Source organism: Molothrus aeneus, chromosome 3, assembly GCF_037042795.1.
Source record: "Molothrus aeneus isolate 106 chromosome 3, BPBGC_Maene_1.0, whole genome shotgun sequence".
Lineage (NCBI taxonomy): Eukaryota > Metazoa > Chordata > Aves > Passeriformes > Icteridae > Molothrus > Molothrus aeneus.
The window spans coordinates 82,862,608-83,006,786 of record NC_089648.1 but is presented as its reverse complement, the minus strand read 5'-3'; the positions used below and the strand labels follow the sequence as shown (position 1 = coordinate 83,006,786).

Below are 144,179 nucleotides of genomic sequence, written 5' to 3'. Positions count from 1 at the left end.
TGGGGACCAGTACTTTCCAGACTGCTTAACAGTCCCCATACTCTACATCAGTGAGAGAACCAATCCATATTCCCTTCAGGGATAAGATATCACACCACCCAACTTGCTGTCACCTACCTACTTCCCCAAATCTGCTCCTTCACCCCAATTTCAGCATTGACAATTTCTGCTTTGTTTCAACTAATGTGATTTAGGGAGTAGAAAGGATGAATGGCTTTTATTTCACATTAAACTGCCATTTCACAAAGGGATATGGCTGGATTCCATTTCCATTATCTAGTTTGACCATTATCTGACATTTCAGATGGAACTGATTCATTGAAATTATATTACCTCAGCTCTCAGTGGTTACTCACTGCCTTCAATAGGAAATTGTTCAGATAATCCATTTGGGCATCATTTAAAAGGGACATGTAGAGTACTCCTGCAAGTAAGGCAAGCAGCACTGGATCAGCATGGCTAATGGCACAAAATGGGAGGCAAACTCTGGTTGAAAAGGGTTGACAAATTAACAATTTATTTGAGAGGATTATCAGAAACAAGCTGCAGTGTTCTTGAAACTAATCCTATTGATTCCCCTTTCTTTTGATCTGTAGTTTTTTCTATATCAGGCAAGCTGGAGTGTGCTTCAGGTTCAGTTCATTCTTATTACTTCATTTATCTCTATTCTACAGAGACCCACACAAAGAAGTTAATCTTTTATTTATTTGGAGAATATTTTATATGTATTATCCCATAACAGCCTTTTCTACCACTGCAGCCTTTTCACTGCAATAGTGAAAATTCTATCAGCAGTACCATTATGAACAGATGAGTCTCATTTTTAAAAATGTATTTGCAAAAATATGGTTTCAGTTTAGACTTTATACTGAACTTAGCCATCAGAGGGCAATTGTTTTTTCTTAACAGTATTTTTATTAAGATATTTGAGAAAGGACAAAACAAAATTCTGGGGAATTACAGAAGTAGTGTTGCAAAAGAGGCTTTTCTACAGTAAGATAAAAACTGAGCAGAGGCATCTATGAATACCAAAATTGGGAACCAGCAGAAATGGGTCAGAGCATCTTCATGCCTAGTCAGTGAAGAATGTTATTGAGCAAACTGAGAGCATCTAAATGCAACTTTGCACTTAGGAGATCCTTAAAATCACATCTGATTCTACTTTCAAACTCTGTAATGAAGGTGTAATCTGCACATCCTAAAAGCTTAATATTAATGGACATACTTGCACAGGGAGTGTCTAAACTGTGAAAGCCTTGCTAAAACACATGGGCTTGCATAAACATTTCTTGATCTTTTCAGACTAAGCTTTAGAGTGTTTGCAGGAGGTTTATTGTTTGACTATTCAAATTTAAAACAGACCTAATCTTCTTATGTTCATTATAGAAATTAAAAATTTGGTCACTGATGCTAATCACAACACTATAAAATCAACATGTAGTTTGGGTGAGATTTTTGTCAGTACTCTCTCTTTGGTATTAGTAATATTAGGTTTTTCAAATACAATTTGAAATCCTTTATGCAACCCCTCACTTATCTTCTATGGGCCATTTTGAATTAGATCTTACCAAGTGAGAAATATTGCCATGGGCTAACCAAAACTATTAGTGCTGGAAAAAATGGTCCATGGTATGCAGGGGCATCATAATGGTTCCTTTTTGGCCTTAAAATCTAAAGAAAAGTACAGTCAAAGAGTGTTTAGGGAAATATAAGCAGTAAAACTCTGTATTGATCTGCAGTAAGAAAAGAGAAGACAAAACCTTTATTTTTCAAAATTGCAAATTGGTGAATTTTGCCAAGTACTGTTAATTTGCCAATTACTTCATCTGAAAGTGGATCTCAGAAGAAAAATCATGGTTTTACAAGGAATAATTATAGTGGTTTATGATTATAAATATTAATCCTGAATATTTGTGAAGCAGAATCGATTATTTGCTATAAGCTAGTAAAAATAAAGTACTAAAATTAAGGCTCTTATTGTAAATGGAAAAGCTGCTCCCGGTTACATTGTTTTTGCCAGCTTCTCATTGAAACTGCTGTGATAACATGTCTCAAAACATGTGCACTGTAACTGCCCCAACTACAACAGCACCAAAGAGTAAATGTTGTCCAGAGCAATGTTCAGCTGCCAGGGGAGGCACTGAGAACAATTCAGACTCACTCAAGGTCAGCTGCACTGAAGCGGAGGGTGCAGGGAGCAGGACTTCAGCTCACTGGTGCTGACTGCGCCTGGAGGGGCTGCCAGTGGCCAAGGGCTGTGGGGCTTTGCTTTTCAGCACAAAGTGATCTTGACTATCTTTCAAGCAGTTACCTGTCTCACTTGAAGTGGGAGGAAAAAGTTGTGCAGTGGGAGAGTCTTTGGGGAGCAAAAGGTAGAGAAACTCTGCCAGGCAGGACATCTAGGGCAGGTGGGAGGCAGGGCCTGGGAAGGACAGATGTGAGCAGTGCCTGGGAAGCTGTGGTTTGGGGGAATTCAGGTGTTGGGTGTTGTTGGGCTAAGAGCTTAGGATTTGGCATGAAGCTTCTAGCACAGTAGTGGAGGGAGCAAGGATAAAAGGTTTTAAGAGGTCACTATGAGAAAAGGTATCCTAACAAGGAATACTAGTGGCAAGCAAAGGTATAAACCACTGAAGCATTTCTCTCCCTTGCCCCTAGCTCCCATCCTCTTTCTTCTGTTCTCTGCCATATTGAAATCACATTTTGAAAACTTAAATACACTTGAAATAAGGGATGAACTGATCCTTAACTTTTAACATATTTTGATGATATGTGTCTTAATTGACTCTTTGACATAACAGGTTCTTACTGTCCTAGAAGAAGGATCAGGTTTTGGACTAAAGATAAGAAGAAATTCTTTTTGCAACTGTCTGGAGAAGTGTCTGAAAACCAGTGGATTTCGTACTGTTCAATATGTTCCGAATCATCCTAGAATAATAGCGTTGTTAGAAAGGTGAAGTTTTGCAGTGGATAAGAAATTATCCAGTGGGTTCAACATTAAAACTGAATGCAGAATGCTATGGAAGGAGTTCAGAATATCAAGTGGCAAAATCACAGATTAACTTCAATGTCGTTAAATGCAAAGGAATTCACATGGGAAGAAGTATTCACAACTGTACATGCATAGTGATGGATGCTAAATGAGCTGCTGCTCAGAAAATGAAGTTTTGGAGCTGTTGTGGCTTGTTCTCTTGAGACATCAGCCCAGTCCTTAGCTTTGGTTGCAAAGACATGAGTGCTTATTTGGCTCTATTAGAAAAGAATGAAACAGAGAATTTAATTATGTCACTCCTCCACTTGGAATTCTTTATGCATGTCTTGTCATGCCTTCTCAGGAAGAATATTGCAGAACTAGGCTCATCCACCTCCTAGATGACCTTCACCATTTGTTTGTTCTGGATATAATAAGTGTTCAAATACTTGGGAAGCCATTGCTTCCCTTGTGCAAAAGAAAGTATCTCCTCCATCACTGTCTGTTGGAGAAGAGGAAGCCACCCCACTTTGCCTCTTCCCTGCAAGGCTCAGGAATGTTCATGTTAAGTCAAACTCACAGTCTGAAGTAGGTTAATCTATAGAGGTGAAAAGTACAGTTTGTTTAGATGTGCTGGTAGGTAAAGCAGCAATGACTTTGAGCTTAGTTCTTCCACAACTTGGTTTTTGCTCTGGTTAAAGGTGGTATATGTTATACTCCCTTTTTTACCTTTGGGGTCATCAAATTTTTAGCAATGAGAGAGTTTTATTATCATGAAAGCATGAATCTCTTTTTCTGAGCCTGGCAGATGACTTGAAGCTGGCCACCATGATAACAGAATCTGAATTCCTTTTAAGTGATTACAAGTCTATGCAGGTCTGAGGTCTTGGTAGCCCAGTACTATCAGGGAAGAGGGATCTCTCCTCTTCTCTTCCACTCCCCCAGACCCAGCACATTCTTCCCTCCTCTAATGTAAGATAGGCACCCCCTCCCCATAAAACTCATCAAAACCAAGGAGCAGGACAGTTTATGATGGATCCAGGAGTTGTCTTAAAGAACTTAATCGACATAGGAACATCTGCATTGGAAGCAATCCACATGAAAGTGACAGCATATTTTTCTATCTTTCAGCCTTAATTTTAGATTTAGTAGTCACCTATAAAATGTGATTCCTATTCAAATAAATTCCTGCCTATGTGAAAGAGTAGCAATAAAATTCACAAAGTCTTTTTAAAGAACTTTAAAAACTAAAACCAGAAAGTGTGAAGTATATTTAAGGTTCAGAATTTTAGTGTCAGTATGAACTGTGCAGGAAGAACAGGACAGTCTAAAATGAAAAATTTAAACTGACATGTTCATAGCTGGCTAACTCAGACCCAGAAACCCATACAAAAATGTCAGACTGTGTTCTGTTGGTGAAAAACCATAGGAGTGAAGAAAAAAATTCTGAGCTACTTTTTCTTCTGTTCACTCCCAGGAATAGAAGGATGGGCTACAAATTACCCCCATAATAAATATGGCTTTTAAAGGTGATTGATCATACTAAATAATTCACTTGGAAATAAGGTATGGTGACAAGTTGGACTATGGTTTAGAAGGATTGTGAAGCCAATATCAATGGGCCTACCTCCCCATTTGCACATAGAGTTAAAGAGGTAACAACTCTTGTAATTTTACCTTAGTTTTCTTGATATATAATAGCTTTCTTAAACCTCAGCTATGCAAGTCATAGGGTTATGGGGGAAAAAAAACAAAACCAACCCAACACTTATTAAAACCCAGAAAGCAAACAAACTTCCATGACTTCCTGATTAATAAAAGTCCACTAGTATATTGAATATGTTATTTTTGATGGATGGCTTGACTTGAAACTTTGGGGCTGAGAGAAATCAAAAAAGAAAACTTTTGGACATAACCCAAGCTTACCTGACTGACTGAGTAGTAGAAACTTCCACCAGATCAGAACTAACTTACATAAAACTTATTTCTTATCTCATACTGGATACATGAATTGCATGGCAGAAAATGTATTGCACATGTCAGAACAATGGTTAGGAAAAAGCTACTGACTGAACATCAGATTTGCTAAGTACAGCTAGGCCAAAAGCCATCCAGTATCACCAGATCATGCCTGGATTATCAGAGATCCCTCCACACTACTAGAACACATAACCTACTGCCTGCAATATATAAAATCAGGTGAATGAGCACAATTCCTCCTTGGTCAAAATTCTTGGAGTACTATATAATTACAGTAGAGGAGTAGAGCTCAGCAGGAACATTAAATGACATAAAATGTAATTACTATATTCAGGGTATATAGTACACAGCATATACTTCGTATTTGATATGTGTTAAAGAAAATTTGCCTCCAAAGTGCTTTAAATGTAAACAAGACATGATGATTTCACTGTGGAAAGCTCTTGCAGTGGCTGGGGCAGGATGAAAAATATGTCAAGAAGTTCTGCAAAAAGATGTGTCTCTAACTCCTCCCTTGAGTCTAGGTTTCTAACCCTTCTCTTATATCTACTGACCAGATATTTTACAGGTACTTTCTGGGTGACAGGAAAGCTCCCTGTTACAATTTTTGGTGTTGGGACTTCTGAATACTAAAACCAGACATGTCTTCAATAGTATATATTCAGGGTGGGGAAACTAGTTCTTGCTGACTAGGCTTACCAAAAACATTTTTAAAACAAGCAGTTAACACAAGTGTTTTTCCAATAATAACATGAAAAAAAATCATGTACTCACATGCCTTGCAAGATGAAATGATGGATTGAAATCAGGCCCCAAGGCCACAGGGTTTTCCACCTTTGTTACACTTGAAATTTAGTTGTGATTTTGTATCACACATATATTTTTAGGAGAGGGAGATTAGAAGTCTAAATGCCACTTTTGGTGTCATTTCAGTAGTTAAGAACCTTAGATGGGTACTCTCTGAATTTTCTATACATTCCGGCAATAAAATTCTGGTGTGTAAATATAAAAACCCCTTTGTTTCCATATTTATATATCTGTATTATTTGAAACTGTAGAAATATGAAACATCTAAATGGAAGATCATTTTTTTCTTGAAGCCAGTTCTGATGAGAAAGACAGAATTTGGGTTATTGTGTGACCCTATATTCACTAGCTAGTACTCATTTTTAGAGGATGCTTTGGAAAAATATTGCCTGTACTTTATTTTCTTCTAACCTTGTTTTTTGTCTTAGTTTGGTTTTCTTCTTTCCTTTTATTGCTTGCAAGGCAGACTTTCTGGTGTTTGACAGGCATGAAATGGTATGGAACAAAGATACCCATTATTATGGGTAAGAACAATCCATTCCATTTGCTTGCAAAGCAAAAAAAATATACTCCTTAAAAAAAAAAAAAAAGTTTTTAAGCTTGCATTTCTTTTACATTTTACTGATCAAGGGTAAGTCAGTGGGAATTGTCTGCTTGGAACAAGTTAAAAAGAAGAAGTAAAAAAATAAAATCTGTAGGGCACAATATATGTCATATAGCCATTCTAGCTGAAGCACAGTATAGAATAAAAAGGTTTGCAGGTTCTGAGCAACTTGTAAATTCTTTGTCATCTAATTATTTGCTGCAATTAGTCTTCCATCACACAAATTCAGGGGATTGCACGTGATCAGTGTGATGTTCTACCCAAAAGGTCATAAAGACTTGAGCTGTTTTCCTCTGGAGATTTTGATGGGAACTGAGCAATTCTTAGGATGCCTCACCCCATGAAATGCACTAATGGGAAATTAAAAGGTGTTAGCAGCTCCCCAAAGCCAAAAAGAAAAAATCAGTCATTCTTGGCAATGCTCCAAGGCAATTCCTTTAGAATTAATCTGTGCCATCTTCAATCTCATTAGGAATTAGGGACTCACAGATTCTTGTCAACATTAATATCACAAAGGGAGAAGTAGCCTCTCCACAAAAAGCAGAAGAAATTATTGCAAAAGGAATATTTGAGGCCAAACTCTGCACCTAGTTACTCTTTGATAAGTTTATTACAGATTCATGCTGATGAATGATATGTGAAAAATGGCTCATCTTGGTTAAATAACAGTGGCCTGATTTTCAAGGCTGTGCAGTGGTTTTCAGCTGCAGGCCTTTAATACATCTGCAAAGGATTGCCCCAGTTCTCCATAGTATCCTTTTATTTGATTTCTTATGTCATACATTTTCCCCCCAAATTCTCTTTTCCTTTGAAGTTTGTTATATGGAAAAAATAAAGCTGCTTAATGAAATTTTTATGATGATGTTGCCCTTTGCCTGGTGAATTTGGGACTGAAAGACAAATCTAATCTGTCAGTGTAGCAGCCAGGTGTAAAGGCACTACAGTGCTGTCTTTGATCCCAGTCATGTGCAGTCTCACAGTGGCGTGGCTGACTTTGTCTACAGAAAGGCACTTCAGATTTGAGGATTTGCAGTCCAGCCTTAGGTGCAGTGCCTCATGTGCAGTGAAGCTGCAGCACTGGCAGGGCCACATGGTGAAAAAGAGGAAAGGTAACAGTTGGAAGAGATAAGGTGTGGGGGCTTGGTTGGGTTTTGATAATTTTTTTGAATTATGGACTATATGTAACACTCTAGTTTCTGCACAGTGTTTTAAAGTGAGGATTTAGTAAGGTCTTAGTAATATGGATGTAAAATTGAAAAGAAAAGCAGTTTCTATCTATAGATAGAAGCAAACTGTAGTTAAGATCAATTTCCTTTGGATTGAAATATTTTTCTCTTTAAATATAGAGGTGATGTCAAGTTATGAGATTTGTAGTGAAATGTGAAAACATTTTAAATATAAATTTATTTGACATCATTAAATTGCAGAATCATAATTACTAGGCTTGCAAAGGACTGGAGGAGGTCGTCTAGTCGATCCACCTCTCTCCATGGATATTTCTGTCAAGCCACCTCTAATCATGCAGGCTTCATAAACCTCCACACAATCAGTCCTTCACTACTGTGATGATTAAGAAAAGAAATTCCTAATGGTAAATGTAATTTTTTTCTTGATACCTCTTCAGCACATTATGGAGTCGTACACTCATACAATGGTTTGTGTTGGAAGGACCTTAAAGACCATCCAGCTGTAACCCCTCTGCCATGGGCAGGGACACCTTCCAGCAGACCAGGCCGCTCAAAGCCCCATCCAACCTGGCCTGGTGCACATCTAGGGATGGGGCATCCAGAACTACTCTGGGCAACCTATTCAAGTGCCTTGCCACCCTCACAGTAAAACATTCTCTCCAATATCTAGTTTAAACCTGCCTTGGTTCACGTTGAAGCCATTCATTACATGCCTTTGTGAAAAGTACCTCTCCAGCTCTCTTGTACCCTCTCTCCAGTACCCTTTGATACTGGAAGGTGCTTTAAGGTCTTCCCAGAGTCTTCTCTTTTCCAGGCTGAACAACCCCAAGTGTCTCAGCCTGTCTGCACAGGAAAGGTGCTCCAGCCCTTTGGTCAACTTTGAGACCCTCCTCTGGTCTTTCTCTAACAGGTCTGCATTATTCTATCATCTTCTGTGTTGAGGACCCCAGAGCTGATGCAGTTTTCCAGGTGGGGTCTAACAAGAGCAGAGTAGAGGGACAGAATCACCTCCTTTGACCTAATGATGACACTTCTTCTTTACAATAGCTTTTTGCATCCTCTTATCTCAAGTAGTCTATTTTTCACAGGGCAGAAGTTTCCATAATTTTCATCATTCTCTTTGCTTTTCTCTCAGCCGTCCTATGGAAGGCATATCTCCAAGTGCAACAGTCAAAATTCTAGATGGGGGCTTAATGTACATTGGATTCTTTTGTTCAAACACGAGTTTGCTTCTTCTGCAATAGCAAGACACCAGTGTTTCAGCCTGTGAGCTGCTGAAGACCCTGTTCTTCTTTTTCTGGACTGCACATTGCCCCAAGTGTAGAGCTGGTTATTTCTGCCTCAGTTGAGGACCTGAATTTTGTCTTCAGGATTTATACAAACACTTTTTGGATGGTACAGGTCCCCAGGGTTGGATGCTTAGTTCACAAGTAGCTTTATTCCCAAAGCCACAGAAATTTGGAAATTACTTTGTGAAAAATGCTCATTGAATCTGTTGGTGAAGGGTAGAAAGGAGGCAATGCCAAAATGTGTAACAATACAGAGTTGTGCATCTTCCTTTATTCAGCTGAAATGTCAAAATTCCTCCCTGAAATACTACTCGTGTCCAGCAGTACTTCCTCATCCTTGTTGGGTTTTCACACACACCAGAGCACAAGGTATGTGGTATTTCACCTCACTCTGAGCATGCTTAAGTGAAGTGTTTGCTTTGAGGTAAGGTAGGGAACAATGTTTGTGCTGAAATAAGGCAACATGAGCAGTACTTTGGCTTGTATGGGCAACCACTGCAAGCACCTTCTGCCATTGCTGCCTTTGTTAGCATGATGGGAAATGAGATGCCACAGGAACTCTGAAAGTCAGAAGCAGAAATGACTCAGGGCTTTCTGTGAGCAAGCAGCCAGAAAACCAGTCTGTTTGCTGTATAGGCAAGAGCTATAATTTGCCCCATTTTGTGCTCATTTACCTTATAATTTTCACTTACATTATGTAGACTATGATAATTTTATACTGGTGTTCAAGATACTAAAAAGTAGCTGACTTCATAGCTGTGCTCATGTGATTATTCTTATTTGTAGGTACTAAAAAAACCATAAAGTTGCCTAAGTGAGACAAGGTTTTCTGCTCTAATAACAGCCTATTAAAATAGCCCTTAATTTTGTAGATTTCTTGTCTTCCTTTTATGCTTCCTTTCATTAAATAACTATACAATAACTGACTGCATACATTTTTAATCAGTATATTGTGTATGTTTTTTAGTGCCACAACTCTGCTACATTGCTCTCTATTTTTTCATTGTACCACCTATTTGAAATACAAAATACAATTTTTTTAATGCACGACCAGGAAAACTTTTGGGACAAAATACTTGTAACATTTCATCCTGAATTATGTGCAGGAGATAAAAATATAAGACAGAATGAAAGAGCAAGGTGTGAACTTGTTCAGTGTTTCAAAATAAACACAGGTCTTTTAGTAAGTAGAAGACTGAGGAGTTCTGGGGAGGAGAAGAAACCCTCCAGCCATGTTCAGGTGTCTGTGACTCCCTGTTGCCAGAGTGACAACTGCAAATACCTGGTGATCCTCTCAAACCATTCTCCAGGAGCTGGCAACAATCACCAGTTGGTGAGTGCATCTCAGGCTTCTCACATAATCCCATTTTTACATTTGTTGTGTACACACAAACAATTTCCAGTAATCTCCCTCATTAACATAAATGTGTGTGTTGTTTGTTGGACGCACATAAGTGTGTTGGAGATTGAGAATTTCACTTCTCTGCTCTGGAGCCTTTCATGCCTGCCCAAACTCAGAACTCAGGTCTTTTCATGTCTCTTGGGAATATATAGATGTTGAAATCAGTGCAGCCCAACCCACACACTCCCCTGCATGTGCATTCCACCATCTTCTCCCTTAGTGACTGGGAACTCAGCTTCCCTATCCATCAGGCCCCTAACACCAGTTCTCTTTGACTACTTTGGATCCATATATTCATACTGAGCTTGTCCCTGAATTCCTGTGAGTCTGTCTGCATCTGTTAAGGTAGATCACTTCTGTCCATCCAGCCAGACAAGTTTTTCATTCGGGTTCCCACTATCTCTCAGTAACTGCAACATTGTCATCTCTAATGCATTAGTGACATGTTTCCATAGCCTTCCTCACTCAACCAGTCTTAATTATCTGCTCTTTGTATTTTAAACACTTTCTTTCTCCTGTGTTGCCAGCAGAACCCACCATACCAGGATTCCTAGAAATACCTCAAACTTTCCCCTGTTGCTCTTTAGACACCTCCTAAGTGTTGCCCCAGGGACAAGTGGGTGACCTGCCAGTGCCAGCAGCAGCAGAACATGCAGCTGTGGGGCTGACACCTTGAAGGTTTCAGAGGTTATTGGGTGAAACTGGCATATACTCTGTTTATAGAGCACTTAGAGCAGCTGGGTCCACTTTTGTGGTTGAGTTCTTAGGTCTATTACAGCACAAAAAATCACTACTTTTATTAATTACAGTGTCCAAAGGTAATGATGGCACAAGAGCTGTAGACCAGAGTCATGCATTGTGTATACTCTTGCACTATTGATGTTTACAGTAAGTCCACACCTATGGAAGTGAGTAGCTTTGATTTCCTATGGTTCACCCCATGCCTGCTTCTTCCCAGACATCTACTATACTGTTTTATTTCCATTTGATACATAAATAATACAAGAACTATATTAAATTGCTTTAATTTTGTCTACCTGGACTTAAACTTGTCAGAGAAGAAGTAAAAGTTTTGCTTCAGGAGTGCTAAATAAGCACAAGCAATTATAAATAAGTAAAAAAGCAATAGCTGAATTACCAGTGAGGGATAAGGAAAAGACAAGTTAAAAGGGAGCCAAACTTGTGCCATTCCAATAGACTGAACAGATCACTGAAGTAGTCAAGACAGTTACAGTTCAGGTATGATTTAATGTATTCTGCAGAAAGTTCCCAGATTTCCTAACCTTGAAAATATATCTTGAGACACAGGTGTTTGTCTGGCAGAGGAGGCAGTGCTGGTGTAGCAGCAACAGCAACACCTACCTGGATTTACTGGTGGAGCATGTTTCTGGTTTACAGCCTCTCTTCTGTAAGCACAAACCCTGTGAGACCTTTTTTGTTGTCGTTGCTATTCTTTCTTACTTTAAATGTAGTTTGTTCTCACTTTCATTTTTATATTGAACCTTTTTTCCATTTGGGAGGGTTTTAAAAGTTTGCAAATATTTTTCATTTTTATAAGGAAAAAGCAAGTTGACTAACACAGTCCATGCCAAAAAAAGATCACTCCTTTTAGGGCTGTTCAGGGAGTCCAAGGAAATACTAGACACCAATGTGTAGATGATACCAGTTTTTCTATAGCACAATTTATAGTATTGCACTATAAAGGCAGATGATCAAAACGATGACCTGTCACATCTACCTTAGAAAATCTGCCCCACAGGCCCTCTGTCTGGCAAAGGCAGTGTCTTAGCTAAAGTTCTTGCTGTGAGGGGCAGTGCTCTGCTCTCTTGTAGGCCCTCTTTAGGTACTGGTGGGTGCTCTAAGGTCTCCCTGGAGCCTTCCCTTCTCCAGGCACACAACCCCAGCTGTCCCAGCTACTCTTCACAGGGAATGCTGTGTTATAGTGGTGATGTCCTCAGGCAGCCATGGCACTGGAGAGGCTGTGTTCATCTCATCTGGACTGGTTTCAGAAGGTAAGAACAGACCAGTCACCACCCCAAGAAACTTAGACAAAACTCAGACTAGATTTAAAACTGAGCACAGCTGCTGGGCTGGTGGCCCTGGCTGCTGCTGCACCCTGAGCCCAGCCCTAAGGACTCTTACAGGACCAAGTGCCTTTGAGAAAGTAGAGAAGGGCCTGAGGTAGACAAGTTTCCATAGAAAAGTAATTTCATACAAGAAAAAGAGAAGCAGATGAATTTTTGGAAGGACTAAAGGAACAGGAGTTTTCCCTGTTAGTGGAGAAGCTGCTGGATAGGCCCTAAGTCACCTCTGAAGGGGACACCAAGCACCTGGCAGGTCTGATGGAGCTCAGGAGCAAACCCAGCACTGGTGCCTGAGCAGCTCATTATGCTCCAAGTTTCCTAATTTTCAGTATGGAGTAATTTCACCACTGAAACTGAAGGACTGAATGTATAAAGATATTTTTGAAAGCCATAATTTTCGAGCTAGCAGAAATACATCATGTCCCTAGCATGACCACTTGCCTGCTGTAAAATGTCTTGGTTTATATTTAAACCAGCCGTGGTGTTCAGTGACATCTAGGGACTGCCTTCGAGAACTGCATTGCCCGGGAACGACGTCATGTGTCTCCTTCAGACTGCAGCTGGGAGTCTGAACCCTAAACCATCACTTCCAGCTGCGGTGGTCATTGCTGAACTCTGCAGACAGACATTTCCATCTTCACAGTGACTGAGAAATGCAATAATCATGACCTGTGGAAATAGATAAATAGGTCTGCTCTAGCCATGCTGAGGCACAACTTTCTATTTTCAGTGAAACATTCTGAGCTACTTAAATACTGCAAGTTCTCATTTGAATACAAAGTTTGTGCTCACCCCTCTACAAGGCCCCATGACCAGGGGGAGATTTGTTTACTCAGTACATAGTAAACATAGGGGGGTGCAGGCAGTGTGTTCTTGGTCACATTTTAAAGTATCTAAGCTATGAACTGTTACAGTATTATTGGTTAAGAAACAAGATTCCTGATGATTTTTTTCCTGTTTAACAACTGTAAGTAAATAAACATCAGTTACTTCATAAGCAGCATTCCTCTTCTTTCAATGCCACTTTTGAGAGTCAGGAAAGCTGCATTTAATTCAATTTACTTTTCAAGTTCCTGCTGTTGGTATTTCTAGGCATTAGCCATGTGGGAAGCAACTGCTGACATGGAGGAACAGGGTGCCACCTGTGCTTGGCATGGGAGTGCAGGAGCATCAGGGCATGGGCACCACAGGTTCTGGGAGCTGTCAGTGCCTTTCTGAAACAGGCTGCTGAGGGGGACAACAGGAACAGGGCACAGTATGCTCCAAACTAAAGCAACTCTACTAAAAATTCCTCTTTCTTCCATCAAACCTGTTTGGGATTACAGAAACGAATACAAAACCAGACAGATACCAAAGGAGTCACACTGTTCTGGAGATTTAGTTCTCGTGACAGGATTCATTCAAACTCAGGATCACTTTGCTAAGAAGCCAGCAGGGCTTTAAAGGCAAACAAGTCCATGCTTGGTGGACTGAACAGCAGCATGAGCCATAGTGGAATCAGGGGACTCCATACTGTCACTGTAATTGTATTACCTGCAAACCCTGGGGACTGTACCCAAGGCTGTTCCACCTTGGAAGTCTGTTGTCATGTATTGCAAGGGTTCTATATCACTAGAGTTTTGTACCTCCTTGATGTTTCTTGTAGGCAGCTCCTCTAGGCACTGACTCTTCCTTATCCTCACATCAGCCAACTGACTCCAGTTCCCACCAATCCACTCTTTTATAACACTCTTCTGATTGGCCACAGGTGTGGCCTGTTAACATCAGGCCTGCTCATAATCCTTAGTAATTGGCTCAGCTGCAACTCTTTAGGGGGTAAGATTACTTTCTACGCTACCTTCATTTACTTATGTTCTATCCCCCTACAGAAGTCTGCTAGTTAAATAGAGAGAAGGACACAATAGGACCTTGCAGTCTAGGGTCCCGGAGCAGGCTCTGTATAAGAGCACTAGACCTGTTCTGGCTATTCCCCTTCTCAATTTATTGAGGAATGCCAGAGTATTCCAGTGGTTCTCAGCTGTGGAAGAGCCTCCCCCAGAGTGTGACTTGGATGTGTTGTGGATGGCCTTTCCTCTGGCTGTCAAAGGAGCTCAGCTGAGATGACGTGTAACCTGGTACCTTGGGCTCCAAAAAAACTGTGCTGAACTTTGACCTTCTTTTCTGGTGTGGCAAGCTCAATCAGCTCTGCTGAAAGTTCATTTCTCAGTAAGAGATTATGTACTGAGGAGTGGTGGAGTGTGACATGCTTACTTGTTTATTTGCTTTATTTTTAAACTCAGATGTGTTTTTTTTTAATATTGTCTGTAACATTATGCTGCTGGGAGGGTTCCCAGTGCTTTTCATTCCTTGAGGGTTTTGGATCTGTGATTACTCTGCTGGAAAGCATTTACTGCACGTGCTTATGACAAGGAAGCCATTTGTGCTATTACAAACATACTGCTAATGAAATAACCCTCTTGTGTTTTGAATTTCGTGTCATGTTCTTCACAGGGGTACCCCTGGTTTGAGTGCACACCAGGCAGACCTGGCAGTGCTGCCCAGCCCTGAGCAGTGCTTACACCACAGGTCCATGTGTTTTCACCCCTTTTTTGTCCTCCTGCTCCACTGAGAGCCCCACTGAGAGAGTGCCTCTCACACCAGCCCACATTCCACACAGCTATGGCTCCTGCACCTTCCTGAGTGAAGCAGCTTTTTCCTGATTGACCTTGGATGGGGGAGGAAGGGCGTGAGGCTGCAGACACCAGTCCACGTGCCCTTGTCCTGCTGTTTGGTGGTCACTTGAGGTTCCAGCTCTTCACCTTTCTGCCATCTGTTTCATATAGGTTTTTCTCATATTAATTACTAACCTACTTATTTGCTTATGAATAGGATAAATTATGTTTCTCCCTGGAGAAATCAAATTCTCTCAATGTGCAGTTCCTTCTGAGAGAAACCTGTGCCCAGGCTCAACAGAAATAATTGCCTTTGCCCCAGTGTAATGACAAAGAGATAAGCAATCTCTGTGGCCCAGCAGTTTAGTGAATCCATCTTCCCTTCCTAAGAGCTGGATTAGAGGCTTTGTGCTCCCAGGCTCTGCAATAGTTTCCATCTCTCAGAGAATACAAATAATTGCTAAGAACAAACCATGCTATCACAGTTGTCATATATTTCTTGGTTGAGTTATCAGCAATAACTTATCTATTATCCAGGGTTTATTGTTTTGGCACCTTTGGGAGACATACATGAAACACAATGAATATAAATCACGTTGCATTTTGACAGTATCTTAAGATTTATGGAGAAGCTAAAGAGAAAACAGAATCATTTTGTACTGTGGAAAAATGGGAAAATTGTTGATTCACAACGCGGTTAGAATGGTCTCAGTCTGGTAAGACAATGAAAGATAAATTTACCTTCAGATCCATGGATTAATGACAGCTGAAAATAGTAAAGGATTTTTAAGCAGCTTCACTGAAGTCAATGGGGGGCAAGGATGGAAGCATTTTTTTTACCTCCAAAGTCATGGGGAGACTCACAGAGAATGCTTTTGAAAAACCTGCCCATAATTTGTACTCTTCATAACAAGTTAACAGTCACAAAGATGGCTTTTCTGTTTGATTTTTGAGGAAAAATGTTTGGCACCATAAGAGGAGGAACAGATAAAATACAGGGAAGCCTTATTACAAGCACAGACCTCTGTTCAACCCAGGGAACCTGAACCATAACACCACTGACATTTTCCATGAAAAGTGCTTCATCTCTAGTCTCTCTTACACAGATTCTTTATTCCCTCCTAGGCTCTGTAATGTGCTACTAATCATTAAGGTGATTCTCAGAGCATGGAAGTGTGTGACCTAAACTTTTAACTTCATTCAGCCCATCTGAGTCCCAGGCAAATCTTTCACCTTCAAGTCAGATGGGAAATGCCTTGTGGCAGAAGGTTCTACTTCTGTTGTCCCAACAGAAAAAGAACAAGTTGGCTGTCAGTCTTGCCCCTGGCTGCTCTCTCAGCTCCAGATGCTGGTCTCAGGAAAACCATCTCTGGTGGCAGCAAGCACAAATCTGCACCCTCAGGAAGACACATCTTGTACTTACATTGTTGCTCCAGTAAGATGTCACCTAGAACACCAGGCTGATGCATTCTGATGAATTAAAATTTGATTCCCACTGAAAAAATGCCACTGTGATAAAACCTAATTTGAGACAAAATGAATTGCCATGAGTTGGATTAATGCCTGGTTTGCTCAAATGTGCTCTTTAAAAAAAAATTAAAATATTTCCATCTCAAAATTGGTAATTTTATTAGGCCAGCCATAAGCTTTCATTACCCTATATTTTACAGGTCAGCCACTAAACCAAGTTATTAATTATACATGTACAAATGATTCCTAATTTCTAAAATAGTGGCAAAATAGTTAGAGTTCAATGTGAAAAGCAGAATGAAGAGAGATTGATTAGGAAATTACTAGAAAAACAAAATCAGTAGAAACAAATGTCTTAAAGAGGTGATTATCACAGAAAAACACAGTGAAAAATGACAGGTCCCAAACAAAGTTTTGAACATATACACTTTTTTTTTCTGTCTATACGAATACTGATGATCAGCAATAGAAAAAGTAGCATTAGGGATTTCTGGCTGAGCACACATGGAAGCACAGGCAGTGCCAAGTACAGGACATCAAACCCCAGTACAACAACCTGCTCAGAGGATTTTGTGCTGTGTGAAACAAGAAGTTTAGAAACACAAGACAAATGTTCCTTCAAGAAGAGATGATGACTGATCATTCATTTAGTGTGCTATGCAACCAGATCTTTGATCATCATTAGCAGAAGGCCTCTAAAGGACAGATTTGAACATCAAATATCACTTTGCCTTCTCAATGGCAGTTCTATTTACAAGATTATTCCCATTATTTTCACTATTTTATAATCTTAAGGTGTTATAGGAACTAAGATCTAGGCTTTCTTTTTCAGGAAAGATGGGACCAAATGAACTTTCAAGGTCTTTTCCATTCTACTATTCGGTGAAAATATTTCTCTTTTTTTTTCCTTATATTTTAAGAGGTTCTGTTTATAGGTACTGTTAAAATAATGAAATTCTTCCAAAAACATTAAAGATCCTGGCTGTGTGTCTGCACAGGTGAAACAAACTTAGCATATGGGATAAATAACCCTTCTTTGTGTCTGAGGTAGAAGAAGCAAATGTGAAGTTAAGGAAGGTCAAGAACAGACTCAGAAAAGCTGAGAACAGAACAACAGCTCTGAGTTTAATTAAATTTTTTAATGAATGAGACTATTTGAAAAAAGGAGTAGAGTGGTAAAGGATTTAGAAGAGGACAGAGATCATTAGTCATAGTGGAATAAAAAGAAAGACATTTGTGGAAGAGAAAGCTTAAAATGAAGTTTTTCTATTGTTTATAAAGCAAGTGGAATTCTGAATTTTAAAGTTCAGTTTTTAAAGGGGAGCAGGGTTCAAAGCTCAAACTTTATGAAAAATATTCTCCCAGTGCTAACCTAGTGTTTATGTATATTAGTGAGGATGTGTTCACCTTGTTGAATGCAGCTTGGTTATTTGTGTCCCGAGGGCACTATTCTCCACTTGCTGCCTGGGTGAAGCACAGTACATCTACACAGGACCAGTGAACTCTCTATCTCCCCTTAGCTCTGTTGGCAAGGGACACTTACTGTGATGGCTGCAGAGTGGTGTTGACTGATTGCAGCACTTAACAGGCATCATTTTGCTTCTCAAAATACTATTTTCCTACAGGTTTTGTCCCAGTCTGCTAGGGCTGTAACAATGCACAAAAAACCCTGTGCAAAACAAAACAAATCAAATCTCTGATCAACCAACAAAAAAAACCCCAAATGATACTAAGACATTTAGTGTTTTATCTTAAAGACAGTGAATGCAAATATTTTCAGATACAGCCACCAACTTCTGGTCCTTCTCAGGCACAATGAAATGTGATTTCTCCTATATATGAGACTTCTTTAGCTTCTGGCACAGTTACATGAAACTGCAAGAGTTTTCTGGCTTGCTTTACAACTTGAAATATGGGTACGTGACCTTCTCCTCATAAATAACTTACATTTTTAGCAGCAGCAGAAGCCTAAGTGAGAAACTTGCTCTCAGAGGCTGCAACACTGTGCTGGTGGTCACTAAAGCTCTGCAGAATGTGGTACAGTGGGGTAAAAGTGTGGTACAGTGCTTCTTGCCTTATGCTGACCTCCTGAAAAAAATTTTTGCTGTTTAGATCCATCTGATAGTCTTGTCTGATGGAATCCATTGTGCACCATCTCTACTAAAGCCAAAGACAGGCATCAGTGCCTGAAGAGTGCCTGTGTTAAATACCTGTCATAGTCAGCCCTAACATCTTAAACTGAGGTCATTACATATTTCACCCCACAGTGATGGAGCTCCAGCTTTATGTGCTCCCTTTTCCCCTGCCCCTCACTGCACAAAGAGCTCAGGCACATGTGGGACAGCTGCCCTGGCTGGCAGCCACTGCTGCTACCCTGCATTGTCTCTGCAGCCCCAGTGCTGGAGGGTTTGCTGCAGGTGAACATCTCCAGCTGTTCAATCCCCCCAGTTCTTCACCCAGGTCAGTGTAGCCTTGGGCACCTTGGAGAAAAGGAAATGGATGTCAGCCTTTGGCAGGTGTTGTCAGGATCATCAGCATCTCACTACATCATTGAGGCATTGCACAGAGGACCTAGAAGGAACTTGGTTCTATCCTGACACATTTGGCTTGTGGTTAGAGAATAAAATAAATAAAGTCATTAAAAACAAACCTTAATCTAAGACACCACTATGCATTATGTGGGGTTTTTCTTTTTTGTTTTTTTGTTGGTGTTTTTTTTTGTTTTGTTTTTGTTTTTGTTTTTTTTTTTTTTTTTGAGGAAAAGCATATTTGTAACCCTTTTTATCAACAGTGTTAGCTACAATGACTTCATAGTCATTTATTAAACTCAGTGCAACCTGTGCATCCCATAGAGGCTGGACACCTGTTTAAATGACCAATTCTTTCTTTTCCATAACACAGCCCTAAACAGGATCTGTGCAAAAATTGAGAGAAATAGAAACCAAGATATATAAGAAAATTAAGAACTTTTCTTGTATTTTAAAAAGAAGAGTTTCTCAGAAGGCAAAAAAAATATCAACCAAACCTAAGTAGCATGTTTTCAGGGTGAGCTATGCACTTCTGACACAAACCCATGCCTGCACTAAAGAGACTTTTCAGTCTTTTTCACACATTTACTTACATTAAACTGTGGTCTCAACTATTTCTTCTTAATTTTAGGGTATCAACTGAGTTAAGAACCTAATGCCTTGAGGTGCTGTGAGACCACTAAAACTGTTCTCTAGATATGTTAATTTCCTTGTGAGGCCATGGAGGGGTCTTGGATGCCTCAGACACAAACACACCAAAGCTGGAGAACTTCGGTTCAGTGTTGAATCTTCCTTGGAGGAGGGGATAGGGGTTGAATGTTTTTGCTCTTCTACAATAAAGTTTTCCTTTGAGACTCCTGATTAAGTCAGTCATTGATAGCAGAGAGTGTTTTCCTTCTTCTGCTGATTGGAGCAATCAATTTCATGTGGCCCTGGAGGAACAACTGATATATAAATATTTGTTTTCCTTCACTACCTCTCTAAAAACCGGAGTTCTCGTATCTGCTGGAAAGGAACATGGAGAAAGGGGGAAAAATTCAAATGTATGAAGTATTTTAAAGATTTGTGTGTTCCTTGTAACTTGACTCTCTTCAGATTAAATAAAAGGCTACAATCTTATCTTGAATGTGGTGCATACCAGCCTGAAAACTTGTAACCTTTGTTCAGGCTGTGAATCAGATTGCGAAAGCTGATGTTCACATAACTAAACATTTTCCAAGACAAATGCCATCCGTGGCTGCTGCCTGCCTCAGCTTGCTGTGCTGGAGGTGATATTCATAGCACTGAGCCCAAGAGGGGCTTGGAGGAAAGATACTCCCCAGCAGCTGAGGAATAGCAATAAAAGTATTTCATGGCATGAAATGTAGTGTTGGAGCCTTAGCCCTCTAAAAGAAGGGAACTGTGGGGAATTTATATAATATTGGGCGGCCTGCATTTCCTTCTAGTTATAAAGAATGGAATAGCAGTGGAGCATTACCATAGCTTTCCATCTGGTGTGGCGAGGTTGGGGTCTCCTTGCCCATAGTCTTGTGTTCTGGGAGCAGTGTAAGCTGTGTCTCAGGAGCTGTCAGCAAAGCCTCATCTGGGATTGGAAAATATCTGGAAAGAAATATCTGTGATTCAGGCATGTGATACAAGATTGCAAATGCAGTCCTGATGCTTTGGTGCTTCTTTGTGTCCTTTGTTCCTGCCCATTCCCAGATGCTGAGACACTTGAGTTCACATTCCTTATTCTTGTTGAGGGGGCAGGATGCAAGCACTTGGGGTGCAGTTGTCTGCCTGAACTATGCTTTAAACAGAGGTCATTTGAGTTAGAGCTAGGTAAATAAACTGGCTGAGGCTGCTAAAATGTCCTTTAAATATTTGTTTACTTACTGCATTCCAGTGGTGTGGCTTACACACTATCACATCTACTTTTGTCAGTCCAGGAAGAAAAGAAAACCATTCTTCTCTGCACTTAGAGTCTGGAAGCCAAGTATCTGTCTGGAACCATCTTGAGTGGCCAATTTATAGACATCCAGAAATACATTTATAAAGAGGCAGAAAGCCCCAACACCACACAATTAAGTGGGGATTGCTGCAGTGCCTTAAAAAGCAGAAACACAACACAAACCAAAATAATCTAGAAGATGTTAATAGTAAGTTTTTTATCTTTTCTCTTAGAAATAATTGTTTTCCTTAACTAAAAAAGGGTAATGAAGATCCAGTATCTTACTAGGTATCAAGTTTACCTGTTTGAACACTATTTTCATGATATTTATGTTAGAGTTTACGTATCCTTCCAAGTACAACTATTTTTCTCCCAAAATTGCAGTCTTTTGGCAGCCATCTCACACAACTTCATGAGATTGTGTACGTGAACATAAATTTTACTCTTAAAATGAAGTGGCTCATCATCTTTCAATGGGAAGTTATGGTAGAAAACAGTAAGAACTGACCTATGGATATGAGTATTACTGACTACAAAATTGTAGACAGTCTTAAATAGTTGACCACAGTTCAGCCAGAGGCATCAGATGATCCCAGAACACTGAGAGAACTGGCACACAGAGCTAGAAGTCTGGTAGGAACCATTATAAATACACCCATCACATTGACTGTGGTAGCTTTTGACTAGAGAATAATAAACTTCCGAGCTATATTTAATGAAAGAAAAACATAAGTCAGGCATCTACGAATCCATTTGTCAGTGTTCATGATTTCTGAACAATTTTGAAGAAAAACATAAGAAGAGATGTGGAAGAAATGCAACAATACTTACCAAATATGGGTTCTGCAAGGCTTATCTGGCAACTTTTGTGCTAAGCTATTCCTGGGCAAGGGGGATGAACCAGAGCCAAACCATTTGGACTTGTCTAAAGCACGCCTCTGGTCATGGCCTACATGAGAACTGAACTGGGATGGAGAAGATGGGGAAAATGGAAAGCAATCATCAGGAAATTCAATCATCAGGAAAAAATGAGGTGTTGCTTCAAGCAGGTATCCATGGAGTGCACAAGTGCTTTTTTCTTTTACAGAGGTTGCTGTGAGATGGGGCTGAATTATTATTTTAGTTGATAAGTCTTCCCACACAAAATGGGTACTCAGAAAAGTTGCTAAAGACAATAGGGAGTAGAGGTAGAAGTGTTTTCAGAAGTAACATCCTGTAGGGATTAGGCACTGGGAGGTCCCCGGGGTTCTGATGGCAAAGTATATGACTTTGAAAAGTCCAAATGCATGTTTTCTTTCTTGACAAACTGTGCTTAAAAATGTAGTTTTGCTGAATGGGCTTGAGTTCCATTATACATTTACCTGCTGTTCTGCTTTCCTTCTTCAGCACTGAATTTTTCTCTTTCTCAGTTTCTGACTGTTTTGAAGTGATTCTCATGACAATCATTGGAAAGGAAGACCAAAAAAAACCCCCAAAAATGTAAAGAAATAAGAGGAAAAGCTCTTGTGTTTCAAGATAGCAGCAAAACCAGGTAACTGGCTCACTGACTCTTCCTTTGCATTTTGGCAGGGTTATGCAAACTGTTTTTAAGATTTAAGGCAGATTCATTCTGGAAAAGGTAGCTCCTACACAGGGTTTCAGACAGCTTGACAGGATAATGCATTTTCACTGATGCACTGCAAAAAACCCCTCAACACGTACCATTAGCAGGGTTTTTGCAGGCTAAGGGCGCCAGTGAGCTCTGCTGCACACTCCCAGTTTGCTCATGGGCTTAGCAGCAGCTGGTGCTTAATGGGAGCTGGGGGTGGGGGGAGTGTTGCCACATCGTCCAGCTCTCATGTAACACAGCTCCTGGACCTCACTTGTGGGAAAACCAGTTTTTAGGGGTACCCACAGGCAGTCGGGAGGATTACACTAATCAGTGCCAGTGCAGGGGACAAGATGTGAGTCTCTTATTGAAGAACGTGCCCGGGAAGAATCAAGGGGGTGTGTTTCCTGACGGGGATTTTTTTTAAGGGCAGCTCGCCAAGCATTTCAGCAGCTAATTATATTGGGAGTTTATTTTTTGAAGTGTTTATAAGTGATCCAAAAAGAGGGAGGTTTGATTCTTCCACTTGACATGTGCCAAATATAATTGGAATGATCACACACTGGTCAGTCTGTGAACAAATTGGATTTGTTCAATTTTGGCAATCACCCGGCTTTTGAAAAGCACTCTGGAAATCAAGATGGTTTGTTTCATGCAATGCTGACAGTTTGTGGACAAAAAAAAAAAAAGAATAGAAAAATAAGCACTTTCTTGCTAAACAAATAAGATAGATCTAGGATGAAATTTGAATCTTTTGAAGTTGATGGCAAAATTCCCATTGGCCACAATTTCACCCCAAATCTTTGAGCAGTGAACCTAGTAGTTCCTAGATCTGCAAAAAAAAAATGCTATGAAAAGTAATCTGGTAAGTTACCTTCTCTCTTTGCAATGATTACCAACTGTGTATGATCAAACTGACATTGTTCTTCTATAAAACCCCTCATTACAGAAATTAGCAATCGAGGGAAGTCAATATTTTCTTTAGGTCAATAACATAGTGGCAAGGGAAATTTCTAAAAGTGCTTAAAACAAAGGCTGGGGACTTTTTCTGTTCTATCTTCAATATTCTTGGCCATCTGGTCCCTTAACTTTATCAGCCTGTCATTCTGAAAATCTGGTTTAAGGTAATTTTTTTCTAGCAATTTCCTTACTTTTACGCCTTGTACACTCTCCTAAATCATCTTTGCCATTCCTTTTAAAAGTCTGTGGAGATTGCTATTTAAAAAACTAAGAGGAGAAATGAGGAAATAAGAAATAGTTTCTTGTTTTGAATATTGATATTTCATCTCTTGCACTTATTTATAATTGCAATTAATATATTTTAATTTTTTATTATTTTAAATTTGGTGATTCCCAAACTATATTCATTAGCAATTAAAAACTACAGGACTAAAAACTGAAAACTGGGTGGGGGGGGGGAATTAAACTACTTTGGCCTCTAATTCAGCAAAGAAACCTAATTCCCCATTAAGTGTAAACTTTTATTGAAGCCCAAGTGACTTTAACTTCTTATATGTATTTCTCAATGAAAATTGAATATATCTATAGATCTTTCACCTGTAGAGCATCAGACTGTGAATTTTAGATTGCCACTGGTCCTATCAAGTAAAATTTACTCTAGGTTTTTCTACTATCAGCTCAGCTCTTTTGATTTTAGTGGCAGCAAAATAAATTGCTTTAGTTACTTCTCTCTGTGTTGGATTATTTTCTAATTCAGGCTTTCAGTTTCAATGATTATAAGGGGTTTTTTTTTCAATGTGAAAGTGGATTAAAATTGCTTTCAAAACAGTTTATTAACCCAACTGGCTAAGCAGAACTTCCATCTATCAAAAGCCAAGTTAGTGATTGCTTGGTTGCTGCCACTGACAAAGTTTAGCCCATCTGAAAGCAAGAATCCCACTGAAATGGACTGAGCCATCAGAGCTCTGCATTTTTGAATGTCAGCCAAACTGTATTCAAAATGTACTTCTTTCATGAATACTCTCCCTACTGTATATTATTTCCTCAGTAAATTTTATTCCATAATATGAAGTACAGATGCTCACTTAAAGATCAGATAAACATAAAAATGTAGAAGCAGATTAAAATCTGTGGAACTCATACTAATGTTAGCATTTGAACATTACATGGACTTGCAGAAAGGACTGCCAGGTCATGTAAATAAATGACTTGTGTTGAATTTCAGTAGTTATAGAATCACCTGAGATGTCAAGATACTCTGCTTCTTTGCAAAAAAAATCTGGGTAGCTTGGTACAGCCCCTGTATAACAGTAGTGATGTGCTCAATATCTAAGAACAAAAGTATCAATGATCATCTCTGTCCCTTGCCTGTATGCTGGATTTTGTATTGAGCTAAAAAGTGTATTTTTCTTTGATTCTTCTGAGTCGATGCCCAAAAGCAAAGGGGAAAACAAACATTCCAGGACAGTGAATGAAAAGAAATAGGTGTTTTTACTTGCTTCTGGTGCATTTCAGAGATCACATCCATTTGGGATAGGTGTGCAGAGGCCAAAAGAAGAACTGCTCCACTGAGTTCTGCATGATCCATTGCTGCTCAGTGCTGCCATTCCTGCTGCAGACTCACCCTGCCCAGCACTCGGGGTGGCTCTCAACAATCCACAGGAGGGAAAGTTCTGCTATCAAAAATTACAAACAGCTTTGCCTGTGACAGCATTTTTCTCTAGAGGGCTTTCAAGTTTTAACCATATTTCTGGCTTCACAGAACACCACAGGTTTCGGTGTAACCCTTGTGTGAGGGGCCTTGCCAGTATTTGTGCTGCGCCAATTCTCGGCTTTTGGCTTTATGGGAAGAGCATAAGGAGAAATAAAAGGATGTTTAATATAATTTGGAACTCAAAAGAACAACAGACATCTATTCCATTAATCCTTAGTTTATGGGAGCAAATGGATTATTCAGTTCTTCTGCCATCTTCCTCCAAGGTTGCTAAAGCTGACTCCCAAAATAAAATGAGGCTGACGCATGAACCACAAAACATTTCAATTAATTAATTGGTGGTACCAGTCTTCTGATCTAAACATTTTTTCGCCCTTTATTCTACAGCTTCCTCCCAAGGTCATGCGTTCCCTTAACTTGTCTAATCTCTCATTTTCTCACACATTTTCTCATTTTCTCTTCATTTTCCAGTGTTCTCTGGCAGTGCCACTGAAGCAGACTGATGGGACCATGTTAACTTGTCAGATATTATTAACCCTCTTTATTTATCTGGAATCACAAGATCTTCTTCCAAGAGTGACCTATCTCTTACTCCTTTCTCTGTGTCTGACAAAACTTGGGCTTTGACTCTTCCTGCTCTATGGCATGAGAAACTGTCTGGGCAGTAATGTCTTTCATGGCTCACAGACACTTACGAAGAAGCCTTGCTCAGCTTCTCATACTGCCCCAAGGACATCCATTTCATTTGGAACATACAAAGTTTTAAGAAAAAAACCCCAAACATAAGAGGATGGTAAACACAGATACCCTTGAGCTAGTACAGAGCCCATTGATATTCTTGCTGATATCAATGGTTTCTTTTAATCTGTGATTTTCCTGGGGCTGTGGCTGCTGTGACCCTATGGCTGTTGACACATTAGCCAGTAGCTCTCTAATTCAAATGCCCTTTACTTTATCCTAAACTCTTCAAATACATTCAATGAGGCAGCTAATTTCTTAAAAGAAGAATGGCCCTAGGCATTCACTATAAAGCTCTCTAAAGCTAATTCCTATTGATTTCAAGAGCAATTGGATCAAACCTTTTTAGCATATAAGGTATTTTAATATTGGTTCCTTTTTGAGTTGTTTTCATTTTAGTGTTTACTAAAGGACAGCAATGGAAAAGCAGGAAAAATGAGACCTTTTTTATTGCCTTTTCTTTCTCTTGCCTTTTTTTCTTCTGTTGGCAACAAGAACCTTCGATTCTGTATTTATCATTCATGTGATACTCCTTTCCACAGATGTTTCAAATTAGATAGGAGAGGATATCTGTGTGTTCTCATCAGCAAACAGGCAGCACCCAAACTTGCCAAATGAGAAAGTGCATTTGCTTGGCCTGGTCTCCTGTTGGCTTTGGACCTAGTAAGCACAAACTGTGGCCATTTTTAATGCCACTAAGAGAGACCCATTTGCTGCCTGTTTCCTTTAGTGTAAGTCAGGCAGGTGCTTAGACAACAGTGCCTTTCTGACAATAAATGGCACAGAAGGCAATAGAACCTTGCACAGAGTTCTGCTCTGATGTGAGGGAGAGCTGCTGACTTTACCACTCTTCCCCCACCATGTTCCCACAGCAAGGATGCTTATTTTAAACCTTCTTTTTTTCCCTTTCCCACGTTCTTACTGTTTTTTGATAACATACGTATAATTGTGAAAATATAAAGGGGTCAAAGGTTTGCTTTTGGAGTGGTAGATGCCCAGGACATCTGGGGCTCATCCAAGACAGCAAGTCTTTAGGATACAGCTTCAATTTTTGTCTGGGCACATACTGATATTACAAATAATTTGCTTTGACTTTCTTTAACACCATGGACACCACAGGGAGCTCAGATTGTCACCGTGCTGTCCCTTCAAGTGAGGCACCAGCCCAATCCCACTGCTCACAAGCAGTAAGCTGAGCAGGCTGCCAAGATACCACCACAGAGAATCTAGCAGGAGTGGTTTAGAAATAAGTTTCCTTCTCTCAAGCATGCCCACGTGGAATTCCTTCAATTTTTTAGTCTTTGCAGTGTTTTGAGCACAGGGTGTTCCTCACCTTGCACATAGGGAAAAGTAAGTGGCAAGGTCTTGAGCCAATTTCTTGGCTCAGCCAAGAAATTGCGTCCAGCAAGTGGCAGACTGGGGAGCTGGATGGATACAAATTCCCAGCTTCTTTTCTCTGTCTGTTCTTTGCCTTTTTCCCAGCCTGGCAGCCTGGTCCTTTATAACTTCTGTTTGCAAAAATGTGAGATCTAAACTTCATCTTCCTTTTTAATAGAGATAGTCCTTGATTCCATGTCACATCTCTAATGTGAAAGCTGCATAAAACATTAGAATTCAGGAGCATAAAAGACAAGGTTTTCAGACTTTGAGAACAGACTTTGAGAACAAACTTATCTCTGCCTAGAGAAGGCATAATTATAGTAGGGGTTACTTACATTTCTGCATTGCCCTTAGAAAATCACTTCATTCTTACACAAAGGGAGAATTTTTCTCTGCTGGTTCAATCCTTGGCCTCCTTCTGAGTACACAAATCTGGAAGTTTGATACGGAACAAAATATACTTTTACAATAGAAAGCAACATTATTTGGTTTGGTTTGGTTTTGGTCTTATGGGGTAACACTGGTGAAGGAATTCTACCCAGGCACCCAAGTTAAATCAGGCCTACATCATATCTGTACCCTGAGTTATATTTGGCAATGTACAAATATGTTAAAAGTCATGGGAAGTGAACAGACCTTGAAAAAATATGGACCCTCCAAATGTTGATATCATTGCTGTAAACTTTTTCATTGCTCTGGTATTTGGAGTACTCTACACTGTTTAATTTGAGCTATTAACATTCCAAATGAAAGTAGCAAGAACTCCACCATAAGTTTATCTTTCTTTGACTAATCCTAACATGCACCCAAGTCCCTGTCTCGCTTTCCAAGAACCACATGGCACGGTTATATTTCAGAAGCATGTTAGCTGTGCTGTCTGCTTTAGCCATTTTACTGACACTGCCTAAGTGGCTCCCCTGGAAGCACTTACCTCTCTCCAGTGACTATGTAGGGAGTTTGCTCTTCTAATTTTTCTCTTCTGAATCAGAGCAAAATTAGATCTTACAGTAGAATAAACCAAACTATGCCTATAAGTCCACCAGTATCAAGTTATAGTTTTGATCCTTTAAATCTTATTCATGCAAGTAAATTACCAGTGCTGTTTGTGGAGTGGAAGAGTAGCAAATCTATGTTATTAAAGGTCACAAGACCAGGGCTTCAGAACTTCTATGGCTTTTGCTCCACTCAGCCTTAAAATTCCCATGCTCAGCCCCCTCCCTCCATTGCTGTATTTAGCCAATTTTTAAGTAATATTCCCAGCACAATATAATCCTGAACTTCAAAGAAGGCTTTTTTTTTTACAGCTGTAGTAAAAGCACAGTTATGAAAATAAACGCCAGCTAATAATATAATGATGATGGAAAGGGCAAGACACAATATAATCCAATCAAAGAGGTTCACTCTGGCATTACTTCTTCACCAAAGCCCACATATGGATGCACACACGTGCAGAGGCACTCACTGAACCTCTACACAGAATCTACCCCTAGCTTACCCAGTCCCTCCACTTTATTACTGGCTGGTACAGTAAAGCCTTTTAACAATAATCTAAAAAACTGCAACAAGTATTTATAGAAAGATACTGAAGAACAGGACTTGAAAGAATCTTCTTTCTCTGCAACCACACTTCCAGGTGGCTTCCATATGTTTTCCTTTAACATTCAAATCTGACATGTCAGTGCATTTTCTTTACTACAGATTATTACTAGGCTGATGTATTGTTAGTGTTAGAAAAAATAATGCCAGGTGAAGAAAAAAGGGAAGTACTGTGATTATAGAGCACCCATTTACAGCTTACAGTATCTCTGATCCACAGTTATTCTTCAGGGATTTCTAACCCTTTTTATTTCAATAGCTTGAAATAAGTTTGTTTTCTGTGAAAGGCCATGAAATACACAAACACAAACCTAAGGGAAATATGTATTAAAATTACAGATACACTGCAGGGTGAAAAACTATGGGGAACAGTAGAAGAAAAGTCTCACGGGGATGGAACACCTGAAAAATATTTGAAGAAAAAAAAAAATTGTCAATCTAAAAGTTCCTATTTCAAAGGCTTTTAAAAATGGGCAATTCTTGTGGAAGGGAGTGTTTTGTGGAAAATTCCATTCTGTTGAAAAAATTACTTTTGGCAAAAACAAAATCCACAGCTGTGATTTAAAGAAGCAGAGGATACCACATATCAAGAAGAACATTCCCCTTTCAGCACCCCAAAACTGGGCTATTGGCCTCCATACACTTCTCAATATTATGCAAGGACAGTCCCTTGCTGTCATAATTTCATTTATGCAGGTCTGCACATGGTATGTGAGAGCTGATTTTCTGGGATGCTGCTCAGTAAAATGTCATACGGGGAAAGTTTTGCACCTCCTGAAGCATGTGTGGGATAAAGACACATCTAGCTCAGCTACTCAGAGTATCTGCTGGTCTCACCTGCTGAATTAAAAAACTGTTTAAAATATACCAGCATTTCAAATAAAGTTAATTCTGACCCAAAAGAAAAATATGTGATATTCACGTAATATTTTATGTTTACATGATTCATTGATCTCAGAGGGAGTTGGTCATCAAATTCCTCTTAGTAGAAACTAGTGGGATGCTCACAGTATTTTACACAGTTAAGCAAATTGAAAGGTTTTGTAGTGAGAAAAAGATAAAGACAACTATAGAGAACTTTACAGAGTTAAGTGCAAGTATTTGTTTTAAAAGGAAGATGCCTTTTTCAGGATGCCAGCCATGCTATACAGGTGTTTCCCCAAAACAAGAACACAAGGCTCAAGAGGACTGTACAAAATGCCCTGGGGAAGGCTGAAGTGAATACTTGGTGGCTGCTCCAGGGGACATGGGGAGTGCACTGAAAGAAAGGAGACAGGAGAAAGAAAACTGTAGCCAGGCAATCTGACAATCACACAGACAACACTACAGACAGACTTTGCAGGACATACAAACAGAGAATAAAGATTTAGGGAGGAGAGAGGAATAAATATTTCTTGATTTTTTTAACCATTCACTGCGTGTCTCTCTGATAAGGGACTTGAAGAAAGTCACTTTTGCATGACTGGTCATAGACTCTTAGATGAAGATATTTTTTTTTTTGTAAAATACATCTGAGTTTATCTTGCCAAGTCATCTGGAAGAACCCATGGGATTCAGTTCATTTATTCATATTAAAATGTGGTGATATTCTTTGCTAGAAAAGGGTGAGAATTCAGATTCACCATGTAACCCTGGTTGCTTTCAAAAGCTTTCATTTATCATGCATTGTTTCCTTAGATTTTTAGGTTTCAAGTAACACTCCAGAGGAAGAATTCTCTTTTTTTTCCTCTTCCAAAAATTCCTGAGGGATGTAATATATATTGAGAAGCCAAGGCATCAGGAGAGATTAACCACGTTGTTCACGCTTTCTGTTGATTCTACTTATTGCACCATGTAAACAACTATAAATAAGGGTCTCAAAGAATGTGTAAAAATGGTCTTGAGAAGGACCCAGAAATTTTACTGTCTTCCAGGAAATCAGTTGGAAAAATCCTCAACGATTTTGGAAAGAAATTCTGATGTGTTGCACTGTCCAAAATCACCTTTCCATTGGAGCCAATGGCAATGCTCCTGTGGATGTCACTGGCTATCAGATAAAGGTGTGACTGTTGATACAGAAGATAGTACTACATGATTAATTTTGTGCTAAGACATGTCAGACCAGATTTGTTAAGATGTTTTAATTGCTCAGCTGCCATTGAACTAAGGAGGGGCAGACAGTGCAGTAATACTCTTCTGAAATATCTGCATCAGATTAGTTGACTTAAAGTTGACCTGGTGATCAACTAATACTTTCAATCACTTAAACTGATCATGATTCTATGTTCAATTGAAGCAGTAGCCTCTAACATACAATGATTTTTTCATCCAAGGTTACATGTTTGTCATCTATTAACATCTGTGATTTTTGGTTTAGCTTTTGCTACCTGCAGAAAACTTTGAAAAAAAACCATGCAGAATCTATGGAAATTATGCATTTATTTAGACATTTCAGAAATTCAATGCTTATTACTCTGCTGACTCCATTAACCTTTACTTACCTCACAGACTACACAGTTCAGACACCTATTCTGCTTTTCAAGGCAGCTTATAAGATACTTTCACTAAACTCCAGAAAGGAACTCTCCATCTATCTTGGAGGTGCCTGACTTGCTTTAAAAGCAGCCTGGGATTTGCAAAGGAAGAATGACTTTTTTATCTCTGTGACACAAATCCCAGCTGACAGCCCTGTTTACGCTACAGAAAATAATGACTGCTGACAGTCTCAAGGACCACCCGGTGGTTTATTTACATTTGAAACATTTGAAATCAACTCTGTTTAGATAATGTTTCAGTTTTGAATCTGGCTTGCCTGCACATGTTGCTTGTAGGCTTAATTAAAGCTAGTACATCTCATTGGAACTGTAATCAATAATGTCCCAGTTTCATACTGCCAGCCAGGATCTATTAATGGGGAACTGCTGAGTTACATGTTAGACAATTTGTTCATTTGGATTTCAGAGCCCAGTTGTTAAGAGCAAACTCTTAATGTTTAATAAAACCGCCATTTTTAAAATGTAAAAGAATTGGTCTTTTTATTCTAACATCATCCTCTGGAGGAGTATATAAATATTTTTTTTAAATATTATAACATGTAAAAATAAAGATATGCCAGGTTACCCGAGTTTCTTAGGTTTGGACCGTACACTCTTTTTAGATATCATCAACAAGTAATATTATTCAATTAAAATAACCCATTTCACAATATAGATTTGAACAGGTTTAATAAATAACAACTTTTCGTGAGATGTGTATTTTCTTCATTTCAGGAAGTTCTCTTTCCAGCTCTTTTTTTGCCAAGGATATTTCAAAACTGATCAAAGAAGAATAACTTGAAGGGTGTTAAATTAATACAGTTCTCTGAATACAAAGTTAGATAGATACATATTTTTACCCAGCATTTGTCTTAGTACCTAAAAAGGCAATGATGAAATAAGCAGATAGCTTGAGCGTGCCAAAATTATCAAATAAGATTAATATCCCATATTAATTCCTATTAACAAAGTAGATATGAACTTATATTGCTGTTAATTATATCTTTCCCTTTCTTAGATTTTTCATTCCTCATTCCCAGTAGCAGTGATCCACAGCTTTAGTTCACATTCCAGTTTGCAAACATTGGTTAATAGGATATGAAATTGTGTCTCCTTCCTTAATTTAGCAGGTCATGGAGAAAAAAATCATACTTATTTTAAAAATGCAAGTATAAAGGATTTATAAACAGAGTTCATCCTGAGGGATTCACTACAAAATGACATTAGGATGGCAGTCTCACGAAACAAGTTAATCTTCTGTGCTGCAGACTGCAGAAAGCACTCTAGAAGGCACTTAATGCAACCTACCTCTTTTAACTGACTCCTTTGGAAGAACAGACATCCAGCCTGGGAGGACTCCTAAACATTTATGAACAGGTACCTGGAAGCCAATGGCACAAACTTAGGTGTATGTTAAAAAAAAAAATTGCTCTTTGAATGATTTGTTTGTTGGTGCTGAATATGCTTTCCTTCTACTTCAAGGCCAAGTGCAAGATCCTGCACCTGGATCAGGGAAATTCCAAGCACAAGTACAGGCTGGGCAAAGAATGGCTTGAGAGCAGCCATGGGGAAGAGGATTTGGGGGTGTTGGATTAATGTGACCAAGCAACATCACTTGCAGCGCAGGGAGACAAAGGCATCCTGCGGTGCATCAAAAGCAGCATGGCCAGCAAGTTTTGAGATGTGGTTCTGCCCCCTTACTCTGCTCTTGTGAGATCCCACCTGGAGTCTGTGCCCAGCTCTAGGGCCCCAACATATGAAAGACATGGGCCTGCTGGAGTCAGTCCAAAGGAGGGACAATAAAATGATCAGGACTAGAAAAATCTCTCCTAGAAAGACAGGCTTTGACAGAGTAGGGGTTGTTCAGCCTGGAGAAGGCTCCAGAGAGATCTCAGCGCGCCTTCCAGTACCTCAAGGGAGCCTGCAAGAAAACTGCAAAGGAGCTTTTTACAAGGGCATGCAATGATAGAAAATAGGGGAATGGCCTTAAACTGAAGGAGGGTAGGTTTAAATTAGGTATTAGCAATACATTCTTCACGGTGAGGGTGGTGAGGCACTTGAACAGGTTGCCCAGAGGAGTTTGGCTGCCCCATCCCTGAAAGTGTTCAAAGACAGATTGGATGGAGCTTTGAGCAACCTGGTCTAGTGGATGGTATCCCTGCCTATAGCAGGGGTTTGGAACTAGATGATCTTTAAGGTCCCTTCCAACCCAAGCCATTCTGTGATTCTATGATTCCACTTTTGTTTTGTAGCATTTATAGCATGCAATGAATGCAATGCTACAGAAGGGTACCTCTGTCCATCAGAAGGTGAAGCTCTGCTACAAGAGGAAATTCTTCATGTCACAAAATATGCCAATTTAATCTAAGGTAATGTTCCAAACCTTAAGAAGGTAAAACAAGAAGTTAGCTGTAGAATTTTACTTTTTATATAGTAAATTCTTTTTTTATGCAATCAAAAGAGCAACTGTGACTAGAAATCTTGCAAATGAAACATTGTTTCCTTTGGCTGCCATAATTACGACCAGACTCTAAGGGATCTATAGGAAAAGATGCTGCCACTCTGAACAGGAAACTGCCAAGCTCAGGGCTGCTTAGGTTGTAACAGGCTTTAAATATGTGAAATGGCTTTTTAAAGGACAAAAGTAACTGACCAGAAAAACACATAGATGTTACATAGCAAAAACCCTTAGCATGAACTGATGCAAAGCAAGTACCCGGTAAGAATGTGAGCCACTGGAAACCTACAGAAAGAGAACACATTGCATGGGAGTGTGATGGCCACAGAGAAAACACTGATTGGATTGTTTTCAGAGGCTTATAAATACACCAATAATCTCTGTTTTACACTGTAATTTGATCAGCAGTATGGCTCCTAGTAAAGCCAGGAGGGTAATGTAGATTTTAAGTAAATGTAGCACCATTTAACATTTAGTATACCTAAAGCTACCAAAAGAATCCCACTGATGTAAAATCAGCTGGAACAGGCCCAGGTATTTTCAGCATTCCCAGAAGGAAATAAGGGGTTAGTCTGAAAAGCATGAAATCAGATATGCAGAAGGAGTGATCCAAAACACATCAAATACAATCTTCAGCTGCAAAATCTTAAAACAGCTTGTCCTTGTTCACATTTGTAAGAATCTGATGGCTGACATGAAACCAATTACAATAAGAGATTGATGTTTTGAATTTCTGGCTTAACTGTGGCCTTAATTCTGACATCAGATATGACAGAAGGAAATTGGGAAAATTAAAATACAAGACACACTAAAGGGAATACAAGGCTGAGAGTAAGTAATAGCCTGAGACAGGTTTTAGAAGGTAACAGCCAGACCTAGTTTCTACAAAAAATGAGAGGCACACAATGTTTGAGACAAATTAGACCCAGTAGTTAATTTTGACCCAAATTTCTGCAGTTGATAAAATATTACAGAATGGCACCTATTTAAGTGACTTGATACTTTAGTAATCAAAAATGTCTCCCAACCAGCTGGAACTGTCAATCTGTGACACAATACTTTTGCATCCAGGTGCTTTATTTATTTCCATCAAGAGCATCATCTAAATTTATTGTGAGGCATAAACTCACATTTAGTTGGCATGAAATTAGAATCTAAAAAGATTTAAAACCCTTGGAGAAAATTATTTGATTAGCATTTCCATATGGAAAATAAAATTAAAATGTCTGAAAGCAGAAAAAGCACTGCAATATTGTGAAAACAGAATGTTCAGAAACTCAGATGTTTGTTGTGAGACCATATATCTGGTTTGACAGAACAACAATTTTCATTTACAGGAATGATGTGAGAATTCAGGCTGCTAAAACCAGGTAAATAGCCCCCTTTTTATTTTCCTCCCAAACTATCTGTGTGGTACTGTGGTTAGCATTACTCAGATGCTTAGAGGGAGGCCAAGTAAGGTTAGGTTTAATTGACTTGGACACTGTCAAACACAGTCCTCAGGCATTGAGCAGGTCAGATACTAATTGGCCACACATAGCACAGGAATAGCACAAGACTGGAGAAGGATACACAGGTGGAAAAGAAAGAAGGAGAAGAAACTCTTTGCTTCAAAATGTCTTAAACCATAAAGTTACTTTGATTATTGCTTTTTTGAATGGAATAAATTGTATTCAGTAGTCCAAGGAAACACTTCATATAGCCAGAATAGCCTTCCTGCTCCTGTTACCACTGCAGACTGAGTCCTCAGGCTGGCCGAGCAAAGCAGCTCCTCAGTCTCCAGCAAGGCAGATCTTCCATATGGCATTCGGCTCCCCAGGCCCTGCCCAGGCTGCTTTCTGTGCTTGTAAGAGACCCTCCTGTATATAACAAATTCTGAAGCCAAAGGCTAGAAATAGACATATGAGCATGTTAGGAGTATTTGCCTCTTTCAGATTGTCAAATGGAACGTGAACCTTCTCAGGTAAAAGGCTCAAGAACCGCTGGAGAGAACTCCCAAGTGGTGCTACCTATAAGCTTTATAAAGGCAGATGCAAAGGCTCATCTTAGCAATGTGGATAGCAGAATTCCTCCGCACTCTGAAATTACCAGAGTTTTTATTTTTACTGTCAAAAACCAGACGCAGCTAAAGAATTACAGAATGGAAAGCAGATATAGAATATGTGGATATCAATCTAGCACAAGGATTACCACACATTAATTTATACACTCCTGACATTTAAGTAACTATTTGCATTTAATATTAGATGAAACTAACTAAAAATCTTTTCCGAAGAATGAAGCTTGCCATTTCTTTTTATTTATTTTTCTTACATTAGTTATGGCATGGGAAAAGCCCAAGAGGTTTTCTTTGTAGTATTTATAATTCAATTAAGCACAAGAACCAATTAAAAAGTCAAATGATTTCCCATGAACTTTCAGACTGAAGTGTTGGATAAATTTAGATCCCCAATGAAAACTAATTTGATTTCAAAATGTTCTGGCCAAGTATTTAAAAAATGGATGCTTATAGGTAGGATGCTGTGTCTCTGTTTTTAGGAAATAAAGAAGAAAGGTGCAACTTTCAAAGGTTGTCTGCATCTAAGTACCCTCAATAAATCAACATGAACAGGTGACATTTAGCTCCCTTCATATCAGACAATTCTTTAAAAATAAATTGCAAACATAAACAATTTTTTTGTCTTTCTTATGATCCTAGGCATAGGCTATGTGTAGAATTGACAGAAATGTATGCAGAATGGATTTAAGTCTTAAAATTTTATTTGATCTGTAAAAATCTGGCTTCAAAATTTAACACAGTTCCACAGTTCCACTGTGTGTGTGTGTGTGTGAGTGTGTGGGTGTGTGGGTGTGCGTACAGAAAGAGTGAAACAGAACACTTAATCAAGAAAGACCAGCCTTTTTGTGAAAGGTTCAGTAAACAGGAGTGTTTGGCCTGATATGAGAAGGGAGATTGGGATTACATGTTTACTTGTTGCTGAAAACCTGGAGATATTAGCCATGATGGAACTTTACACCTGCACATAACAGAAATATTTTTAGGTCTGCAACGGCATCCAAGAAAAAAAAGTAACAAATGGAGGTGAAAAGTTTTCCAGTTATACCTATTACCAAAGTAACTTTTAAAATCATGAGTTAAAGCTAAAGTACTACTAAAGGAAAAGATTTTTTAAAATGTGTCATAAAGAATAGAATCTGAACACTGTCTATGGCCACATATTTAAAGTATCACAAACAAACATAAAGGAATAAAATTATGTAAGCTGCCAAAGGTATGTTAGGGATCAGAGAATCACAGACTGGGTGAGGTAGGAAGGAACCACAGTGGGTCCTCTCTTCAGTCTGGAAAACAGCAGACTGAGGAGAGACCTCATTGGAGTCTATGACTTCCTCATGAGGGGAGGAGGAGGGGCAGACCCTGATCTCTTTCTGTGGTGACCAGTGACAGGACCCAAGGGAATGGCCTGAAGTTGTGTCAGAGGAAGTTAACGTTGAATATTAGAAAACTATTCTTCACCGAGAGGGTGGTTGGGCACTGGAACAGGCTCCCCAGGGAAGTGTTCACAGCAGCAAGCCTGACAGAGCTCAAGAAGCTTGAACAGAGTTTGGACAGTGCTCTTGGGCACTCTTGGAGATGGTGCTGTGCAGGGACAGGAGTTGTACACTGTCGCTATAGGACACAAAAGAACACACGCTCACACCGTTCTCAAGGTGAAAGAGAAAAACGGGCCGTTTATTTTCTGACTCCAACATTTATAGTTTTCCAAAAGTGACAGTGGATTGGAGGGTGACAGTGGCACCTCTCCAATGCCACTGGTTAAACCAACAGCCCATCAACTCTCTCCTCCTCCATAAAGGAATGCAAAACAATGAGTTATTTACAGAAAGTGTGTGAGAAAATTCACTACAAGAATGTCAACATCAGAAGGCTTAGAAAATCTTAAAAACCCAGGGTGACATCACACGATGATCTTTGTGGGTCCCTTCCAACTAAACTGATTCTGTGATTCTGTGATCTGGTCCAAGTTCCCTACTCAAGCAGGGTCATCCTAGAACATATTACACAGGATTCCACAGCCTCTCTGGGCAGTCTGATCCAGTGCTCAGTCACCCACACAGTAAAGAAGCTTTTCCTCATGTTCAGGTGGAACTTCCTGTGCATCAGTTTCTGCCTCTTGTCCTATTGCTGGGCACCCCTGACCAGAGCCTGGAAACATCCTCTGACACCCTCCTTTCAGATAGTGACAGACATTGATGAGGTCCCATCTCAGTCACCTCTTCTGGAGGCTGAACAGGCCCAGCTCCCTCAGTCTTTCCTCATAAAAGAGATGTTCCAGTCCCTTAATCATCTTTGTAGCCCTCCATGGGACCCACGCCAGGTGCTCCACATCTTTCTTGCCCTGAGGAGCCCAGAACTGGACACAGCACTCCAGATGTGCCTCACCAGGGCTGAGTAGAAGGACAGGATCACCTCCTGTGACCCGCTGGCAATGCTCTTCCCAGTGCACCCCAGGACACCTTCAGCCTTCTTGGCCACAAGGACACACCACTGGCTCGTGAGCAGCTTGTTGGCCACCAGGACCCCCAGGTCCTTCTCCACAGAGCTGCTTCCCAGCAGATCAGACCCCAGCCTGTGCTGGTGCATGGGGTTGTTCCTCCCCAGGTACAGGACACTGCACTTGCCTTTGCTGAATTTCACAGTTCTTCTCTGCTCATCTCTCCAACCCATCAAGGTCCTTCTGAAGGGCTGCACAGCCCTCTGGGGTTCCACTCATACCTCATAGATTTGTGTTGTCAGTGATTTTGCTGAGGATGCATCTGCCCCTTCACCCAAGTTAGTAACAAATAAGTTTAGGTAAACTAAAAAATTCTGAGCTCAGTATTGAAGCTTAGGGGACAACACTAGTGACAGGCCTCCAATTATACCCCATGCCACTCATTACAACCCTTTGGGATTTGCTGTTTAGCCAGTTCTCAATAAACTGAAAAAGACTTTCAAAACAATTTTTTAAATCTCTGAAGCCATAAATACTATATTAGATAGTTAATTAAAGCGGATGCATTAATTAAAATGGATGTGGAAGAAAGAACTTCTGACAATAGTTACACAGTTTTTGTGTTGAATGCAGAGCACAGTCCTAACTATGACCCTTCAGGAATCACCTTGCTCAAAATAAAGCCCATGAGGACTGGCAGGAAACTGAGCTGCCATATATAAATATAATCACAAAATAAATATGGAAAGTACCTGTACTGTATGTATAGAAATTACTGCTGTCTGATTAACTGTTTCAACAATAAAAATAGTTGTTTTAAATCCCAAAGGTAACTGCTTATAAAACTGCTTATTGAACCTGCTCAACACACAGCAGTACTTCCCCTGTAATCTTTGCCCTTTACTAAGTATCCCCTTCAAGGAATCCCATGGCTCCATACCTGATTTTTTCTCTTCCATTACAGATTCCCACTGATTTGGTGCTGCAGACATTTATCCTCCCAACTCCCACTAACAGCTGGATACCAGGCACCTCATAACTCATTAAATACATTGTGCCAGAGTCACCATCTTCTTCACTACCTTTCTTCTGGATCTGGTCAGGCATCCTGTAGCAAAGGAACACAGACATACAGACATGGATTTTCATGGAAAACCTCTCTTACCAGATCATGTGTCTCATGGATGACTCTGTATCTCTAGGTTTTTGTTCCCAGACATACTGCAGAGAACCTGAGATACAACCACTGTTCCTTACAGAGCTCTTAGTTTACAGAAATGTGCAGACTGCCTTTTACTGTAGAGTGTTTTTACTGAAAAAGTACTTTTGGAATTAGCCTAAGCCCACTGATGTGAACTGATCCAGCCTGTGTCAATGACATTTGGAATCAGGCAGTAGAGTTCTGTAGTGATTCAAGGTCTGTTTTTGACAACCAGTGACTTTCCTTGCATTAGGCTAATTTGCTGAATCTTTTCTACATTACATTCAAATGAAGTAAGACACATTCCAGTCATAAGATATCCTTTCCATTTAATATTTCCCCTTGCAGCTTGGATTTAGTAATTAATTAGTGATATCCTGCAGAGTCTACAGACTATCATGAACACTGAGATTAGACAATCCTCATTTTTCCCCAAATTCAGCTAAGAGAATCCAAGAAACTGAATTTACATAAACAATAGAAGGATTTTGCTGTGCAAGTTCATAAATTCTGACAGTTTCATGAAAGAAGACACTTGAGATGAGTTAAGAAGCTTTAACAACTCTACATAAAGGCAAGTACACTGGCTGAAAAAGCAGCCAGCATTCTGGAAATGACTAATGAAGTATTACAGCAAAATTCTGCTGGTGGATGCTTCAGCTTATACTGTATAACTGAAGTGCAGCAACAGGAGGAGGAGTTATTCTTTGTGAATATGTGACAATATCTAGCTTCTGGGACTATCACACTATTATAAATCCTGTTCACTGAGTCCTGATGGTGGCTTATTTGGTGTTTTCTGGCTTAAGAAGCAATAGATACAGTCTGTCAAAGATAGGTGAGCACAGAACCTGCTTTCTCACCTGAAATTGGCAGATGCTACATCAGTCCTTCTAAAGGCATATATTGGCAGCATATATTTCCACTGCAGCTATATGAAGCTGCATAACTCTTTCCCACTAGCTGGAAAATATTTACTGAAAAATATGTGCAAGCAGTATGGATCTGTTTGATGGTGGTATCTATTTGAAGACAGATTTTTTCCAAATTATGAGGCAAAGCATATAAAGGATTTTCACTGAAAGGTTGTAAATGCTTTTTTTTATGGTTTCAGTCTCTTCAGTGTCATTTTGAGTTTGTTTATCAAAATGTATTTTGGCCCAGTCTGAAAGAAATCCAAAAACTTTTGCCAATGAGTAAAAATAAATAATGTAAAGTCTTCATCTACACTAGGCTTAGCCTTACCATTCTGATGGGATAACTTAAAGGTAAAGATTACCTGATAGTTTAGTGGATCATAACAGAGCAACTATAATTTGGTTGCTGGAAAGGTCACACATACTAAATTTCTGGTCCTCATAGAAGAAACAAGGACATTTTCAAGTGGGGAAAAGCTGAGACCAATGGAGCATAATTATCATCCTGGCATTAACTCCAAGTAAGAGGCAAATCCACCAGATTCAGCACTGGTAAGGGAACTAAACTGGTTCTAAAAAACTTCAAGTCACATTCTCACCTCTGCTCTGATTTGTTACATCAATTTTAAAGGCAGCACATGTATCTTACAATGAAGTGGATTTACAAATATAATGTCTTGGTTTGGAAAGACAGGAGTCTGTTAAGGAAGGCAGGAGCCTCCCCTGAAATGGAGAATGTTAACCCTCCCCACCCCTCCGAATTGCTATAAATTTTAAATTAAGGGGCTCTCAGGCAAAAATATGGGAGCAGGAAATAGCAGTACTTTAATAGGGAAGGAAAAAAAAGGATAAAATAAACAATGCAGTACACTAGATCAACCCTGACAGAGTCAGAACACAACCTGACACCCTGTGGGTCAGGGTGTTGGTAGCAGTCCAATTGGAATTGTGGCTGCAGTCCTCCTGAAGTGTCAGGTGTGGTTCTGTTGGAGCAGGGGGTCCTGTAGAGAAGGATGTATTCTTCCTCTGAAAATGCAGTGGAAGAAGAGACAGCTGCTGTTCCTCTGGGGAATCCTGTGCAGAAAACTGCTGGTGTTTCAAAAACTTCTGGATTATATCTGGGTAGCAATGCTTGGCTCCCCCCTCTGGGCGGAGCATCTCACAATGGGATGTCATAGTTCTTGTCAGTCATGCAGTGACATTCAATAGTCTGTTATCAGCAGATATCCCCTCCCAAGGGAGGTGTGATTGTGGTCACTCAAAGAGAGAGATAAGGCACACTGCCCACTTGACAAAAGATAATCTGCCATACAGATGGTAATTGAAAACATAGTGCATTGCAATTTTCAACATATACTCAAAACAAATTTGAAATCTGAGAATCATACTATCTCATAGTATGAGATACATAGTATAGTGCTATACATTACTATCTATCCTACAGAAATATCTTCTCTATCTTATTATTATAAATATACTCTATTTACTCTGTAGTTTACTTTGTGTTGCTCTTTAGAGATTAAACATTCAAAAAGTTTTAAATTGGAGGAAGCAGGAAGAATTGAAGCTCACCTGTGAACAAGAAATTTCTCTATCTTGTGGAGAGAGAGATCTGTGGAACAAGTTCCTACAGGAATCAAGGATAAGCCTCTGTGTTTTCTGAGGTATTATTCATGCATTTTACCAAACAAACTTTCAGAAGTGCTCAAATTCTCCAAAGGTGAGCCCAATAAGCTATCAAAGAAGCTGAACTGCTTAACTGTCACAGAGTTGTTTTCAAAAAAGTCTTTGTGTGCCTAACAATAAGAAAAATTAGAGACCAGAGCTAAAGTAGTTTCTAAAAAACTGCAATATCTAGAGTGATTTTTAAAACCAAGTAGGAAGTCACTTTTAACTGCCATACCTGTGGAAAAACACCTGTATTTACTAAGTAAAGAACTCAGACATGGTTTGAAGCAATTTTAAGAGCATTTATTAAGGAAAGAGACCATAAATTACAATTTAATAGAAATAAACTTTTTTTTCCCAGCATATCTAATTCTAAACTGTTTCCAATTTTTCCCTCAGGTAGAAAATTAATCCATATAGCAAGACAGAATTGAAATTATACATAAATTGGATTAGTTTTTGGGGCAACTTACTCAAAAATAAAACTCTCATAAATTGACTATCACCTACTGTTTACTTAAGAAATAAATGTAGGGGGAAGTTGTGCTCATATAAAGCATTTAATCTTTTTTGTTAGAATAGTATTGATCTAAAATCTCATTTTAATAAAATATGAAAAGTTAAAATATATTTTTCAGTGTAAATATATTACTGCCTCAACATTTTATTCTGTACAAATTTAGTTGTTACTTATGGCAACATAATTGGCTGGAAAGATGCCAGTTTTTCCTCCTATTGTTCCTTCCCACCAATCAAACTGGGAATTTGTTTTAGTTGTCACTGTGATTCTGTCTCCAGCTTTGAAAGTCAAGTCACCTGGCTGTTGTCCTTCAAATGAATAAAGTGCTGTCACTTCAACTGGATCACTCCCAGAGTTATCTGAAATTAAAGAAATTAAATAAAAAGGAAATTACTAAAAGGAAATTCCTAGTGTCAGCACACACACTAAATTCTTAAATAGAATATTCTTAAATGACAGTAGAAAAGGGTGACAAAACCACTAAAATAATCTATATGGACATATAAACCACTGATGAAAAATCCTCTCCATTTCCACTATAATCTTAGGTAAGTGAAATTTGAATTCCAGCCTATCAGTGCAGTCTATTTAATAAAATAATACTCTATAAAAAGTAAAGATCAGCCAGTTTTCTGTATGCCTCATATGGTCGGAGAAAGTGGGAACAAAGGTGGTGTGTTGAGGAAAGCACAAATGTTTCCTGAATGGCTGCTATCAGAGCCACTGCCCAGGTTTGAGTTTTGGTTTGTGTTCTCTGTGACAGCTTCTTCATGGAAAGTGCAAAACTCAAAGGAGAAAATTTGATTATTTAATCAAAACTCAGGATCTAGGATGGCAAAATACAAAATATCCACAGCATTTCCCTTCTTGTTCCATAGGTTTTGCAGTGTCTGGGATTTTGGTGTCTCTCAGATGTTAAACAAAACACACAAAATGTGCCAGTGGAAAGAACTGATTATGGTTTGATGTACTGGAAGTGACTTGGTTTGTATGGGGGTATTTTCGACCACATATACAAATGGCTTTTAGTCTCTTTGCACCAGTCTCTTATATAACTCTTTCAGTTCTCAGCTAGGGTTGGAATCATGCCATGAGGCTTCTAAACTAATTTTAAAACTATCAAAATCTTGCATACTATTATCCACCCTCCATTCCTATAGAAAATTTTAGCCGATATTTATTATTTAGCCAATGTTTAATACCACTGAATTTTAAATCTGAGTATCTTCAATTTAACAATACATGTTTTCTCTCAATTCCTTTAACTGTCTGAGATATAGGAGGTAGTTGCTTTAGATTAGTGTTGATTTAGAAAACACTTAAATCTCTTGCATGAGTGAATCTAAAAGTGAAAAATGGAAGGTGCAATGGAAGATTAGTTAAGAGGAAGTAATGTTTGCACAGTCAGATAGAGAGATTTCAGGGTGTGTTGCTCATATGGACCTGATGGCTGCAAAAATGCTCAAGCATGCTAGATTAAAGGCTTTTAGAATTAGCTGCACCTTCTTGCTGTCAAAACTGTTGCAAAAGGGGAAACCCAACCTCTCACTAGTTTACATACTGCCAGCAGAGAGCTAGAAAGTGCGGTGAGAGAAGCATTGACACAACTTTTTTTGTTGTTTTTTTGCAGTCTGTCTTCAGCAACTGATACCCACAGGTTTTTTTTTCTTCTGGTTGCTTTTATCATTTCAAAAGGAAGAGGAGAAATTTTTTCCCTAAGGCTCACAAACACAAACTCTGTAGCCAAAGAGGACAGAGAAGAACAATGGTCCACAAATGTATGCGCAAAGAGCACAGGGTTTTTCCCCCCACATCTGTCAACATGTATATGTTCATTCTACAGGTGAGTGCTTTCTCTTCATGATCTGCACTCTTAGCAATCACCAAAGACTAATAGAAAATTATTTAGCCACGAGCTGGGAGAGATTTGATTGCAGAGAAGTCAAGTGCAATCTTTCTTGATCACACAGTATCTCTCTCCTGATATCTACAGTCATGATCTAAAGTCATACAACACTGTTTCTTTTACTGTGAAAATAAAACCAAATTTATCAGGTTCATATCTCCACCAGTTACTCCTACCAAAAAGACAGATTACAGCTTTTCTAAATATATCTTTTACTGTCACATCTGAAACCCTGACGGACTGAATATTCAGCAATTACACAATTTTCCATCAAAAATTCAAGCATTTGATGCAGTTGGGATGATATGATGTGCTCTCATGCACAGTTTAGTTTGAAGCTAGATATTTTGATTGAGGAAATCATAGAAAAAGTATGAAATAAAACATCAACTTTTTACTCCTAGCACTAACTGAAGAATAGTCAGAAAATACTGTGGCCCAGGACTCTTTAGGTGCTGTGGCATGAAAACAGTTATGACTCAGTTCCATATAAAAAGGAAGAAGGGGTGTATTTTACCCCTGTGCCACATTCAGGTAGCACACATGGGTTAAGTGCATTTATATGCTGCAATGAAGACAAAAATTTCCTATGCTTTGAGTTCTTAAATCTATGTGATTTTATCATGTAAATGAATAATCACTCAAAGAGAATTGGAGATACTATATACTTAAAACTGCCCAAAATATATATGGAAAAAGTAGATGTTTGATAGAGCAAAAGAAAAGACTGAAAGTGCTAAAATTGAGGTGAGATCTTATTCTCAAAAAGAAAAAGAGCTGTCAAGACCACTATGATATGCTGGACTCACAGCAATGGTAAGTAACTAATAGTTACCATCTCCATGGCTGAACCTGCACTAAGACTATAATTCCTCTTATACAAACTGCTGAGTATTCTGAAATTGGCTCTGTAAAAGTAGGAGGAAAAATGAAAGGAAACGTGACAGAAATTGAAGCTTGAGAAGGTGAAAAAACATCCCTATATGAGATATTAAAGGGTAGCAGTGTATTCAATGCACCACAACCATGCCTCCAATTACTGTTTGCCCTGTCATATGAACAAAACTGTTTTATGTGTTTCTCTTCTCATTTTTTGTCCCTATACATGTGCATCTTTCCAAACACAGAGAAAACTCAAAGCACTACAGCTGAATATGAACACTCAGTTCTATGTCCTTGCCCCATTAGCTACCTGCAATCATTTAAAAGCATTTTTCAGCTTTATTCCTGTCAGCTCTTTCATAACCATTTCTGCTTAATTTTCCCTAGCAGCCTTTTCTCATACTATAGCCTTGTTTCATTTTACTTTTCATAAAGATTTAAATTCTGTAGTTTTGTAGCACAATGAAGACAGAATGCATATTTCTTGCCTCAAGAGTTCAGCATCTCATGCTTCATATTTATATGGATCATCCTAACAATAAGGTACCTTAAATGAATGCACGGTTACAAAATCCCCCACACAGATTATAAGGAGGATCTATTCTGTGTTCTCATTTTCCAATTTCAGTTTTGCACAGAAGGGTTTTAAATAAAATTGTTATAATCCACATGAAGATCCCTGAATGCATAGACAGAAATGACATTTGCAGCTCACACAAGATGGTGCTACAGTGCTACATACAGCATATGATACTAAGATCATTGAGATTCATGAGTATGCACACTGCAAGAAATACAAACTACATTGTGGAAAATCCTTATTTTTTATTGCTATTTGAATACACACTTCCAGAAACACAGTGATCAAAACAGAAAATATAGAAATTTTGGTTGAAGGCAAATTAGTAGCTACCATATATATTCAATACTCCAGCACACACAGGTATGGCATGTGTTTGATGACAAACTTCTCTGACCACAATATTCTTCCAGTTTATTTATCTGTACATACCATAATGATTTGCAGATTTTGTGAAGGACCACTGCTACAGATAAAAGACTTGGTGGGGTTTAAAGTAGAGTGAATTTATGGCCTCTTGGGTGTTCTACATTACAGCCCCAGAGTGAATGAAAGAGCCACAAAACTATTTTTAATTATGGTGCATTTATTGGGTAATAAAAGCATTTTCTATGAAGTTGGTATGGAACAGATACATTGCCTACTCTTCTGTGACTCAGTTAAGAGTGCCAGTTTTTGACTACAAGGCCAGCTGGCACAGACTGGCCACATACATACCATAAACACTGACCAGAGAGATGAGCCACATGCAAACTGCCTACTGGTTCCTTAGTGGAATAACAACTAAACTACATCTTGGAATTATTTGGGAAAGTGCAAGGTGAGAATAATGTCAAGGCAGTTTCTAACAACACAACCACATAAGTAAATGAGTTACAGTGCTTGGGGCCATGCCTTCACACCAGTAGCTATAGTAGCCACTAGTTTCACATTCTAATGTGAGCTTATAAAATATTAGTAAAGCCATAGGCTGTTTACAAGACTGGATTTTAGAGAAGAAGGCATTTGTAATAATTTTGGCTTAAGTTTATGATACTTTCAAAATCCAGCTCTAAGTTGGAATACAGAATAGTTGGAACACAGTTCAGCTGTGGGCCCCAAATTTAATTTTACTGGCATAGATACATATACCCCCCAGCCATCAGCCTGATGCTGAATATCTTGTAGAAGATGTGCTGCTTTTGGCCATGGAGACAGCAATAAAACCGAAATAAGTTTCATGTACTTGAGGTTAGTGGTGAGATTGCTAAGCATCCACTTTGCAAATTTTACTAATTGTCAGTAATTTGAGTGTAATTTGTCAGTAATTTCACTCTCTGCCCCCCCTCAGTGGGATGTGAAAAAGAACAGGAGGCTAAAAGTAAGAAAACTCATGGACTCATGGGTTGGGATAAGAACATTAAAATAATCAAAATAAAATAATATTTTTAAATTAAAATGTAAGGAGAAGGAAAATAACAAGAAGAGGGAGAAATAAAACCCAAGATAAGCAGGCAATGCAAAGAACGGCAATTGCTCACCACTAACCAAATTATGCTCAGCCTGTTCCCAAGCAGTGGCCCCCTAGGCAGCATTCCCCCAGGTTTATATACTGAGTATGACCCTGTGGGGTATCCCTTTACCCAGCTGGGGTCAGCTGTCCAAGCTGTAATAGAATTCTTATTGCTTAAATGGAGGCCGAGCAAACTAAGCAACCACACGGACCCTGTTTGTGCAGAAGTAAGATAAAACCAACAAACAGACCTAATGATGGAAAACAACTAACAGATTGGGCAGATGCAAAAATCTGTGCTTTGGAAAACAAACATATCAAGTATCAGAAAGGCTTAGTATACTAGTACACTGTTCAGAGGCATTGATAGGATCAGGTATTGCTCATAGGTTTAATATGAGAGATGTTACTAACAGTGAACAGACAAATATTAGTTCTTTACCCATTATGGGCTTTTTCTTGGAAAGGGTTAGTACTGAGTTTATAATCAGAGTTAGGAAAGAATCCAAAGTAGGATAAAGAACTATGTCAATTACTGGGCCCATGGCAAATCTGAGTAAAAAACAGTAGTTGGAGCCATTAACAATGAAGACTTAACAGGAAATTTTAATGTCAACCTTAGAAAATGGTCTAAACACCACCACCTGCTAAGATACCACTGTGAGTGTAAATACTGTGTGTATACATTTATTGGTTACATGCCTGAAGGATGTTTGCCCCAAATATCATATTAAAAAGGAAGACTATTATCAGGCCTCAACCAAACACGTTAAAGTGGAAGACAACCATTAGCTTAATTCAACAGCTATAGATGAGCCCATGCAAATAAGGCAAACTGTATCATAAACTGCATGAGGCAAAGTACTGACAACAGATCAAAGGAGGTGATCTCCTTTACTCAGCACTGGCATGGCCACACCTGGAGTGCAGTCCAGTTCTGAGCTTCTCAGTACAAGAGAAACATGGGCATGCAGGAGACAATCCAGCAAAGGGCCATATGGAAACTGCCATTGGGGCATCTCTCCTATGCAGAAAGGCTGAGAGAGCCCAGGGAAGAAAAGGCTTATCAGTGTCTATAGATATCTAAAGGGACAGTAAAAACAGGGTGGAGTCAGGCTCTTGCCAGTGATGCCCAGTGACACAGGCAATGGGCATGTACTGAAACACACTGAACAGATTTCCTAGAGAGGCGATAGAGTTTTCATCTTTGGAGGTATTCAAAAGATATGTACCCAATCCTGCTTGAGCAAGGGGGTTGGACTAGATAATATCTAGAGGCCTTTTTCAACCTCATCCATTCTGCAATTTGGTGAAAAACTTCAAAGAGACTTTTGAAATAAAGTTACCTGAAAGTATAAAAGCAGCACGAAAATTTGTAATTGTAGGGTGTTTGGACTGGAACAGCTGTAATCAAAACCCAATTTTATACTAATGGAACTCACACTGTCAACATCATCTGATGGTCAGGCCAGACAGAGTAGACTTCTTAACAGACACTGACTAGCCTGTATCCAGCTAGGGGAGTGCCAGCATGGAGCACACCTAGTAGGGACCCCCATTTCTCGAGAATGTGACCTCCTGGTAAGGCCTACTTGTCAACATATGGATCAGTGTGTTGTAAGGAGCTGCACTGGCACACAAACAAGTTTAGCCTAGGACTGACAGAGCAACTCTTAGATCGGAGTTTAGTAAAATAAAGGGCTGAAGAGAAAAATTTATTGGTGGATGAGCAATATGAGAAATGAGATGAGGCAGTAAATTACAAGAGTAAGTATTATCTTACAGGTATGTCAGCATTTGCTGTGTTCCTCAACTGACAGAGCTAGATGTAAAAACTAAAAGGTAACACTGGCTCTTTGCAGGACAAATGAGAAGGAGAGACTAAAGATCTAAATTTCTAAAGATCTGCATTTCTTGAGAAATGCAGCAGCATTGGGCCCTGATGATGACTAAAGGCAGGCAGAGAAATGGTTAAAGTTCAACTTTGAAGTAGGTAGGTGAACCACTAAGTTAAATCTGTGATACTAACAAGATTGAGATGAAAGCTAGATCTGTCAGAGGTTCTGTCTGAGCTCAAAGACATAGTTAACATGAGAGCCAGTGGGGGAATGTAAAAGATGGACAAAATGATAGGGCAGGAAATTAACTTTGAAGCAAGAACTGAATCGAGAGCAAAGAAATATTGAATTTGCAAAGGTCAGAGAAAAGGATGTTGCAACAATTGAATCATAACAGGACGAAAACATGGACAAAAGCAGAGACAGAAAGAAAAGGTTGCATCTTTAAAGTAGTACCCAGAGAACAACTATAGGTCTCATTGCTCCTTTAGTGAAAGTGAGAACTTCTAAAAAAATTCAAGTTGAAGAACACATGAGCTCTGCAGTGATTGCTAAAATGAAGTTTAAGATTCTATTTGACAATTTTTATCTTGAATTCTTAATTAGTTAACAAAAGAATATCTAAGTAAAGGAGAAACAGAAATAGTTATTTGCAGAAAATATTATCTAGCAAATTAAAAGCAACAAAGAACAGCTAGCTGGGAAAACTTAGCAGAAAAATAGAGGGCTGAATAAGGAAGACTTCTCAGTGAGACACCCAAAATATAAATGTAAAGGTGATTACAGACATAGCCCAGCAATAGAATTCAGGGATCTCAAGTATTACCAAAGAAAACAGAAGGTGAATATTAATCTAACAGGTTACATACAAAAGGATGGAATGCAATTTTTAATACGTGGTTGTACACAGGTCAGCAGAGACTTGGAAGAAACAGTTACATTTATGTCACTGAATGGCTCCTTTTCATGTTATTGAACTTGATGTCTCCAAATGAGAGTCCAGGTTCCAGTGCCAAATCACATTGGCATAAATTAGCAAAGACTAATTTATCAGCATAGATAGAGCCAATGGCTTGAACAGGGAGCAAGGGAAACTCTTATAAAGAAGGTGAAGCTTCTGAAGAAGTCCAAAACAAGAAAAAAGATTAGATAACAGCAATATGATCAGCCTTGGACTTCATAAGATGAAGGATGAGATGATATTACTGCAAAGAGATATTGTGAGCTTGAGGAGGGTTAAAAAGAAGCAACTAGATCAGATGGATACCTGGGACAGACAGAGAGAGAGAGAGGGGAGATAAAGCAATGAGAATCTTCTGCATGGGGGAGAGCTCTCAAGCTTAGAGAAGATATGAACTGAGTAAAGCCATCTTATCTGCATCAGTGTCCTCCTGAAAGACAAACAGTATGAACTGGTAAAAGGGGACAGACACTGGCTAGGACCTGAAGCATGGTCTAGTAATGCAAGGCCTCCATACAGGTGAGACCAGCAGCTCATAACTGAATGAAGCACATTCTCTGAGAACTAGGTCAGTCTGATATGTGGCCAGACAATAAACTGCCTTTTTTGCCACTTCTCTTTTTACCCCATTAGTCATCTGGGAAAGTTATTTCACAGCTGTATTCCCTTGGTTGCCAAGATAACTTTCTTAATGTCTAGCTCCAAGTAATTCAGTACTGGCATACTTTTTTTTTTCTTTTTTTTTCTTTTTGTTCAATATTGGCCTTTGGTTGAAACCTTTCTTGACAATTATATGCTTGACTTATACTTTTATAGTCCAAACCCATTTTTTCACACCTTCAGACTGTTACACTAAAAATAAGATAGTTACCATCTTATTATCTTACATCTCAGAGACTCTTTACTCCACTCATTCACTTACTGAACTTCTCCACATCTATTCAGATTAACCTATTCTTGCAAATGAATAAACAGAATATTATCATTAGGTAAAAGGCCTGTAGTAACTGACCTTTCACATTACCATTAAACAAAGAGTTCTTTAAATGGGAGGGTGAAGGAACAGAAGGAACAGAGAACTTACTTTTTGGAGATCATGGGGTTTTCATATGAATGTGAAAATTATAATTAAAAAAAATTTGTGATGAATCTGCACATGAGACTGTCAAATAGTTTCTTCTAATGAGGAGATAACCATGAATGAAGAAATCAGCAAATGAAAAATGGAAGGGAAAGGAGAGCAGAGAACACTGCAGGAACTGGAAGCCACAGAAAGGTGAAGTACAAGAACAGGAGAAATATTAGTGATGTAGCAGAGCCACTCTTGTAGGTGAAGGTTGAGCTGAGAGTAAAATATGTGATAAAGCTAGACAACACAGAGCTAAGGGGTCAAATCCATTGAGAAGAATCTTAATGCAGTTACAGAAACTAATAACAAAGATCAAGAAATTAAGGGAATGTGTACATAACTTAAAAAAACTTAAATATATATAGATATTTTGAAAATTAATGGATGTATTCTAAATCCCAGAACTCTAAACCCAGAGCCAAATTAGAACTCAACATGATACAGTACTGAATACAGGTAATACTCACTAGTTTGACAGTCATCAATTGAACAAAAAGTCATTGGTTCCATAAACTGCTTTAATATTAGTGGGTTTTCAAAGTAGAGAAGTCTATTTGTACAATAATGGAACCTACTTTGAGGTAACAAAAAGGAAAAACAAAAACTAAAAAAAAAAGCAGCTAGCAAACAGAAGACTAGAGGGATGCAAAGTTAAGAGGGAAGATAAAGATGACTTTGTGATTAGTGCCTTGATCTGTTCCCTGGCCATAAGAAATACTAGTACATGATGTAAATGGTGCAGCTGTTTCAAAGACACTAAGGAAACAAGCCTAAAACTGACCTGTCGATATTCATTTAGAATATACTTCAGTACAGCATTAATCAGGTTGAAGTCAAAGACCAGTGATACAGAGAGAGAAACTGGACTGAAACTACCAAAGCCTCAGTGACACAGTACCTTTTTCAAGAATGAGACAAATCCAACATCTTGGCTGCATATGATCAGTCATACTAGGGAGTATCTACCTTTTACTGTATCTAAACTTACCCCCTTGGTTTTCTTTATATTTGAAGTCTATTTCTGAACTATTATGTAGAAGAGCAGCTAAAAAAGAGATTTGATTTCTTATGTGACTTGCATCAGGGACAGTCAAAGAAACATTGGAAGGGGAAGTGTGAAGGAGGTGTGGCAGAAAGATGTAAGGCTTAGTGCTGGGTTTTAAAGGAAACCACTAATTATTCTAACATATCTCTTTCCTGAAAGCTTTTCAGTCCTTTAATGTTAAGGATAGCGCACCTTATCTCACTATGACATTTTATAATTGCTTTTAAAAATTTTAAAACAGGAAAGAATACTAGTTTTAAATTCAAAATATGTGAATTATAGTAGTCTTGATCATCATAAATCTGATAAGCCACACTCTGAGTTATAACATAGAAAAAACGGAAGATACTTTGTGGATATTCTAAAACCAATCTACATCTGTTGATAATCTGAAAGCAAAGTTGTGTCAGTATCTGAAAGAATACATGCATGCAACTGAACTTCTCTCCTTAGAAACAAAGCAATGGAAACAATTTCATTAACGTTATAACAGTCAAATTTTCACAGAATAACTCTGAAAACACTGAAAAAGATACTCTCATATGTAAAGAAATATAAGTTAAAAAGTACAGAATTGTACATTTATTACTGCATGCACATATAAAAAATTAATCTCTTTTACAACTAATTTTTCCACTTATGACTTTAGAAAGCAATCAAAATGATGAAAACTGCAACTGAAAATAGTATTCTGTTATTTACATAGAAAATACATAGTTTGAAATGGGTGTGACTACCATTTTGAATATCTTCTCAAATTTAAAAACCTTTGGCATATATTACAGAATACTTTTATGAAAAAGGACTGGGTCATTTACTTCCTGGAATGTGAACAAAGAAAGAAAAATTCCAAAGTCATGAAACATTTAAACAGTACTACCTAAAAATGTCCCTTTATGACCACATACAATGATGAGAACATGACAAAGGCAGTATCTCATTCCATATGACTTTTCGAAAATTGGCATCTTGGAGATTAAGACATCATGAAGTATAGCTCACTGAATATGTATACTTTTTAATATTTTATGGTTGAAGAAGTTTAATGCAAATAATAGTCCATGTTCTGATGATGTCTGAATTGCAAGGCTTTACATGTGTAAGTGGTTTCCAACAAATTTAAGTAATGTCAGCTTTGGTTCAAAGTTGCACCTCAGAGCCACAAAGGTGATGTTGAATTCACATTCACAGATAGGATGAACAAAAGTTAAGTCAAATTACTGCATTATCTAAGTTACAGTGTCATGATAAGCAGAAACAAAACACATTACAATGTTGACATTCACTTATTGGCCCTTATTGGGAAATGTTCATTCTGAGGCTTTACCTTTCACTATGTCTAAAGGCCTGAATAGGCCTAAAAGAGCAGCATCTTGGGAAAGTGGCAAATGATCTGTTTAAAAACTTATGAAGGAAATGAAGTAAAGAAAGTCAGAGAAAGGATGAAAGAAAGTGCCATACAAATTACTACACAGAGAATAGGAGGTCAGTAAATTAAAAGATTTTATGGCTTTCTTCTATTGTGACATGACAAAGCATCAGCCAGAGAGGACTGGGGAAAACGGACTAAAGAAGAACCATATAGTCGTGTATTATACACTGTGACCCTGCAGAAATTAACTTTTCAACTCCTATATGGCAACAAAATATTATGCATTCTAATGGCTACTTAGAAAAAGTCTTCAGTCTCCCATTTAGAAAGTCTTAGAAAAAATCTTCAGTCTCCCATTTAGAAAGAAAAATAGTAGCCTAACTGTACCCTAAATACTAAAAGTCATAAAAATAATTTCAGTTCTTGAATCACACCAGTATACAGATGAGCTCCTTTCTCTACCCAATGTGCTCATTTTCCATATTCTTAGCTCTCACCTCTCAGCTTTTAGCTTAAGAAAAAAAGGGGTTTATTTCAGCTTCTAGAGCAGAACAGATGTATACTTACTTACAAATTTAATTTTAGTTGTTTCCGGACAAATAACAAATCAAGTGTTTGTTCAACCAAGTCTTAAAAATGAAATCTCAAATGTCCTATTCACATTAAACTACTAATTTCCTTAATGGCCTTTTTAATTTTGTTTTTTAAATGTAGACTCACCTCAAAAAACCCTCTGCATATACAAAACAACAACCTCAGATCTCACTGAACAGATGTTTGGGAAGGCCTAAATATGCACAGTAGATTTGACATTTTATATCTACAGGTACTAATCTGCTATAATCAGATATATTCTGTACAGATACCTCAAGTATGTCATGTGCCACCATTGATCCAAATAATCTCCAATAATGCTCATCTGATCAAAAGTCAGGAGACATGATATTCAGCAAATCACTCGCAGAACAAATAATATCTTGCTTAGCTGTTTCTTTGCCAATAATTCTGGCTTGTTTTGGGCACGTAAACAAAATCACCTGTCTCTTTCTACTTTCTGAATAAAAGCTTATAAGACACTCAAGTATTTAAATTCAGTATTGAAGCCTGCAAATAATCAGTTGTTCATGACTAAGAAAATGAGGGTGGTTTTTTTTGCATTAAGTGAGCTTCACTGTCACTGGGGTAAAACCACTCTTTAAATGCCCCACAAATGCCTATTTGTGCCCAGTTAAACAAACCTGATCTGAGGAAGGATAGGAGGCATAAGTTGCATTACTCTATTCTACATTTGCTTATAGGCAAAGAATTGGTCTATACCTAGAACACCTGCAGGCTGTTTTGTTACAGCAGCTATGGATTTAAGGCAATTTCAAAATCAAAGAATGGCTTGGCTTGGAAGGGACCTGAAATCCAGATAAATAGCATCTGTAACTCTTCCCTTGTCCACTCCATCATGGAAGTTGATTGAGTTGGTCAGGCAGGACTTGCCTCTGGTGAAGCTGTGCTGGCTGTCTCCAATCACCCCCCTGACTCCCTGTACTTTAGTATAGCTTGTAGGAGGATCTGTTCCATGACTTTCCCAGGCTCAGAGGTGAAGCTTGCAGTGTAGTCCCTGGGGCACTCCTTTCCAGTCTTTTTAAAAAGGTGTACAATGTTTTCCTTTTTCCAATAACCTAGAAAATGTATTCAAGGTACATCGATAATATCAAGGAAGGCCTGTATCATTCCAGGAACTACTCTCTTTAATATGTTTCAGTACTAAATGTACACCCAAGTTCTTGAAAGGAAAGCAAAACGAGATGTTAAGGACTCTTCCACTTCCATGAGGACTGCCTCAGCAGACCCTATTTTCTGATTTAGTTGCAGTACTAAATGTTATATTTTACTTTAGCTGGGTACTTTGTCCAGGTTTCCAGTGTTACAAAGCCCTCCAGTTGATTTTCAGAATAACTTAATAACTACATTCTCCATTAACAAGGAAACAGTGGCTGAAAAAAACTATTCAAGGCAAGGTTAGCCACAGAAGTTCCATATAAGGTACAAGACCCTCAATTTTGCAGCAAAGCCTCAACAGATAAAAAGTTCATCATCAGCTGCAAATCTGTATGCACGGAATGAAGATATTATACACACACTGTTGTAAGAGACTCACAAAACCCAGGAGAAGAATTATGTATTTTTGACCTCTTCTATATAAGCTAGAAATGGATCATTTCAAAGCAGATTCCCTATTGCCAACTTGAGTTGTTACTGAACAGTGTCATGTCTAGCAAACAAAACTGGTGAGTGAAACAGACCTGACTATATTTAAAGTTTAAGTCACTGTGCAAATTTAGCTCATTCAGTATGAGACATATTTCGCTGGTTTTGAGTTTCTGGCCTACTGGGGAACATGCTGGCTCATCATCTTCATCTGCTGATGGAATGCTTTCTATCTTTGTTTCAGCACACTCAGCTTTTGCATTAAAGAAGTGCCTTTTTTGTTAAGCATCTGTGGATGTATTTGATATTTAGGATATAAAAAAATCCCTACCTCCTGCTTGCAAGAGTCAATTCCATAGCAGTACTTTTGCTGATTACTTTTTGTATTTTTCTGACATTTCAAAAAACAATTAGATTTTAATTCAAAGTGAAAAGGTCAAATAAACCATATCAATGTCAAGGGCTTTATCATGCTCAACATGACATTAATGCAAATAATGCCTGTGCTGAAATCATACTGCAAAAGCTGAGATGCAATCCTAAGCATAGCCTTCATATTCTGAAAAGCAAAGTACAGTCACCAGAATTGAGCTCTGTTTTATTCAGGTCAAACTGATGATTTAGGAATGATCTGGGACTCCTATGTTGACAGCTTCTCCATGTTTCCTCTACACATACCGAGTTAGCATCTCAGTCTCAATACACTGTCTCTGCATTTTGGTCAGCTTCAAAATTTCTGCCAAGGGTATTATTGGCACATAACCTGGTTCACTTGATAGAAGTCTTAGCTTTTACAAAGGTCTGGGAAACAATCTACAGCCTCTAGAAAAAAACCAAAGAGTAGTAAATGTATTCTATACAGTTTCTGCCAGTTTCTTAGGGTAATGCTCTGTGAAATACTGATTGAATTTTTTTTCTTCTTTTTTTCTTTTTTTTTTTTTTTTTTTTTTTTTTTTTTTTTTTTTGCTTTGCATGGAGAGATTCTTCTCTGCACTGGCTAGAAAAATGGTTAAAATAATAAAATTATATCAGACAAGGACTATCTCATATGGAAACATACTAAATAATAATACTGCACAAGGCCTCATTTGAAGGTCTGTACAAACAATCCATATCATCAGTGTTTAAAACTGGTTGAAAACAAAGTGGACCAAGAATAGAAAGCCTGTTTTCAAGGCAAAATGAAAATGAGCCTTGCAGAATAAAACAAATTAAAGATGTTACTACTCCTTGCAAAGGAATCAGACAGGAAAGAAATTTTGCTATAGAACTAGAAAGTATGAGAAAAAAATAATTAATCTTGATAAGAAAAAATATAGATGAAAACAAGGAGTCTCAAGTCATTGTGAAAGATCCAGAAACTGCACTCTGTAAAGGGAACAAGTGAGTATCTCTTGTTTTAATACAAAGTCTAGCACTTTCATGATAACATTTATATTTTATATGAACACCTGCAATATATAGAAAACTCTTGTTAACTTTAGCTGCACTAAGGGACATAGGGGCTGTTGAAATTGATGCTAGGATTTCTTCTTTCCACAATTACTAATTCTCATTGCTTTTATGTTCCTTCAGCAGCAGTACAGCCATTATTAATGCTACTTACACCATAGGCTTCATCAACTTATAATTTCAAAAGGTATTCAATCAATGTTCCCTTCCCGTGCCAAATGGTGACTCAAACAATTCCACTTACAGTATCCCATGGCACAATCCTGTAATCATTTGACTACAGTTTAAACTGGTAGGCAAAAGGTAAATCACCCCATTCATTACAGAACAGCTTCAGCAACAGCTAGAAATGACACAGAACCACAAACTAGAGCCTAATCTGATCAGTGCAAACTCTGCAACCTGCAACATCCACCATCACATGGATGAAGCATCTTGGACAGTCATTATATCAGCCAATACCAGCCATGGAGTGCTGATATTACACTTCCCAGCAAAGCACAACCAAACTTTGCAGAATACTCATTACATCAGCCTAGTCAATTATGATAAAGTTCTTGAAATGAAAAAGCAAACAGTACCACAATTTTCAGTTCAAATTTAAGTGTGGTACTAACAGTATTCTTCATACATATGCTTTTAAGTCAAGTGAAATATTGGCTGTATAGATGCTTTTTAAAAAGAACTAACAGTAATCACATCCCTTGGTTCAAGCATGAGGAAATTCAGCCTTGCAGATGGGATTCGACCACTGGCTCAAATTTGCCAACATACAATATATGTGAAGGCAGATTTTTCCCTCAACAGTATCTCCAAACTTACTCTGCTGTCTCAACTCAGATTCTGTCTTATCCTTCTGTAGTTGCTGGCAAAAGGCAGAAATGTCAGAAGTAAAGAAGATGCAGTCTAAACATTTTGGCAGAGACCAATACTTGAAATTGTGGACCAGAGTAGGCTTTCCCATTATATTTTTCCTTACAGAGGAGTTTTCTATTTTCATATTTTTAATCCTCTTTTGACACCTTCCTTGCTACATAGCAAAGGAGCTGCTAAAAACACAAAGATGCAACACTGAGAGAAAAGGGGGAAGAGGGGTGCAACTCTCACTGTGTATGAAAAAATTAACACTTCCTTTCCACAAGAGTAGAGGTCACTTCTGGCTAAGCTTCTTCAAGAAAAAAACAACTGGAAAAAGAATATTTGAAGGTTACCTAATATGGCAAAAAAACCATTCATGAGAAAGACAAACCAAATTAAATATAACCAGAGAAGTCTCAATGCAAACCTTGCCAGACCTCTCCATGAAAAGGTAAGAAGTTTCTTGAAATCTTGTCTTTTTGTAGAAGTGAAAAGTATTATTACATCATTTCTAGAACAGTTATTTGTTGTACTAGTTCAGCTTACCTTCATGTCTGGTTTATTTAATTTTTTTTTCCTTGGCCTCCTGTTTTTTATTCAGGGACTGACAGTGTTTCTACAAAAGGTGAATGACCTTCTTGGTTCAATCAGAAATATCTAGCTGGCTGATCTGCATGATGTAACACTGAACCAGCACAGCCAGAGTAGATGCAGGATTCCAGGTCCCTCCATGACTGAGAATATGTCACATTCCGGGGAACCCTGATTTTACTGCTCATGGGAAAACACATTTGAAGTGGGTGTTCCATCAGGGTGAAAAATAATAATTTACCATAGAAAAGAAAGTCTTTCCTTAGCATTTAGTATAAAGTAGATGTGCTTATCCCTGCTATAAGGATGGATCTGTAAAGCATCAGCCCAAAGACCGGCATTTCTTATAATAGTGTTAATTTTGTCTCAAGTCAGTAAAGCACAGGGCATTTCACCCCACTCTGGAGAGAAATCCTGAATATCTATCACTTCCTTGAGCTAGTCAAAACTTCTGGTTGGCTTCAAGAACTATAAATGAAGCAGAAGCTCCCATACTCCCAAAGGTTTTTCTGGATAATAGACAGGAAAGCAATTTAAGCTTGCTTTAGTCTTACTGCTTGGAAAACACAGAAGAAAATACTATCTAAAGTAGTACACAGCTTTGAAACAACATTTAAAGCATGTATTCCAGATGCTAAAGCATTAATCTGTGCTACAATGCCTTTAGAAAAGACTTCAATCTACTCTATTTAACATTTATATGCTCCTGTGAACAATTTCATGTTTTAATTCTGTGAATCAGAATTATCACCTTAGTGGTGCTTTACACTTAAAAATATGCATAGATTGCACTGAACTTTTTCTGTGCTTTAGCTCTAATTTCACAATTTTTATTAAAAAAATGCCAGGAAGAAATATTGTTACCCATGCCAGAGTAGCTGGTTCATACTTAGCACAATAAGTGCTCTGCCCATGCATGCACACACACACATCAGAAAGACCCCAATTTCATTCTAGCATGTCTGACCTCAATCTCTCTGTGCCTTGTTGTATTTTGAGTTAGCAGATTATACACATCAAGTTATTTGTTTCAGTATGACCAGTGAAGGCCTGCATGCTGCATATTTTCCTCTCAGCTTGCCACAATATAAGCCATAAGCAGCTTGATTATCTGACTTATCACAGTCATGATAGTAATAGTACAATCCTAGTAAAAGTGAATCAGGGATAAAAATAGTCTCAAAAATAATTTCCTGGGATTTCCTGGGTTTCGTTAGTATTAAGAAAGAGCTCATAATAGCAAGAAAATTAATACTGTGGGGGACCACCAGATGGATGTTTTATTTTTTTAGTAACTAAATATAAACATGTCACAAGTCTTGCCATGAAAAACACAAAAATAGACCAAGCTCAGCTAAAACTCTTAAAACAAAACAAAAGCACCCATACTTCAGTTTAGCAAATTAGTAGACAATGTTATGAAGGATTATGGCAGAAACATTATATGTCTCACTTTGTAAAATTTTTCTAAAACAAATAGATTTGTCTATTTGTCACACTGAGCTTATTGATTTTATAGTTTATAATCTGCTAAGAGTTTCTCATCAAATTATAGTATTGAAGGAACAGATTACTGCACAGCTTAATGAGGGTTCTTCCTTACTATAGTTCTACTTGATCCTTCAGCAAATCTCTTCCTTTCTTGGAAAAGGAGTAATTCATAAACTGAAGAATAAAAAGTGAGTTTTTTTCCAGTTTCAGATACACAGCACATATCTACAACACTTAAAGGAGTATGTACACATCTGATTTTATTGTGTTCTCATGGATGATTTAATTTCCAGTTCAAAAGCAAAATGCATTTTTTCCCATCACTGTGAACCAGAGAGTTTTCCTCCATCCTTAAAAACAAGAGGTTCTGGACTCCTTCTCCATTCCAGGTCTATGCAGATATCAGATACAAAAAAAAATTTATAATCTTAATTAAATGTTAAAAGTTTTTGATTAAATTTTACTACAGTTAAAGTTGGCAAAGGAAACTTCAGAATGATGAAACCATTTTGAATCATCTTGATCCAAAACAGACAGAAAGAAGCACATAATGAAATATTGACAATATCCTAGGAAGGCAGACTTGACTTTGCTTTCTAACAACAAAGGAAAAGCAAAAATTCGGGTATTACTCTGAGAAAAAATTAGTCTGAGACCACAGAGATAGCTGATTTTATTTGTATGAAAACTCATGAAATATTTTTACTTTCCTGCTGTGGTGCTTAGTCTTAATTGAAATAAAAATGCCCAAGTCAAAAGTCACTCATCAAGAGGAGATTTGGGCACACTTACATTTCTCTTGTAGCACAGCTGTCAAATTTTTTTGTCAGTGGGCATATGTAAACATGGAACTGCACAGTGTATACAAATAGTTGCATGTTAGATTTCCAGTTAAATCTGAGTTGTTCCAAAATAGTACTGGTTTTGTTAAACCTAAGTTGAGAAATACATATATAAAAAAATAAAGTGATTGCCTCAATACATATTTACCAAAGCAAGCCTATTTTAAAGTTGCAAGAACATGAGTGATGCTCTCTTTCAGCAGTTCTAAGTAAAAATTCCATTTTTTCATTATACTGTGTTAAAAAAGCTCAGCACCACACATAAGCAGAGGTACTAATTAATGCAGAGACTGCTAGCATGGTGTCCATGTTCCAGCTTATATTTTCTTTTCCAAGTTTGATCAATATTATCCTAGAGAGTAGTACCTTTCAAAATAACAAGATAACTAGTTAGATGTAAACTGAACTGCAGAACAGGTATGAAGGTAAAAAAAGTGAAACAGGAGGTGAAATCACAAGCAAAAAAAAAAAAATTAAAGCATTTTAACTCAGAAGAGGTCTATGAATTCTTAGTCCATATCATTCTCTTGGCTTAGTTAAAACATTTGTAACTGGCCACAAAAAAATCCATAATGTACTAACAAAGGCAAATTCACATACAGATCCCTTAATTTTCCTTGACAAAATACACTTCAGGAGGCATGAAAATCTGTCTTGGAATTCTCTTGGGAAGCAGATTTTCACAGATCTACTGAACCATCTGGTGTTCATAGATTACCAAAAGAAGCACTGAGATCATCTCTGAAATTACAGAGAAGTGGGCCAGGCCTGATTCCTGGAGAACTGTAACCATGAAAAGCAGCAGCTCTGATGCATTCAGTTAACACAAACTGAATTTGCCACCTCACGGTACCACCTAATCAAAAAGGGTTGATTTTGCTTCAATTGTTTTAAACATAGATAAGGAACACTCAAGAAGGTTTAAATAAATAAATAAATAAATAATAGAAAATTTAAGGACTGGAGTTTAGCGCAAATTCATCAGAGCTTTTAGGAGCCCAAATCTTATTGATATCAGTGAGCTCACAGCTCAGAATTTGCTATTTGTATTATTACTTAAAATTTGAGAGGAAAGAGAAAATGACTTTTGACAAAGTCATCAATCTGTTTGGCAATCAAAAGAAAGATGAAGGAAGACCAAAAAGTGATTTGATTACAGCACAAGTGTCTCAAAGAGAACAAGAAGGGAACAAAAATAAAAGCTCCTCTGTGCAGCAAAGGGCTCTTTAATATAGTGAAGAAAGCCACAACAAATATTGTCTAAAAGCTGCAGACAAATTCATGTAGGAAGACATGAATTTTTAATAATGAGGTTGACAAATCACTCAAATCATCATTGAAGGAAGAAGGGGGTTTTTTTAGCTTCTTAAAAACAGTGACAATTTTCTCATCTGCCTCCATATCCTCATCAGTAGGTTTCATATAGCACTTCTTTCATATGCAAGAATATAAATATATGCCTATTGGGACAATAACAATCTGTTAATATTTTATTTTATTTTAAAGTGAAAGGTTTCTGCTGAAAAAAAAAACGAGTCAGAATTCAAATTTTGGGGTTTTTTTTTAGTTTTACGGTAATCAGGTTGGAGTGTGTTGATTTTATGCACAATAGTTAAAAAGTTCAATGGCTGCAGATAATTTACTGCATTCAAAAATCCAAAGAAGAAGGCAAATATTTTTCTCAAAATAAAATTTTAAAATATTTAGTTTAGTAATTCTGGAAAGTAAGAAAGACAGTGTTTCTGAAAGCAATCTAAAAAAAAAATCCTTAAATATTCAAGCTTCACATCCACAAGTTCCTATGGGTTTCCTGAGCACATCACATGACCCCTTAAAAAATGCAGACAGCATCATTACTTTCTCCAAATTATCATAAAATACTTATATTGTTATCAAAAGAACTGCTTTTGCGTTCAGTATGAGTATGTTGTCTTACAGTATTGTTAGAATTTAAACCCATAGTGAGATTTGATAATTGTGAAGAATAGTGAAAGCACACTGCTTGGAAGGAAGGAATTTCTTCCATTTTCATCCCCACTCCTGTCTCAAGTGATTGTTTCAGCACCTTGGCAATTTCAAGTGATTCTTTACCAAACATGTGAAACAGTCCTTTTCTGATAAACTGAGCTGAGGAAAAAGCAAAAAATATCTGACTTCTGATTTGAACAAACTGCCTGTTATTGATTCAGTTCTCAACAACATTCACCTCAACCCAGGACCAACTTTTACTAGCAGATCACTGCTCCTGCTCCTACCAGTTCAGCTGGGAAACCACATCACTGTAACATTTTCAGAATTGTATATTATTCAGCACACTGTTAGGAGGGTATGCAGGAAGTAATCATTTAGCTATATTTTTGGTTATTTGCTGCTCCATGGCAGAATCCCAAGGAGAAAAAACTACAAATCAAAACACTAATGAAAATTTAATATCTAGGATTAGATATTCCAGTGTGACAAACTATGAACCTAATGTATCTAAAAATTGGTTCTAATCAAATAAACTCCCGAGTCTACAATGTCCAAGTAGTCACTAAAGAATTATGGGTTGTTTGTATTACAGATGTGGTAAAGAAGTCCAAAGAATCATCCACCCAGAAAAAGAAAGCTATGTTGTGGTAATAAATCTTGGAAGGGCCAGTAAGCCCTTTTAGTAGACTTTACAATAAAGAGGGGACAAGTAGAAAAATGAAATGCAAATGCCTAATTCTAGCAAAGGAGAAGGCATGAACTTTCATGCTCATAAGCAAATCAAATTTCTTTATTTAGTGAGTCTTCAGAAAAATGTCTACCAGTGTAGAAAATTCATAGTTCACTGAATCACAATAACTGTAGCAGCTGCTAGTTTGTTGTGGTTTTTTGTTGTGGTTGTTTTGGGGTTTTATTTCTTAGACTTGTAAAAGGTCTGTGCAATTTTTAACTGCATCTAAATAAAACGTGTGGTATCCCCAGGTTTCTGGAAACATTTAAAACACTACTGAAGCTCATTTTACAAAATGAAATGCATTACCTTAAGCATTATTCAGTTACATGAAAACAATCTTCTTGCAACTGAGTTCAAGTATCACATTATCAGTTAGGAAAATAATGTTTTTCATTTATCGTTTTCTTGCATTTGAAAAAGGTTATATTACATTACTTATCTATATAATTCAAGTACACAGAAAATAATTAAAAATGTTTCATCCACAAGTCTAGCTCTTCTTTCACCTAATAAGAAGAGTTAATGTTTCAACCTTTCTACTACTTGTATAACTGCTGCAAAACCAAATGCTGGTAACACAATGCCAAGTTGCCCCTTCCCCAACCAAAGGCAAATCCTTATTACTTGCAACCCACTTAAGCTTGTTGCTGAACATCAAAACCTACCTCCACCCCAGCCATTATACCTAACACATAGCTTCCTAAAAATAAGATTAATTCACTCTTCTATTGCCTATCTATATTTATTTTTAAAACTAGGATGACACAAAAAATTTTGAATATGTCTTTTACAGATCACTGTAGAAGAAGATCTGCTGCAGCAACTACTCCTGCAAGAAAGATTGACATGCATGTCCTATAGCTGCTAGGCAGCTCTGTTGAAATAATTTGGACTATAAATAGGCAGAAACAGATCATTGACAGGAGATATGGCCTTATGGCTCTTTCTATTTCATCCCCCAGCATTAATACACTCTTTGTGAAAGGGACCGTGATTCTTGACTTCAACCTTAATTGCCCTCTGTGAGAAGGAAAAAAGTTCAGCCTTTAGAAGCACAGAGTATTTCTGTGGATCCAGAAAGCATTTGAACTGTTACCTATGGAAATGTAATCTGCAACAGAAAGCCAAATATACTATGCCATCATTTAAACAAGATCCTACTGCCCCCACCCCCTGTATTCCTAAAGAAAAACTTGTATATTCCCAGAAACTGCTAGAAATCCCCAGTAGCAGACTGAGTCTATATCTTGACTTCAAAGAATCTTGCAAGCCATTCAACAGATGGCTCTGGAATATTTTTACCTTGTTGCTTGCAACTGAATAGAAGAACACTCCCTTCAATATAGCAAATGGGTGCAAGCTTTAGAAACCTGTTCTCAGTTGGCCAGGGCTTTGGTAAGACTGGGAAAGCTTAGTTTTAATGGCCAGAAGACCAGTTTTCCTCTCTTGCATGACAGCTATTGTGTACAGACCACTAGAGTCATCCTTCTTTTCCTTGTAGAAGTCCTATAACACAATAACAAATCTTGATTCTTGGTAAGTCTCTAATCTGCAGAAGTCACATTGACAGTTCAGCTTAAGATACTGCTATCTTGGCCCTTTCTATAGACACACATATCAAGAACATATATAAAGAGAAGATATGAAAAAGAATGTAAAGACAAAGACACATAATTTATCTTAATTTTTAGTGAAAAGCTCTAATTACACTTTGCCTGAAATAGACTTTTCATTGTGATCTATTATCAAACTCAATTTTAGCTCTACTTGCAGAAGTAAAAAAGAGGTATTTTGCTTAATTTTATTTTCAAGTGAGGATGCAATACATGAAAATATAAGTACATATTCATATTATATATATATATATATATATATATGTAATATGGAATGCAACTACTGCACAGTAAGATTCTCCTGGTAAGAGCTGAAAGTTCTTTAAACATAAGAGCATCAATAGTAATATCTTTAGTGTAACAGAGAGTTATTTCAGTACAAAAGCCTGAAGAAGCCATGTAAATTGGTGTTTATGCCAGCATAATCAGGTATCATCTGTGGAAGCACTTTTAAAATTAAAATAGCAATTATAGTACATTGCATAAGGACTTGGACAGAAGCTTGTTATATCAGCTTCCTTTTTCATTTCAATTAGGTGGTAACATAAAACAATTTTACTACTCCAAGTGCATTTTTCAAGCTTAGAGAATAAACCAAAAGAACTTGTGCTGCTCAGAAAAAGAACATCATTGTTAGAATGTAAAGCCAGGGAATAAGATTAATGTTTATGAAATATTTTCAGGAGATCATACAAGACCTGAATCTCTTTATAATATATGGACAATAAAGAAAAATATCAATGGCCAGATATTTTTGCATATCCTTCAAAGTACTTTTAGGACTTCTCAGATTCTACGCTGTATTAATAAAATAAGTGTAAGCTTAGTACTTACCCCCAGATGCATAATCATTGGGAAGTTCAGGATAAAGTTTGTTTGTGTTCTTTTTAGCTGAAAGAGAAAATAAAGTAGCGACTTATATGACATGCTAACATATATTGTTATATTTTGTATACTGCTATTCTGATAGAGTTCAATAGCTATTAAATGATTGCAGTTAGCTAGGAACCAGTGCAGAAGGAAGAAATACAGACTTTGCCTCCCATCCTTAACCAGAGAATTACGTTAACAAGAGAAGGCGCACAGTAAAGCTTCACTTTGAATGAAAGCACTTTGTTAAGACAAACTGTTAAAGAGCCAAAATTCTGCCTCTTCTGCTCTACTCTAATGATTAAAAGATAATGACAACCTAAAGGGAAACTACAGTTTCCAGAAAAAAGAAGTTTATAGAACTTGGACCAGCAGTTTCTAGGACTGTTATTTTTACTAAGAAGTTTCATTGTACTGTGAGACTCCTATGTATCCTGTATCTATGAATATTTCCTTTGAATCACTACATGATTCTGCAACTATAAAAATACTGTTTATATAGCAAATCTTTCAGAGAGAAAAGGTTTGTTAATATAAAACAAAAAAATAAATCCTTTAGTCCTTATCAGTCATGGCACTACATCAACATGCATTCAGTGTTTGTCCAAGGAAGAGTATTTAAAAAACATTTTTATAGAGGCAGCTGCTATAATGACTGCATAGTATTAATTAGCTTTAATGCTCTAATTTTATGAAGAGAATAATTAGCCATTATCAAAAATTTTCACCTGGTGGTGTAGGTCTAACAGTGGGTTTAGGTGGCTCTGGTCTGGTTGATGGTCTAGCAGGTCGTTCATTTACCTAAAGTATAAAATTTTTTTAAAAACATAGCATCATATCCAGACAGAGATTGTGACTTCAGAGCCTAGAAGTACATCAAGTTACACTGAAAAAAAAATTTAAAATTACTCTTTCTCCACTGAACTTGTAAGAACTCAAAAAGCATACTAAACACTAGTGATACACACATGACACTGAAGTAAATCACCATGGGGTTAACAAAGCTGAAAGTAAATGCTTGTCTATCAGTAACATCAACATCTGTAAGAAAATATCTTTTACAGTCTCAGTATTACATTATAAATGTGATTGTTTGAATGGAAGACAGAAAAAGTAGGAAAACTAAGAGTATCCAATTTGCAATTAACTTGACTAAAAATACTTGATCAAACATTCCTAATCATCACCTCAGATTTGATAATGCACAATTACAAAACAAGGATTTTGTTATTCTGAAAGATGCAAAGCAAACCCAGCAACACTCTTGCTCCCAAGAGCCTAGCAGGGAAATACTTGAACAAATGTTCCACATACAGTAACTGATAAGCGCTATGCCTTCAGTCATCCAACAGAGAAGTTGAAAATTACACATGAAGATCAGCATTGATACTGACTAGGAACAGCTTAGGAACAGGAAAAGCCTATGTGAAAAAGAAGCACACAAACCCTTCTTTGTTCCCTTACAGATTTTCCTGGATTATTTTTTTGCTCTTCATTTTCATACACTTCGGTGAAGGATGCTAGAGTTTCATAAAGATCATCTGCCTGAGCAGGGAAAGGCACGTCACCAAGTAGGATGGCACTAGCACGAATGTCCTGCCCATAAAACCTGACACAAAAAAATAAAGATTACAGGTATTTGATTATTATTCTGTTTCAACTTCTAGATAAATTCATTTTGTGTAGATGCTCCCTATTGTCCATCCCTAGCCCTGGATTTTTCCTATTGATCATATGCTGAGAAATGACAGAACTATATCAAAGCTGTAAATTTTGAAAACTGACCACAGCCCCCATTTTCCTGCACCACTTGGGAAGAGGAGTTAGAGAAACTGTGATTGAAGTGGGGCCCAGTAAGATGGAAGGTGTGTGGGGGAAAGGTGTTGCTTTCGAGATTTGTTCTAATTTCTCATTATCCCATTCTCTTATTTACTTAAAATAAAATAAACTAATTTCCCCTTGATGAGGTTGGAGTTTTTTTGACTGAAATAGCAATTGGTAAGTTATCTCACTGCCTTTATCTCAACTTATGAGTTCATCATCATGCTTTTTCTCCTCTCATTCTGTTGAGGAGGGGGAATGACAAAGCAACTGGGCTGGCATGTGGTGGCTAGCTAACTAAGGTCAACTTGCCACAGATACATGATCCCTAAACATTTAGCATCATCTCAATACCCATTGCAAGATGTCTAAATTGAAGAAACCCTTGTCCCTCAAGAAATTCTAAACTAACATAGTATGTTTTCACAAAAACCACTTTTTCCAAAGTGAATGTGTCCTAGTTAATTCTGTCACTCTGCTTTCACTGAACCTTTTAGATATTAAGAGAACTTACTTGCGATTTGTTTCTTTCCTTTCAATTAAGCAGGTTCCTTCCAGAGATACGCCTGCAAACAGCCCTCGAGATTTGCAGTACGTGTAGACAGCAGCAGAGCTTCTCAGGGCAACATCGCCTTCCAAGTTTCTGGAAAGAAAAGGTTTTGGTGGATATTCTTCGATACAGTTTTCTAGCATGAACAGCAATTGTCTTTTTCTTTTAATCTTTCATTTTATTTTTACCCTATTTTCAGACAGAAAATAGGGTAAAAATAAAATGAAGGATTTTATTGCTCTTCTAATGTGAGGATACAGTTTTTCACCTGTTTGCTTGTCTTCCCACCCTGACACCTATGTCCCAGCTTGGACACAGAGATGTTGCAGGACAGTGAAATAGCTCTGTAGGGTAGATGATATTCACTGCCCTTCCCTGATCCACAGAGCTCTCTCTCTCTTCTGTGCAATAAGTATCATCCTTCTATTTTGTTAGAAAAGACTAAAAACCAGCAGTAAAAACTTCATAATCATAAAAAGGGTAGCCATAAAGGGGCACATATTCCATAAGCAGTGTCTGAGGTAGCTGGGCTTGGTTAGCCTGGAGAAGACTTGGGGCAAGCCTAACAGTAGGCTTCAAATATCTAGGGAGAGGTAATCAAGAGTATGAAGCCAGGCTCTTAAAAGCAGCATATGGAGGAAGAATAAAATACTATTGACATAAACAGAATAAAGAAATACTTTGACTGGATGTAAGGCAGGAGAGCTGAACAGAAGAGCAGGTTGCCCAGAGAACCAAGCAGTCTCCCTCATTGGGGATTTTCAACTGGAAAAAAGGACTGAGCAACCTGATCTGAAATCATAACAGACCTTGGTTTGAGCAGGAGGTTGGAGTGGCAGTTTTACAAGACTCATTTCCAAGTAAAATTATTCAGTGATTATTTCACCTCATCCTGCAAAGTAAACAGGCTTAACCCCTTAAAGATTTAAAAGCAATTGTTTGGTGTAATTTTTGTTTACTGTTGGGCAGATGTGTGGTGACAGAAAGCACAGACCCATATGTTACTAAAAGTCATAGTTCTATCAGGCACAGAAGCACCTGTGCTCTTCATTGAGCCTAGCCAAACAGTCTCCTGCAAAAGGAGAACAAACCTCAGAACACTTTTCTTCCACAATAAATTACTTAATCAGGAAAGAAGAAAAAAAGAAAAAAAAAAGGTGATTGTCAAGTACAATATGGCCCAGTCAGCACACATGTTGCCCAGGCTGTTCTGCAACATATTAAAAAAATGCCACATTAATGTAGCTTTTAAAAATTATCTTCCATATATGACTATTAGGAAAACATATTACCCACCTCCCCAGAGGTCCAATTGCCACAGTAAGATTTCCTCCAAGTGTAAGATTTCCTCCTTTGGCAAAAGCTTCTACTGCTCTTTCATGATTCAGTATTATCACTAAGTCTGAGACCTATAAAATATCAAGTAAAAGTACTACACTTTTTAGGAAGAAGGAACAGCACAGGAGATGATCTTCCTTTCTTGTAAAGGATTATTTTCAAACAGCTTCCATGACACAGTTGATTCTTTTTCTGCAAGGTATTTTGAATGAAAAATTCTTTCAACTACTTTTTAAATCAAATTGGATTGATTTTTTCAAAGCGGTGGTATGTTCAGTATGTGAGAAACAAAAGCTATAAGAGAAACTCTATGTTAATTCAAAATTCCTAATTGACAATTTCTTATTTTCCATGGCTTATGCAATTATGAAGGCACATTTTCAGATGTGAATAATTTTGATCTTTCAATAATTAAACTAATAAAGGCAAGACAGAACTTACTTAACAAAAATTCCTGTCCAAAGAATAAAAAGCAAAAAGGATACAGGTGCAATTGATAAAACTTTTTTTTCATGACAGGAGTTTTATATATCTGTGTGTGTGTATATGAATTAGTAATTAACTTTTTAAGACTTGAATATGAGATGTAGTCAGTTGCTTCAAGAATCTATTAAACCTAATAATTGAAGAGGTAGCAATATACCCAAGGACTACTGCACCTAATTTTTCATCTGATAGACTTGACTGAAAGCCAAGTTCAAGAAAAAAACTTTCAACTTACCCCAAATTCCAAACAGTGACAGCAGGGAATACAAGAGGAAATACCAGATTATTTGCAAAACAAGGCTGGCCTAGAAGTATTACATACAGCATAAGAGAGGTCTTTGTTATTAGCCCTCCAACCCATCCCAAACAAAAGATGGCTACAGGGGCAGTTTGTGGATCATCCAGGGATGGAGGGAGAACATCTGTCAGGATACTGCTTCCTCCTCTTACCCATTAAGAGGATGAATCCATTGTTCAAGATAAACTAATCCATAGTGAGAAAGCCTTCAAGGAAAACATTTATAAAATTTAAAGCTGGTCCTTAATTTGAAGTACCAAGTCACTGTGACTTCCGAAGTGTGATCTCTGTCTTGTTTTTTAAAAACATCCATAAGTATGACTACAACTATAAAATCAAATATAATCTCTCCTGCAGGAATAAATTTCACCTAGTTTCTAAAACATCTAACTTTATATAGGACTAGAAGGATGCTGAAATGGGACTGTAGGCTCCTAAGTCACTCATGAGTAACATATTTTCTAGAAGAAATGAAAAAGATTGTGTTATAATAATGTCAGTGAGGAAACACCATTTTGTAAGCTGACTAAAATTTCAAATGAAGGGCACAGTATTACTCAGAGAAAAACCCCTCTCACAAACAGCTTCTGTATTGGAATTTTTTGATTCAGTATCAATAGGAAATGTCTACATTATCTAAATTATCAGGTGGGGATGATTAACAGAAAATTTTCATAGATTAATCAAAACACATGAAGAGGCTTAAAAGGAAAGAGGCTTAAAAAAAACAAACAAAGCCCACAACGAAACAAACTCTGGGGCTCAAACTGAACACTTTTTAATGCATTCAGATCCTGTAGTCATGAAAACCAATGAAAATTCCTCATAAAAATTAATGATTTTGTATTCACATCATCCTTTAAGAAGTGCATGCAATAATGCCTGAGATGACACAGTGAACAATGAGGAGAGAATAAAATATTGATCTATTGCTCAGTATGTGAGTCCTGGCTGACTGGCTGCCAGGACAGGGATAGCTGGCTAGCTGTAGATCTACTGGGGGCTGCCATGGATCACCCAGATCATCCATACATGGATTCTTCTGAAGAGCAGAATGCCTATTGCAAGAGAACTTGTTGGCAGCATATTGTTACTCTGATTTCCTTTGGGAATCAGCAGAACAAAAGCTAAACAAAGAGAAGGATGAGTCTGGAGGCTAGAGTGGGGAGCAGAGAAAAGATGAAAACATACAAGAGTGAAGGAGCTGTGAGGAAGAAGAAAAGGGAAGGAGAGGCAGAACGCTGTTGGGGCTCAGCTCACCAGGGTTTCTCTGAATATGATGGGAGTCCTTTACTTAAGCATTTCTGCTGGCTGGAACTGGCTCCTTTTCTGTAATATTCCTTCAGGAGAGGTATCACCAGTTTTGGTGCTTTCAAACTGAAGGGTCACATCAGTAACCACAAGTGTGAGTGGGAAATGTGTGAAATACAGTAACATTAAGTGGAGTCCATTTTACTCCAGTTCTTTACACTGTTGCTTGCCAGAAGGAGTCCCTGTGCCCTTTAGCAAAGCATTTAACACACTATGAAGTATAGGATGCTTTTTCAATTAACTTCAATTGTCTTATATGGGAACACTGACAGGAAGCTCTCTGTAAGTGAAAAATTCAGTCTGCTAGAAGTGGAAATAAGGAAATTAGTGTCATGTCACTTTTTTTCATCTAAATGTCTTCTAACAATTTGACTGATAGGATCAAAACCCCTCTTTTGTTTGTCTTGCATAAATGGATTTCATAATAATATTTTTGTACTTGAAAGTAGATTCTACTATCTCGCTAACATTTAGATCTTCGTGAATGTATTTTAATTTCTTGCAAAAAAAGTTACCAACAAGTACTTCAAATGCAAAACCATACCTCAATTCCAATTTCAAATCCACCTCCAAGACCAGCAATTCCTATTGCAGAGGGAGCAGACCAGGCTGTTGTGTAAAACAAGATAAATTTACAGAATTTTAACCATATATTACAAGAAATACTCACTTCATCATTACAGTTAAATACGCTAACAAATTCTCCATTTAAAACTATGTTCAAAACCACTACAATAGAATCATAACTATAATGCTTTATCCTACAGGAAAGGATTTAAGAAATACAAACACTCACAACCTAAACAATTCCTTGTTAAAAATTATTTATCATATACTTCATAATCAGATATAGTCAATTTTTGTAATCAATTTTATACTATGTACTTTTATATTTCATTGTTTTCCACAAAGATACGGAAAGATTTACATTTGGTCAAACAAAGGTACAAAGACTTGAAAACAGCATTCACACCAAACACTGTCACCTGTCACCTACTTGCCTGACTCATCACACATCTCCTGTTTTATGCTGTAAAAAGAATAATGAAAAAATATATTTTTATCTTTTTTTATTAACTTCTCATGAAGTACAAAAGGAAAATATCCACTTACTTCCATTAGGAAGACGAGCTAATACAATTCCACTTCCACCTCGAGCAGTCACCAAAAATCCAGCTTTGATAACAGACAAAACTGCAAGGCCTTTGGCTTTAGCTATTACGTGAGCTGAAACAGCAAAATCATTTATTCAAGACCTTGTAAGAGAAGTTCTAAGAGAAGGGGAAAACAAAACTCAATATTTAACAAATATGAACACAAAAGTCAAATAATCGACGCAAAAGCTGAAAGAAAACTGCAAAAAAAGTTGAACTAATAACGACACTTCCACCACAGTGAACTGCAAACCCAGCTGCAGGTCACATTAGCCTGTGACAATCTATACACTGCCAAACTGCTCCACCAGTCCTGATTAGCTTGTATAGAATTAGTTTGTTTAGTGCCACACACTTTGTGTGTGAGTACCCTTGGCAAGATAAAGAGGAAACAGGCAGTGAATAACTGACAACCATGTCTCCACAAATTTTTGGAGGAGTCCAAATTTAAATCACATCAACGTAGAGCAGCCTAGTAAGCTTGTATTGTTAGACAGTGGCAAATATTGATGTGTCATCATCCTGCAAATCTTATTGCAGACCTTCCAGAACATAACAGTTAAGGATTTAAAACCACAACCAGCAACACCAGGTGGAGGAAGACACTAGGAGAAACACAGAGTAACAACTGCAAAAATGAAGAGGACAGCAGCAAATAAGAGTGCTGAACCAGTATCAAAATCACCCTGATTTCTTTGCTTCAACTTATTTTCATCTAGCTAATTCTAATCAACACAGATATTCAAGAGCTAGAGCTACTAGGCCAGGTTCTCTCTTAAGAACATACATTTATAGGTTGAGCATAAGACAGTCTGTCCATCCTGGGGGAAGCCTTCCAAAGCAGGTAGCTTGTAGCAGTAAACATTCAAAAGATCTCTCCTAGTAAGTAACAGCTGCCAAGAATACAGCAAACTGAAACCCTTTACTTCCAAAATATATTCAAAGAAGTTATAGCATCCGAAATTTTCATTCATCTCTAAGTTGTGGTCAGTGGAAACAGAGGGAATTGGTAAATACAGCATGACTGCAACACAGGGAGTGCTGAAGGTTTTAGCTGAATCAAAGCATTTTCTTTACTCACGTGGTATGATTTTATCTGGTCCATTTCTGGAAGTTATTTCTGTAAATTCTCGCAGTATTTTAGCTGCTTTTTTAGCTTCTGATTTCAGGTTGGAAGGTATAGGGTTGTTCACTGAAAGAAATGAAAGAAATATGGTCAGTTTAGGATATCTACTTGACTAGACAGAATCAAGTACTATAAATTATTAGTATTCTGCAACATGATAAATACCATTTTATGTAGACATAGTAATGTTTCACCTGTAGATCTGCAAAAAGAAGCCTTAGTGCAGTTAAAGAGGTAAGAGTTAGTCTTGATTGCTACATCTACTAAAATCCCTCAGAGTTACCTAAATTATTCTTGTTTTCCTGTCTGAACATAACAACACTATTTTCAAGCATAGTAGAACCAAACTGTCCAACTAACACATAAATATATTGCCAGACCAAAGATGCATCTAGTCTCACATCACATCTCTGAAAAAATTAGTGACAGCATTCCCATAAAATTCTAATACTCTTCCTAAATTCACAAACATATAAAAAACACTATGCATAGAGAAACAACATTCAGTCAAAAGTGAATTATTTTTTTAATTGGCATTCCCTGAACATTCATACACCTCTTCACTCTGGACAACATTCCCACCTAAAATCAAGAAGATGAGGACTAAATACATTTTAAAGTTACATCAATAAAGCTTAGAGAGCAATTCAGCTCAGACCAAGTGAAGCACATAGCAGCAAGTCAGCCAGGTTTCTGTCCAGGCTCCCATGGCTAGAATATGATACACCTCCATTTTTCAAAGAGAAGAATATTCCTCTGGTATGTTCTCCAAGCAAGATGGCAGATTCCAAGAACAAGAGAGATTTTGAAAGCTGAATGTCTGGATTAGTGTCCCCTGAAGCAGCTTGAAGAAACATTTGGCTTTGGTGAAGATGCAGGAGGTACAACCTTGGAGAGTTTGAAGTGACATCAGTCATCAGAAGGCTGTGCAGAAATATCAGCCTCTCTGGGAACAAAAGGAAATGTATAGAATGCGAAAGACTCTAAACCACACTGCAGTTAGCAGAGTAGAAATATTAATTCTATCTCCTAATAATCCCTTCTCTTTTCAGAAAATGAAGATCATAGTCAAGACTCTGAGTGTGAAAGGATAGGAGAAGGTGGAGCTCTAAGGGCTCAGGATATTCTGAAAAGTTCTTGGCATGTTAATTTTCTCTGACTGTTCAGTACTAAAATTGTCGAACTGCTTCAAGAGTTTTGAACATGAATTTCTTCTGTGGCTGGAAGGCTTCCCCGGGCTGGAATCTGGCTACATGGCAAGAGGAGAGGCCAGCGTAGCTCAAATAAAACATGAACTCACAATTGCTTTTGGTAGATTAACAAACTGGGGTGAAGCAAATGTCTCCTTTACCTCTGTTTTTGTACTTCACACTGCATTTTCAAGGTCAGAGGGCAAACATGACCAGCATGTTGTAAGAGAAAAATAAGATTTCTGGTTTTGTATGGAGATAAATTGAGGCAGTCCCAAAAAGCATATTGCAACACCGTTCTGCTCAAGAAGGCACAAAGAATAAACCTAGCATATTACAATTTGTAAGTAATAATTAACATTGTAATACACAGTGCATGTCCATTTGCAAAATCAACGGAACATTTCTACATATAGGTTTTCACTTAAGATACTTTGCAAGTCTAGAGGTCTCAAGTTTGGGAAGGGTCACCTACCCAGTCTACCCAAAACACACATTTCATGGTACTTAATTTTTCACATGATTCAGTGAGATTAGACTGTGGTAAAATGGACAGTTATGTACCTGACCATGCAAGACTTCTAGCAAAGTGATCAAGACAATGAAAATAAGACCTGTACACTGGAGATAAAAAACACTGGGGAGATGAAAACACTGGGGAGTTAAAAAAAAATACTGAGCAAAGCATTATCCAGCTTCTAGATTAGAAAAATAAAATAAACTTCTGTGCTCTTCTCATACTCTTCTTCCTTGTTTACCCATGCATTCCTTCCTCCCCTTTGCTTCTCTTTGGCTAATCTCAGAATTTGCAAAAGCATCTCCAATTATTCTTCCTACTATTAGAAAAAAAAAAGCAGCTCATATTTCATACACATTAGAAGAGAAATCCCTTAGCTAAATTCATTAAGAAAATGAGGTGTTTTCAGACCTGAAAGTCTGCTAACAGGAATAATATGTGAGGAAAAAATATAAAATCACAATACAGTTTTTGTAAGCATTTTCAGACTTCAGATTCAAAATTGCTGCAGAAAGATTTGATGGTTACCAGAAAACACTGTGTGCATGTCACTGTGCACATAGAAGCTACTATTTAATTGAAGACAATTTGAAGCTGAACTTCAGGAGTCAGCAAAAGTAATACTGTTACTACCTCACTGTTCCTTCACTTCTCAATAAATAACTGGTTGCTCTGAGCAACCTGCTCTAGTCAAAAGTGGTTTTTGGGTGGTTTTTTTTTTTTTGTCCTGCATGGTGTGGGGTACCTTTATCACCAGGGAATGGAGAAACTGGAGAGATATTCATCCAGCTGTACTCTACAAGAGCAAGCACAGGAAAACTTAACTTCTCATCCTCAAACCAACATCAGAAACTTCACTTTCTCCCTGTATTACTTGTTTCCTGCATCACTTCTTCTGCATTGCTTGGGTAGCTTTTCTTCTGCATTCTTTGGGTAGTTACAGGAATTCACTCATCCATTATCCCTTGCTTTTTCCCTTCCTGCCACAGACTAAAGTAATGGAGGATTATTTTTCTGAACTAAGACTCAGCAGGTGGATTTGACAACAGCATTCTGCCAATTACTTTGCATGTGGCTAGACTTGTGCACTTTCAGAAGCTAAGAAATGGGTGATATTTCTAAAGCACAAGAGAAGTACAAAAAAGAAAGAGGTCGAACATGATACTAACTGAAGAGCTCAAAGCTCCACCTTGCAGAGAATGGCTGCAAGTAAGATTTTAATGTAGACAGTAGCAAGTATGAAAATTAAAGTGACATTAATTGGCAAGCAAAAAAGGCACAGAGAGGTTTTAACAATGGGCAGGATGAATAAGCCACCTGATTAAACACTTTCTTGCTGCAAACCAACACAGTTACTCAAAGTGGTAACCATATGATTCTTTCCCCAGTGGCTCACTTTGATTCCTTTATTTACTTCCATAACGTTGTCTAGATACCAAGGAACTGGCAGGATGCCTACAGGAGCCTTGACGAACTGATGACCTTTTAAAAAAAAAAAAAACCAAAAAAAACAAACCCAAACAAATCCACACCCTGACCTCAATTATGTATAATATGATGCCTGATAAGGCCTGGCTGGACTCCCATTTTGGTGAATGCTAGAACCACAGCAGAAGAAATATAGTATTTTTATCACCAAGGAAAGGGTGAAGCTTGGCTTTCCCTCTTGGGTTATGCCACACTCAGGATTTTGTCAACAGAGTTCAGGATTATACAAGGACAGAGTCAACAATCAACACTAAAAAGGCAGTTTAATGGTTCAATATATAGTATATATATAGTATGGCTGAGGCCTGACTCTTACCATTTAATTTTATATCAATCAATTTCATAAAACTTTGTCCAAAGGCAAAGAAAATTATTGGTTTTTTAGTAAAAAAAACCCTAGCAAATCAAAAATAGCACAACTTTGTCAGACAATTCAAAACTATTTACTTTAAAAAAAAAGGACAGAGGTTTGCACTGTGGTGCAATGGTGGCATCTGTCCCAAAATACAAAAGAAATAAAAAGAAATATTAGAGTGAAGGCAGAGGAGTAAATTCTTGCTTCTATTTATTTTAATCACTCAGTAAACAGACCAAATTGTAAGTAGCATTTCTGTGACCTCAAAAATTATTTCTGTTTCTGTTCATCTATCAAATTATCCTCTTCTCCCTTAAGCTTGCCTTAGGATTTAATTTGCAAAATTAGTTCCTTAGAAATTCATTTAATATCACAAATTTATTGAAAAAATCCTACAGACACATCTGCTTTTTAACAAAAATACTGTATGAAATATTTAGACATAAGCAGAATTTCCGTGTTCCGTTTACCCCATCAATAACATACGTAATAACCCTGTAGCACTGTCTTCACTATTAGCTTTTAAGTATGCATATCTAATTGTCTGGTTTGTATTCAAGCACTGCTCAGGAAAGAGGCAACCAGGAGCAATAAGACAATAACATCTATCAGGAGGATACACTGACTGATGGATTTGGAATGCCGTGACCAGAGAATGCTCAGCTGGGAGCAAGCTTCATTTGCACTCCTGCTTGTTGTTGAAAGGAGAAGATATTGAGCATATGTGAGTCAGCAACACAAATCCCATGGGGGAATATCACACCAAAATTGATTAACTGCTTAATTTGTAAGCTGATGAGGCAAGTGCGTCAGCCTCTAATTTACATTCTGACTAACAGTAATAATTTGCTGGCTGAACATTTGGTGAAATTATCTGAGCAAGGTGCATTAAAGAATAAATAAAGCCTTTTTACTTAAAAGCTATAACTAATTCTGATACAATCAAAATTATGCTGAATATGAACAGATGAAATAAAGCCTAGTGGCATTACGAGAACCCAAACATCAAAAGTACAGTTTCAAAGAACAGATGACAAAGGGGAGACAAAGACTCACATGCAGATTTCACACATATGTTGCCCATGCATGTTTGAGCTTTGAAGTATTTGGTGAAAAGTGGTTTTGTGGGTTTTTTTAGCTACAAAAAGAAGGAAAACAATGACAAATACCTCTCTGAGCCCCATTCAGTCTTTGCTTTCACTTCACTAAAACGTATAGAAACAGCCCAAGAATACATTAAGGCATAGCTGATTTGCAAATACCCATGGCTACATCAGGAACATCAATGCTAAAAGGCTTATATGAACAGAGAACATTCAAAATTATGTACATTTACAAACATGAAAATTCGCATAGTCAAGAAAAGTTAAAGAACATCATTTTAATGGGAAGGAGAAACCTGAAAAACAAGACTGTGCTGCACTGGAAAAGGGCCTAACCAAGAAATTTCAATTTGGCACTAGAATTAAAGAGATTAATGCAATTTTGGTTCCACAAATGTGTAACAACATGATACTGTGGTAGCCAGCTCCAGCCTTGGGATTCATCTGGTACTTGGAATTCCTCGAACAGCATGCCAGATGTGCATCGTAGGCATTTTGCCCAGCCCACGAAAATGTGATGCAATAGAGGTGTGGATGACAAGCAGCAGCCTATGCTAAACATGTCTCTGTGAGTCTCCATTTATGATCTCCAACACTTGAAGCCAGTGATTGAAAGCAAAGAATGGAGGTAAATGAAATGTCAAGAAAAGATGTATGGAGTTCAAGGAAATAGCGGAATAAGTTGAAAAGGAACCTACAGGAAAAGGATGTTAAAAAATAAAGGCAAAACCAACCCTCTTTAGTTGAAATCCAGCAGACTACTATTGTCAGAGCCTGAGCTCCTTACTCCTGGTTTGGAACCAACAGCAACAAGCAGATACTGTTTCCTCCAGATTCCAAGGAGCATGAACAAGGAAAGGCTCAGAATGTACACTTTGAACACCCTGCTTATGGCACAGAGACTATGAAAGCAATAGCAGGGAATGGGAAAGCATTACTGACACAATGGGCAAGGTTGTACAATTCTGACGTACACACCTTGAGAACAGCAAGGGAGACAGGAGTGTAAGGCAATGGAAGTAGAGCTGAAAAGCAGAAAACAGGGTCTCTACAGTGAAGTTTTGTACTGTGCTCATGTATTTCTGCCATGATCTTTATCACTTGGATTCCTGAAGCTTTACCAGCTTCCATGCTTCACTGCTCATCAACAACACTGGTGTGAGAAATCAGTGATCTGTCAGTGATAACAGTACGAGTTATGGCAGGGTGCAAGTACCACAGTAAGCACCATGTGGCTTGCAGAGTGGCAGCTGAGCTGCACTGGAAGACTCTAATGTGTGCTTTCACAACCCTAATGGTTTTTATACCATGAGTAAATGTAACTACACTTTCCTCCTTCCCCACCCTGGATTACAAGTTGTTTACTGGACGGCATTGCTTCAAGCTGGTGCTGGTAGTGGTGAGAGAGGCAGAACAGACCAGAAAGGTCTGCAGAATCTGCAGCTGACAGCATACGAAATCAAGGAGTTGGAAGTATTTTAAGGTTTACCTAAGACAGATGGAAATATATTCTGTCCAAACACTCTAGTGAAAGGAAGTAAAAAAGTGCTTAAAAATAAAGCTGAAAATAGAAAAAAACCCAAACCCACTCTTACCCATGTTAAAACCAGCCTGTTTTTCCTTGTTTTACCTGCAATAACCTGCTAAAGTTAGCTGCTGACGACAGCCTGTGCCCAGGAAAAACCACATGAGCATACTGAAGTTACAACTAAATTCAGCCTTCAAGAACTCAAATATGCAAAAGGAATGACACATAACAGAAGATAGCTTCTTCTCTAAAAGGAAAACAGCCCAACAAGTCTATATTTCAAAGAGGAGAATCTCACAGACATTGCTATCAATATAAAAAGCTGAGTATATTTACAGTATTTTGAAGAACTTTTGATGGAGAACATTATAATTAGAAATTATAATAATATTTGTGATTATATTTCCACAATTATATTTCCACAATTACATATATTTATACATTTAAACCACAGCAATTTGTGTGGAGGGAGGAATAACAAGTGCCATTAATACTTCCGAAAACCTTTAGGTAAACTTGCATTACATCTGTATGGTTACTGCAAGACAGCTAAGTCAGACAATGAGAAGTAACACAGGCATCTATGTTTGGACTTTGGCAGACAAATACACAGTCTGAAATAAACCCAAATTACAAAGAACCACAAGTCTTTACTGAGAAAAGAACCATTTCAAACACAGGAGGCCTTTCATTGATAGAAATGAAGTAATGGAGATAGATGAGCAGATTTCTTCCCTTGTTCTCATCTCTAGAAGTCTGTAGGTTTGAGTTTTGGGGGTTTTGTGTGTGTTTGTTTTCTTAGGGGTTTTAAAAATATATGAGTTATGGAAATTAAAATACTTCTGTTGTAACTCTAAACCTGGAGAGGCAAGATGCCTCACCCCAACTTGCATGTGCATTATGTCTACCATTAGCTAGTACTCCGAGATGAGTAATTCTTCACAGAGAATCATTGAATGGTTTCTGTTGGAAGGGACCTGAAAGATCATGCAGTTCCAGCCCCCTGGAATGGGCAGGGACACCTTCTCCTAGACCAGGCTGCTCAAAGTCCCACCCAATGTGGCCATGAGCACTTCCACAGACGAGGCACCCACAGCTCCTCTGGGCAACCTGTTCACAGTGCCTCACCACCCTCACAGTAAAGAATGCATTCCTGATGTCCAATTTTATTCTTCCCTCTTTTACTTTAAAATTGCTACCCCTTGTTCTGTCACTATCTGTGTAAAAAGTCATCTTTTAGGCATCACCTCTCTCCCTGGAGTTGTCTCTTCTCCATGCTGAACAAACCCAGCTTTCTCAGACTGTCTCTACAGGAGACAGGCTTCATCCTTTTGATCATCTCTGTTGCCTTCCTCTGAATTTGCTCCAACAGGTCCACATTTGCCATGTGCTAAGAACTCCAGAGCTGGAAGCAGCACTCCAGGTGGGGTCTCACGAGAGCAGAGTAGAGGGGAAGAATCCTGTCCCTTGCCCTGCTGCTCAAGCTGCTTTGGATGTAGCCCAGGGTGCAGTTGGGTTTTCTGGACTGCAGGGACACATTGCCACATTGCCAACTCATGTCCAGCATTTGTCTGCCAGAACCTCCAAGTCCTTCTCAGCTGTGCTGCCCTCAATGAGTTTCTCTCCCAGTCTGTACTTGTATCTGGGATTGCCTTGACCCAGGTGCAGCACCTTGTACTTGGACTTGTTGAACCTCATGAGGTTCTCATGGTACCACTTCTCCAGCTTGTCGAGGTCCCTCTTGATGGCATCCCATCCTTCTGCTGTATCAATGGCACTGCACAGCTCCATGTCACTTGCTGAGGATAAACACTGAATGTAGATTTAAGGCTTTCAGCTATTACTTGTTTAAAGGAGTAATTAAACTTCATAGTCAAGTTTTTAGGCTGTTGTCCTCTAAGCACAGGTATTTTCTAAATTCAGGCTTACAGAGATATAAATTGAGATGTTAGGTGATGACTTTTTGGAAAGGAAAGCAAAATTTATTTGAAATGTCATAATTATATAAAATAACACATCTAAAATAAGTTTAGGCTTTGCACAGGCTATCTGATATAAATTATATGGTATAAAATATGATGAAAGTAATAATCCTTGTTAGGTGTATCAGTATGACTATTGTCATGTATAGTGTCCAAAAGCATAAAAGATTTTTGGTCAGCTCTAGTGTTTACAAGTTGCCTTTTCAAATCTTGCAACCAATTATCTATGCACTTCTAGATCATGAGAACTCAATATTTTTCACATGAAATATTTTGTTAATGGTAAAATAATACTACAACACATAAAAAAACATGTCCCATTTCATTGTAGCATAATTTTTATAACTTTTCTCCACTGAGAGGGAAGAACTAATTCAAACACAAAGTTGATCACTTTGTAACTTTATGTGGTATCAGACCTCAGTCCCACGTTAAATTAACTATTTCCTTGAGAAAAGTCATGGAAAAAAAACCCTGTAACACAGTCTCCTGCGTTATCAAAAGCCTTTGATGAGTTTTTGTACTGAAGTCAGCTTTGAGAAAATTCTAATTAGAGATGCAGAATTGCCTCATCTCCTATTCTGATGAAAGCTGGTATACATGAGGGTAAAATGAGAGTGACAAAGCTGAAAAATGTACTTTAAAGAAAAATGTGTTTCCCTTGTAGATGCAATATGTTTTAACTAGGTGATGTTCCTTATTTCTAAGGAACTGTGGCATGTGAAGACAGTTGATACCTGCCTGAGGCACAGAGGATTTGTTCCAAAAAGCACATTAGACATCAGATGCACAGGAGGCAGAGTACTGGAATACCTGTAGCTAAAAGTCTTCAAAAATTCTTATAACTTTTAGCAATTGCAAGAATACTAAAATCCCAAGCTCACAGTTCTACAACCAGTTTGTAGCCTTTGCAGTAGAAGAAAGGATAAACACAAGTGGCATGAGGAAGAAATCAATCCATTGTGCAAAAAGAATCATAAAACATCATTTTCAAGAATATAGAGATGACAGTGATGTGCTCTAAATCATGCATAAAAGGCAGAGTTGTGCTGGGGGTTGTCTGAGATTCACATGTGAACTCTAGCAAGAATTTGTACTACAAGAATTGCAGGCTTTGGCTCAAAACAAGCCACCACACCCATCCATCCTACACCCATGCCCCAGGATGCTGTCCACTTGAAACCCTTCTAGCAAGTCTTTCATGTACACTTATTATTATATGTTGGATGTGTAAACAATTGGCACCAAAGAGGTCCTACCTAACAAGTAAGATAAGAAGCACGACTGAAGCTAAGTCAGAGCTCCAAATTCAGTTCTACCTGTCCTGTGTTATCTTCATACAGGAGTTGGTATGATATGTGAAATTCAGACAGCAGGGTAAGGGGAATATCCCAAAGGGAATCTTCATTTTGACTTGTTAAGTGTCTTTTAATAATGAAGAATAAACTTCAAGGCAACCCAAGCAGATTAACATTATTACCCTTTGCACATGAAAGCTTTAACTAAAACAAGGCTATTTTTATACAAAAATCCTAAACAAACATCTTGTTTATCTTCTCACAAGGCCAGAAGTACAGAGAGACTAAAAAGTAAGATGAAGCCCAGATGTACAGTACACAATAGCCTTCTATGCTACCATGAAAAAATATTAACTACCTAAACAAAATATAGACTCTGCTTATTTCCCAATGAATGCTTAACACTTCTGTCAAGAAAACTGTCACCATCATTCTGATTCTTTCATTTCCACACTTCACAGATGTCCCAATTCACTATGTGCATGAATCAAATCTAAGAAGTCACCAATTCCCACAACTAATTAATTCCTACAATTAATCATACAAGAAACATTTCTTCAAGCTAAAAGGAATAAACCTTTAAAAAGTGAAGGTGCTTGATATTTTATTAATCATGAATTGGAAGAACCCTAGTTCTTCCTAAGTTCTTAAATTATCTTGTTCACAAAAGCATTTCCTCTCCACTAAGTCATACAAGTTATCCTTCATTGCAGCCCTGCATCAGAGGATCTTTTACAACAATGCAATAACTGTTTCAAAAGCCCCCAAAATATGGAGAGCTTATTACACCAAAAAGAGTAATTCTTAATGGTGAGAAACCATGACACAATGGACAACAGTGAATTCTGTTACCATTTCAAAGGTATGAAGTTGCCATTAGCTGAAGAAGGCAAAAATTTGTCTCCCACTGCTGAGGGCTGAAAATGACAGAATCATTTAGGGTGGAAAACACCTCTGAGATCATCAAGTCCAACCTCAGACCACAGCCATAAGTGTCACGTCCAGTTTTTCCTTGAACACCTTCAGGGATGGTGACTTCACCACCTCCTTGGACAGCCTGTTCCAATGCTTGACAATCCCTTCAATTAAGACTGTGGAATAACACTAAAGGATCCTCCCCAGTTCCCTCCCAAAGACAGGGAAACATCAAAGACTTTGTCTCAAAATTACAGCTAGGCATGTGCCTACACGTGATATACACAGCCTCAAACACGGGGTTTTATAGGAACTCCAGGATGGCCTTTCAAAGCACTCCCTTCTACACAGAGCCTCACCCTCCCACACCCACAAACACAGGAACGGGGTTGGAGGGGGGGAATCCACTTCCAATGTCGACACCACAAGGGACTGCATGGGACAGAAAGCAGGACTGAAGGCATTCTGCACTGCTCAGTTATATAATATAGCAGAGCCACATGTGAGAATGCCACAACTGATGCATCTTGCCCTCCTTCTCCAAGGTTATGTCTGACAGGTAAGCAGAGCCCTGGCCCCTCCTGGCTCCACCACCTCACACCCTGACACCTGAGAGCTGGCCTGACAACAGCACGATGCTGCAGGCACCGGGGACAAAAACCACATTGCTGATTACCAATCACTCCCACTGCAAAGTCAAATAACTAGATCATGTTAAAATCCTGGTCAATTGTATTTACAAAAGAAGCGGTGTGTGCAGGATAGCATTTCAAGCCGCATAAATGGAAATGTGCAGTTTACTCCATTCCACAGCAGATGTTATATAAGCTCTTCAGCTTTCATTTGCAAGTCACAGATCTAGCACAAAATTAAGAATCTTGTATTTTTTATTTAATCTCCAAACTGCTGCATTTTGACCAGAAGACCAGCCAAGCAAGTCTTTAAAAAGCAGCAGAGGAATCCAGTCCTGGCCACACCCTGCCGTGGTGGGGCTGCGTCTGCTGGTGTTACAAAACCCAGCCAGGTACACAGATCCAGTGTACAAGATAGGCCAGCAGAAAAAATATAAATAAATACATAAAAAAGTTTAAAAAATTATATAATAAAAGAATATAAATAAAATATATGTGCATATATATATATATCTTACAATACATAGTAGGTATATATAACCTATCTATATTATACGTAGATATGAAATACAACTAAATAAAACAAACTAAAAACCAGACACTCGAGCTGCCCTGGAAAGCGAAGCGCCCCTGTGCTCAATTTCACCAGCAGCCTGCCGAGGCCAAAGCCGCATTCGAAGCTTCTTAGAGTTTTAGGTGGAGGACGCAGCACAGGCTGCGACCCCGGGCGAGAAGGGGCCGCGATGTTGCAGCGCAGCCCTGCCCGCGCTGTCCGAGCGCGTTCGCTCCGCCCGCGGCTGCGGGGGCGGCTCCGCGCCCGCCGCGGCCGCTCCGCTGAGGAGCCCCTCGGGATCCTCATCACTCCTGCCCTCCTGAGGAGCCCACCGGGCCCGCGGGATCCCTACTCCTACCCCCGCGGGATCCCTACTCCTGCCCCCGCGGGATACTCACTCCTGCCCGGGCCGGGGCTCCCCCGCTCCCCCTCGCTTCTCCTCCTCCTGCCGCCGCTGCCGCCGTAGCCTCACTGGGCGGCGCCGAGGCGGCCCCGCCGAGCCGCGCACCTGCCGCAGGTGAGGCGGGCGGGGCAGGGGCGATTGCGGAGCGCCCGCTCCCCTTCCCGGCAGCGGCTCCTCGGCGGCACCGGCACTGCCCTGCCCGGTCCGGTCCCGTCCCGTCCCTCCCTTCCCGGTGTCCCGGGCACGTTCCATACTTCGCTCCTTTTTTCCCCCTCAAAACAGGCAAGTCCCACAGCCGCCTATAACTGCCGGTGCCGTAAAGCGAGGCGCGGGCGGTGCGACAGCTGCGAGGTCCTCTGAGCGAAGATGGCGGCGGGGGAGTCGAAGTCGGTGCTGTTCGTGTGCCTGGGTGAGCGGGGCAGGGACGGCCGCTCCCGGTCCGCGCCCGCCGCTCCTCGGCCCGGGGCACCCTCTGGGTGGGGAGGGGGCGCGGTGGGGCGAGGGCTGGGGCCGGGGGAAGTGCGGCACCCGCCCTCGGACGGTTCCGCGCCTTTGCCGTGTCGGGAGGGCCGGAGTAGTCGCCGGGAAGGGAGACAGAAGGCAGAACACACCCGCGCCCTTTTTGTGATAGGAACCACGAGGAAGGGCTTAGCGTTGGAGGTGGCAGAGCACTGGAACAGGTTGCCCGGGGTTCGTGGAGTCTCCCTCTCTAGAGACGCTCCAAAGTTCCCTGGACGCGTTCCTGTGTGACCTGCTCTAGGCCACCCTGCCTCGACAGGGGCCCTAGATAATGTCCAGAGATCCCTTCCAACCCTGATAGTTCTGTGATTCTGTGAAATCAGTAGAAAGCATTAAAGGAAGCGAAATGCAGTGTTGACAAATGCGAAGCTTGTGTGTGGGAAAGCGCAACAGCGAAATAGGCGTAAACCAGCTGTGACCTAAGGCTGCTGCTTGGGGCAGCACGGAGAAGTGGCTTTAAACTGCTTCCTGAGATGGGTTCTGCAGCGCTTGGCTTTGGGAACAGCGGGATGGGAACGGGGAACCTGCCCGCAGGCATGCTGTTGGGAGTAGCTGATGTGGGAAAGGGAGAGAAAACCACAAGAACCACTGAAATTAATGTAAGAGCTGCTGTAAAAAGAGGGAAAGAAGTGTAGGACTTTAAGTTAAAAAAAAGGACTTAATGGAGGCTGATCTGTTATGATCTAACAATGAAATTCTTGATCTGGTATGAGAATGAGTGAAAAGAATAAGACTTTTTTGAAAGGCTACCAAAATGAAGAAATAGGAAACTTTCTTTTACTGATATTTTGTATGGTTAGGTTGTAAATCTTATCATGCAAAGTCCCAGGAAACAGAAGTGTAGATGGGATCAGAAATCACCTGAATGCTTTTCTGGAGTTTAGGACAATCAATTACTGGTAAACAAGATAATCACAACCAGCAAATAGCTAACCTGACTACACAGATTACAGAGCCATCCCCCATTTTGTACATGCTTTCTCTAAACTTCTGCTTTCTTCAGGGCATAACAAGCTGGATGGCTCTCTGCTCTGCTCTAGGAGGGCTGTTAACATGATCTGTTTCCTAGCCCATATAATCTTACCTCTGTGCTGTGAACCCCTGGCCATTTGCCAGGTTTGTTGCAAAACCGTTAGTTAATGTTTGGGCTTTTCGCTATCTGCTTTTTTTTGTTGTTGTAACAGGAGACGTGCAGATTAGTTGAATAGCAAAATAAGAGTTTAGTTTTCTGAAATATGTTCTGATGTTTACCTTTGAGTAAAATGAACCCCTAATAATAATCCAGAGAAAACATCCTTTAGTTAGGGATTATCAGTTGGTGTGTGTTTAGAAGCTAGTGGTCTATACAGATGTTTTTGTATAAAAAAATCTTAATTAATAGGAATCCTCCTTCCCAAACATGATGTTCTAAGGACAGTGGTAATCACCATCCCTGTGTGCTGAAGGGTGAGCCAGTGGGGAAGGAGACTGGTCTGGCTAAACAGGGAGTTGTGGCTGGAACTGAAGGAAGCAAAGAGCTTTGGAAGAAGGGACAGGCAACTCAGGAGGACTAAAGGATGCCATGAAGTTATGCAGGGAGAAAAAGTAGAAGGTCCAAAACCCAGCTAGAACTTAGTGTTTACTGCCATAAAAGACCAAAGAAAATGTTTCTATAAATTCATCAGCAGCTAAAGGAGGGCTAAGTAGAATCTCCATCTTTATTGGATGCAGGAGGAAACAGCGACAAAGGATGAGGAAAAGGCTGAGGTGTTTAATGCCTTCTTTGCCTCAGTCTTGAACACTCAGACCAGTTAGTGTCTGTGTAGCAGCTCCGTGAGCTGGAAACAGGGATGGGGAGTAGTATCACAGATTCACAGAATAGAATCACTTAGCTTGGAAAAGACTTCCAAGGTCATCAAGCCCAACCTTTGACCAAACCCCAATCTGTCAACTAAACCAGAGGACTAAGTGCCACATCCAGTTGGTTCTTGAGCACTTCAGGGACTCCCTCACCCTCCTGGGCAGCTCCTTTCAATTATTTACCCCCCTTTCCGTGAAAAACTTCCTCCTGCTGTCCAACCTGAACCTCCCCTGGTGCAGCTTGAGTCTGTTTCCTCTTCTTTATTACGAGTGGCCTGGGAACAGACCAACTCCTACCTGTCTGCAGTCTTGTAGAGGGTAGTCTTGTAGTCTCCGGTATTGTAGAGGGCAGGAAGGTCTCCCGGAGCCTCATTTCCTCCAGCCTAAACAACCCCATCTCCCTCAGCTTTTCTCACAGGACTTGTGTTCCAGACCCTTCACCAGCCTTGGTGCCCTTCTCTGGACGCACCGCAGCTCCTCAGTGTCCTGTAGTGAGGGGCCAGAGCTGAAGGTAAGGTTTGAGGTGTGGACTCACCGAGCACAGGGGGACAATCACTGGTCATTCTCTGGTCCTGCTTGCCACACTATTGCTGATACAGGCCAGGATGTCACTGGCCTGCTTGGCCCCGTGGGCACACTGCTGTCAGCTGGGTGTCAGCCAGCACCTCCAGGCCTTTTCTGCCAGGCTGCTTTCCAGCCATGTTTCCTGCACTGAGGGAGCTTTTGGAAGTGCTCACTGAGCCACTTTCAATCATTTACCATCAGTCCTGGTCAGCTGGGGAGGTTGTGGTTGACTGGAGGTTGGCAAATGTGACACTCATCTACAAGAAGGTTTGAAAGAATGACCTGGGGAACTGCAGGCCTGCCAGCCTGCTGTTGGTGCTGGGGAAGGTCATAGAGCAGATGATCGTGAGTGCCATCATGTGGCACAGGACAACCAGGGCATCAGGCCCAACCAGGATGGGTTTAGGAAAGGCTTGAACGACATCTTCTATGATCAGGTGACCTGCCTTGTGGATGAGAAAAAGAGGCAGGTTGTCTACCTGGACTTGACTATAACCTTTAACACCATTTCAGCATTCTCCTGGAAAAACTGGCTACTTAGGGCTTGGATGAGTGCACTGTTTCCTGGGTAAAAAACTGGCTGTGTGGGCCCAAAGTAGTGGTGAATGGATTTACACCCAGCTGACAGCTGGTCATGAGTAGTGGTTCCCCAGGGCTCAGTGCTGGGATCAGTCCTGTTTAATACCTTAATCAGTACTCTGGACAAGGGGATTGAGGGCTGCTGTAGTCAGTTCACAGACAACCCCAGATTGGGTGGGAATGTTGATCTGCTGGAGAGTAGAAAGGCTCTGCAGAGTGAGCTTTACAGGCTGGGTCAAATCCAACAATACGAGGTTCAACCAGACTGAGTGCCAGGTCCTGCCCTTGGATCACCCTGCAGTGCTGCGGGCTGGGGCCAGAGTGTCTGGAAAGCTGCCCTGTGGAAAAGGAGCTGGGGGTGCTGGTTGACCACAGCTGAACATGGGCCAGAGTGTGCCCAGGTGGCCAAGAAGGCCAATGGCATCCTGGCCTGTATGAGCAATAGTGTGGCCAGCAGGACCAGGGCAGGGATCATCCCCCTATACTCGGCATTGGTGAGGCTGCATCTCAAGTGCTGTGTCCAGTTCTGAGCCCTTCAGTCAAGAAAGGCATTGAAGTGCTAGAGTGTGTCCAGAGAAGAGCAGCAAAGCTGGTGAAGGGTCTGGAGCACAAGTCTTGAAGGGCAGCTATGGGACCTGGGGCTGTTTAGTCTTGAGAGAAGTAGATTTAGGAGAGACCTTACCACTCTCTACAATACCTGAAATAAGTTAACAGAGACGAGAGGAAATGGCCCTAAGTTGTACCAGGGAAGGTTTAAATTGGGTATTAGGAAAAATTTCATCACAACGGGGTTGCCAAGCATTGGAAGGGGCTGCCCAGGGAAATAGTTGAGGCTGCATGGGTATTTAAGAGACATAGACATGGTGCTTAAGAACATGAGTTATTGGGAGACTTGGCAGTGCTGGGTTAACAGTCACATGTGATATTCAGGGTCTTTTTCAAACTAAACTATTCTATGATTTTGTGAAACAGTTCATACGTGTGGTTGTGTAAACCCACAGTGGTGATTTGCACTGTAACAAGGTTCCAATTCAGGAGCTCTTTTTAGTGTAACATAATAGTTTATATTAATTAATTATTAGGCCTGAGGAAAGGGTGCACAAGTACCAGTCAGTACCAATGTTAATAGGATGGATTGTCTTAATCAAATGTTGTAAATAGCTTTGACATTTCCTTTTCTGTGTTATTGGGTTATGAAAAAAACCTTGGTGATATGCAGTGTGGAAGGCTAATTGACATGATAAGCACTTTTTTTTTGGTTTTTTTTTTCCCAGTGAAATACACTCTTCTCAGTTAAATTTTGTAGGCAACTTGTTTCTTGTTCCTGCTTTAAGATTGCTTAATTTTTTTTTTGGTTATTTTGCAAGAGTGATACTTTTTCCTTCTAAATTTTACTAGGAATAATAGCTGAGATTATTGCTGAAAAGAGCACTAAACAGATTTCTAGAACTGCATTTAACTGTAGTGTTGGTTAATGCAGTACATTAATTCTAAATTTTGCCACATCTAGTGAGAGTGGATTCCAGAAAGGACACTTCTTCATGAAGAACTACATTTTCTTTCTACAATGTTTTGAAAGAAGCCTATTATTTAAATATGTATTGTTTGTGTTCTTTGTTTGTAATGAAATAACCAGATATCATTACACAACAAAATACAATCTAGTTAATGTGCATAACTACATAAAATGATAAGGGTTCCTCATCACTGAGAAATAATTGAAATACCCAGCAACATATGTAATTACAGCATATGAAAAGGCACCAGAAGATATTTTTTTCATTTAAGCAAAGAAAGAATTAAAAGTGGAGGTGAATCAAGATGCAGTTTGCTCATTTTACACTTACATAGCTCATGTAATTGATAGTTGAGCTCCAGAAATGGGCTTAATATGATGCTGTGTTATATAAGTCTGCCTCTTTCTCTCTGATGATTTCTCCACTATAACACAACAAGCTGAGTGGGCATCTTAGACCAGGCACTGGCTTTCTGATCTCCTTCAGACATGGAGGAGCAGTTGTAAGATGGGTGTACTGTTAAGCAAAGTGGGTTTGGCTACATCTTCAGATGATTAATGCTTCTTGTGAATCACCGAGTATGACTGTTGTCCCTGGGCATCTAGACTGCATAAAATTATTTTTGAAATGGCAGCTAACTTAGTGGTTATGAGGACATTAGATGACAGTCACAGAGAGATTTGAGTTTCCTGGTTCAGGTGTCACAATTCATTGTATGCCTTTAGATACAGCCAAATACTAGGTTTCATGGGACAAAATGCTATTTATAGTTGCAGAATGGAAAAGCAGTAGGTTGGGTAAGACATTGAAGAAGTCATGAAAAACAGTTGCTGTAATGAGGATTCTTGGCAGGTGGACAAAAAGAAATGTCTTTTTAATAAAGAGAATGTTAGACAAATGTAAGGAAAATGACCTTTCTTCTATGTGGTATTGGTAATATAGCTGTAAGAATACAGTGTCTTATTTAATCTGTTTCAAAATGATGCAGAAGTGTTAAAAAGTTAAAAGCATGGTTGTAAAAGTAATCCTGGAATTGAAAAACAGGATCTATGCTTAAAATGTATGAAGGGTCTGATTGTTATAACTAGGTGCTTATGTGTTGAAAACTTGTGTTTTCCTGATGAATCTTTAGGTTTATTAGAAAAGCAGCAGTTGAATAATTCAGGATAAATATTCTCACTGCAAGGAAAGTTTTTTGAGACACACACACACACACACATGCACATGAATGCAAAAACCAGAGAATCTGAACTGAAATCTGTGCCTTGAATGGTTCCTCACAAAAGTAATTGAATGCTGAGTGTGACAAGATGGAAAGAACTAGGACTTGTGATGAAGTTGTGACAGGAATTTAACTACAGAACATAATAAAGTGACCAGTCAGTTTTAAACACTTGTGAAGGGGACCTGATGAGTGGTGCAAATGATGGGAAGCATTCTTCCAGTCACTTTGATTAGGTAACCATTCATGGAAACATAAGTAAAATAAAAATCAGATTTTTGCGTGTGAGAGGATGAAAAGTAATAAAACTTTTGTTACTAACAGCAGACAGCAAAAGAAAGGAACAAGAGAAAAGCATTTGTTTGCATTTGGGGAAGCTCCAAAAGAAGTAGGGAGCTGAATAAGGAATAATTAAGATACAAAACCACATTAGAAACTAAGTGATTGGGTCAACATACTCAGAGATGGGCAATGGAACTGAGCATTAAATTGATTCAAGTTCTCTCTCCTGCCAGTAGAAGCACAGCTTCCATTTCTGCCTGGAATTGGGTCAAAGATTAGTGCAGAGACAGGAGTAAGAACTGAAAAAATTTAGGTGTTGGCTTAGGTCACTGTCGCTGGAAGCCTTGTGCTTAGAAAACAAATGTGAAAGCATGACTTCTTAAAAGTGATTGACAGATGGTTCCAGTACTGATTCTGTGATTGAAATCTCTTGTCCTTAAATCAATGTATTTGGAGATGTTCGTAGGATTAATTTCAGTAGATGGACTCTAGCTACCTTGGGCACTAGTTTTCTATGATTGAAAATGTCACTACAGCTTAAAGAACTTGATATGCAAAAAAATGGAGGGAGAAGGTGGAGATTTTGAGAACTTGAATACTGCTGCCTTCTACATAAAGCCAGCATGATCAGATCAGTTGGAAATACAATAAACAAAGGAACACTAGAGGAGGATAGGTAGTGAAGATAATGTATAGGTAACATTTAAGGAGAAGAATGGTTCAAGTCCAAGGAGGAAGTTAATTGCCCTATGATTTTTTTTTGTGAAATTTCTCCATTCTCCTAATGGAGAATGTCCGTCCGTAAATTAGGAAATACTGTACATCTGTGAGGATGCACAGCCTGGAAAGACCAATGTGGGATGTACAACTGCATCTGAAATAGATAGAAATTAGTGATGCATGTGACTGGAAAACAAGAATTAAGTTTGCATATGTTAGTGGGATAAGATAGAGCTTTACATCAGTCTTGAAATGAGTGATAACAGTTGCAAGGAGTAGCATGGGCAAATCTGTTTAAGATTAAAATAATATTGCAGAGTATGTGGGGAAAAGACCTCCTTTTAAGTCAGTTCTGTGATTCTGTCTGTAGTTCCCAAAAATAGATTTAAATGCTGCTTGGAGTTCCCTAACAGTGTTAACACCTCTGCTAATATCTGGAGTGTGTCGTCAGGGAAGATGTGAATTTTTAAGTCACAAACTGGGTTAAGTATTGGTTTCAAAAATGATCCAGCTGAAGTTTCTAGGTACTACTAGACGTGGTAGTTAATATGTTTAATCATGGGTGATCATGGTGCTGTTCATTATGGCATTTTATCATTAAAGATTATATTTATGGCATTTATTTTAAGAAGTGAGCAAGCTGTAGAAGAGTGAAAATTTGGAACAAGTTCAGTCCATGTGAGCAGAATGGAAATGGAACAAGCCATGTTCCATTTGGAACAAACAAATGGAAAAAGCCATGAGGGATTTATTTCAAAACTATCATTTTGAAATTTTGGGAGCTAGTTAATTAATTACTAGGTCCCAGAGTATTAATCATTGTTTTTTACTGATATGTTGAGAGCAGTAATGAAGGTTACCATTCATGCGCAATTCTGTGGGATCATTATATAGAGAAAAAATTTTGTTCAGAAAGAAATGGATGGCCTCCACAGCTGGGGTAATGGAAGCAGAATGTAATAGTTTAGAGAAAAGGCTTAAAGGTCACCTGTTTGAAGTAACAAAGAAAGAGAGGGAATGGACAAGTTTGGAGTAGGGGGCTATAATCATAAATTTGATACTCGTGAATGAGTCAAAGGTGATGGTAGATCTTCTCAGGTTGTTTTTAAAAACACTATGTACCTATTACAAACTTTTTTTCAATTTAAAAAACAAATGTGAACAAACTTTTCCTGTAGTGTAATCTGTCGTTTTGTTTGTCAGTATTCAAGAAAAGTAAATTTAAATTAGAAGTGCAGATTTGACTTAACTGGAGTGAAGAGATAAGGTCAGTTAATTTCATGAAGAGATTGAGAGCTTGGTTTGTTTAGTTTAGCACAGCTTGGCAAGGGTTCTGTATCTGTTGAAGGAAAGGCAGACTGATGTTAACCAAGATCAGATGAGCAGAGACTTCCAGGAATAAATACTAAGTTGAAATGGGAAGGTCTTATGCTACCACAGGAAATTAGTATCTGGAATAGCCTTTTAAGATAGATGATGCTTTTTAAAATGGAGCTTGATGTGTTTGTAAGAGGAGTGATGCTTATAGGCTTGCAATATCAAAGAATTGAGTTCATTGATATGAAGGTTATTTTCTGCCTTGTGCTGTGTGTTACCATGTTTTGAAATTGTACTGTTTTAACTCACTCAAAAACTGAGATTATTTTTTTACTTTATTACCATATTTTAAGCATTTATTTAATTAATAGTACTAACTTATTTTCTCACTTAACCACATAGGGAGCCTCAAAATTTTCCTGTTTTATTTTTCTTCCAAGACTGATTTCATTTCTGTGCGTGAAATAAACTAATTCAAACAATGGAATTAGTATGTTTTCTCCTGGAAGAAGATCTGATGACATCACAACTCACTTAATGTTTTGGCAAGATCAGTTTTTCAGTGGTTAGCCTGTTCCTTTTGCCATTTAGTTGATTTGATGTTCTCTAAATCTTTGACAGTCAATTTGTGTTGCTTCAGATCTTCACTTCCCTCTTTGTGATTTTTTTTAGTTGATGTGTGACAGCAGTTACTAAATGCCTAGGTCATAGCAGCTTCTCTCTAGCAATGAAGTATCTACCTTGGTGTTTTGTTTAAAAATGAGATTAAGTGCCTCATGTAAAAATTTCTTTTTGCTGATGGAAATTTAGCTTTGTTCATTGGCATTTTTATAGTTTGAGATTTGGAAAGAATTTAATCAGTAGTAGGAGAGTGATTAATTTAAGGGTACAGAGATGGGTTTTGCCATTTCTGATATTTTATACTTAATCTGCTCAAAAATCAGAGATGAGCAAAGTTACACATTATGTCTGATGGGAAGATTTGTGTGTATGAGTTACTGCAATCTGCATGACAAATCAAATATTATGAATATCCCATCTAGTTACTGAAAATTTCTGAGGATGAAAAGGTAGAAAGAACTAAAGTAATAGTTGAAAAGGCTTTTTCTTTTTGTTGAGACACTTCATTCTTTTCAAATATGAATTTCTGCATGCATTTTTAAGATCTCTGACATAGATTGTTACAGTTGTAGTTACAGTTTCAGAACAAATATACTGCAGAGCCATTATTTTTAGTTTTTAATGGAACTGTACTTCATTGTTGAAATAGGTTCTTTTTGAAAATAAGGTCAGATCAAGTGGCTAGGGCAATTGGAGGCCATTGGAAGGGAAGATTGTTTATGTATTTGAATAAATACCTTAACTGTTTGTTGGCTGGTTGGCAGCATTTAAGCTTTGCCATGTACTAGATTTTATTCCTAATCCTCTGTATTTTGGGCAAAAAAAGTTCAGAATTTCTTTTTCCCATTATGTTTTTAGAGCTTGTGAATTCAATTTTTGGAGGTTAGACTTGGTTTCTGGATGCTGCTCTTGATGAGGGCTCAGTTTGACCTGTAGTGACTTGAATTCAGTTAACAAGAGTGTTTTTACTACAGGTTGTTCAGCCATTTCACTACATTTTTACAATGGTGGTGGCTGTGTTTTGGACTTGTTCAAGAGACCAGTGGATAGTACAGAATCCTAGAATGATTTGGGTGGTAGGGGACCATCAGCTAGGTCATCTCATCTGGTTGCAATGTCTTCTTGCAGCAGAGATGCCTTCCACTAGACCAGGTTGGTCAAAGCCCCATCCAGCCTGGTCTTGAACATTTCCAGGGATGGAGCACACAGTATCTCTAGGCAGCCTGTTCCAATGTCTCACCACCATCACTGTAAAAAAAAAAAAAAAAAAAAAAAATCTTGTTTATTCTTGTTCTCAATTTTTTTTTAAAACCATTGTCCCTTGTTCTATCACTACAGCCCCCTTTATGTATAGAAAGGTTGAAAGGTTGCAGTAAGATCTGATCTCCCCAATCCTTTTCTTCAGACTGCACATCCTCAGTTCTCACTCAGAGGTGCTCAGCCCTCAGATCATCTTTGTGGCCCTCCTGTGGAGCTCTTGGAGTGGGTCCATGTCCTTGTGCTGGGTGCCCCAGAACTGGATGCATTAGTCCAGGTGGGGTCTCATGGCAGCTGAGTAGAGGGGGCAGAATCCCCTCCTTCGACCTGCTGGCCATGCTGCTTGTGATACAGCCAAGGATATGATTGGCTTTCTGGGCTGCAGGTGCACTCTGCTGGCTCATATCCAGCTTTTCACCCACCAGTGTTCCCAAGTCCTCTACCACGCTCCTCTCAATCCCTTCATGCCACGGTCTGTACTGATACTGGAGATCGCCTCAACCCAGGTGCAGGGCTTGGGGTTCTCATATACATAAATTGCATTCTGAGTAAATAAAAATCTTTAATCTGATCTGGGCAGAAAAATCCACACAATTACTGGTTTTTGTTTTCAATAGTCTGAAAATTTACTTGAATCTCTTGTTTCCATAGGAAACATCTGTCGCTCTCCAATAGCTGAAGCAGTTTTCAGAAAACTTGTGACTGATGAGAAGCTTGAAAATAAGGTAAGCTATTGCTTTCTATTCCAGGAAATAACTATCTCATAGCCAGTCAGAATATAAGCAGTAAGGAAAGAAACATAAATATATGAATTTGTTTTTCTGTAGTGGAGGATAGACAGTGCAGCGACATCTACCTATGAAATAGGAAGCCCTCCTGACTATCGAGGACAGAATTGCATGAAGAAGCATGGCATTCCCATGAGTCATATTGCCAGGCAGGTACTGTACCTTAATTTTCTTTAAATCTGTCTATGTATTTGTTCTGTTGTTACAGTGGAGGACAGACAGTGCCGCTGTTTCAGACTGGAACGTGGGGCGCTTCCCAGATTCAAGGGCTTTAAGTTGTCTAAGAAATCATGGCATTGAGACAGCACATAAAGCACGACAGGTAGAAGAGAGTATATTTTCTTCCTTATTCATACCCGTGTCCTAACCATTGCAATCATGGAAGTCATTTGACCAGTGCATGGTTAAGCATCAAGTAATAAATAAATACTCTGTGCAGTTTTTAAAAGAACTCCAGAGTGATTTAACTCTTCTAGTTGAGCTTGATTAGATTTTTGTTATTAAGGTTCATTGGAAGTATAACTGGAAAGCATTGAACCAATTTCTGCATTGTAGAAAACTCCTGCCTCCAAATGTTTAGTATTCTGAGCATTTTAAAATGGTTTTTAAAGCTGGACTTACTGTAGTAATCTGTGATGCATCCTTCATCAAGGAATTGTATATTTATTTAGCAGGTCCAAAAAGAAGTAGAATACCTCTTCATCCATCACAGAAAGCTTCTGCGCTTGCATGTAGATCTTTTAAAAATATCTGGAGTGCTAAATTAGAATGAAAGCACTCAAACCCAAGATTAGTAGCACAGTTGGTGGTAACTTCAGAGGAAAACATACCCTTGAAGCATTCTTAAGTCAAAGGCAGGTTTGCCATTTAGTGAAATCCTCTAAGTTTTACCTAAACTTGTATCTGTTTTCATTAACAGAAGAACATGTATTTCCATACTGAATTCCAGAGAGATTGGAAGTAAATGTGTCTGCATCTATTTAAATCATTCAGACACTCATATAAATGCACATAATTTACTTCAGTTAACTATTCTGTGGATATAAGATATTCCTTTAGGGCTTGACCTTTACTTAGTTTGAGTTTACGCCACTAGTTTTTATATTGACAAAAAGATCAAGTAGTCTTGTTATTATCTTACATTTCTGTTCCCTTCAGAATTTTTCTGGACCTTACTGAGGTCATATTTACTTTTTTCACTTTTCAAAGACTACATGTTTAGATTTTTGACTTCCAAAAATAAATTCTCTCAATTAGTCAACTACCCTCTGCTGACCTCTCCTGATGTTAATCTCTGTTTATATGAAACAGAATTAAGCACAGCACCATTTCAGATTTTTCAATAATTTACAATTAGAATAATCACTGCAAAAGTCTGTTGTGATCTTTTCCTGTTACAACATCCGGATTTACTCTTCATCAGTTCTTACAAGCATCCTTATTTGTAAATATACAAGCTAAATGGTACTGAAATTATTCAGTCAGTGTTTCAGTCATAACAGTAGTGTGACATATTTGTCTTCCTAGAAGATATCTTGGAAACTTGAGAACTGTTCTTCTAGGTATTCCTAGAGTGGTTTATGAGCAGTTAAATTGAAACGAAGGACCCAAAACAAGCTGATCCTCTGTCTTGAAGCAAATCTTTATATCTACCTTTGGCAGAGAAGGAATGAAAACATTTTAATGAAGACATTTGCTTATACATTCTGACAAATGAAGAGATTTTTCAGTCAGAAGATCTTAAAATGTTACATATACAGGAAGAGAAAATTAAAAAATGAGGCAATAAAATGAAAGACTTAACAGGATGAAAATTTGTCCAAATCATTCCAGTACACATAGTTTCTGTTGTAAAGAAAATCTTCAAATCCCTGAACTGCAGATAACTGTTTATTTTGCACTGATGTTAACAATGTAGCTCCACATTTGGTTTTTTTTTTCCTAAACTTCTGTCAGTTGGTCTCTGCTGATTCTCAGACCTGATATGGTCTTGTGGTAGCTCTGAAAAAAGAGGTATTTGACAGTGTAGAACAGGACTTTTCAGACTGGTCAGGTTAGTACAAGTGGAAGTGTATTTCCTTTGCTTTTAGAGACAAACTTAAGGATAGAATTTTGTGTGACACTTGGTTCAGAACAGATTAAGGAAGATTTAATAACAGAAGCTGCAGAAATAGGGAGTAGGGATTTATCTTCTGTTGCCTTCAAAGTACTGTACAATTATAGTCTTCAGTCCTCTGGAAAATTGTTACCCCCCCAGTGAAAGGCACCTTCTCTCATGTAATTTTTGCATAATTATGTAATTATGATCATGGATTGTAGCTTTTTTTTAAAATTCAGTACTACAAGAATGGTTTATGTAAAAGAGAATAGTAAATTGGTTGTGTCTTACCATCATGTACAGTGATATTCTAAGTTAAAAGTGAAGTATAAAAACAAATTATATATTTATATATAAAATAAAGTTGTTATAATTTTAGCTAATGGCAGGTTGCTGTATGAAATTCTGTAAGCTCTTATTCTTCATGCACAAACCAGAAACTTTTTAATAATTTTCACTTTTATTCATGCTGAGGCAAAAATTGATTTTGGTATGACTCATACCATGCATTTGCCTTAAATATGAAATTGAGATTAGAAGAAGGTTGTATTAAATACTGTTTTACAACTGGGTAAATTTGAGGATTACTACCTCTCTGTGGGTTTCAGACAGAAAATGAGATTTCCCTTCTGTTAATAAAGGGAAATGTTTCACTAATAATTTAATAAATGTTATATGCATTTTTTAAATGTAAAGTTATTGTTATCTGTGTAGTTTCATTCAAAGTTGACTACTTGAACTCTCCACTACACTTCTCAAAATGTATCTAAATTTTTACATCCTCAATTTCATCCCCCAAAGTACTAGTTTTAGTAGTTTTAAGGAGTACCTTCAGTTCACTGGAGTTTGCTCAATTAAAGCTTTTTTTTTTTTTTTTAACTGACTCTGTGTTATGGCTTAAAAGCACAAGCCAAATGGTAACCTTGGTTTTAGGGCTGCATTTGCAACTGTATTAGTGCTGGTCATAGGGTAATAACTGTCACACTGTCAAGTGTTCCTAGTTTATTCCTCCATTTGTCCATACAACAAAGAAATCAGTGCCCTCTTATTTTCACAGGGGCAAGTGTTCAGCTTGTGTAGAGCAATCAGAAGCAGCCCATAGAAGTCCTGATTAGATTTGCCAGGAAAACAGAGCTATTTCCACTGCAAAAATATTTTCATAGGTCAGAGGCACTGCATGAATACAGCAAATATTTTTACAGTGAAAATAAACAAGTCTGCATTAGTTTTCATCATTAACCCTTTCTTTTCATATTCATTCCTGACCTTTCCTCTTCAGTTCTCTTTGTGTGTAATGTTTCATTTATGGCTTTATTCTAATGATAATTTCTGTCTTTTCTTGCTCCCTGTTATGGGACCTTAATCAGTATCTATTTGCTGTTTGCACAAAAAAAAGGCTGTTTTTCCATCTTAACCGGTTTTTTTTAATACATAAATATTTTTTACAAGTTAAAACTCTGACTTATGGGATACTGTGTTTTGCCTTTTGGCTGTTTCCTTGCTTACTCACTTCTCTAGCCCTTCCTTTGTAGGGATGCGTGCCAGAAAACCTGTTCTGAATAACCTTCCCAAGTGTTTTGGTTATGATGCTTCACACAGGACTATACATGAAAGACAGTCCTAAAGTGAACTCTAATATTCTTCATCCTCATTATGGACACCTGGTTCAGATATCTTATACCAGCACTGGGGCCATGGTCTGGGAAGATTTTACCCTAAACTAAGGCTTAAATGTAAACTGAAATAAAATGAAAACTGGCAAACATCTCCAGCCATCCTTATAACAAGAAGTATTATAACATTAGTATTTAAGTCAGTGGTTTATCTGCTGTGTTTGCCTACATGACTTGAACTCAGATCTCTTAATTGATACTCATGTTTAGGAGTCAGTAAATTACAAAGAGAAAAAGAACAGATGATATGATGGTAAGAAGATGTACAATAGATCCCAGATTTTTCACATCATACTACAAATTTTTTGAATTTTCATGGTCTAAAATACTGTGGATGCATTTGTTTTTAAGAGATTGTAACTCATGCTACCATACTTCAGCTTTAAGTTTCACTTGGTATATGTTCTTGTGCAGTGGCAGATTTCTAGATTGGAAGTATTGCAATTGATTCCAGGTTACCTACATTTTTGTTGTCCTATCAAGAAAATAGTTTTTCTGTTTTATTTTTAACCATTTTATTGCATGGCTCCCATAATTGGAAATTGCTTTAGTTTTAGTAGTTGAAAAGTACTAGAAATGTTGTTTTTAATAATATTCTAAGTTGATGCATGAAATGTAAAAGGAAAAAGAAAAGGTTGGTTAAATAGCTGACTTGGGTTTGTGTTTTTGTGGAAGGTTTGCAGAAATGGATACATAATCATGGTAAAATATATTTAAAATGTTGTAAGTTATTGTAAAATTGCATAAAGGTGCAGTTCTATACTTTCCACCTGTGTCTTTTTTAAATAAATCATAGCTACAGAATTTGAAAACACTTTTTTCTCCCCTTTCATTAATCAAATGCAGTTTGTAGGCTAAAGCACCTATTTTTACTTCTAGATTACTAAAGAGGATTTCCAGACCTTTGATCATATACTTTGTATGGATGAGAGCAATCTAAGGTAATGTATGAAGAAATGCAACAAATTCATATGGATTACTTGTAGTGATGTCTCGTAAGTCATTTTGAACACAGATGTCACATTTTACTGCTTAGCTTATGTTGGGATTTCTTTGTTTGGGTTTTTTTTTTTTTACATGTATGTGAATGATGTGCTAATGCATGGATTCTTCACTTCTAATAAGTTTATTGAGCCAGAACTCAATGGTTTATTTGTGTGATACGTGCCACTCAAGGATGAAGGACATGGAAATTTTCTTACTTTGTGCTATATACAGCTGATGCCTGTATAATTAAGAATGAGGATGTACTTACTGTCTTGATTGAAGTGATCAGTTTTTCTAATTGCATGGCAATTAAAAGACAAACTGGGAACTTGGAAGGATTAAATATGATGTGGGGTTTTTTTTTTACTTTTTTATGTAGAAAAAGAGAGGGAACTCTGAAATTAGCAAGGTTGTTAGCTTGGGGAAGTCTTGTTTTATTGTTAGCTGTGCTCTAGCTAAGCGTCCTTAAGAAAGATCTGGTAAAGTAGCTGCCTAGTGTAAAATTTTAGATATCACTAGCAAAATTTCTACTCAATTACATACATATTGGGAGTTAAGGAGCTGAATTTAATAAGCTACAAGTGTCAAAGTGCTTGTAAGGGCTATTGTCAAGTTAGTTTAAAAAGGCCCAAACCAAACCACCAGAACCAACAACAAAACCTAAATAAAGACCCTATTACTAGCACATAAAGTCTTCTAGAAGCAGCACCACTTAATTGAAATAAGTGTGATTTTGTTGAATTTTCTAGAATGTCTTGAATAAGCTCTCCACAGCCTTCATGAATGAAGGGTATGTAACACTTGGCTTGATTGCAGTGTCTCAGGCAATGACGTGACAAGGCTTCCTTCTATTTTCACTTGAATTCTTAAACAGAAATTTTAATTAACAATTTATATGATATGAGCTCTAGAGCAGAAGAAATACCAGAACTATAACAGGGATATTGCTGCTGCTGTGCTAAAGATTTGCCTTTAGCTTGCACTGAGTTCAACTGTTTTGCCTAGGAATGCTGATTTGTAGTTCTAGGAGGGCAAGCTGATTCCAGGTGTTGATGGAATGCCTGTCAGAAAAAGAAGATTTGGGATGTGTCTTTTCTTCAGTACCAGAGCCATCTGACCCTCTCCTCTTCATTAAGTGGTGTGCCAAAAACCTTTAAGAGGATGGTCTGACATTTTTTTAATAATAGAAGGCTAGAGAATTTATTGAAAAATCTGTAAATTCAAGCATAGGTTGATAGAGGATTTCTGGTTTTTCTTCAAGCAAAACCAGTACTGTGGTCTCACTGCTATTTCTAAACTATCTGAAAGTAATTTCTTAATCAGAATTAATAATTTTAATTTCTTAAAGCTGATATGGTTATGACTAAGTATTCACAAGGAATTTCTTTGCCTTTTGTAATGGTGAGTAAGTAAAATGATGATTTGGTATGGAGATGTGTAATATTGAAATAATTTAGTATGTTTTGGGAGTTCATTGTGAAGATGATAATACTGAGCTGCCTTTAATCTGAAGATGATGAGAGGTCCATTTTAAGTATGGATAACAGATGATCATTTTTGGGATAACAAATGGCCATTTTTAAGCAAATAGAGAAAATACCATCTCAAAACTAGAATGTTTTATCAATGAGAAGCAATGTAGAAGGAAGAGGATGTGAAAGTTGGTAAAATGCTACAGTATATCAAAAGGAAAACAGCTGTAGCTCCCTGATTTACCATTTTCTGTTAACTGGATGTGGTAGGATTTCACAAGAGCTAGAGCATAGCAATCTAAAACAGTGGGTTTGAGCAGACAGGAGAGTCTTACTCATACTTCTGGAAAAATACCTGGATAATTTCCATTGTTTTTTGTTCAGTACAAGCTAAAGGTGAGTGTTGAAAGTACTAATCATCGATTTGAGAATGAACTTGATGAACTTAAAAAGTTAAAACTGTTTAAAAGTTTTTTTTTAAGCTATGGGTAGAGTGTCTGACTGCTCATTTATGCTCTGAATTCAGTTTATGTCTTCCATACTCAATTAAAAAAGACCCCACATAACAAGAAAAACAAAAACAAGGAGCAGCATAAAGTCCACAGGACTGATGGAGTCCAGAGACATTGTTTTTCTGTGTCATCTAGAAATGGTCATGAACATTGGTGCCAAAATTCTGAAGGAAAATTCAAGGAAAAATTTTATTTTCTCTTCTACAGAGATTTGAACAGGAAAAGCAACCAAGTTAAGGACTGCAAGGCTAAAATTGAGCTACTTGGAACTTATGATCCACAGAAACAGCTTATCATTGAAGATCCATACTATGTATGTGTAAGAAATTCTTTGGATGGCTTGATTAAAAATTGTGTGTGTGTGTGGTATAATCTTCCCAGATCCCCCAGTTGGCATATGATACATAATCTGATGTTACACAAAGTGAAGTGTAAAGTTGGTTTTTTTTTTTTGGGACTTAAGAAAACCATGTATTACTGGGATAGGAAAGGAAAATGTTACTATGCTTATAACATTTATTTAAATTAAAATAATGCAGTGCACCTATTTTTCAATATTGGGTGAAACCCTGTTTGATCAGCCTTGTTACGAAGAGGATATGATCAGGAAAGTTAGAGACATAGGCATTGACACAAGTGGTTAAAAGAGCTGGATAATGCCAGCCAAAAGCAAACAATTAGACTAATAGTCTTCAGTTTAGGAAACAGAAGTGGACGAAGATGCAGTAGGGTTCTATAAAATCTTGATACCATGGGGAAAGCTGAATAAGAAATTGCTATCCATTACCCAGGAAGTAGACAATAAGGTACAGTGGTAAGTAAGCAAATGGTATTAGTGGGAAGCAGGTTCAAAACAAAGAGAGGTTTGTTTTGGGCATTTTGTTTCCACACAGTGCTTCATTAAGCTGTGAAATTCAACATGACAGGTTAGTGTGAACCTAAAAAAGGAAAAGACTTGAAAGACTCAAGAGTGAGTGGAAGAAGTACATGAAGGAAAGTCATGCAGAACTATTGAAAACAAAGTCACAGAGTTTGTCTGTAGAAATACCTGAGCTCAAATTGGAGAGAAATATGCCAAAGCTATCACCAAGTATTTGCACAGTTTTTATTTTTTCCTAATGTCTCTTGTTTGCCATTACTGACAGCAGAAAAACCAGTCTGCAATTTGTATTTGCTCTTCAGCCACTATTGTTATTCTTAAAGTCTTTTTCCTCTTTTCTTTTCTAGGGGAGCGAAAAGGACTTTGAAACTGTTTACGAGCAATGTCTTAGATGCTGTAAAGCATTTCTGGAGAAGTATCATTAATGCTTCATCATATAATTTCTAAAAGAAAATAATTAGCTTCTTCTGAAATATGTAAAGTTTACTTGATTGATGTATTTAAATTGTAAAATTATGCCCCTGCATTCAGTACTTACTCAGTTTAATTTTGTATTTTAGCTGTTCTGTCATCTAATGAAAAAATATAGAAAGGTTTTAATTGGATTACATGATCAACCATTTTGTCACACATCAATGTAGTTATAGAGTATATAATTCAGTATAAATTTTTCTGTAAACTCTTCAAGTGCTTTCTCACAAGCACTGCAGAAGTAACACCTTGCTTCTTTATATGTAATGCTAACTGAACTGAGGTCTTGTCCTCAGTGAGTTGATTGCAGTCAACTTTCAATGGTAGTCTGTGAGATAATTGATGTGTAACTTAGGTGTGTCATCCCAGTATCATTAGGCAGCCTTTGGATGGAAGCTGTTTCACATGGAGTCTGCTAGACTAAAAGATCTGCTGCCTGATAGAACTGGCTAAGTCTTCCTTTATTCTTCTGGTCAGTTCCTAGCACACTGACACAAGCACATGTAACACAGCATTTACCTTGAGGAGAAAACATACCTACTTTAAAGCTGAAATGTGAAATCACGTATTGTATTTCACAGGAGTAAAATACTCAAGTCCATGCAATACAGTGGATGAGAAATTTACTGTAATCCCAGTTCCTACATGAGGGTCAGACAGTATTTCCAGATTTACTCAGGTGGATGTACGGCCTGTCAAAAGTGTTCTTTGAGAGTATAGTTCAGTGTAAAGACAGTCCATCTGTAATAAAATACTAAGCAGAAGGCCAGTAAGTAGACAGTTCAGCTCTTGAACAAAATTTGAATGCTTTGTAAAAGTCTATGCCTGCTTTTCTGAGTATCACCCTTCCTGTCTGCCTTAGACATGTAAATGTACTGAGATCAGTAATATAAGTGATACCATGATGATTTTCCTGTTTTGAATATTCTCAGCATTGGTATGAGCTAGCATTACCACATTATCTGTAAAACTGGATCTATAAAATTTGTTTTCTTATTTAGCCTTGTTTTTGTCTCTTGCTGCCTTCCAAACTTGTAGTCTATGTACTTGTCACCTGCTCAGCCTTTTGGGAGAGAGATGGATTTCAACAGAAGATCATGTTATTCTTGGGGAGGTTGGAATCCTGGTGTCACTCTGTTTGTTGCAGACTTCACAATGCGGATTAAGTTTCTTGGGACTTTTGCTGTAGAATAGATGTATTTGTGTTAATGAGATTTCTGTTTTGTGCTAAAATTTCAATCAGACATAAAACTTCATAACTTGCTTAGAAAAGGCAGATGGTAGAAGGAATACTTAAATACAGAAATCAGAATCTTTGCACATTATTGCATTACCATCAGTTTTGACTTCTAAAAACAAGCTAGGAATTGGAAGCTAATAGCTGTTTCACTTTTCAGGGGCAAAGAGTAATACACTATTTCAGATCCAATTAAGTACTGACTCTGGAAAAAATATTTTTTATTTGTTTATTAATGTTTTGACAAAGTAAATGGGTGAAAATGATCGGCAGTTAGGGACAAAACATCCTAAATGTGGTTTGATGCATTAAGCTCAAAGGTGGAAGTATTTAGGCATAATCTAGTGTTATTCCCTGCCAGAATGACCATTTCAAATATTCCAGTGGAAGTAAAATAATTCATAAGATTGAGAACATGATGGTTTGTGCTTTCCCATTCATGGCAATGTAGGAATTCAGCCCATAGTTTCCTGCATATTAAGGCTAAGATTGAAAGGTCTTAAATCTTTATCTTTGAGCTGCTGGGGTAACAAAGGAAATAAGAGGATAGGGTTGTTTACCTTCACTGGGCTTAGGAATCTTCCTGTAAAGTGATACTTAATTGAAACTCCTGTTAAATTCAGTTCACATTTTAAAAGTTTCAGCCTTGAGACAGACTTTCAGCAAGCAATCTAGTGACTTAATAATTCACCACCTCTACGAGGAAGAAAAAGCTGGTTGATTTATTTTATAATTAGTAGGGTTTTTTTAATGGAGGAGGGGAAGGTGCACAATGGTATTTTATATAAATTTGTAGAAGCCCAGAATACAGAACAGGGATTGCCTTCAGGAAGGACAGTTGCACAGAACCATTATTTGGGTTCAAGGAGAAACAGTGAAAACAGGATTAAAACACAAATCATGTATCATACAGATGACTAAGTGCTCACACATCCAAAATACCACTCATGAAAAATGTAATTTTGAATGAAAAAATACAGAACTGACTCCTGTTTCTCCCTGCCCCCACAGCTTGTTATAAGTGGTAAAGTTAAGACTAAAAAAAAGTCTGCTATAGTCTAGTATAGGCGTGTTTTCTGTCAGAGCATGATGATTTCTGCTAAATCTAGAGAAAACTTATAGGGGATTAATTTATATATATTAATTGATTAAATAATTAATAAGTTGCTATTTCCCTTTTACAAAGACATTTTCTAGTAGGTTTTTGTTTAACCAGATTTTGTGTCTCCTACTAGAAAAAGAAAGCTTCAATATTTTAAACTCCCATGTTAAGTATTAGTCTGTGGTCTGGTCAGTGGAACCACAGCAAAGCACAGAGTTCCACACATGTTTACTGCAGATGAGCAGCTTTAGTGAATCCCATAGAAGTTGATTGCTTTAACAGCCTTGTTTTCTGCAGGCATGTATTGCATCCACTGAGACATGGAATTTAGCATCACTGTAGAGTCATCACTGAAAGCAAATAAAAATTGCACTTCTCCCCTGCTAAATACAGCCACGTTCCAGGATGGGATTTTGTACTTCTGCCATGTTTTCTTCTGAAGAGTGGGATGCTGAAGGCTCTGAAGTTTCAGTTTCCACAATCTCAGCTCCAGTCGTACTCAGGGTGGGGGAGAGTCGTGTTTGGTTTGGTTTTACATTTTGTGGTTCAAACTGAGGATACAATGGAAACTATAAATGCCAGTATTAAGATGAAAGTGGTTCATTGTAGTAGGCTGGCCCTGGCTGGATGCCAGGCACTCAGCAGAGCCTCTCTCTTGCTCCCCTCTGCAACTGGACAGGGGACAGAAAATAAAATGAAAGTTCATGGGTTGAGATAAGAACTGGGAGAGGTCACTCACCAAATAGTGTCATGGGCAACACAGACTCATGCTGGGGATTTTAACTGAAATTATTACTAACAAATTCAGAGCAGGGTGATGAGAAGTAAAATAAGACCTTAACAATACCTTTCCCCCCACTCCTCCTTCCAGCTCTTTCTCCTCCCCCAGCAGTGCCCAGAGATGGGAATGGGGGTTATGGTCAGTCAAGCCCAGGTTATTTCTGCTGTGCTCAAGGAGTCCTATTCCACATGGTGTCCCTCCCACTGGAAATAGTTCTCTATGAACTTCTCCAACTTCTCTATCCCACAGGCACCAATTCCCCCCCAAACTGCTGCAGTGTGGATCACTTGCACAGAGAGCAGTCCCTCAGGAACAGGCTGCTCCAGCCTGAGTCCCCCACAGGCTCACAAGTCCCACCAGCAAACCTGCTCCAGGGTGGGCTCCTCTCTCCACAGCCCTGCAGGTCCCTGCCAGGACCCTGCTCCAGCACGGGCCTCCCACAGGGTCACAGGCTCCTCTCAGGCACCCCCTGCTCCAGTGTGGGTCTCCTCCATGGGCTGTGGGTGGATCTCTGCATCCCTGTGGATCCCCATGGGCTGCAGGGGCACAGCTGCCTCACCATGGGCTGCACCAGGGGCTGCAGGGGAATCTCAGCTCTGGTGCCTGGAGCACCTCCTGCCCCTCCTTCTGCACTGACCCTGCTGTCTGCAGGGCTGTTCCTCTCATGTTCTCACCCTGCTTTTCTCTGGCTGCAATTGCAACTGTGCAGTAACTTTTCCCTTCTCAGCTGCGTTATCCCATAGGTGTCACCATTTCTGATTGGCCCAGCACATCCACCCTGGAGCTGTCTGGCATTGGCTCTGCTGGACATGGAGAAGCTTCTGGCAGCTGCTCCCAGAAGCCACCCCTGTAGCCTCTCTAGTACCAAAACCTGGCCATGCAAATCCAATACATGGATTTATAGGTTGCACATAAAATTTTTCTTCCTTTTTGTTTGAGTCATTTTACTGTGACAACTGGATTTAATATCTGATTTAAGGAAGAAAGGGAAATGTATGCCAAAGTTTTTGGAGTAACACTAACTCCTTAAAAATTCTACAATACCAAAATGATTTCCTGGATATCTTCTGATTAGATTGTCTTGCAGTATCATGAACAGGCTGCACATTATTAAAAAACAAACAGAAAGCCCCTCCCCAAACCAAAGCCAAAACCCAAACAAAAACTTCAGAACATCTGTTAGTCTTAAAAAATATTCCATTTTATAATGCTGTAGAGAATTGTAGCAGCCTTGGTAGTCTGGGCATTCTGTGGGTTTGAAACACACAGATCTATCCATCCTCATAAATCCAGGGTGTCCAGGTTACTGAACTCTGAAGCGAGTACACCTTTCCTTCTTACACAAGTGGAAGTCTGTGGAAAGAGATGGAAGTGTGGATAAATGATAGTAGCTGCCAGAATGTAGTTTGTTTACCTGGATTCAGTGACCAGAGAGCAAACTGAGAACAACTTAATACCAAACACTTTATTACTTATGCTTGTTATTTACAGTATTTACATATTGCACGTTCGCTGGAATGTTTTATACATTTATTATATAAAGTAAATTAATGGCAGCTTGTGTTTGTGTACAAAATCCATGCTCCACTGTCCCAAAAAGTATGTCTACTTGGAATAACATTCCTGTTTGTCATGCAGTTTGTACTCCAGGGTACAATGTGACCCCAATGCAAGTCTGTTTTAACCAAACTTTTTAAAAATTGCATAAGCATGAAGGATATCGAGTGACCACAACTACTGTGGAGCAGATCTTTAGTAGTTCTAGATATACAAACAAACATTCCTTAAAACTGTAGAATTAAGCAACAGAACATGAATTTTCTTGGTGAAATATTTGTGTTTACATAATTTTTGGCAGCATTACACATCAATTGTAGTGTGTTTTTAAGTATGGAGCATTAAGTACTACTGGCAGTTACGCTACTGTAAAGAATGTCAATCTGCAAACTGTCGATGACATACAAAATGCATGTTAAAAGAATTATGGGAAATAGTCTGTCAATCTGCAAAAATAAATCTCTTGTTCACAATGGAATTCGCTAAAAGGTAGTAAGTTCTGTTTCCCTGTTGGTTTCCAAGGCACTTCTCTTGGTTCTTGGTGTTCCTTGTCGTGGTAGTAAGATCTGGTGGATTAAAAGAAAGAAGAAATTGACTTTCATAATTTTCATACTCACATACATGCGCTTGAGAATGTGTTTATCATCGTGAAAATAGCAAATAAAACTGGAGAATTCAGAAATAACTTTGGAAAGATCAGTAGTGAATTTTAAATTTACCTAAGTTCATATCAGCCTGACTGAACTGTAACATTAATGCTTTGTTAATCAAGGCTAAAATTCTGGAAAGCGTCATTTTCTCTGATGGTTCATTTTTGATAGACACTGGGGAAATTCAGTTCTACCTATTAAAAATGTATTCATAGTTAATCTGTTCCAATGACTGCATCTGTGAAGTCAAGAAGTGAATAAACTTCAGGAATAGCATTAACAGATTGCAAAATGCTTTCTAAATACCTTGGTGTCAGGAGCTGTTCATGGCATGCCCAGTTTGAAGGATCTAAAGGGTTTGATATTTCATTGGGCCCTTTTGTGAAGAAACTTGGACTCATACAAACAAGAAACAAACAGAAGTAACTTTTTTAAGAGTTGCTTTTATAACTACAGCCCCTGGAACATGCCAACACTAAGCTACCACAAACTAAGCAGGAGCTGCAGTGGTTCGATTTGCTGCCTGAAGTCTTCTAGAAGAGTGTCTTGGAATGAGATCACTGTCATGCCTATGACACTGATATCACAATCACCAATACAAAATTACAGGTTCCCACACTGCTTATGTATGTATTTTGTCTGTATTCTAGAAATGTTGATTCAGAAGGTGAGCAGTGAAGATTTTCACAACCTTACTCCCCCACACCCTGAAAGCTTGTAAGAAAATGTAGTGTAACTGCACATACACCTATCTAGAAGTCTGTCCTCTTCTAGACAGGTGAGCACTGAATGTTGCAAGTCTGTCCACCCAGTTTCAAATGTTTCCATGCCTGTTGTTGTTCTTATTTAGAAATAAAAAATGTACAGTGTTTTTTCAGTCAGCAGGAACTACACAGCTGAAAGACTCTTACATGCAAGCAGACCCAGATGAAGCTTTGGTGTTTTACAGCCATCAAAAATCCGTGGCGGAGATAAAAACAGGTGATAATCTGATACTAGAATTCTGCTGATGATATTTTTCACAGTTAAAACTTTCATATTGTCTGTCTGAACATAGGTAACCTCCCCATGATCAGTGTGAATTCTCTGATACTCTGAGCTTCTCTACATTTTCTACTGCTTAAGTATAATTTGTAATGGAATCATTTGTATGCAAAGTCAGTTGGACTTGACATAATCCATTGAAAATCAAGCTATTGGTGCATACAGAAATACTTGTTAGTAGTATTTAAACATTTAGTTTTGCAATTTTTGAAAGCTATTTAGGAAATGTAATAATGTTACAGAAAATTTTAATGTAATCTAGGGTTTTTTTCTGGCTTTGCAGATAGGACAATTACTTCTATTTTTTTTTAAATATCCTTCCTTAGAGGGGGAAACTGATGTAAATTTTCCTTGTCTTTCATTTTAATCTAGCTTATTTTCTCTATGTATGCTCCTACTGTACCCTATTTAAGCTATGATGTTAAAAAGTGATGTTTAGAAGAAATTAACATGATTTTGGTTTGATCAGTGTGTGATACAATCTACAAGTTAAACACTGAAAATGTAATAAAAACTTTTTTCATTACTAATGGGAATGTGCAGCTCACTGGAGGTGAAAAACAGTGGTGAGGATGCTCATTTGTCATCTCATCTCCACTTGCTTTTGTAGGGGAACTTGACAGTTTTGTATCAGCTAATCACAGTTTTCTAAACCCCTGGTGTTTTCAGAAACCCCAGGTTTTTAGCATTGATAAATCTGTTCTACTTCTTTTTTTTTTTCTTTTAATTTCATATAGTCTGTTATATGCATCAGTCTAGGGATATTAGGCTGGAACTTAGCTGAAGGATGATGGATAGTCTTGGTGGAGATCCTGAATGCAATCTGACTACTGCCTCTGTTGAGAACATAGGTAACTATACAACTCCCCAGCCAATTGTGCTAATTTTTAAAAGCACATATGAAAGCTATTATAAAGGCACATTGCAGCTTTCCAGATTTGATTCTGGTTATTACCTGTGTGTGATGATAAACTCTGTAAGAAAAAGCTAATCTATATGACAAGAATTTAGTGGTTTAAATATCAATATAAATTTTAAAATACTGTGCCAGTGTGATTTTGTAGCAGAACCTCCTTATACTTATATATAAAAAAAATTCTTTTCCAAAGTGTGCACACCCAGGTGGAATTCTGCTGTAATGTGATCACAGAGATCCATGCACTGAAGATTATGAAGCTCTGAATGTTCCATCTGGTGCTAGCCAGAGACATCTCACAGCTAGGAAAACTGTGAGCTGCCCTTTAATAAACCTGGATGATGCCACACTAGTAACCATGCACACTGGCTGCCTTTTTAACTCAAAGCAGTAGTTCTGAAAAAAGTCATAAATTACCTAACTTGGGAACCAATTCCTGGCATCATGAAGAGGTGATTGAACATGCCCTGAGCAGCTGTATAAAACAGACCAAGCTATACTTTCTAGAAAAAAACAGGCTTTCACTGAATAATACACAATCCTCTCATCTTAATTTCACCTTCACTTTTATGGAATTCAAGTGTCTGACATTTCAATGCACTTGATGTTACTCTGAGAAAGCAGCAGTCTAAAGGAGAATGCAATTAAGGGCTGTTGTTTCCATTGTTACAACACATTTGAAGCAAAATTCAAGTGCCCAAATATCTTGGTTTAAGAATAATTTGAAAAAATGGATATATAATATGGTGTATAGGAATAGGATTTTGAGTGGAGTATTTTAAGTTTCCAACTTTATATTGTATTTTCAGCATTTGTCTCATACATTACTAGTATGGTCAATACATCTTGAGGAGTTTACAGAGATTTTTTGGAGTTCCAAAGGAAATTTCAGTTTTAAGCTTATTACAAATTTTGCAACAGGTATTTGAACTGTATGTACAAATATTAATTATTTGCATCTTCATCTTAAAGGAACAAGCAACTGGTATATTTCTTTAACACACTTTTTATAATGTATAAACCTCATTTTCTCTGCATAGCCTGAGACTCCAACTACTTGCACCAGTCTTGTATTTATTAGTGTAAAAGTGTGTCATTAGCTTTACTTTGTTAATTTGAAATAACTGTAGATGCTTTAAAAGTTCTTAAAACCACATTAATATTTTTCAATACAGAAATTAGAAGAAATCTTCAAAACAGAAGTATGTAATAAGATGTGATAATGCAGTCCATAGTCCCTAACTCCTCCTCACAGTGCAAGAAGTTTTCAAAGTAAGCTATGAGATCAGTATTGGTCTCTAGCAAACATGTATAGGACAGGTAATGGAAAAGGGATGGAGCACCAACAGTAGCACCTGAAGTTTTCAAACAGAAGTAATAAAATCTGTATGACTGTGGCCAAGTGGCTTTGACAAATGCTGTCAAAGGAGTTTTCAGATTCATCACTGTCTGTCACCAGAACTGATCATGATCTGAACTGTGAACTTTATTTAGGTGAAGATTTTGGGAATTGTGTTCCTGGCATCTCTAACCTACTGCCAATATGGACAACCTAACAGTTGTGGGATGTATCTGCATGGAGTGGAACAAAGCAAGCATGGAACATGGGAACTATTAGGAAGCTGGCAGAAGAAAGAGGCTGAAGAACAGAACCAAAAAAAGAAGCATCAAGGACAGGACTCTAGCATAGCTGTGTGGACCATGAGAAGGGGTTACAGAATAAAATGAATTAGTAATGGTGCTGGTGGCAGCCAGGGAATACAGCCTGGGAGGCTGACTGGAAAAAAAAAAGGACAACTGGGAGATGTGGTAATACAAATCTGCTGCTCTGGCTTCACTCGTGCAATCTCAACAAGTTGAAGGGCTGTTACTGGGGCCCTGCATTGCTCATGTCTGTAGGACAGGCAGAAAGGGAACATATACTCTAAAAAAAAAGAGAAGATGGAGCTCAGTTACATATGTATAGGACACATGAGAAAAAGTTAAGGCTCCACAAGACATGTCACACCATAAACAACATGTGCCACATAGGAATGTGTTGTGACAGTAACATGTCTAACTCCTGTTTTCACATATTATTTTCTTGTTTATTCTGAGCTCTGAGTTTCAATGTCTTGTGTGCTTTAAAGCTGTGCTAGTTCAAAATGCACTACAAATAAAAATAAATTTGTATTTTTTCTTCTCTTCAAATTGAACTCTAAACATGGATAGATGTCCACAGATCTGAAAAATCCAACAAAACTACTGGTTTGCCAAAGTAATAATCCAACTATAGCTCAGCACACTTATAAACCTGCAATGAAAGCAAAATCAGATACTGAAAAAAACAGGAAACATAATTTGTTTTACACAAATTTAACTGATGCAGTGGAAAAGCCTTGAGGAGAAAAGAGGCTTAATCCTACAGACACCTGTGCATCTCCAGATGTATGTGGTAGAAGATAGTCTTCCTTTCTGCTAAGTGAGGCTGCTTAAGGAGTCTACCACTGATTTGTGTCTGTGTGAATAAAAGAAGTGGACAGTTGCTGACATTGAAATATGTTGTGCAAAGGTTGTTTGAGAAAAGGATATTTTTAAATAGACTCCCAGCTTGAGATGTGAACTACTTTAGTTGCTATTCCTTCATATGACAATTTCATGTTTACATAGCAGGTTGTTAAAATAAAGATAAAATTTTCTAAAGAAAGGGAGAAAAGAATTTCACACTGTGATGTATCTGCTTATTAGTATTGGCAATAATATTATTCACCTATTTGCAAAGTTAAACAAATTAAGTCTCATTTATCCAGACTGGAGAGAGGGAATGACTTGTAGAAACCTTTCTTGAGATTGAACAGCTCCATCAGGTTTTCCTGCAGTCATGTTTTCTTTAGATTAAATAATCCTAATTCCTGTTACTGTTCTTGTATACTGAGTTTTCTAAGCCTTTGGTCATCCATGTTGCTCTTCTTTGGACACATGCAAGAAGAACAGTAATTGTGTCAGGAGTTTCATAAACTATGATTCTACTTATACATTCCAGTATAGTTTGACTTTCTTCAAGTGTAACACTGCTGTCTCGCTTACTTTGCAGTCCACAACAACCCCTGTTTTCAACAGCACTATCTAACTATTCACCAAATTCCATGTATTTCTGTGTTGAATAATCCTACAGGACTTCATCATTCTGCTCTTTATCTGTCATCCTGGTTTTAGACTATTTGGCTAATTTTCCAAGATTATTTTTAATTTCAAGGTTGTACTGTATCATGGTTGCTTGTCCTAAAATACTGAAATACATTAATACAGTATTCTACTACCCGAGTTATTAATGTAAATACTGAACAATATCAAACCCATAATGAAGCTCTGTGACATTGGTCAGTATATTTTTCCAGTTTTGACAGTGAAGCACTAAGAACCTATGTATTTTTTCCAGTCATTTTTACATTTATCTTCCCCAGCTTGATTGTGAGAGTGAAGTGCACAACAGTGTCAATGCTTAAAATAAAAGAAAATAAAATGCTTAATATTTATTACTTTTCTCACAGATTCCTTCCACAAGATGTGTATTTTGTCACAGAGTTAAAGCATCTTGGTTTGACAGCATTTGTTATTGACAAATCTACATGGTTATTATTTATCCCTTTGTCCAAGATCACATTTTGTCTCAGGTAAAGGTTGAAAACAGAATGTAAATTAGTCCTTCTGTATTCTTATGTTACAGTTCTCTACACATAGTTTGGGAGTAATTTTTGGTTTGGTTGATTGGCTTTTGTTTTTATTTTGGTGCACGATGAAATTTCCCAAGTATTTTTGGGAAATATAGGCCCATGTAGGCAAAGAAGGAGGGAATTAACCTCTAGACATGAGAGGTGTACACAAGGAAATCCCAAAAAATCCAAATAGCTTGAAGATAGTTTATCAAAGCTACTATCAGTACATTTTAACTGATTTACTGTAAAAGCACCTGTGACCTATCTGCATTTATGAAGCTTTGATGTGTACAGCTATGTATATATTAACTCATACTACTGAGTACAGCACAGATCTACAGCTGCACACACAAAAGGGCGACTGCTGCTGCCGATACAGGCAGTTGTGTACTGAGTAAACTCTTGAAAAATAAGCCACAGCTGCTGTGTTTTGTTCTGTAACAACAAATTCACTATCTGCTAACTGTATGCTGCTATAAATAATTCACAGATGATGCACATGGACATTTATGTAATGACTTCCAGTAGGGGGTACCCTTTCCTTAATGCCAAAATTTGCCAGATTAAGCCAGTTACTTCAAGTCCCTGGGAGGGGAATACCTTATTTAAAGGACAGTTGTTATTATACTCCCATGAATTTTCATGTATGAAACACAACATCTGCTGCTTTGCTATGCAGTGGAATGTCATTTCTGCTAAGAAAAAGCTTACCTTTATCCTTCCATGCACATAGGGCTTACTGCCAGTCGAGTAAGAAGCCTGGCACATCTTTTATAGTCTGTATGAAAAAAAAAAGCATTACTAGATTACCAAAGTAATCAAATTTGCCTTTAAAAATCAAAATCGCTTTCAGTGTGCAAATTAGTGTCATAGCAAAGTTCAATGAATACCTTCTGTTTGCAACAGAATAAAAATCAACTCTTTTGACTTAAAGAGGAATGTATAAAAATTGGGTAATAACTAAAAGCCATGTCTAATGGCACGTCTAACTATGCAACTGACTTCTGCACATGTTCTATCTGTAAACAAACAGCATGAAAGTGCTTGGAGGCTCTCCAAGTGTATGTATGTATGTATTAGAATTTATACATCTGTGCCTCTGCTTCTGTGCAGGATCTAAACATGTGACTCTATTATTTCCATATTAGAGAAAGAATAAATAGTGCTCATCCACCTTTAAATCCAGCCATCAATGAGCAAGTCTGTCAACTTAATATTAAGTAATGCCACTCTCCAACAGATTTTCTTCCTGGGAACAATTAAATTAGACAAATAACATCTTCTATTCATACAAATCTTAAGTCCAGCCCAAGTAGATGACCACATGATAGACATTCATAGGAGCATGAAGTTTCGTCTTAAAACTAGTAAAAATGTTTTTTCCACTGAAGTCCTATTGTTAGTTGTTCATATTTTAGGTATCTTCAACTTTTTGATGCATTCATAGTAAGACACAGAACCAATGCAAAACTAAAGAAATTACTCAAAAGGTTTTTTTTTTCATTTCCATAAAAAACTGAAAGAAAATATTTTGAAAGTTGGTTACGGACAGACAGAAAAGTAAATTATTTTTCAGATACCAATGCTACTATACTGTACAAAGTACTAGAAAGTATGCCAACACAATGCTTTTGTACTAGCTACCACCACACTGCAGCATCAGAGACAGTTTTCGTTTCTTTGCTGTTTGGCCTTCAGATCTCTATACACAAGGAACAGTATAATTTGAAGTCAGGATATTGTCAAAAAGTAACATTCTGTGCATTAAGAATTAAGGCAGGCTGTTTGTCTCATTTTCCTAGAAGAAAGTTGCTTTAAAGATATGCTAGTCAGTCCAGCCCAGTAGGTGACGTTCACTTCTTTTAGGCTTTATTTCATTAATGGGTAACTACATCTAATGTTTCATCTGGAGATGGAATGTTAACAATCCCAACTCACAGCATACTTATGGTATAATTTCCACTCATACAAATGATCCTCCATTATCCAGACATTATGTTGGTGGATATGTCACCTGTCAGGAGGAAAAGGCTAATTTAGAGCCGTTAAGGCCAACTAGTTTTTAGCTTCACAGCTTGGAGCACTCATTAGTGCTGAGCCAAATGATGTTTGTGTTGCGATCCTTATGAAAAAGATAATGACCATTGCTTGTTCAGAACAGAGAAGTTATGAACAACTCACATCTCCACCCATGTAAACAGAGGGTGATCTGGTTACCTGTCATCTAGAAATCCTTGTGTTTCCAGGGAATTCCTGATCTGAAGCCTTACAAATAGAGAAAATGTGCACAATTCTTACCAAATATGCCTTTAAAATGCACTGGGCTGAAATATTTATTAATACTAGAAACTTGGAATCTGTAACTCTTGTTTCTATTCCCAGCTCTGCTACTGACCCAACTGGTTGACCTCAGACAAGTAAAATAAAGTGTGCTTCCATTCTGAAAAGGCTGTACTAAAATAGCATCTGCTTACTCAACAGGCCCACCTCAGTATGAATCTGGAGTCACATCTACTGACTGATAAATGTCAGTGTTTGATTTTTATTTAATTCTCTGTGCTGCCAACAGTGATGAGGCATCATAAGTGGCTTTTGCTTAGTTGTGTCCATCAGCACTATTTTTTTTTTCCTAAGCTAACAAGTTATACTTTTATAATTCACTGAAGACAAGTGTTGCAAAGATTCATTGTCAACATCACTGGTAGACTGGTAGCTGAATAGTCAAAATAGAAAATGTCTATAAAATGTGTCCTACATATATAATCAATGAAAAGTAAAATAACCCCACCTGGATTTGTGATCCTGTTTTGAATAAACAGCACTAAAAATTAAATATGAGATATTTGTGAGAGGAAAAACAAACACATGGTTTGGAACCCATGAGGCAAATACATCAGTACCTAAGGATGCAGTGTTTACAGCCACTCTACACAGTGTATTTGCAATGAGAAAATTTTATTTCTGTTTTCCTCTCTGTAATGCTGATGCTGTTCTAGCAAAGGTGTAGAGAATACTTTGTACATTTTAAAGCAGTCCAAATTTTTCTTTGCAGGGAATGCATTCTGACATTGTATCACTACTGATACTTGATAGAACTGACAAATTTTAGAGTTTTCTCTCATTTTAGGGAAGTGCCTGCTTTTGTTACTTACATGCTGGGATGGTACAATCCCTCGTATTGTGATAAAGCCGATGAAAGTGTTTGCTACATTTTGGACTAAAGTAGAGTGGACCTGAAAGATAAAGAAAAAATAAGTTATGAATCAGCACAGCTCACAAGTAGAGCAGTGTAGCTTATGGTATATGTGTGAAATACGGATACCAACGCAAAATTAAAACATACCTGTTAAATGCTTCAAGAACTTGTCTTTCATTCTCAGATCTCTGGGAACTATTTCTGTGGGACAGAAAAAGGAATAGTGATACCCTGCTGCACTGGACCTATGCCAAGCATAGTATGAAGACAGGGAACACTCTGTGCAGCAACATCACCAGTATGTCTTGACAGGTGCATGGAGGGCAGAAGTCCTTTGCATACAGTAGGCCAAACTGCAAGCAGTCACACAGTACTGATGAAACAATGTCTGCTAGGTGAGAAATCATTAATGATGATGGCTATTAACTAAGAGTCAGATTTTAGTTCTCTATGAACTACATTATGAAGTTTACCTAGACCTAAATTCTTTCATATTACACGAGTGTTAAAGACTCAATGATATATTGCAGTCTGGGGTTGTGTCTTCTAATTCTCTTATACCAATAATGTAACCACTATTCTGTCCCAGGTATGTCTGTAGAAGCACTGGTCTACTGTAATCATGAAACTGGATTGATCTACTTACAGGAATCTTCCCTCCCTCCCCCAGCAGTAAGTAAAATTCACAGGAAATTATTCCAAGCAAATTGCTCTCTTCTGGCTCCCTATGTTTGTGGTTTACCGCCTTGTGTTTTGTGTTCAGCAGATGGCAAAATGAAACTAGTTTACTGAAATCCATTTTAGCCCTAACCCCTGCTTGTGACTTCCTGATTTACAGCTATCTTTGATTGCTTTCTGTTACAAACTCTGTGCTGATGGCTTAGTGCTGAGTGTGTATGATACACTATATGGTGCTTTATTTACTTGACCATGAATGCCTGAGCAGCCTTTTTCATTCCCCTGGCACCTCTTATCAGATATAAAGCAGAGAGCATTTCCATCCAGATCTGATTCACTTGTGAATTTAGACACTTCTCGAAAGTCATTCATCGTTTACTTCTAACTTTAGTTGGTGTAAGTAAAATTGACCTTATCCTATTTGACCTAATTATGTCATGAAGAGCATTAAAAACACACATGCTTCACTCAGAAACTTCCCATGGGACAAGCTCACTAGGAAAGTGATGCCAAAACTGAAATGAAAGACTCTAACTAGTAGTTCCTTTTCAGAGTTGCTGGGAAAAACTCCATCATAGTAACAGAATGAAAAATCCTGCTTCGAAATCAGTAACAACACTACCAACTAATCCACTCTGAAGCAGAATTATTAATTTTGTAGATAACTGTTCTACACAAGCCAGATGTTTTGCACCAACAGGGTGACCAAAACTATGCCCATTTTCCAAGATGAGATTTAGAGTTGTGCACATCACAGTTCCCTGCTTAATCTGGCCTCTTTGACTCTTCAACATTTGTAAAACAAAATGTTCTCTCCTGTGTTGACCTTAAGGAGAACAGAACTCTCTTCCTCTGTGCATTCGTTATTCATCCCAATAGAGAAGCAACATCTTCATGACAACCACCAATAAATGCAAATTATGAGGATATTTGAGTATGAGAATGAGAATGGCAAAAAGGTACAATGAAGCTTTAAAAGATCAATAAAGACAAAATAAACAGCATACTATCAAAATGAAAGCCAGTTTGGGAAAACTTGAGTAGATATTTGCTGGAAAATATTCAGAAAGTCACTGTCAGTTGGAGGGGTCAGATGAGCAGCAGTAACACTGCAGAGGCTTGGGAGTGACAAGGAACACTAAATTAGACATGGCAGCAGGAGGAACTAAATCAAGTTTCAACTGAGTGCACAGAAGTACATCACCAAACTAAGCAGGTTAGAGAGGAGCCAATCAAACGAGCAGAGGGATGGCTGCAGGAGTGTCCCAAACTGGTCACAGCCTGCACAGTGACAGAGGAGTACTGTCTCAGTTCCCTAGAATTTCAAAAGGTGCTACCTCTGGAGTACAAAAGGAACTAACAAGCAGGGTGAACAACTCAGTTCAGTGAAGCTGAGGTGTGGGGAAGACTTCTATATGTAAGCTCTTTAAGGACATACTACAGTCCTGCAGGAGAATTCTTGCCAGGGTCATTTCCAAGAAACACTTAAACCAAGCACATGATAATAAGTGGTAACCTTCCAGGAAAAAAGCGTTTTCATCCCTTGTTTCTTTGATCTCAGCCCATTTAAGTCTTTTCCCATATTATTAGGTTTTGTTCAAAGCCACAGGAAGTTGGACTTTCAGTTGAGTTCATTATCCAGAGAGTAAAAGGCTCTGAGAGGTGAATGGAGGTTTTCTATTCCAAATTTGCCATCTGTGTCTGTTTCTGATACCAAATGGAATCTGCACGTATTTCAAGTGGTGAATTCTTAATACAAAATTAGTAACCTGATGCACCATCTCATTCACCGAGGCACCCTAGGGAAAAAAAATGGATTGTGACTTACCAACTCTCTGCTCGTCCTGGTACCCTCCATAGTCAGCCACTTCCCTTCGATCCAAGTTATAGTCATGCTTGGAGAAGTACTGCATCCCACTGTCCTTCTCCAGGTGGTACCTTTTCAGTTCCTGAATGATCTCCATGATGAGATTTAAGAGATTTTGCTTGTCCTTCAAATCTGTGGAGTCTGTTTTTTCTTTGCAGTATCCTGCTGAGAGCATTAAGAGTACAAGCCCCAGCAGCCCAGAAGACCTCAGTCCACTCATTGCAGTCCGACCTGAAGAGTGCATGAGGGGATGAAGAGGAAGGATCCGCTGCTATGTGAGGTCTCCTGTTTCACTGGAAGAGAAAATTGGGGGTGGGTCGAAATTGGGGAGACTCGTGGGGGTGAAATCGGAAACACTAGCGGAGGAAAGAGCGGCGGCCGCTTGGCAGGTTACACAAGGCGGGGCACAGACCGCTCCGGGCTGCGGGGGCTGGCGGAGCGGGACGGGGCGGGGGGTCCGCGGGGCTCGGCCGCTGCCCCCGCGTCCCTCAGTGCCCGGCCCGCGGGCAGAGCCCCCAGCGCCGCGGGCAGTGCGGCTCGGCCTGCCCGCAGCCGGCGCCGGGCCCCGCGGGAGGGCGGGGGCGCAGCCCCGGAGCGGGGCCAGGCTGGGGGTGCCCCGGCGGAGCAGATCCCCGGCGGGACGGGCGTTCCGCCCCGCCTCTCCCCGCCCCGCCGCGGAGCGGAGGAGCACGGGCGAGGGGCGACAACTTTCCCCGAAGTTTCCGCCGGAGAGCCGCGACAGCTGTCCCCACTCTCGCTGCGGGCCTCCGCGGCCGGGCTGCGGGCAGGAGCGGCGGGACGGGAGGTGCGCGGCTGGGGGGCAGCCGGCCGGGGCAGGGGACAGCACCGCCAGTCTCCCCATTTTCTGTCCCTTTCCCCGCTCCCCTACCCTGCAGGAGTAGCGGCCAGCATCATGCCCAGAGCCGCTCGCCTTCGGACGACTGACCGCCCCTCACGCACGGCCGGTCCGTGCGGCGGCTCTGCCCTGCCAGCCTGGCGGGGTCCGGCGGTCACCGGACAGCGCTTTGGCCCGGCGGGGCGGGAGGGGTGGGGGCGTGGGGAGGGAAACAAGAGGGGAAGAAGGCTGCTGGCGCTCGCCGGCCGCTTTACCTGTGTCTCTGTCCCGGACGCCGAGGTGTCTTCCCCCGGGAGCCGCTCCCCGGACGGCAGCAGCCAGTGAACGGCAGGAGTCCGAGTATTCCGCGGCTGGCCCGCCCGCCCCCCTCCCGTCCCTGCGCTCCCGCCGTATCCACAAACTATTCCATCGCCGCTAGCCCCAGCGCAGCCGCTTATATAGGCTTATATAGGATGACATGAGACGGCAGATAGTATCGACTAGAAGTGGGTGGAAAACAATAAAAGTCCACTTGGCAACCTCGGGAGCGTCGCTGCTTGCACAAGCCCCCCCTTCCCGCCCTCTCTCCCCTCCCGCCCCGGTGCCCCCCGTCCCTCCCCCTGTTCGGTTCTCCAGGGCTCAGTCACTCCTTCTCTGCTCTCCGACGTAAGGAGACGGTCCCAAGTGTGTGTGTTTGGAGTGGGAGGGGGCGGCGGGAAGATGGGGACGGGGGGAGCGCGCATCCCCCGAGCCTTTAATTAGAACCGCACTGAGGAGCCACTGAAATATTGATGTCCCTGGCGCAGCTCTCGTCAGGCGGGTCCCCGGCCCGCGGCCGCAGCCCCGCGGGGGGCGGGCGGGGAAGCCGCCTGTTTACCGGGAACTCCGGGCCCGGCTGCGGCGGGGAAGGGGAGGTGTTGGGGCGGGGGCGAGCTGCCGGGGAAGGGGAAGGCTATTTCTGCTCCCGCCGGCCGGGAAGCCCGCAGAGAGGCGGCTGGAGTGGGTCTGGGCAGAGGGAGGGAGCGGGCGTGCCGCCTCTTTCGCCGATTCTTGGCACGGGCGGTCCCGGGTGGCGAGGCGGCTTCCTGGGCTCCCGGCGCGCCGCTGCCTGGAAGCGCTCCCAGCGGGGCCGGGAGAGGAGGAGGAGGAAGAGGAGGACGACGACGAAGGCAGTGCCCTGTCCACTCTCGCAGCTGCCCTCGGCAGAGGTGACAGCGTGAGCGAAGGGCACTGGAAGCGCGGGGCAGGCTGCGGAGAGCGCCGAGCCCCCTCCAACGAGCGCCCTTCCCTAGAGCACGCACAGCCTGCCGCCCTCCCCGCGTAGCCCCTCGGGGCGCGGCAGGGGGAGGCTGAAACCCGATCCGGCGGAACTCCGGGTGTTTACTCTCCCGTGTGGATGAACCTGTCCCTCGGCAGCCGCGGACGCGGAGCTCCCCCCGTGCCGGGCGCGCTCCCCGACCCCCGCGGGCGCCTCTCCGGGGCCGCGCGCTGCCCGCGCGCAGCGGGAACAGCGACCCCCAGCGGCCGCCGCCCCGCGCGCGCTGGGCGCTGCCGCCGCCCGCCGCCAGGCGGCGCTGAGTGCCCCGCGCCCCGCAGCCGTGAGGGCGGCCCGGCCCACAGAGGCGCCGGGCACTGATTCACCTCCCGGTGCTCCGTACTGTCGGGCTCCCCGAGTACTTCATCATTTTAATCGATTTGTCTTCAAAACCAATACATGAATGACACATGTCCTCAAGTACAAAAATCTCAGCCTGTGCTGTCACAGTGAAGGTACAAAAACATTTAAAAAAATACCACACGATGAAGAAAGAGACGCAGAGGCAAGACTGAGCAAGACTGCTTTGTCAGGTTTCCAGGCTTCCTCCTCTTGGCTTCATGGTTTGTTTCCAGTCACCTTAAGACTCAGGGGAAAAAAGAAATTGAACAATCAGTTCCACAGTGAGAAAGAATGTCCCTTTGCATGACATAACTTGGTATGGCTGTATTTACATGTTAGTCATTCCAAATATTGACACATTGAGGTCACCAATTGGAGACAGGGAAGATGGAAAACGAGGCAGGCAGAATAGAGCCTGGTGTTCTGTTCCCAAGATTACATTGCAAGTATTCCTTCAGCTAAAGTAATCTCTTTGGAAAAAGGTAGATAACAACTGCAGAACTGAGAGAGAATTTCAGCTAAACACATGGACGGAGTCTCCCCTTCCTCACACCTACAATTTCCATGCCAGTTTTGGTCACCATCGTGCAAGGAAGGAGCAGCCCATGTTTTGAGTACACACCAATTCAAGTCAGGAATCTTTTGCTGCATCTTTTCTACTATCTTAGATGCACCCAGACATGCCTGTTATGTCTGCCATGGAGACCAGCTGTCAAGGAACAACCAGCAAATTATTGAAAAATATGGTTTATGTGGTTGTCTTCTTTTTGAAAAGACAGTGGACATTAGCAGAAACTGCATTAATCCCTTTTATGAGATAACTCTACCATAACTCTGAGAATGGGATAGCTTAAACTGCCCTAAGATACACCAAGGAGAAGTTAATGTCATAAACAATTGAATTCCAATGCTCAGGAATACTCCTTTTAAATTTACTAATATAAACATAGACTCAAAGTACATTAGCATTAGCTGAGATATGAGGTAGATGAAGAGTTTGTTGTCTTTTTCTGCATGCAGACTCTGAGGCAAGGGTCTATTCTGATTTGTTTACATTGAATTATACAAGGATATATAATAGCTCCCATGACTTAAATAGAACTAAATTAAATTCCCACTGATAGGTTTAGGATGGCAATTTAAAATTCCAACAGGTTATATTTTATTAAGTGTATTTTCTTAGGGCTCCATCTAAGCTAGACATCTAGATGTTAACTGCCTATACACTACCAAGCTCCCGCTCTGCATAAATATTGTCAAAACTACAACCCCCAAGCCTTCTATCCACCCTCAGTTTGACTCCTGAGGCTTCTAGAGTGAATAGGTGCACTCTTTGCCATGACTGCTCACAGGTTCTTGGACTTCTTCCCTGGATGCCGGGAAGCACCTCACTCTTCTCAACACTAAACAGCCAGGATGGTGAAGAAAGCATTCTTCCAGGAATTACAAGATGTAAGTTTTAATCCCTTCAGGCAGAGATGAAAGATGAACATACCTTCCCTGCCAGGACAAAAACCTGCTTGCTTTCCTTGAAAGAAGGTGGAGAGGGACATATGAAACTCCGTCTTAAAAAGCAACATGTACCTGAGAGAGCAGATCCCTAGAGTAAATGCTATGCAATTAGTTTTTTTGGCTTGTCCTGGAGGAGTGGTTTTCATTTAAAAGTGATGGGATGTTTTTTGTCTTATTTTTACAGGACATCAAGTTAGTTAACTCTTCCACAATCAAAATCTGTGTGTAGCTTGATCTACAATGTTATTAAAAATGGGCTGTCTTTAAATTAAACACTGTGATCCTCAGGATCTCATGGAGTAAACATACACCTATGAGATAAAATGCAGCATTTGGTGGATAGTTTTAACCAGTGTATTCTTCCCTGTTCCATTGGTTATGAAACAAAGGCACTACGTTTGGGATTCGGAACAAATGCCAGGCAGAATTTCTAGTTTTGTTAAATAACACACATTAGTCACTGTTTTTACAATTCCATTCTAGTATTCCATTCTAGTACATCATGCTAAGACAGAAAAGGAAAGATGTCTTGACTTCCTTCACTTACGTGGTGCACATGAAAACAAGAAAATGTGTTTTCTTTGGTTCTGTTGTCTAAGACTGGTGAAATTTTCATGCTAAGAGCCCTACAGTTTTAAGCATGCTCTTGTTTCAGCTGATTATAACAGACATAAGGGTTCCTATCTATATTTAATAAAAGCAAGTGCAACATTTTCTGAAGTGATTGCAGAGCTGAGCTGATTGTCTAAATCAGGCTCATAACCAATACATGAACTGAATGTACGCTTGGAAGAAAATTCCAATGGACATTTATATGACTAGGCTAAAGAAATGCTTCTTGCATTGCTCTTCATTCACCTCAGAACCTCAAAAAATATTTTGAAATTCATTTTTTGTCTTAACCATCACAGCAACTTACAAAACTCTTGGTTTAAAAACCAGACTTTTCACTCCTCAAAATAGAAAAGCAGTATTTAATCTTCAGGTTACGCACCAATCCCAGTAGATGTTAGTATTATGGGATGAGATGGGGCTGGTAATTCTGCTGGGTTGAGTGGGTAGCAGTTGGTTGACATATCAGTTCAACTCACAAAATACTGACCACACACATGGAATCTGCATGTGTGATAGTTACTTTTAAAATCTGTATAGAAAAATGCATACACTGCATCCAACAGATGATACTTCCCAAAATCTCTGTTCCAAGTTAATGAAAATGCAGAATGTTTTCAATATAATGTATTGTACATAAGTATAAAATAATATTTATGCACCTGGCTTAGTCATCTCTGAGAGCCTCCAAGTCTCAGAGGCAATGCCCAATGACAGCTGCTGGGGAGACTAAAGATGAGGTAGTAAGAATTCCTATAGCACTGAAATCAGCCAGAGTACATATATAACTAGAAAAAAAACTTCCACAGATGTTAGGGGTATTAAAGCCAATTGAGCATTTTAAGGGCTTTCCCCACTTCCTACCTGATGCAAATGCCAACAAGATTAAAATCCCATTAATCATCACTGCAACCAAAACTGAAGAACTTTGATGCAGTTCCCAAATGTTTCATCAGAACTGCAGCCAGAGCCAGCTTGATGTTTGGTAGCAAGTTAAAAAAAGAAACCACAACAAAAATTTCCAACCAGATTTTTGGCTAGAACTTTTCTCTGCCTGTAAATTCAAGGCTAAAGACAACTCTGAGTTGGCAAATGCATCAGTTATGGAGCCAATTTTAAAGTTATGTTCAATCGGCTTTGCAGTGCTGCAGCAGGGGAACAGTGATATGCCAAAACAAAGCTCTTTTGGGAATCCTACTGAACCAGCAGGAGGAAATTTAAGACTAGGGAGCATAGTCTCACTTTTTTAGATGCTTTTCATGGTCTTCAGGGTACCTCCTGAAATCTTCAGAGACTATCCCTTTGAAATATTCTGTATTTAGGTTTTCAGAGATACTTTCCTTTACACAGTACAGATAAATGCCCCAGTGAAGCAAGGAGCATCAAACTCTTCCAGCTGTAGAGTATTGCCTACAGGAATACACAAACATAGACAAGACCCCAGACTTTTAAGCAGGTAAGTGAGGGCAGGGGTTAATGCCATTCTATGAAACTACCTTCCATAGCCACTGTGCAGCTCTGGGCCTGCTACATGTGGGTTCACTGTGGACTCCTCTCTGTTCACTTAGAGTTGCATAGCTGCAGCCACAGAAACTCTTTCTACATCAAATTAAGATTACAAGTAAAAGCCATAGCTGATGTCTCATTAGCTGATAGAGTGCATTACATTTTATTGCCTACTCGGGTCCTTCTGTGCCAAAGGAAAGAGGATAGCTTTAGTGTATGTAAGAACTTAGTAATTTTAGAAGCAGAGTAGCTTCATCTTTCATCACAGCCATGGTTCTTAGCTTGAAGAGACAAGAGGATCACATGTGTTTTTTAGAGCCATGGCTGATAAATGCTGACATGTTTTGATAGTGTACTCTAAATCTGAGAATTTTATCTCACATTGTCTTTGCACAACGTAAAAAATTTATGCTGAAAAACAAATGCCATCTCAGGCAACATAAGGATATCCCATATGACTCACCATCAGCATATGAGTGCTAAGCACAAACATTGAGAACTATAAAAAGCTGAGGTACTTTTTTCCTTCTTCAGGTCATCAGTAGGCAGGCACACTGCTGGTGTAGTGAGCAGGCCTCATGACTATCCAGTGGAGAGCTGGATGACTTCTTACAGGTCAGATGTAGAGCAGGCCCATTGGCCAGACTCTTCCAGAGACCTCTTGTAGGCAAGCACACCCTTTGGAAGAGCATGTGCCTACAAAAGCTGTTGAGGAAGGAAGGGGGGTTAATCCCCTTCTAGGCAGATATTTTTCAGGCCATAACCGTTCTACAGCTACTGTGCAGCACTGAGCCCCCCTACACATGTTCACTGTTGATCAGAAGTTTTTTTCTTCCAGAAACCAGCACTGCAGTCCCAAACTGTACCCAGGCAGTTTCCTCGTGACCAGCTTCATAATAGGATTAAGTGTCTTCACAGTAAAGGCAGAAAGTTTATTCAACAGCAGCAGAAGACTATTAAGAGCTGTCACTAGATTTCAGAGTCCAGCTTGTAGCTTTTCTTGATTCTGACTTTGAAGTGATGCAAAGATATTAAAGTGCAAACTATATATTCAATATACTGTATTGTACATCCACAAGCTGAGGGTTGTGAATGTTGTCTCTTTTTGTATGGAAATTTGCTGTCCTTTAGAGGAGGCAGAACATCCTGGTTCAGCTTGACTGCGGGAAGCTAAGGACCTGGAATACACAGGATACATATGCAGGAATAAATATAATGTGCTCAAGAGCACTAGTCTGATAAAGTCTGTGGCACTTAAGCCAGCTGGCACAGGATAGGCCACATCCATTCTGTCCATCTCTCCTACTGCCAACAAGAGGACAGCCTTATGCAAACCACTCATTAGGAACACTTCCTGAGCAGCCTCGCTTCCCAACAGTACACAGGGATCGATCAGGAGAGTTGTCACAGACTAACCATGTTCCAGGGACTGCCCTAACAATTTAACAGTATTAACGCTGGGTTCCAGTGCCAGGAAACCTCCTTGGCAGTTTTCACATTTGTCTTCTGGTATAGTCACAACCTGTGTGTCCCACCTGTGTTGCAAGGGGTAGAGGCAAAAGCTTTGGGGACTCTTACTTGGTAAGAACTGACATGAGCTTTTTTGCATCATGTCCTAAATGGGAATAAAATAAGCACCAGAATCTGGGAACTGCAGCAGCTTCAAAAAGTAGGCTCAAGACTTGAAATCACCTTTAAAAAAAATAGTTCCACGTCTTTATGGTCAGGCAGCTGTACACAGCTTCCACAGGAGGCAGCAAAGAATCAATGCAAGTTGGGCAGAACCACAGTGAACTCAACTTAGTTACACAACTTAATAAAACTTTTTTTTCTTTTCCCCTCAATCCACTATTTTTATAAATGCAAGATCTTTTAGATCTTGTATGGCAATGGTTCAGAATTATCAATATCTTTAGTTTTAGTCCAAAGGAAAAGAAAAAAATTAAAAATAATTTTATACGACCATTACAATCTGGTCTTTCTCCTAAGACAGAAAATGACTTTGTCTCACATGACATTATTTTAAAAAGGTATAGATTTTTAAAATAGGTTTTGCATGGCCTGGTTTTTGGTAGCGGCGGGGGGGAGGTATGGAGGTGGCTTCTGTGAGAAGCTGCTGGAAGCTTCCAACATGTCCAGCAGAGCCAATCCCTGATGGCTCTGAGGATGGGCATGCTGCTGGGCAAGGCTGGGCCAATTAGAGAGGTTGGTAACGCCTCTGGGATAACATAGTAAAGAAGAAAATCAAAACAATGCCATGCAGTTTTTTCTACCCAAAGAGGAGGAGGAGGTGAGAACATGTGAGGGAAACAACATGGAGACACCAAGGTCAGTGCAGAAGGAGGGACAGGAGGTGCTCCAGGTGCTGGAGTTGAGATTCCTCTGCAGGCTGTGGGTGAGACCATGGTGAGGCAGCTGTGCCCCTGCAGCCCATGGGGATCCACAGGGAATGCAGAGATCCACCCTCAGCCCATGGGGATCCATGGGGAATGCAGAGATCCACCCTCAGCCCGTGGGGATCCACAGGGAATGCAGAGATCCACCCTCAGCCCATGGGGACCCACAGGGAATGCAGAGATCCACCCTCAGCCCATGGGGACCCACAGGGAATGCAGAGATCCACCCTCAGCCCAGGGGGACCCACAGGGAATGCAGAGATCCACCCACAGCCCGTGGCAGAGGTGCCCATGCTGGAGTGGGTGGAGGCCTGGAGGAGGCTGTGACCCAGTGGGAGACTGGTGGAGAGAGAGGGCCCTTGGTTCCAGGCTGGAGCAGCCTGTCCTTGGAGGACTGCACCCCATGGAAGAGTGACCCACACTGCAGCAGTTTGGGGAGGGCTGCTGCTTATGGAAATGGACCCACATTAGAGAAGTTCACAGTGGAATGTCTCTCGTGGGAGGGACCCCATGGTCTCTCAGGGGAAGGATTCCTCTCCTGGAGCAGCAGAAGAAAATCTCAGTGATGAGCTGACCAAAACCCCCATGCCTTGTTTCCCTGTGCTGTTGGTGGGCAGGAGGGAGGGGCTGGGGGGGAAAAGGTGTTTTAAGGGCTTATTTTACTTCTCATTGTCCTCCTCTGATTCTGTTAGTAATACATTCACTTTGCAACTTTTGGTTGAGCCTGTTTTGCCCTTGAAGTGTTTTCTCTTGGTCCTTACCTCAGCTCCTGAACCCTTCTTTAATTTTTTTTTTCTCTTCTCTGCTCAGCTGTGGCCAGGGAGGGTGAGTGAGCAGCTTTCATGGTGCCTGGTGTTGTGCCAGTGTAAAACCATGACACATACCTAGTTAATGTTTTGCTATTATGACTTCTCTTTCAGCCTCTTTCCTGACATCACCCCTCCCCAGTCCCCACCAAAATTAATAATATATTCTTTAATGGAGAAATTTTCACACATGAAAGAATAATACCATTTTGAGGCCAGTCAAAACATTTGATTCATTTGAGAGATCATTTAGTACTCATATTAGTGTAGTTGTAGTAGTAGTAGTAGTAGTAGTAGTAGTAGTAGTAGTAATAGTAGTATTCACTTCTGGTTTTGTCTTATTTTAAGCTTAAATGTCAGGTGTGTTCAGTTTGTCTCAGAACATTAATGCCAAATGGTTCTGAAACTGGAAATTGTCTTAGATCTGACATTCATACCAAAATGGGACCAATCTTTATGGGTTGTTTTATTGTTGGTGTTGCAGTGTCATATACAAAAATCACATTATAAAAGTATTTTCAAAACTTTTCACTCTATTTAGCAAAGAACAACAATAGATACAGCAAATCTTGTATTGCTGAATTATTACTTATATGGTTAACATAAAAGATAAAAATTGAATTCACAATTCACTGTTTTATGTAATTGATTTAAATTTTATGTTGAGCTCAGCCTGAATAAGAGAAGCAGTGCAATTTTTTTCCCTCTTTCCCAGTTGGTATACTCATCTGGGGAAGTCTTCATCCATTCTTTTTAAAGATTTAGTGGTAAATAAATACCACAAGAGAAGGGTTTCTGTCTTAAAATGATAACTTCTGGTTACGATATTAATTTTCTTATATGCAAATTTTGTACGATGTTCTTCTGATATACCAAAGAATTTGGCTCTGTGATTAAAGGAATGCAGATGGACTTCTGTCACAGCCATCAGGTACTGCACATAGATATCAATATTTATGCGGATCTTATTTGGCAGTACTAGTTTAGTTGAAATACCACTTTGGTGGTGTCAGTTAAGTAACAAATTGCAGGCAGATGTTTCTGTTAGAGGGTGTCATAGAATGAGAATGTTCCCTGGGCAGTGTTGCCCAATGCAACTGTGAGCTTTGCAATTATTCTGTTTGAAAACGTGAGATTTGCAGAAAAGGAAAAACCCCTTGTTTCAGACGGAGCTATTTATCACCTTTTCTTTGTCCATTCCTCCCACATTAGAGGAGCAAAAGGACAATACTCAAAGGAAGAGGATCGTGACCACAGTAATAATGATTAGAAGCTAGATAAAATATAGAACTTCCATCATCTGAAAAAGTCCAACATTTCAAAATATTTTAGTTTTGATCTGAGGCAATCTCACAAACAAATAAAAAACCTTCAAAGATATTGACAGTGGAAAATAAGTATTAAAATAATTTCAGGAAATCATTATATCCTATGATTTTTCCAAAATTAAGCAGTGCACACCTCTCATTCAGAAGTGAGATAATTCTTAGGAATTCTCCAGAATTAGGACTAGCACAATGAACATGTGGAACAGGATGCCTTGAAGATGTTTCCAGGTTCTTTAAAGCTTGAATATAGGTTTCCCAAGGCTACTGTACTCTTGGCTATATAATGTTCTGCAACTCCTGACTGCCAAGAAACTTGAGATTGGCTGTTCCATCTGTTAAGTGCCCAGCTGCTGGACTCTGAAGTGATCCGTGTAGTGCAGCCTACTAGGAAGCAGCATTTGTGATTCATCAGAGGTTGATAGAAAGCAAAATATTTCTGCAGCACTTTAACAAAGAGGTGTTCCTCAAATTAAATATTGCCATGTTTGAAAACTTCTTACTAGCTCTCTTCTTGTAGTAGGAAGCTGTCAGTCTGAGAAATTGGGTAAAGGAAAAAATTAAATGAACATGATCCATTTAGGGTGTTTCTTAGTAGCAGAACACTAAATATTGCCACTGTTTATTTGTTTGGGTTTTTTTTTTTTTGTTGTTGCTCTGTAGACAAGGTAAAACTCACTGCATTGAACAAGCAAGTCCTTGTGTAGCCAAGCAGATACATATTGAACAGAAAGGTATGAAGAAAAATCTGAAAAAGTTCTGGGGTCTTATATTAATGAAAAAATTAAGTATTTTTATTGTATGCATCTTAATCTATATTCAAGGTGAGATGACCCTGTCACCAGTGTATCCCACAAGAATATAGTAAATAGGGCAACCCCGACGAGGGGAGAAATGACGCATCTGACTCCATTGACATCAGAAGGCTAATTAATTACTTTATTATACTATATTATTCTATACTATATTATAACACTACATCTAAACTGAATCTGCACAAGCACTCAACTCCACTCAACTGCACAAAATCTTGTGCCTGTCTGCTGACTGACAGTCTGCACATGCACTTGGCCCTGATAGGCCAAGGAAACAAAACACCATCACTTTGGGTAAACAATCTCCATATTGCATTCTACTTTTGCACAATCACAGGCACAGCAAATGAGATAAGAATTGTTTTTTCTTTCTCTGAGGCTCCTCGCTGCGATTCCCAGAAATCTCCTTGGGAAGTTGTGCCTTGCTTTTCTCTGTGAAGAGAAATGTGGCCACACAAGAATAGCAAGCAGTTTTACATGGCATACTTTGGAAAAGAAACATTACTCCAATATTGATAATATATGTGTCTGGAACAAATGGATGCTTTGATTAGTTGCTCCAGATAATATGGAGAACGGCTACATTTTTGTTGCCATGAGAGTGAAGTTGAATGATTCCTTCTTACCATACCCAAAGGAATACATAGAGAAAGTCAAACTCATGTGGTATTTAACTCAGTAAAACCACATTAACCTGGATCCTAATTCTCTCAGTTGATGAACCAGCCATATACTTTATGACTCCAGAAAAGGTCTTAATGAAGCCAGCCCAATTAACTATTCAAACATCAGTGGATTAATCAATAGGTTAATGGAAAATTACAGGAATAAGTTACTGCATTTGCCTGTTTTCACAAGTTTTCATTTTATTTGAGGCAAGAGCACCTGACTCATGTTCCAATTTATGTAGAATGTTTCTTCTCACACTTTCTACAAACCTTTAATTATTTTTATGTTCCCTCTTTTGTGGGACTTCCATGTTTTTCCCTACAACCTTTTGTAAAAGGAAACATCAAGAGGTCATAGTATGACAGTAACAGTCTCACCACTGCTGTATCTGGATTTCCAGTTGTGCTTCTCTTGTTAGGAAACTCAAGTGCAAATTCATTCAGTCATTTTGCTGCAGGATGGCATTGAGTTATGATGTTAATAGCATATATTTAATTCCTTAATGATACAGTATCCATTTGGTTAACAGACTTTTGTAAATAAAAATACACTATCTAAAATATGATCTGAAATAGATATATATTCTTTAAATTATCAATATTATCTATACATCTATATTATTTTAAAAATCCATCCCATCTTGTTTGAAAAAATGTATTTAAAAAAAATTGTTGACTGAGATTAACGAGAATTCTGTCTTTTCATTCTTTATTTATTGATTCTGAAATAATTTTTGATTAATTTACTTCTGACGGGAATCAGACTAATCAATTAACACTCCATTTCCTCATCCAGAATGGATATATAATCAGTGAAATAATCAGTGTTTTCAGTCTTCTACAGTTTTATTGTCACTGTAATAAATAAATAAAATTCAAATTAGGAGGACAGATATTTCCTCAGCAAACAATTAAGTGTTACTGGAAACATCTTATGCACCTGTAAGATGCTTATTTGTTTGTAATGTTGTCTAATATCTTTCTCAGTTGCTAGTGAATTAAGAATCTTTCCTTTATTTCTACGTGACCCATGTATCTTATCTGGCTTTCTTTTAAAGACAGAACAAAAGTATTAATTGAATAAATGTTCTTTTTCTGCACTATTAATAATTTAACAATCCATGTCTAGTTAAAAGGCCGTTTCATTGCTATGATTCATTTCTTTTTCAGTGCATTAGAATTCCTCACTCTTTGCTGCGCTGCAGATGGATTTTTTTCCATTGTTGTTAGCTTTCCTATGGTCCAGGTGGTTTTAGTTCAGGTGGGGTTTGTGTTGCAGTATTATTCACACAAAATTTGCAGAGGAAAGTCATACCTTATAATTATATAGTACCTGTTGTGCTTTTGTTTGAGAAATAAGCATACATCAGGGAAATCTGACTGATACTGTCAACAAGCCATCTCAAAAGCCTCCTACATAAATAAAGCATCCACTGAAAAAGAACAAAAGTTGTTACACATGTAGATATGTAGACAACAGAAAACGGAAACTGGAGTAAGCAGTAAATTTCACAGTGCAATAAATTGGAGTAAGCAGTAAATTTTCACTCTCTACAACTCCCTGAAAGGAGGTTGTAGCCAGGTGAGGGTCAGTCTCCTCTTCCAGACAACCAGCAACAGGATGAGAGGACACAGTTTGAAGCTGTGCCAGGGGAAGTTTAGGCTAGATGTTAGAAAAAAATCCTTTACAGAGAGAGTAGTTGGGCATTGGAATGGGCTACCCAGGAAGGTGGTGGAGTCACCATCCCTGGAGGTGTTTTAAAAAAGACAGGATATGGCACTTAGTGCTGTGGTTTTAGGTGATAAGGTGGTGTTTGGTCATACATCGGACTTGATGATCTCCAAGGTATTTTCCAACCTTGTTAATTCTGTGATTCTGTAAAATTATCAATAAAGCCCTTCAGGAATCTGTGTTAAGATCAATAATTTCCAGCATTTTCATAAATGAGCCATTCCTTAGGAAACATGACAGTGTTTACTGATACTAAGCTATTCAGGAAAGCCTGACAATGAAAAAAGTAGGAAAGAACCATGTAAGACTGCATGGTCACTGCAATGGCACTGCAATGGTGAAACTCAGTACAGATAGATCTGATGTTCAGCTAAATATATGGGGAAAATAATATACATTTTACAGAGAAAGGAGATTGAATTAATTACTATTCTGAATGTTTTCTCTGAATTAAAATTGATTGTTCTGTTAAAAATGTCATCCCGTTGCTCAAAATCAAGTCAATATTAAGAACTATTTAAAAAAGAACAGACAAACATGGTGGAAACCACTCCTTTCCTCTCCATGGAGCATGGTGATCTGTCTACAGCTGTGTTCCCCCCTCCCTACCCACTGCAGAAATATATTAGCACTGGCTAAGGCCCTGAAAAGTTTGACAGAGGTGATCAGATACTTGAAATATCTTCTATACGGGGAACAGCTAAATGCATTAGGACTTTCAACATGGAAATTATGATTGATGGCATGTGGTAAAGGCTTATAAAATCATGAGTGCAATTGGTAGAGTAGTAAACAGGGAATGCTTGTACCTTCCAATGAAAGGTTTGGGGGCCTTAGATTCAAACAGGTGATTAACCTGCGGTTATCTGCAAAACACCTTGACACAAGATGATCCAAATGGTGAAAGTTTAAATAGAAGTGAAGACATTCTAGACAATGCCATTCTTGCCAATGCTGTTACTGATATTTGATCACAGCTCAGAACTCGCAAGACCAGCAGGAGAGGGTATTGGATAAGGAGGAGAAGGCAAGTCTGTTCTTGCAGCATCTGGAGAAGGTGCTTTTTTTACTGTGAAATTACTCCTGAAGTGGTCATTCAGGAGCCTGGAATAATGTAACCAAACACGGCCATTTGCAAAATGGACTGGCAGCACATTCATAACACAGCAAAGATTTTTCCATGTGAAGATACTGAGGAGTTTGCAAATGGCTTCAATGGTCATAATGAATGGTTTCAATGGTCATAATGAATTTGATGAGAACTCTGGTGTCGCTAAATATGCTGTAAGCTGATTTTGGTTCTAGCACATCCAGTTTCAAGACAATCCCATATTTGGTGAATAAAAGGGCAGCCTCTGCTGGGTACTGAAAGACATTTCCAGCCCTGTTGGTCATTGCATCAGCTTTGTGCTTCAGCCTCTTGGTCTTTTCTAAGTAGTATTTTTTTAAATGCTGGTTTTCAGAATTGATTAGAGGCCTCCTTGACTTGAAGGTACCATTTGGTAAAGAAAGCACTGAGAAATTATTTGTGATATCTCCTGCAGATCTTTTCACACCTTTGACAGTTCTGTCTGATTTCTTTTCACTTTCTTCTCCGTGGTGAGCAAGAGATCCTTGTGGTAGTTCTTGCTCCTGGCAGTGATATCCATGGGAGGAAGCTTATCAGTCTCAGTTATGTGTCTCTTTTTGGGCCATTTTGGTTGACTTTGGTGCAGACCGCAATAGAGCTGTGACAGCGGCGGGAGCAGCAGATTTTTTTCTGGGTTTCAAATGAAGTTTTTGGTGCTTTCAGTTTATTGAAGTCTGTTAGCTGAACACTGTAATGTTTTTGATTCTTTTTCTGATTTAATTTTCTATCATTCTCTTCCTTCTTTTCTCTCTTCCTCTTTCAAAGGGATTCTTCAGGAGTGTCTGTGGCCTTCCTTTTCAACTCCTGCTTCCTTGCACCAGGTAGTTCCTTGGTCTCTGCTCTCTTCTGGTGTCTGTCTTTCCTGGAGGACCCAGGGACTTTTGGCAGGTGATGGAGATTTGGTTTCACCATGAGGTGATCACAGGTGGTGGGTCCTTCACTGGAAAGAGCAACCAATAGACAAGGGCAGTTTTTCCATGTGGAAGCCCTGACACCTGTGGCCGCTGCCTCACATTGGGCACCAAAAAAGACCAAAACCCCAGTCTTGTTAAATCCAGCTTTTACCCTATTCAACCAAATATTTGAATTGTACAGCACTTGTCCCAGATCTTTAAAGTCCCAAACCCAAGCCCATTTCTAGATAAAACTGTTTACTTAATAGTAATGCAGGATGGCATCACATGCACTAAAATCTATTTTCAGTTGTTGAAAACCAACTGTATTCCGTTTATGATATGATATACCTGCTTCAGAAGTAAAGGTCATAGCTCCAGACCTACAGGCATACCTGGAGATCTTGAAAATCCCTCTTAAAAAATTCAGTTGTTTCTGTTGAGAAACATATGCTTAATTGGAAGCATAGCTAACTCTATTCTAGATTGAAGACCCATAACAATTCTGACCTCTGACTTTCAATATTTTCTTGTAGATCACTATGTTTTGTTCTTCAGCTCTGGTAGCCTTATAAACCACCTATCAATACTTGCTAGAAAATAAAATAAAACTCATATAATGCCTACTGGTCCTGTTTTTATCTTAGCTATGTGAGCTTTGCAGGGTTCAAATTTAATCAATCTATTCTTCCTGTTCTGAATACTTTCACTTTACCAGTGATGAGTCAGAAGAACTAATTTTGTTAGTTCCCTCAAATGGAGTTCATGTGGATTTTTTTAAATATTTTAAATCTTTTAAATTTTAATAGAAAATTGACTGTTTGTATTCAATAATAAAATGATACACAATGCTTGTCAATTCCTACCCCAGTGAAGGAGTAGAAGAGCTTGCATACCAATTTTTCAAGTATTTGTGGATTTTAAAAGTGTAGGACTGCCATTGCGTGTGTCCTGATTCTTCTGTAATAAGTGCAAAAATGATGTCAAGGAAGAAGGACTTTGTTGTTGTTGTTCCCTGGGTAGCCTTGCTGCATTTGCTTTGTGTTGAAACACTGATCAAGAGTTGTTCAGTGGAGTGATACCAGCGATCCTGTGATGACCATGGACAAAGGCAGACCACCTGAGAGGAAGAATGTCTGCAGCAAGGCTGTTCCCAGTAGAAAATGCAGATTCAGAGTTCTGTGGTAAGAAAACCAGGAGGCAGCAGCACATTGCCAGCGACAGTTACAACAAATGTACCTACAAGTGCAGGTAAGGATGGCAGCAGCAGACCCAGTAGAAGCTTTGAGAACCTCTGAGCACTTGCAAGAACTTATGGCACAGTAAGAACAATTGCTACAGGAGGAACATTAGAAACAAGAGGCTCTAGAACTAAGGAAAAGGATTAAAAGCTGTTGCTCTGATCAGCAGACCACAATAAAAAGGAAACCAGCACACAGGGTAAGTACAATGATGTTGAAAGTCACAGGAAATACTTTTCTCCCAATAAAATCAGCCTGAGGGTAACCTAGAAGCATTTGTAGAGCTTTCAATGTGGCTTGATGTGATCCAGACACCTTTAGGTTGTCAAACTATCCAGTTTGTGGAAGACAGTTTGGAAAATCCCAGATCTGCTGCAGGAATTCAGGCAGGGAATGTAAGGTCACATGTCAAATGTGGTCTAGCAGTGAATAAAAGTGAAGGCTAGATCTTACTAGCTACTTGATCTGAACATGAAAAGCATTCTCATAAACATGCATCCATGGACCAACGCTCTATTTTACTTCTTTAAGAAAGATTAAGGCATTGATCTTCATGGAATTCTGTAGCATATTGTAAAGGATGGCTATAATATACAGGGCTTGGATCTATTATGGTTATGAAGTTGTTGATGCTTTAACTGGCACCTGATTTTCAGGAATGAGGCACAATAACAGACATGAAGATTCTGTCCTTGGGGCGAGAGAAAAGATAGGCAGCTGCCTCAGAATTTTTCCAAGACCTTTGTTTTGTGATTAAGGACATGGTATGTTTTTGGACATCTCTATGCAGGTGTTTGCAGGTGGAACTTCTGAATATAGAAAGCCTGCAGCATAGAGTAAAAGAGTAGCAAAAGATGGATGTTAAGAACATTGAAGAGTTAGATCTGGAATAGATTAGATCAACCATATTAGTTACAAAGTGTGACAGGAGATCTGACTGTGTATTGACTGTGCCACAATTATCTTTTGTGTATGTTGGAACTTTTTGATGTCTTTATCTTAGATGAAGTATCAGCAGGCTAATCTTTGGGTTTCACTTTTGCATGGACTGCAACAATGTTGACAGCAAATAACAACTCAGAAATGAGTTGTGAGGCTGATCTTCTTTCTTAGACGCCTTTTTTCTGTTAGCATTCATTTCATTATTTTAGCTCTCATGGTAACAGTTTATTGCTAAAAAATTGGATAGGTGTTCGCCACCCACTCTTGTTGTCAGGGCCCTGAGTGCCAACAGCAGCCCCTTCTTTCCTTTCCCCTCTCTGGGACGTTTGACCACCTGTGGTCAAGGCCAGCTTAGATACAGTGCAGCTGGGTAACCTGGGATCAGATTGCTGCAAAAGGGTTTGTGAAAAAGCTGCAAGAAGCTGTGTTGGAGGCCTCAGCTGGCTGAGAAGTTGAATTCCAGTTCAGGCCCTTGTCCCTGGTCCTTGTCAGACCCTTGCCTCTTTACCATACCAAAGGATATTACTAGTAGGTAGATGAACAGCTCTAAAACATTTATGTGTATCACATCCAGCACATCACACCCAGCACATTTCATTTTGAATTTATATCTGTTATGCTTTTTAGCAGAACCTTTACTAAAAATATAAACAGATTTTTCAATAAATCAGTAACAGTGATAATTCAACAGATGGGGATTGTAGACTGGAAATTACTAAATGGAACCCATCCACCTCTATAATTTCAAATTTTGCTTTTTTGGCCCTTGAGAGCTCAGGAAAAGTTAAGTTTTTACTGTGTCTTATTTGAGAACCTCACAGCTTTTCCAAATGCGTAGACACTTAGCTGGGGATTTTATTCCTCTCCAAAACTTTAGGTGAGATAATAGTGCCCACCACATTATGAAGTGTTAGAAAGTGGGACCAAATAGTTAATAATACAGTATTAGAAAAAAGGCTCATAGTCTTGGAATAAAAGCTGGTGCCAACAGGAGTGGGGGAGTCATGGCTCATTCTCTGGCAGTTATGACTAATAGATGCAAAGTGAGACTGAAGATTAGGAGCAGTGATGCAATTAATGCGGGTAGCAGAGATGCTGAAGACATCTTGCAAGCCAGGCAGACCTAAGATTGAAGCACCTTGGTTTTGGTTAAAGGTAGATATATGCTTTGATATCAGGTTAAGAAGAAAAAGGATACAGTCATTCCAAACCTAGCTCTCATAAAATTTTTGCATGTTTATCACGATCCAGCAATAACCTCAAGAAATCAATCACCCCTATTCTTAAATTTAAAACTGGGGGGCTGGGAGGGGGGGGGTGGGGAGATATAGAGGTACCAGGAGAGCAGGTGAAAGCACTGTGGCTATATCCCAAAATGTTTGTGATCTCCTCTCCTCAACAGTACTACCAACACCAAAGTCAAATCTTATTCTTAGACTTATCATCAGTCTACAATAACCTAGGAATTAACTGTAAGGTACAAGACCTTGCCTGTGCCAGTCAAAGTCCAATTTGACAAGTAGCATTCCTTGACAATAGAATGAATTTTGCCATGACCACCATCTTTTCCTTTGTGTTAACTGCACAGTAGCAGGCTGGGGTAGACACAGAGCTAACTCCTAGAAGGTACTCTCCTTCCTATGGAACACACTACTGATAACAAGTTTAAAAATAAGAAGAAAGATTGTAGTAAAAATGACTACAGAGTTGGGATAATGGCTTTATCTTTTCTGAGAAATTTGTAGGACCAGACAAATTATAGCTGAGTTTGGTCTGAATGAGAAGTTTAGTTCTGCGAGGAAAGGCAGCACAGTTCTCTGTAAAAGGTAAAGTCTGGGCTAGTATTATGGTATGGGATAGTACTAAGAACAGAAGTCTTTCAAGATGTACCTTGAAGAGGCAGAATAAGGCTGAATGTTGTGAATTACGTCTTTTGAGTTTTATGATGATTGTGTTGGAGAATTTACTGTTCTAGTGAGGTTTAGGAATAGGAATAGAAATAGGTGAGAGGATCAGAGAAAGAAATTAAGCCTATTGTGAGGCTGAGCAGAGCACCCAGGAACAAGAGGTTCTGTAAAGGAATGTATGGGTTATTAAAGCACAGCTGAGACAAGGGCTACAGTTGAAAGTGAAATATAGGTTCTGTGCAAGAGGTGCTTAAAATCTTTGGGAATTTTATGGGTTTAATTCTTGCAGAATTAGGGGGGTTGCACAAGTGGCCTGGATAAATGGTTTTATTTCTTGTTCACATAAATTTGGGATGGCTGTATGATTGTAAAGTAGTATAACAGTTCATCATCAGCTGAGAAAGTTAATTAGTCCAGTCTGTATAGACTAAAACGGCTGGTGTTTAAAGAAAACTGTGTTTAAGGCTAGAGTAAGGGTGAATGTCTCAGGAACTAGAAGATATGATACCAAAAATCTGTGTTTATACAGGAACTATACTGGGTCTGGAATAAATGTTTAGAAATAGGGGTGAGTTTTCTTTAGGTTTGAAGCATATTTAGTTTGTATATCTTATTTAAAGCTATATTTCTGCTTGTGTCATGGTGCTATAAAGCAAATGCTCTAGATCTAAACTGGTAACAGTATAGTTCAGGATCATCTAAAACGAGATGAAGGATGGCCTTGGAAAGCCTGTAATAGTGATGTGGGCATTGATTGTTGGTAAAAGGAGGTTATTTATTGCAGTTAGGATTTTTAAAGACAGGAGGTCAACCAGAAGAAAATTGTTTCTACGGATTTCAGATCTCGTTTTCTGCTTTTGTGCTTCTTCCAAAAATCTCCTTAGCAATTTAACCCTTCTGTCCCTGACTCTGAGCCTTAGGGGTTACATATAGTCCACATTTTCAGTTCATCTTGGTCTGAATCTCTGAACTGAAATAAGATATAAACAAAAAATTAGGCTTGTTAGCCAGGTCCATCTCATTCTGACCTATTTGACTTGCTAACAGATCATCCTAGGCCTGTAAGTCACATATAGCAAACAGAAAAATTTAGTTTCTGCTTTCAGAGTTAAACTGCCACACAAAATATAAATTTTATTTGTACTCTACAATTGTCTACAATACACTATATTGTGTATGTGACCCACTTCAAGCCTCTGATATTGTGCATTCTAGAGTGCAGAACTGCAGGAACCTGAAAACAAGATCTTTTCCATTTCTTCATGTTCTCAATATTAAATCAAAGCTTTCTCCAGATATACTTATTTCAGACTTGTCACATGTAGCATTACTGGTAAACCTTTCACATGCTGGTCAATTCTGCTCTTATTCTCAGAGCAAAATTTTATCTTTTTGATAACTGAACCCAGAACCCAATAACATCTAGATAATTAACCAAAACCAATTTGCTGCTCTAGCATCAAGTCTTTCACAGCTCTTTGTGCTTTTCAAGCACTGCCAATAGCATTATGCTCCTGCATCCCTCCTGGGGTGATCTTACAGCTTTTCTTAAGCTGGCAGTTCACATCTGCCTCCAAAGTAAGCAAAAGCCATTGTCTGTTTATGTACCCCTGGATTAGCTCCCTAGGCACTGAAGA

At 38.9% G+C, this 144,179-nt stretch overlaps 3 protein-coding genes across 5 annotated transcripts; 1 reads left to right on the top strand and 2 right to left on the bottom strand.

Annotated features, from left to right (window-relative positions):
* Window positions 1-42,416: 42,416 nt before the first annotated feature.
* SH3YL1 (SH3 and SYLF domain containing 1) lies at window positions 42,417-86,695 on the bottom strand. 2 transcript variants are annotated; one of them, XM_066547274.1, is made up of 10 exons: window positions 86,521-86,695; window positions 74,517-74,627; window positions 73,395-73,508; window positions 72,826-72,890; window positions 70,145-70,257; window positions 68,813-68,941; window positions 67,924-68,086; window positions 67,206-67,278; window positions 66,442-66,498; window positions 42,417-43,008 (listed from the first exon to the last, which is right to left on the bottom strand). In XM_066547274.1, coding segments are annotated over exons 1-10 (1,026 nt in total). In that variant the 5' UTR covers window positions 86,522-86,695; the 3' UTR covers window positions 42,417-42,808. The 2 variants fall into 2 exon arrangements, with proteins under 2 accessions (XP_066403371.1, XP_066403372.1); XM_066547275.1 differs by having other exon boundaries at window positions 67,942-68,086; window positions 86,521-86,690.
* ACP1 (acid phosphatase 1) lies at window positions 86,391-106,843 on the top strand. Of its 2 annotated transcripts, none has more exons than XM_066547278.1 (7): window positions 86,391-86,639; window positions 86,808-86,934; window positions 97,614-97,687; window positions 97,959-98,072; window positions 102,401-102,462; window positions 104,700-104,805; window positions 105,720-106,843. In XM_066547278.1, exons 2-7 carry the CDS (start codon window positions 86,892-86,894, stop codon window positions 105,795-105,797), a joined length of 477 nt encoding a protein of 158 aa, XP_066403375.1. In that variant the 5' UTR covers window positions 86,391-86,639; window positions 86,808-86,891; the 3' UTR covers window positions 105,798-106,843. The 2 variants fall into 2 exon arrangements, with proteins under 2 accessions (XP_066403375.1, XP_066403374.1); XM_066547277.1 differs by lacking the exon at window positions 97,959-98,072 and adding an exon at window positions 97,790-97,903 and having other exon boundaries at window positions 86,399-86,639.
* A 3,570-nt stretch (window positions 106,844-110,413) lies between these two features.
* On the bottom strand, window positions 110,414-123,809 carry ALKAL2 (ALK and LTK ligand 2). The gene is made up of 6 exons (XM_066547276.1): window positions 123,677-123,809; window positions 122,528-122,859; window positions 120,169-120,222; window positions 119,978-120,058; window positions 117,537-117,603; window positions 110,414-111,086 (listed from the first exon to the last, which is right to left on the bottom strand). Exons 2-5 carry the CDS (start codon window positions 122,808-122,810, stop codon window positions 117,539-117,541), a joined length of 483 nt encoding a protein of 160 aa, XP_066403373.1. The 5' UTR covers window positions 122,811-122,859; window positions 123,677-123,809; the 3' UTR covers window positions 110,414-111,086; window positions 117,537-117,538.
* Window positions 123,810-144,179: the final 20,370 nt, after the last annotated feature.

Coding starts and splice junctions, on each gene's coding strand:
- SH3YL1 (XM_066547274.1), bottom strand. Junction 70,258..72,825: donor GATTTGAAATTGGAATTGAG/GTATGGTTTTGC, acceptor GATATTTTATAG/GTCTCAGACTTAGTGATAAT. Junction 67,279..67,923: donor CTGTAAGGGAACAAAGAAGG/GTTTGTGTGCTT, acceptor TTTATACTTTAG/GTAAATGAACGACCTGCTAG.
- ACP1 (XM_066547278.1), top strand. CDS start 86,892: ATGGCGGCGGGGGAGTCGAAGTCGGTGCTGTTCGTGTGCCTGG. Junction 97,688..97,958: donor ATGAGAAGCTTGAAAATAAG/GTAAGCTATTGC, acceptor CTGTTGTTACAG/TGGAGGACAGACAGTGCCGC. Junction 104,806..105,719: donor TCATTGAAGATCCATACTAT/GTATGTGTAAGA, acceptor TTTCTTTTCTAG/GGGAGCGAAAAGGACTTTGA.
- ALKAL2 (XM_066547276.1), bottom strand. CDS start 122,810: ATGCACTCTTCAGGTCGGACTGCAATGAGTGGACTGAGGTCTTCTGGG. Junction 120,223..122,527: donor CCAGGACGAGCAGAGAGTTG/GTAAGTCACAAT, acceptor TCTGTCCCACAG/AAATAGTTCCCAGAGATCTG. Junction 117,604..119,977: donor GGATTGTACCATCCCAGCAT/GTAAGTAACAAA, acceptor TTTTTCATACAG/ACTATAAAAGATGTGCCAGG.